Below are 144179 nucleotides of genomic sequence, written 5' to 3'. Positions count from 1 at the left end.
GCTTTATCCTTGTTTTATTCAAGCCGTAGTATTCGCCGATATCAACGTGCTCTTATTTTGATGAAATATTTCAACACAAAACAATGACCTATTCACACCATCGATACCTTTCAAAGACATCTAAAGTGCATTGAAACGAAAACAAATCAACAGGGAATACGATCAGTATTACGGTGCGGTCTAGTCAATAGGCTTAGTGAGTGCTGTGCACTGACTTTATGCGGAATGCTATTATGTCAAAACGCTGCGAGCAATTTGTTAGAATTTCGCAACTTTTATATCGATACTAATTTTATAGAGCTGAATTTTTGAACGTTCGGGTTAAAAATATTTATCAGTTGAATACTGGCTTTATATGTATTATTTTATTATCTTCATTAAAATTAGAATCCCTGAGAACCATATTTAGAAAAAACTAATTTTCACAAAAATCAAAATCAAATTCAAAAATCCACAACCATTTTAAAATGTAAAACAAAATATGATATTGTGTGTCCGCTACGAATTCGACAACGGGGTAAATGAGATGTACATATCTAATATATTAGTAATTTAAATCATTGAATTGAACACGGCTACATAAATACGATTAGAAACAAAATAAAATACGTTTAGTCTTCCCCTTAAAACGAACGCGATTCCGATACTGAGCCCAACGGTTTACGTAACAGCGTAGGGTTGCTCCTAACTAACGATGAGTAGACTTCCAATTTGCGTCGTATATTGTTGCAAATTAAAATGTGCTCGTTCGGATGTTTTGTTTTATACTTTCCCCGATTAAATTGGTTGTTTATCTTTATATATTCGGGATCTGCATACATAAATGTTTTCCAATCGTTTTATTGAGAGATAGAGTTAATCTAAGGTCTCGCCTACGCATGGGAAGAATAATATTATGAACTAAAGCCATACATGTACGTATAGTATAGATAGCTGGGATCGTGGTCGGCTCGAGTTTAATTAATCTGGATTTGATGAGGGATTAAGTTTGTACGACGCGTGACGGATCGAGAGCTCTACGCCGGTCCCGTCTACTGTGGTTTAAAACAGATTTACGAGAGGTATTTCGTCTTCGCTCAATTTGTACACACGTTCAAGAAGCGTAATTTGGCCGTCTCTGTAATAACCAGAACCTTTCCATGTAAGTTTTGCAGAATAACAACCTTGGGATAATTAGCGATACCGCCAAGCAATTATTTTGGATTTGGCTCTTTGATGGGATATATAAATTATGGAAGACGTGTGTTGCCAAAATCTTAGGTCAATACATATTAAATTTTATAACTGCCTACCTTATGATGATAAGATGGAGAGTTCTCGTCTCAGAGGCCAAGACCCACTTTGGGGTTTCAGCGCCAGAGGAGTAAGTAACCTTATGATGATTATAATGATATGTATAATAAATTATGGTCTAAAAAAAGTTCTAAGTCTTAGTATCGTATATAGAATTTTACACTCTATCAAACCCACAAAAACCAGGATTTACGCAAACATGACTTTGGTATGAAATGCACCACCTGCAGCCTTGCGCTAAAACATTTGAGCTATTTCCGTGTTTATTTCAACGTTGGCTACATACCATTGCGTTCATTACCGGCATTACCCAACAATAAAACGGGTACTTAGTGGCAATTATACAATACACCGCATCATTTCATTTCCATTCCAACTCTTGCAAACAACTCAGTTACATAAATAATAAAGTGTTTAAGAACAATTAAACTCGACGTTATTACGCAATTGCCACCTATAATTTTCCATTATTTAAATTAACCGTGAGTGATTAAAAAAAAAATAAAAATCGTTTATTTCGAAACAATACATAAATACAAAACAAATTAGACACGACGATCGCCTCAACTAGGAACATACCTGTGCTAGAGACGATCGACGCCTTCCTCTCCAGACTTAGCCAGTATTGTTTAGTTAACTTATATACTAGTAGACTTTACATATTTTATAAAGTAAGTACAGAATAATTAGAAACAAATTGATTTTTTAAATAAGGTTAATAATAACATTTCGGGCATGCAGTTTGTGTGGGTGTGTCTGTGTGTGCGTGTGTGTAAGTGTGTGTGTGTGTGTGTGTAAGTGTGGGTGTGTGTGAGTGTGCGTGTGTATGTTCGGTTGTTTGAGAGATTGTGTGAGTATGCGGTTCTTTATATATATTTTATGTGTGATTGGGATTAAACTTTCATAAAATCTTCAGTTTCGCTGTAAGACAAGGTAAGTAACAAATTGGTAATTTTAATTTTCAAATCAGATAAGGTCAATTTACGAACGTTTAATATTTTATTAATTTTGTTATACAGAAGTGGGCCCAAAAAATCATGAAAACGTTTTGCAGCTGCGGTGCGGACAAGCGGTAGGTTGAAAACTTTATCCTTGCGCCTTTTTTCAACTTTTATGTTATGCCAGTTTGTCTGCTTGTGAAAAGCAAGAACACAGTTAAGTATGAAGAGCTTTCTAATTGATAGTAATTTACATTCATTGTAAAGGGTTGTAGTGGGATAATATATGGGCTTAGCCATCATTACTTTTAATACCGCTCTTTGTGCTCTTTCTACTTTCAACATTTGTGTTCTAGCCGCTCCACCCCACGATTGAATACAATAACATAATATCGATTGGCATATTGCATAATAAACCTTTTTAACTACATCTTGGTCAGCTATTGAGCGAAGCTTTTTAAATATAACCATAAGTTTGCGAGTACGAGACGACAATAATTTAATGTGATGTTTCCAGTTAAGTTGATTGTCCAGGTGTACACCTAGATATTTAACGGTGGCAGCGCTTGCTATTTGTCTGCAATCACAAGTTTCATTATCGCGAGTTTGACATGTATGTGCTGTTATGGTGAAGTCCTTTGGCTGCGAAGTTTTATATAAGGAAAACGTAAGATACTTTGTTTTATCTAAGTTTAGAGTCAGAACGTTATCATTTAACCAAGTCATTACTTTAGATAGACCAGCTTCCGCTGATTTTTTTTTTAGTGCCTTTCCAGTCATTGCCACTGAAGACGAGAGCCGTATCATCAGCGAAAGTTATCACATGGCCGTTGGTTAGAGATATGTTACATAGCTCATTTATATACACCAGGAATAATGTAGGGCCTAGTACACTACCCTGTGGCAAACCATAGGTGACGGTACATTCAGAGCTAGTTGTGTATCCAATCTTGACAACCTGTTTTCTGTCTGTAAGGTAACTTGTTAGTAATTGTAGCGGCAACCCTCTGACACCAGCTCTTTCAAGTTTCTTCAGGAGTATGGGTATAGACACGGTGTCAAAGGCTTTGGCCAAGTCCAAAAAAATACCAATACAGTTTTTCTTGCCGTCAAGATTGTTCACAATATGGCTTGTTAAATCATTTACGGCGTCATTTGTCGACTTACCTCTGAGAAAACCGTACTGGTGTTTTGAAAAGAATTGATTTTTATTGAGAAAACTAGAAAGTCTAAAATAAATAATTTTTTTCCAATATTTTAGATATTGCGGGTAAGACAGATATAGGGCGATAATTGTGGATTAGATTTAAGTCTCCATTTTTATAAATTGGATGAATAAGAGCAATTTTGAATGAATTTGGAAAAACTCCGGATCGCAATGAGAGATTACAAATATGAGTAAGGACTGGCACAAGATAATCTTTACATAGTTTCAATATTTTAGAAGGGATATTGTCATAACCCGTAGCACTGTCAGCTTTTAAACTATTTAATATGTCAGTTTGAAAAAGCGCGGGAACCTTCGAACGAAGCGGGTGTAATTTTAATTATTGAGCTTAAAATTATTAATTTAATATATGATCAGTGGAGTTTGGTTTTGTATATATAGTTTATAATTGTAGAATTGTATATATTTAATAAATTTTGTATAGTAGTGTTCGTATAGGTAAGTTTTTTTTTATATTTTATGTATAGTATGTAAAAACCAAAAATTCATAGGGTAAGATTCGGTAGATGAACGATCCGCCGGATCCTAATCCCCCAGGGCTGGGTACCCCCGGTCCTGAGGTAGCCAGTTATGTTACAATTTCAAATACATGTCTAGATAAAAATTTAGTTCTGGAGAGTACTCCAAAAAAAAGGCGTCTTAGAAGGAAAGAAAATAATGAATTAAATGAGCTAATGTTAACAGATAATACTTATGTTGATAATAGGCAAAATGAATCTAATATTCAACCTAAAATACTTGATACTAGTTCCATGCAAGATAGTCGATGTGAATATGTAGGTACAGATTCTTATCCTTACATTGTTCATGTTCAGCGAACTGAATCATCACCCGGGGATGGCTCCACATTGCACCCCATAACTTTCGGAAGGTTTTTAAAAAACAATAATATTAAGAATATTGTGTCTGGAAGTATAAAAAAAATAGGCAGAAACCGTTGCATAGTTGCATTTACTACAGCACAGGATGCAAATGATTTTATCAAAAATAAAAATTTAAGCTCATACAACCTTAATGCAAAAATTCCATTGTTTAATATCACTAGAATTGGTATTGTTAAGGGAATACCAACTGAATGGTCACCTGAAGAAATAAAAGAAAATGTGTCCACCCCAGTAGGCTGCGGTAAAATTATTAAAGTCAGGAGAATAAATTACAAAGTAAATGTTAACAGTACTGTATCTTGGAAGCCAACACAATCAGTTGTTTTAACATTTGATGGCCAAGTTTTACCCGAACGTGTGTATGTGTGTTATAACTCCCTACCAGTTAACCTATATATTTTCCCTACCATCCAATGCTATCAATGCTGTCGGTATGGTCATACTAAAAATATATGCCGATCTAAACCCAGGTGTTACAAGTGTGGCCAAGACCATTCCGGTGACACTTGTACAGTAGAAGAAGATTGTGCATCATGTTTATTGTGTTCAGGGTTTCATTATGCAATCAACAAAATCTGTCCAGAGTTTAAACGCCAAAAAGACATTAAAATTAGCATGGCTCAAAAAAACATTTCATATGGTGAGGCAAGTAAACTTTACCCACAAATATCAAAGTCGTATGGGGATGTATTAATATCTTCACCGGCTTATTCATCCCCAAACAGATTAAATGTAAACACTACAAATTCTTCTTACAAAAAAACTTATTTTTTGAAACCAAAATCGCCTCCGAAGATGAACAAAGGTTTTGACAAAATAGCTCACAATACAATTATCAGGGAAGCTCAGATACCTACGCCTGAAAATGGATGTGGTTATCAAGTTGCCCCTAATGATACTGAAACTTCCCAGATAATGGACATAATTACTTCCCTTATCAACACATTATTAAAGAATAACACCTTAAAACCGTCCAACGTTGCCACTTTATATAAATTAATTGATAGTATAAATAGTAATCATGGATTCCAAAATAATACAGTGGAACTGCAGAAGCGTAATACCTAAAAAGTCAGACCTAATTCACATAATAAATAAGCATAATCCTTTTTTAATCGCTCTAAATGAGACTTGGCTAAAACCAAATCTCTTTTTTCGCATTCCAGGCTATGTTTGTATTCGAGATGACAGAGTTGATGGGTATGGTGGTGCTGCCATACTTATTAAAAAGTCAATTCAATTTAAACGTCTAATATTACCAGCGCACAATAATAAATATGTAAATAGTGTTGGCATTAGCTTAAAAAATAATATTTCAATCATTTCAATATATATATCGTATAATTCAGCATCAACGTTTAATTATTTACAAAATTTAATGAGATCAATTTCTACACCTTTATTGTTGCTTGGTGATTTCAATTCCCATCACCAATATTGGGGAAGTAGTATTACTACTAGTAGTGGTGAGCAACTTTTAGATATTATGGACATGCATAATTTATGTATACTTAACACAGGTGAACCAACGCGACGTACGCGAGCGAATGAAAATCTGAGTGCGGTAGATCTTTCTCTTTGTTCGCCAGGTTTAGCATCATCCATATCATGGCGTCCCTTGTCATCTTCATTCGGCAGTGATCACTTCCCGCTATTAATGTCAGTTCCCATAGGAAATACTAATAACACAACAAGAAAGCCACGGTTGAAGTACATATTGAACAATGCTAATTGGGATAAATTTAAAGAAAAGGTTGATCTACGTATTAAAGATCTACCTGAAAGTCAGGCAGGTAATGAAGAGATTTGTTCTGAATATTTAGCGAAAATATTGATTGAAGCTGCTGATGAAACTTTCCGGCATAAATCTGCTAAAAGTTTTAAAGTTCCTACCCCACCGTGGTGGGATAAAGAATGTAGTGATGCAGTTAAAGAAAGGAAGCGTATGGAAAGAATATATGAAAATGACATGTCTGATGTTAATTTTGAAAACCTCTCTCAAAATATTAACTTTACCCGATCACTTCTCAAAAAGAAAAAACAAGAAGGTTGGAAATCTTTTTGTTCGTCATTATCACCAGATACTTGTTCAAGTGAAGTGTGGAAAAACATCAGGCGTTTCCGATCTGCTTTCAGGGAACAAACATCCGTCATTTCTGAGGAATTAGCTCACAAATTTATGGATAATTTAGCTCCATCTACAGCGCCAGAGTACATTGGGAAAACATTACCTATTATCTCCCCTACAGACCACGATTATAGCTCTTTAATAGTATCTCCGTTTGTTTTAGAGGAACTTAAAGGAGTTCTTTCATGTGTTAAAGATTCCGCGCCGGGTATGGACGGGATTCCATATTCCTTTTTATCTCACCTGTCAGAAATTGGTCTAAAATATTATCTGGACCTCATAAATTTAATTATGAGTTCTGGGAACATTCCGCGATCCTGGAAATTACAAGAAATTATTCCTATTTTAAAGCCCAATAAATCTTCAAGTGACGTATCATCATATAGACCAGTGGCTTTATCATCTGTCCTTTGCAAAATTTCAGAGCATTTAATCAAAAATCGACTGGAGTGGTATTTAGAACACTATAATTTTTTATCAAATAGCCAATACGGATTTCGTAAGGCGAAAAGCGCCATTGATAACATCTCCATACTGACTTCTGATATTAATATTGCTTTTTCGGATAATCAACATGTTGTTGCTGCGTTTGTTGATATTCGCTCAGCATATGACAATGTGGTTATCACAATCCTACAGCAGAAACTTTTCAGACTTGGAATTCCTGACGTTTTGATTAATTTAATCATATGTTTATTAGAAGAGAGATATATTGTTTTGAATATTGATGAATCAGTCCATTTTCAGCGTACCATGAGTAAGGGTCTTCCTCAAGGGTCGGTCTTAAGTCCTCTATTATATAATATTTATACACATGATTTAGCTGATTCGTTTAATAATAGAATTAACACCCTTCAGTATGCTGATGATCTTGTATTATACACTATAGATTCTAGTTTAGATTCAGCTTGTAATTTTTTAAATAAAGGTCTCATCGAGCTTAAGGGCTGGCTAGATAAAAATGGATTGGATGTTTCTGTTGACAAAAGCGTCGCTCTGATTTTTACGAGATCGCGAATAGTTCCTAGGGTTGATATTAGTTTTGATGGGAAACGGATCCCACTCCAAAATCATACAAAATTTTTAGGCGTGGTCTTAGATAGCAAAATGTCTGGTACCTTTCACGTTGAGTACATATGCTCAAAATGTGAAAGTATACTTAATTTGTTGAGGTGTCTTTCCGGAGTTTGGTGGGGTGCCCACCCTTTTTGCATGAAATTGGTGTATAATGCTTTGATTCGCAGTATTCTAGATTATGGAACGTTTTTGTTAGAAAGCGGTAACGTAACGGCACTTAAGAAATTAGATCAAATCCAAGCTAAAGCGCTGCGCATTGTGTTAGGTGCAATGAAATCGAGCCCTATTAATGCCCTTCAGGTTGAATGTGGAGATCCCCCACTGAAGATCAGAAGGCAATATTTATCTGATAGATTTTTATTTCGTATAATACAATTCACCAACCATCCATTAATAAACAAGTTGAAAATTTTAAACGATCGGATACGTACATCTTCTTTCTGGAATAATAAATCATTACCTTGTTTAATTATAAGTTACCGAAAACTCATTTCAATGTCATCTAGTATTTTTCAGTCCCCAGTTTTACCTCTGTATGCATATAATTTCAAGTGCCTTTTGATCAAACCAATTATACGGTACAATATAGGAATCAATAAGAATGATATGAATTCAAATGCAAACTTTAGGTTTAATGTCGATAGGGAGTGGCGCAATTGGCATCATATTTTTACGGATGCATCTAAAACCTCGACTGATAGTTGTGTTGGAGTTGGTATATTACACGTTCAATTTAAGATTACACAAAAGATCAAGTTACCGCCGGAGTCTTCAGTCTTCACTGGGGAATGCTTTGGCCTACTAAAAGCAATAGAATATATAATATTAATGAAGCTACATAAATCTGTAATTTTTACTGATTCAATGAGTTCTCTGCAATGCTTAGATAAATATCCTTTCTATAATAAACCATTTTACCCTGTTATTTTTGAAATCAGAAATAAGTTAGCTGAATGCATTAACCTGGGATACTCGGTGACTTTTGCCTGGATCCCAAGTCATTGTGGAATCCAAGGAAACGATAGGGCTGACAGTTTGGCAAAGGATGCGGTGCAATGTGGAGATATGTATCCATACATTAATTACCCTCATGATCTTATGACATTACCGAAGCGATATCTCTTTGAAGCGTGGAATACGGTCTGGGCAGATACTGGGCAGTGTAAGGGAAGGAATTATTATAAAATTCAACCGACAATACCAATAAAGCCTTGGTTTGTTGGTGTTGAAGCAAATAAATTAGTTGTATCTACAATAAGTCGCATGAGAATTGGACATATGTGTATTCCTAGCCATCTAGCCAGAATTGGCGTATTAAATACTGAAGTTTGCGAGTGTGGAGAGAGTGAGGGAAATATAGACCATATATTTTTCTCTTGCTCTTTATACGATCATTCTTCCTTTTATAATTCATTAATTTCCTCAAATGTTCCTCTTCCTACTCGTATGTCATATCTTTTAATGTATCCTAAAAAATATTTTATTAATATATCTATTTTTATATTTAAGAATAACGTCAAATTGTAAGGTTTATTATTTTCCATTTAATCTATTTAGTTTATGTAAAAAATATGTATTATTATAATGTAATTTGTATTGATTTTTCCTAACTCTTCTGATCACCTTGCCTTTCCTATCGTGGTCCTATCCTATTTTCCCGTGTATGGATTCCCTACCTTTTACTTGACACTGGCAAATAGTCATATCTTCTTGCCATTATAAAATAAAAAAAAAAAAAAAAAATATGTCAGTTATTTCATATATGTCGGTATCCCTTAAGCCCATAGAATCGCAGGGTACTTGGTAGTTATGTATAGAATTTTGGTCATTAACTCTTATATGGTCATTTAAAATATTTTCTGCCATATTTTTTCCTACATTTACAAAATATTCATTAATATCATCGATAGTCTGATTATGCCTCAGGAGTTCCAAGTTGTCAGTTTTTGAAGATGTCATGTTAGTAAATTCCTTAATAAGCTTCCACGTTTGTTTGTCGTTCTTCTTGCATTTATTTAATTCCGCTTTCTCGTATGCTTGCTTTACTTTTTTTAGAACATTGCAACAGAAGTTTCTATAGCGACAGTAGATGATATGTAAGGATTGATTGCCAGGTTGTTTCTTCAGTTTCAGATGCATTCTATCCCTATTTCGTATGCAACGCAAGAGGCCTGGAGTAATCCACGGTTTCCTTGGTACAAAGTTCCTAGAGATTACTTTGTAAATCAGATTGCTTTGAATAACCGTTTGCAAATATGTAGTCAGCGCTTCAGAGGCAAGATTTACGTCAGTTAACTGAAGAATATCGCTAAAATTGTTAGTTCTAATTTGATCCACTACATTGTCATAATTTATCCTGGTCACAGTTGCGGACTTTGTTTTATTAATTTTTATTTTTTCTGTCCATAACAAAACTGCAGCATGATCTGTAACCGAGGAGTTAATAACAACAGTATTACATGGCAGACGAGATTTAAGCAAAACATGATCGAGCGCACTGTTACCACGAGTTGAGAACCTATGGGCAGGTAAGAGCCCATGGTTAGCCATGGTGTAGATTAGAATAACCACAGACATGTATCAAGAACATGTCTATGGGAATAACCGAACATAAATTAAATTAAAGGCTTTGTTTTTATCTGCGCAATGTTATGTAGAGCATTTTCATACCTACGTATTGACTATTGATATAATGCATTTCTAAACACGGACATTTCATACGTAATTAAGTTAAATTCAAAGTATTGATATATTTTATTTTACACGCTTTTTTTTAACTTCACCTGTATGTTTGTTTGTAACCGACTTCTTTGGGCGCAATTTTGACCCACTTTAAACGGCCAGATTTCGTTCAAACTTTGTAGATTTATTGAGGACCGATGACAATACACTAATTTGATAAAATAAATAATAGTTATAAAAAAATAAAAAACACGCTTTTTATAGAAAACCGAACTAAAAGCGTGTTTTTTAGTTTTTTTAAACTATTATTTGTATGGTAGGTAGGTTAGTGTCTATTTTACAATGGAACTGCCATGAACGAAATGTTAAAGAATTTAAATGTTTGGTAAAACTCTCTAAACTCAGGAACTATTGGTTCCAGTTGAAAAATTATATTTGTGTTGAATAGTCGGTTTATCAAGGAAGGTCATAATATATTGTTTGCATACTACAAGCAATAGGGTTGGAGCATCAATGTAAAATATCCCTTTTTTGAGTAGACGAAGTTGCATGGCTCAGCTAGTATATATAAGTATAGATATTTAATTTGCAATGCGGTAAACATAAGTTATTAAATAATCATTTTTGTAGGAAGTGCATCGATGCAAAGCGCCACAATTAAAAGATAAGGAATTAATATTTTCACCTGATCAGCAACACATATTTGAATTCAATTACAATAATTTTGCGTAATTATCTAATTGACTCAAATACTATTGCTGATAATACAAATCGCATGTTGTATCAATAGTCGATCCATTAAAAGCTTCATAATAATGGACAATTGTTTCACTCGCAATCTAAGTGAAATAGCACAAACACATCCAATGCAAATAGGCAACAGCAATTTCGAAATCTACATGAGATTAATCGAACACCCGCTGCAATTACTCCTTTCATCGTCGCACATTGTGATAAAAACTCTATACGATGTGAAACTGTGAGCCCAGCGATGAAATATACGGCAAATTCCATAACATGAAGCAAAATCCATTACATTAATGTTAAAGAAGCTCAACAATACGTCACTGTCGGGATGGAGTGGGGCTTGGAAGTGATTTCAGCAGAACGCCCGTAACGTGCCATGACTGCTGATGCCGTCACGACAACTACATTAAATATTGCCACGAATTAGTGGGATATTTGATATTTTTATACGAATATATTTTTTTTTTATAAAACGTTCCGTACTATCTATAGATCTCCTTGACGTAGGTACACGGTTCAAAATTAAAACAAAAAAAGATAACGTTAAATAATGTTTGTACAATAATTGCACGCCTCATAAGCGAAGCGTTGAGGTGGGTACTACTGTCACTTCGCGCAAAACATCTGATTTTTCAAACTTAAAATGTCTTTATGTATCATACATTGCACTTGTAAGATAATACATACACACACATATTAAGAAAAAACACTATTTTTAACGTTCATGATATTTTTGATGTCATTTTTGTTATTTAAACTACTTAAAAAACAGTTTAAAAAAGTTTTCTGTCTTGGACGTCCGTGTGTCTGTATGTGCGGATCCTTTTTCTTGTTAACACGATAGCGACCGAAATACTTTACTAATCGAGTCTTTTTTTTTCTCTTACGCTTGAGTTACATGCTCAGGAATAGAACCCTTTCATTTTTCAGGGTCTGATTCGATGTGGTTTAATTGTTATTAAATAAACAAAAATAATAATTAATAAATATTTATTAAAAAAAAATTATGAGGCGTGCACTTTTGGATTTTCCAAATTATTTTAATATTATTAACGCTTATTTTTACTGTGATTATAATCTATTCGTGTTTAACTTTAAGAAATTAAAATATTTTTCGTTTGTTGCTTTCACAGAAGAGGACATGTTTCGGTTTATTTTGAAATGTAAATAAGCGATACCTGCTGAATACAAGAAATATGTTTAAAACAGAATATAAATGCATATAAAACCGATTTAATACTACTTATTTCACACACACCAATTCATTCTACGAACGTTATTTCTCTCTTACATTAAATAAATATTTTCAGTGGTTGAACAGATTTATAAATCACGTATGAATCGTTCTTATGATTTTAAAAATTCTCACGTCTACGAGAGCTTAATTCGAACTATTCAGATAATATTATACAAATAGTTGAAATGGAACTATAAATCTAGCTACCGTCTTACAATTTACAGATAAAAGACATCGAACGCTTTGAAACCTAATGCATTTGGCAAAGAGCACGGCTATTGAACGAAGAGCACGTGTTTTTTAAATCTATAAATTATTACCTTTTCCTAAATCTCTCTTTCTTTCTCGCAAAGTGACGGCGACAAGAATAACAAACCCATTAAACAGTGCCAGGGTTTAAGGGACTTTAGCGTCGTGATATATTCTAGTCGTTACTGTTGTTGTTTTCTTTTTTTCAATTAATTTTTCTTAATAAACACTGTTGACGCTTGGAAAAAAGGATTAGTTGATTATGGTTACTTCTGTTTGATTTCGGCTAATCTCTGAAATTACTGGACCAATTTTCATGTGATTCACGGTGATAGCAAGAGTAGCTCAAGTCACAAATAAAGACGTGTATTTGAGATGCTCGAAAAATGTCATCAAACGCAGCTGAAATAATAATTAGTTTTTAGTTATCTCATCATATTTTTTTCTAGCAATGAGCTTGCTTTGTAGCCATTATTGTGTAAAATTTATATTTTTTTTATCAAAAATAAAATATAAAGATTAGATTTGATTCTAATCAGATACGATTATTGAAACCAAATAATACAATATTGTCCGTACTTATAGATTGAATGCGGATAAGCAGTTTTATAAATCGACATCTACATTACATATATAAAGTTACAGAGTATAAATCAAACTAAATTTGAATTTCAGCGCGTCAATCTAATTTATATGATGGCAACTTAAAAACAAACAATCATTGATGGTGAACCTAAGCTTGGCCCGATCTAGTCCGTGCCGCAGAATAACTCAGGTTAAAATACTTGGAAACTTTTCCCGCGTTCTTGTCGAAAAGGTTTGTGTACTTATTATGTAAGAGAATATTACCGGCTTTATCTTTAAAACGTCTTCATCACACTGTTTGTCTTTGAATAGAGTAGTTAAAATGTATATTAAACTGGTGGTATACTTTGTAGAGCTGTTATTAAGATATAACTTTGAAGTCTTAATTTATGTTATTCTTGAATCTTGAGAATATTTTAACTATTGTAATTCTAGATCTAGATTATAAAAATTTATTTTGAATGTGCAATTTACAATCAAATACATCAGCTGTGTTGTAGTGTGACCAAGATACACACGTAGATACACACTAATCATGAAAATATTCACTTCACACACATTAAATACTAGGTATATTATGTACGTAGGATCAGATATACATATACTCGTAGCTTCAGAAGCAGGCATAGAAATTATAGTAGGTAGGGGAGGCCGGGGTTCAAAGTGCCGGGGGTAGGTTGTTCCGATTGAAATAGCTCCGCCAAGAAAAGAGATAGGAATAAGTGTGAAGTGCATCGCGAAATGTCATATCATCGCGCATTTGCGTCAGTCATTTTAGTGACGGTCTGCCCGCGTGTTAGCGTGGTAGTCGATTGGTGACACTCAAACATTACGTAAGTAAATTTTTTCGTCATCATACTTTTTGGTCTATTTCAATCAATTTTCTAGCTATTTGTGTGTTACTTGCTATTATCTGTCGAGCAAACTATAGTGATTAACTTTTTAATATCGTTTTTGGCTTTTTAAAACGTATTCTATCATAATTGGATGTTACTTTAGAAAATGGAATTTGGGGTTCCAAGTTCCTCTACTGGGGGGCTAGTTGTTCCGCGGAACAACCTGCCCCGTAACGAACAAGTTAATAATAAAATTAAAACTTTGTTTTAGGATGAGAAACTATAAACGAAAAACCGAACGGGGCAAGGTTTCATTTGAGCTTTTGAGCCTGAAGCAATTAAACCTTTACCAAAAGCACCGCCAAGGTCGTGTGTAACAACTAAGCGACGAATAAGAAAATCAGCAATACTGACAGATACGCCTGAAAAGAATGCTTTGGCTGAAGAAAAGGCAAGAAAAGTAAAGAGCAATTGTAAAATAAAGACGAAGGAAGTTGAAAAAAGAGTCAGAAATAATAAAGTAACTGGTAAAAACAAGCGAAATTATAAAGTGGCAAGTAAATCCGCAAATGTTAAAGAAAATGTGAAAAGGAAACTACTGCAAGAAGATAATCATGGAAGTGATAGTGAAGAAGAGACAAGAGACCATGGAATGGTATTATCTAATATATTGCAATTTATATTCCAACTTACGACCAGGTGAACAATGGATTGAATGCGTCATGTGTAAGAATTGGGCTCATTCAAAATGCCTGAAATCTGAAGATATTCATTCTTATGTTTGTCAAAATTGTAATTCTCACGACGACTCTGAATATTTTTTTAAGTAACTGAAATGGATCTGTTTTTCCAGAGTAGGTTATAAGTTTAGATTATTGATCTCAGTAAAGTCATTGCTATAAGACTGAATTAAGAAACTATAACTCGAAATGTTAAAATTTGTTATTTTTTGTGTTTTCATTAAAATAAATAATTTTGTTTTTTTTTTGACAAGCAAACGTTTGTCAAAGTTGATTGAGTAATATTAAAAATGTTTATTGTTCTAAAATCTATTAATTAGGTTGAACTACACTTGTTATTATTGTATGTTTGCAGTTATGTTCATTACATTTTTTTATTTTGTTGAAAAGTTTGTAAAAAACATTAAGATTTTGTACTTTTCTAAATAAAACTCTAATAAATATTCAATTATACACCTAATTTATTTTATATAATACCTTTACAACTAATACTACATCATTAGGGACTGGAGTTGATAAGCGGAACAACTTACCTCAGCTGAGGAACAACCAGCCCCTTTGTGGGGCGAGTTGTTCCTTGTCGACTTTTTGCAGAAAAAATATCCTGAGCAATAATATATGCTTATTTCAAAGAACTTAAGTTTACAATTTGAAACAAGGATAAATTATGCACCATTTTATATAGGAATCGTTGATTTTAAACATTTCTATTACATTTATATTGCCTCCGACTCCAAAATCGGAACGTCGAACCCCGGCCTCCCCTATGCTTCAATTTTCACAATACTAAGTATTCACCGGAACCTTTTTATTTTGAGTATCAATTATTATTATTATTAACTGACATCATATCTATGTTTCTCAAATTTAACTAAATATAAACCTATTCTCTATACTCAATTTAATTATACTCATATAAATAGATTAACTACCCACCATCTCTATTACTCTGAAGTTACCTACGAACGTAGGTAGGTAATTTTCCTTCACCATTTACATAATTGATAATTAATCATTATAACAACGTTCTACAACTTACCTACAACGTTTATTGGCAGTGTTTATTGAGAATATAATTTACTTGAACGAACGGTACACAAACAATATTATTGTTAAGTACTACATGCACAATCCGGTATAAAATAACTCGTCGACTCTGGAATCAGTTGGGAAAGCTTTCTCTATCGTATTTGTGTAAACATGACATTTTCACACGTTGCTTGATACTAGATAAAGTCGTGCATTTGTCGTAAACATTCAGATTAAATCTTAAACAAAATAAACAACGTTGAATAATACGTACATCTGAAAACCTCATCAATCATGAAAACTTTATGAAGAATTAGCCGGTCTTAAACAACTTTTACACAAGCCTTGCTTTGATACAAATTAATAATTTATAATTATTTGATTAACCTAGTTTTTATAAGTGAAACCTGAGCATAACCGATATGAGAATATTGATATCATAACCACCCCGGCAAACAACGTCACTGCTTTTAGTCTCCCGTATTTATGTACAGTTAATTAAGTTGCTTGTCGCCAACGACACTGCTTTTTGGCTTTAATACTATAAGCCCGTTCAACGTTAACTTCCACATTTAACTATATCTCCACTTCCTGAGCTCTTTTGAAAGCTTGCATCAAAATTAATTTATATTTCCCAAAATACCTGTCCGTAAGGACTAAGGAATTATATCTTTCACTACGATAGGAATTATTATCTTAATTCATTAGTAGTGTTCCTTGTTTTGTTGCAAATGTTTCCAAAATTTAAACATTACGAGAACTTACGATGTTCAATACGCTCTCCATAACTTGCACTTTCAAATTGCGTAATTTCAGTTTCCAATAAGTGTGTATAAAATATTAAAAAGTACATGCAACGCCTTGAGAGAAAATATTGCAAGGCTGTTAGTGGCATAGCTAACATAAATATTCGGTATAAGTTATGCGCGCTATGGCCCGAAACCTCGCTCTCGGTGACACAAAAACACCTCTGAAACTGAGCTTTGATTTTAAATTCTAATTTTATGATTCGTCTTATTTGCATATCACAACCACTACGTGTTTTGGTAGCTCTCGAATGTCATGCCGTGTATCATTCGTTCTGTACGTATCTACACATTCGGGATAGGAAATGCAAGCTAACGATGAGATACATTTAAACTTATACTACATAGCTATGGTATTGTACGGTAATATGTACCTATGTTATGAAATTTATGAAAGCAAATTTAATTATATCGTATGATGAAACTATAGGTATGTATATATTATAAGATCTATGAAATACATTTTGGTGATAATAGTAGTTACATAAGTACTATTTTTATAAGAAGACTAAGTTTTCTCTAACTTTTATTGTTCATGGTTTAAGTTTCAGTAAGGATTAATGTTTAACAAGGAAGAAAGATTACACAGATTAAATGTAACACGAAGCACAACGGAACATTCGTGCTCATTATAGCATTTAATTGATGTAACATTCTTGTATTTGAAGTTTTTAAGTGAATTCCTGAAAAAACATAATTGAATTAAGGAACAAAAATTTGTGAAAGCGTAACAATAATTTAGGTAATTCGTGTCTTACAAAACGTAATTCCCTAGGATTACTTTCAGCAAGTTGCGTAACTAATGAAGTAACTTGTGACACGGGTCGGGCCCTGGGATCGACGTAATCAAATTAATGAGAAAACTTCACTTCAATTTAGGCTTTCCTGCCCCAATCTTTAGAATATTTGCCAGTGGTCAAGAAGTGCCCATTGCGTAAATTTCTTAAAAATGAAATAGGTATCTCACTGAGTTGTTATTTTAAGTTTAAATATTTCGCTTTTGAATAATAATAAGTATGTATATTCGGACTCATGGACGTGCATCTATCAATAATCACATTATATTACGTATATACTTTTTTTTTAATAAGTATAAAATGGTATTTAATTATTCGGCTGATTAACAACCAATTATAATTAATAGGCATGAAAAACGAACGAAAGAGAAACTTCAAATATATGGAATTGAAAGTACCTATTGGAAATAGGGTCTCCGGTCTCGTAAAGCGATTCTCGATAACCAGCTGTATGTAATTGAATTTCAAAGTTGGGTAATACACGACTACAATACTCCAAGTTTTAATCATAATTTTTAAACTTTTGTGCAATAATACAACATAATATTCCTACTCTTTATTTATAATTAGGTAGCTAGTAAGAATTCTAATTTTATTGTAAATATACCTATTACTAAACTTCAATATACCTACCTATTATAAAATATACGTGATTTGTGGTAGGATATTTGGTATAAAGATATGTATTACCTATACGAAACCTTTTAAACATTTAGTTGCGTCCCCATGTTTTATGGGCATTGAACCGTGAAATTCAAAAATCAACTAACATTTTCTAGCCCAGTGAATCACCCTCGCTAGTCTTGTACAAGACATATTTGCCTTACATCGTAGAGATTTCCCTTCAGATAAATTGTGTTGATTCGACATTGTTTACTCTACCATCCTTTTAGGTTTGTTCAAAATATTTGTAAAGTGTCTACGATATATGTATTTATAAAAAATAAATAAAACGAAATTACCTAGGTAACTACGCTACACATCTTCCACCTATTTCTATACAAACTATAAAAAAATGTCATTACATTCGGAATGTTAGATATAGTAATTTGTACTGAACCTAATTTGAAATTTCCTAGTGTCTCTTCAGCAAATGGATGGAATTAAGTACCTGTACCTACTACACAGGTAACTCCAATGCCTCCCATAAAATCTACGTTAAAAGTAAAGTATCAAGAAACCTTCAAGAAACTATCAAAACTTTGGCAATAAAAAACGCATTCGGTGTTTTCTTTCTCGATATAAATGTATATCAAACGAGAACATTTTTATAAAAATACATTTTGGACGTCACGTTTATGATTATGCAGAATCGTTTCGTTTGACGGTTATGGCCTGGCGATAGTTCGTGTATGACCATAATGTTCTCCGTCGAGCTGTTATTTCCATTAAAACGCTTATCTTTAAGATTCATGGCTGGCAGTAGTGAAAATAAAGATTGCTACTGAAACTGTGGATACTTAACATACCTATACTTACGTAAAAACCTCCGATCTTATCCTACTTTAATGTTTTAAGAGCTCTAGATTATTCATACAAAAGCTTCATAAAGTTGGTGTGTGCCCAATTATCCAGTATAAATCAAAATCGCACAATATATATTATTCAGAATAAATAAAGTGTCTTTTATTTCGTACAAAATAAAAAGTCGTGTAAGTATATGTAATACTAGCTGCTCCGCGCGGTTTCACCCCCGTAGCTGCACTCCTGGTCCTCCTTGGTCGTATCGTAACGTAATGATATACATATATATCATTCTATAGCCTATCAGCCTATAGCCCTCCTCGATAAATGAGCTATCTAACACCGAAAGAATTTTTCAAATCGGACCAGTAGTTCCCGAGATTAGCGCGTTCAAACAAACAAACAAACTCTTCAGCTTTATAATCCATACTTAATCCTTACTAATATTATAAATGCGAAAGTAACTCTGTCTGTCTGTCTGTTACTCAATCACGCCTAAACTACTGAACCAATTTGCATGAAATTTGGTATAGAGATATTTTGATACCCGAGAAAGGACATAGGCTATCTTTTATTGCGAAATATGTACCACGGGCGAAGCCGGGGCGGACCACTAGTAGTTATTATAAATGCGAAAGTAACTCTGTCTATCTGTCTGTTACTCAATCACGCCTTAACTTCTGAACCAATTTGCATGAAATTTGGTATAGAGATATTTTGATACCCGAGAAAGGACATAGGATAGGTTTTATCCCGGAAATCCTACGGGAACGGGTTTTTCTTTGAAAACGCGGGCGAAGCCGCGGGCGGAAAGCTAGTATTAGTATAGATATAAAATTCTAGTCTAATATACCTATATAGAATAATTCTATATGACATTGTGACATGTGAATTATTCACATGTCACAATGTTAGTTACCATAACTCCTCCGAAACGGCTGGGCCGATTCTCATGAAATTCTGTGTAGGTACTGCCTACCTATTGGTTATATCTGAGAATCGGCCAAAACGAAAAGAAGGCAGAACGTTTGCCGGGACAGCTAATAATATTCTAAAATCATTCATGTTATACCTACTATATTTTAAATTTTAATATACCGCTATACACTACCAAGCACCAATACTGAAAATTGGTAGGTTAGTCATAGGTTAGTATCTGTTTCGTTTCTCTTGTATCCAAGAGTTTATGTTATCGGTAAAGCGATTTTCCGTTTGAATTACCTTTATTCAAGGATCAAGGTAGGTAAGAGTAAGACCGTTTACCAGAATTTTTTGCGTTTTTCATAAGATATAATTTTATGGAAGATAAAACTCAACATATAGTAGGTATGATAATATACAGTTAAAAAAGTTTAGTAAAAATAAAGTTTATTCACCTAAGAGCGAGCGCGCACGAGCAACTTTGTCGCCGCAACTATTTTGTCTCCGCAACTATTTTGTCTCTCCCACCTATGGGCTAGTATGAAAGTGCGCGCACGTAGCGACGCAACTCCCCATACAAATTGATGGGAGAGACAAAATAGTTGCGGAGACAAAGTTGCTCGTGCGCGCTCGCTCTAATGAAAATTAAGTGATAAAAAATGAAAAGTCTTTCCTATAAAAGTGTTAACTTTTGAAACTAATCAAAGAACGCCTTTGGTTTCAATATTTTTAAATAAAACGCTGATATATTTAGTTATAATTTGTTATTATATTATTCATATATTATTGTACATCTTGAATGCTCGATTTGTTTTTAACAATTAAATTAATATCTAATGTGACAGGTTTCTGTAGCATATCAACTAGATCGCTTCTTAACGAAGACTTTATTTGGTGCAAGCGACCCCCTCCTGCGCCCGCAATAAGTTTGACTAATCTTTCTGTAGGACACGCAACAGATACTGAACAAATGATTCTATCCTCCATTTCATTAAAATCATAATATTCAAGCTTAATCTCTAGTTTATAAGGCATTTCTTGTGATAGAAAGTCTAAAAATTTAGCTCTAGTTGCATCTTCTATGAGAGTTTCGGGCGAGTGGTCCGTCCATTCCTCAGGAGAGTACTGCAGAGCGCGGACTTTGGAATTGGTCATAAGATAATCCTGGAAAAGCAATAATGGAATTAAAATTCGTGCGTATAAATAGGCAGTGTCATTTTATTAAAGAAGCATTGCAGATATGTCAACATAAAATAACATAAGCACCAAGTTCTCAGTTTTGAAAGTTTTTTAAGACCTACTCTGTAATCTGTATGTTTTTTTTGCATTAAGTTGAGCAGAAGAGTTTTGCATTGATTTTTTTATATATTTGAAGAAGTTTTATCTTCAGTAAACACGGTACTTTTAAGGACGTCAAAACAATATAGACTACAAGCCCACATATGAAAAAAATATGGGTCAAATGAACCACCACGGGACATATCTAGTACGAAAGAAGAGCAAAAAATAATAAGATTCATCACTATGCCGTCACTTGTAAGCTGTCCAACTGAGTGCAGATGAGAATTGAAAAGTACAGGTAGACTCGGTAAATTTTGGTCATATATTTTTGTACGGCATTCTTAACCATCGATAGATCCATTAAAAATAATAAGAAACCGCTCAGTGCCGTACAAAAATGTTGGTCCACCAAGTCGGAATTTTAATTTAATTTCCGAGAGTTACCGGGGGTAAATTTGGTCATTTGACCATGTACGGCATCTGTGTCATACTATTGCTATACTGCTTTTAATCAATTATTCCGCAACGCCGTACAAAAATCATGGAGACAAGGGGAAAAAATCGCGAGTTGTAATCCCCTCTCTTTCCCCACTCCAGGGGGTCATTTGACACAACACGAAATAAATTTATTTTTAAAGTATTTTATGCATAGATAATATTTTTTCATGTGCCGTACATTTTCGTTGGTTCAAAGGGGAAAAATCTGAAAAAGAAAAAATCCATATAACGAAATGTTTGCCTTATATTTTGAAAATAAAATATAAATATACATTAATATTAAGAAGCTCGAGGTGGTTAATTATCACCTTGGAAAGTCGGAGTCAAGTGGAATGGACTTCGTTAAATTGATGAACTAATAAAAAAGCTATGAACGAAAAGATGTGAATTATATGCAATCAGCCCATGAATACGGGTAAAGTCACAAGCAAATGCTAGTATTATATACACATTCAAAATGTACAAGTAAAGCGCTTTCAAATGATACCAAACACGGCATATTTATCTTAACTTTATTTTTTTACTCTGTATGTTTTGTCCGCTAGAGGGCGCCACATTAGATTTTGTGAAACCCCATATAGCCTTTAGCTAGCTGGTCGCTGGTTATCCAGTGAACAATTCAGATGCTTCTAATGATATGTTATTTGTCGAATTCTGATAAGTAGTTTAGAAGTTACGAGGGAATAGATGAACATACATACATGACCTGTCAAAACCATAACCCTCCTTTTGCTTTGCCGTAGTTGGGTAAAAATATGTTAATGCCGTACTGTATCAAATGGCCATAAAGCACCCTTAAAATTGTAGCTTTCGTCGCTTTCATCAGCCTAAAAGATGTGGTCTGCACAAAAATGTACGGCATCGTTTTTTCCTAATTTATCTATGTTAATACTATTTAAAACAACGAATAAAGTGTAGAAAACTATTATATTTCATTAATCTACGATGTTTAAACTTTAACAAAATTTCTGGTTTTGCATTTCTCTATAACTTTTTTTAGAACGGTTTCTTTTGAACGGCAATACTATACAACAATTGAATTTTACAATATCATGTTAAAAAAAAAGTTCCCGTACAAGGTCAAATGACCTTACAGCTCTTTATATCAAGAATTCGATGAAATTAAGATGATTATTGGTATACATTTAAAAGAACAATTATTTTTTGACGGCATTGCTTTTAATAGTACTTTTGAGTGCTAGATAATGTTTTGGAACCGAAGCCGTACTTAGTCAAATCACCCCCTGGAGTGGGGAAAGAGAGGGGATTGCAACTCTCGATTTTTTCCCCTTGTCCCCATGATTTTTGTACGGCGTTGCGGAATAATGGATTAAAAGCAGTATAGCAATAGTATGACACAGATGCCGTACATGGTCAAATGACCAAATTTACCCCCGGTAACTCTCGGAAATTAAATTAAAATTCCGACTTGGTGGACCAACATTTTTGTACGGCACTGAGCGGTTTCTTATTATTTTTAATGGATCTATCGATGGTTAAGAATGCCATACAAAAATATATGACCAAAATTTACCGAGTCTACCTGTACTTTTCAATTCTCATCTGCACTCAGTTGGACAGCTTACAAGTGACGGCATAGTGATGAATCTTATTATTTTTTGCTCTTCTTTCGTTCTAGATATGACCCCTGGTGGTTCATTTGACCCATATTTTTTTCATATGCGGGCTTGTAGTCTAATAAATATGGGTAACAAAATCAAAATGGAGTTACTTTCTATAGTCATTTTCCGATTTATAAAATAATTAGGGTCTCCGGTTTTAATTTCTGAAAAAACTTGATTTTAATAGAGATTATATAATTAAATAAAAAATAGAAATACCTTGATATCCTTAACGCCATCTCCATTCAAAGCTGATACTAAGAAGACATCAGAAAAATAACTGTATCCATTTTCCACTTCTTTTGATTTATGTTTATTAGCTTTGGGCATTGGATTACCAGCAATAATGCCATTTGTTAAGCTTCTTATAATATCTAACAATTGTTTCTTTGATTTCAGTTTGTCAACCTGTAAATTTTAGTATAAAAATATTCAGGTACAGGTATTTACACATAAATGAATAAATTATAAAATAATTAAAGCATAAAATATGTAAAACAGAAAAATTATAATAGTTGGCCCAGTTTTTCCTGAGATTAGCTTGTCAAACAAACAAACTCTTCCGCTTTATACTACTATTACTAAAGTAGTATAAATATTACCAATAAATTGTGACACCAAAATCATATTATATTTTTAATAATCTGAATGACTTATTAATTCTCACTCATCATTATATGAATTTGAAATTATTTATATAAAATTATTTCTAATTCATATAATGATGACACAATTAAATGATTTTTATCATATTACTATCGTAATTCATGTTACCTTGTTTATTATTAAGAAGCTTGGCACGTGTGTAACCATATTCAATAGCTCCAGTACTGTTGTATGCAATCTATCTTTAGTCCATCTGTTTGAGACATCATGTACAACCCCTATAACATCTGCGCAGTTCAAACTTTTCTTGCAAGCTTGTCTCATGGATTCTGGTAATTTATATCTAAAATAATATATTCCCTTTGTACAATATTGTGTTTTATATAAGTTAACATAAATAACATGCGCTAAGCTGTCTGATACATAGATTACTAGATTTCCGCCCGCGGCTTCGCCCGCGTTTTCAAAGGAAAACCCGCATAATTCCCGTTCCCGTGGGATTTCCGGGATAAAACCTATCCTATGTGTTAATCCAAGTTACCCTCTATATGTGTGCTAAATTTCATTGTAATCGGTTCAGTAGTTTTTACGTGAAAGAGTAACAAACATCCATACATCTATACATACATACATCCATACTTACAAACTTTCGCCTTTATATTAGTATTAAGATTAATGGATGTTATAAATATTAAATAAATACATTAACATTATCAAAGTCCAGTCAATAAGCAAAAAATTAAACCAAACACACTGTTACCTGTTTTGTTCCTTATCAGTTATTACACCAGGAGTATCCAAAAATATAATTTGGGTATCATTTTCATAACAAATAGCTCTAGCGAGTCTGGTTGTTGTGTGAACTTTATTTGAAGTAGGACAAATCTATAAAGTATAATATGTATTCATTAATGTTTTTGCATAATTCCATTTAAATTAAAGAGTTCATCGACATTACAAACCTTTCGTTCCAAGATTTTATTTATAAGTGTACTTTTTCCAGAATTAGGGGCTCCTATAATAGCTGCATTTACAACTTTTCCCAAAGATTTTTCGTTTGGATTTGATTGAGTTGAATACAAAAGTTTTTGAAGTAACGTCCTTCTAATTTTTAGCCTAAGAATAGGCAATATTGTGGAAGACATTGGGTTATTATAAAAATAATTACAATTCATAAAAAGCAACCTCAATGAACGTATTATATAATTAGTTATGCAGTATGCACTTTAATTTCAAAATGGTAAGAGTACTTTTTAATTAATCTTATTTTTTCTTCAGTAGAACTTGCAGACAAAATCGTTGTTATTAATTAATAACAAAATAAGAATGGTCACTTGATTTACAAGCAGTGTTAGCAACCTGAAGTGAGCTGATTATCGTACCAGGGGCGTAAAATTATCGTACATTAGGCGTTTTTGGTTCGAAATTATCGTACTTTTTAGAATAAAGTAAATTATAAATAAATAAATCATATAAATTGTAATATTGTTATGTATGCAAGTTCTCCATAGTTAATCTTTGTTTAACTACCGCTGTCAAATCAACGGGACACTGAAACCCAAACGTTTTTACGTGCCATATTCATTATACTCTTTGGTTTTACGCGTGGTATAGGTATATTAAGAAGAGCTGGAACGTCAACACATTTACACATTGCACATGTTAGGCCGGGAGATACTGACACAAAATTTCGGGTCATTTGTAACAGGATGGCGGTCTAGAGGGGTCTTAGTACGCAATGACAAAAAGAAAAATGATGGTCAGAACGCTGGTACCGGCGGACTAGTCGCGTGGGCGTTAGTTACACTCGTCGGATAAATAGCGAAAGTCCAACGATTTGTAACACAAAAATTTTAGAATTTACCGATAGCCCTTAAAAAAGATGTAGGCGGTAGTGTCATGCCATACTTTGACGATGTGACTTACAGTCCGCCATACCGACGTGAATGCGTTGATTTAAAAAAAACAATTCAACCATTTGTACCGGGCTAACTTTTGCACAGGTAACCATCGTCGTGCAGCCATTTACTAAAATCGCCATGCCATACTTTTCGGACGATTCCAAATGGTCGCCATACCGCGGAAAATCTGCAAATTTTTGAATTTTTTTTTTCTCGCCAAACGATTTGTACCATCCTACATTTTTTTTTTAACAACTCCTGAATGATTATAAATAGAAGTGTGATAATGCCATACCTGTGGGAGGTGACGAATGTGTATAAGATTGTATTGTAATTGATTTCTATTTTTTTTTATTCTTATTGTAAGATTTTATTCGTAGTTTGAACGATTTGTAGCAGTATGGCACTAATTTTTCCCTCTATTAAAAGTATGGCAAATATAATAATGGTCACGTTGCATCATATACTTTCCAAAAATGCCGTACTGGTACAAATCGCCAATTCTTTTCATTTTTTTTTACGTCTTGGCTTAAGTCTTACAATCATCCGCCCCATGTTTGCATTCTGCGATATTTTTTTCTAGGTAGAATTGTATACAAACAAACAGAATATAATGATCCCATACTGTAAAAAAATATTTTACGTATTGTACAGTCGTATTTTTGAAACGTGACGAATAAATTAATTTGTATGGCAGCACTTTTTCCCCCTACTAGAAGTATGGCAAATATAATAATGGTCACATTTTATCAAATACTCTCCAAAAATCCAAATGCAATACTGGTACAAATTGTTTGGCGAAAAAAAATTTTTTTTTGCAGATTTTCGGCGGTATGGTGGCCATTTGGAATCGTCCGAAAAGTATGGCATGGCGATTTTCGTAAATGTCTGCACGATGATGATTACCTGTGCAAAAGTTAGCCTGGTACAAATGGTTGAATTGTTTTTTTTTTTAAATCAACGCATCGCGTCAGTATGGGGGGCTTTAAGTTACACCGGAAAAGTATGGCATGACACTACCGCCTACATCTTTTTTATGGGCTATCGGTAAATTCTAAAATTTTTGTGTTACAAATCGTTTGACTTTCGCTATTTATCCGACGAGTTCGACTAACGCCCACGCGACTAGTCCGCCGGTACCAGCGTTCTGACCATCATTTTTCTTTTAGTCATTGCGTAATAAGACCTCTGTAGAACCGCCATTCTGTTACAAATGACCCGAAATTTTCTGTCAGTATCTCCCGGCCTATGTATGTGTCATATTTTGCAATTGTTTATAAATACAGGGTGATGTAATTGGTGTAGTACGAATATCTAAAAATCTATGAAGAATTTTGTGATACAGTAAATGGAAGAATTATAGACTATTTTACAGTATTTAATAAAATCATTTAATTTTTTGTTCATTTTCATTAGAAATGTCAATTTTTCTCACCAAGGTGGAAATTTGGATGATAAGGATCTTGTTAGAAAAATATAAATTTTGACTAAAATCGGCATTTTTACCAATAACAGTGTGATAATGAGCTTTTACTAAATCAGGCACACTTCTCGAACTCTATATTTTCTCTTATATCGGCTTTTCGGTAACATTTCAAAAGAAAAAATTTCATCTGATCAAAGTAACGATACCACAGCTAACATTTGACAGTATGTACATAAACAAAATGATGTCGATAAAAACATTTCAGGTCGTTTGAGAAATTTGCCATTGCCAAAAAAGCTCATTATCACACTGTTTGTATGCATTTTCTGAGTAAATTTACTATGGTAATGTATATTATATTTTAGACCATTAGAAAGTAGATATTTCAACGAACAAAAAGCCCCCAAACTTTTTGTAAAAAGCTGATATTTCGACGTCAGAATTTTCGATTGAAAATTAGGTTGTTTTTTTGGTATTAAGTTGAAAATAGGCGAAAAAATAAATATTTTCAATCAAATAAATTACAGTGTATTTGGGACACAATAAGGTAACTAACTTTTCACCAAATATAGTAGAAAAATTTTTTTTTTTGAAAAAGAAATAAAAAACCAATAACTTGGTTTTTTGAATATTTCACCTAAATTTTGAGGTTATGTGAAAAAAAGTACAACTTTTGTACTTTTTATTACCTACAACTTTGCCATTGAATTTTTTTCCATAGGACTTGTAGTTTTGTTGGAAATCAAGAGAAACCATTGTTTAGCCTTAAAAGCTCCCCCCCTCCCACTTCCCGAACTCGGATTGTCTGTAATTTATTTTTCCTTTAATTTTTATCACATTCTCCTCCTTTCTAATGGGTTTCATCCTACTACTATTTTTTTTAGGTTTTTATCATTTTGGAAGGGATTGGCCCTGGTATGTTGGGAGTGAGCGCACGTGTTATTTGTATTGTTTTTATGACCTGAAATTTAATTATTATTTGATAATTGAATAATTATTAATACTTTTATCCAATTGATTATTATTAGAATAAATAATTAACTTCATCAATTGATTTACTTTTAAATTATAATTTTACAGGTAAATTATGAGAGCTTTCATAATTATATTTGCATATATTTATCTACAACGCACCCATTTTACAATTCAAGTCTAAAATGAAACTAGAGTCGCATTTATTTTTGAACATACTGTAAGTGAAATTGCATAAGTGTGAGTACTGTGAACATGCCAGCTTTCCTTAATTGACCGATACAGACTACAGACCTGAACCGATTCCATTTCCACTTTATGTTCAATAAACGCGCCAAGTTTAAAATTCAATCTGACAAAATTTCACTGTTCCCATGAAAGTTCGATATGAAACACGTCAAAATTTCATATTTGTATGGGTGAAATAATATAAATTCTCGAATTTTGCCTGATAGAAATTATCGTAAAATCAGCGTACGATAATAACATGCTATCGTACATCGTACGTAGGCACCAAATTATCGTGTTTGTACGATAATTATCGTACGGTTGGGAACGCTGTTTACAAGTCATAAAAATTTTCAGACATGTTATGTCATATGTCATAACACAATGTTTTTGACATTGAAAGATTGAAGTATTCAGTACAGATAAGTAATATGGATTGCAGCCGGGCCATAGAAGGCGTATATTTACAACTTAATCGTAAATTAAGTAAATATATGAAATACCCCTTTCCCGTGGGATTTCCGGGATAAAATTTACCCAAATCGGTTCAGTGAAGCTTTTGTAAGGATTACAGTTAATGATCTAAAATTACAGAATAGATTTAAGTTGTCTATTATTCCTACTGAATAATATTATTAGTCTAATAATTATATTATTAATTATTATCACAGATTATTTATAGGTATTAGGTATCTAGGTAGGTACCGCAATAAATTGTTCCTTTGTGAAGAGAAAGTAGCCTGATTGAACAATATAATAATGCATGAATTTTTTTACATGGTCCTATAACCTATTCATAATTATATTTTGTATCTATACAGTCTAGGACATGATCTAGACTTTAAAGCATCTACAGACGCTCCGATTTGGTTGGTGCCAACCATATTGGAACCGACATGGCAACCATTCCAACATTGCTACAGATTGTCCGACGGTTGGCCTTCCAGCTGTCAGTTGACCATCACTACATAGTATAAAACAAAGTCGCTTTCTCTGTCCCTATGTCCCTTTGTACGCTTAAATCTTTGAAACTACGCAACGGATTTTGATACGGTTTTTTTTAATAGATAGAGTGATTCAAGAGGAAAGTTCATATGTATAATAAAATCCATTAAATAGTGGAGAAGTACTGTTATTTTTGAGGTTTCTAATGTGATGTCGTAAATAATTACATTTTTTCCGCTTACATTGCAAACGAAGGCTGAACCCTACGACTTTTATCAAAATAATGTACTAAGTATTGTAAACATTGAAAAGGTCTACAGAAAAGTTCGCGATGGTATATATCTATCTCTTATGGATAACCCACAATAATTTTTTTTTGTCATTTACGTTTTACGACAAATAAATGAATAACAAATAAATAATCTATTTGCGTAATCTTTGTTACTTAAGTCCCACAAACAGGGAAAGTCTTTATATAGTTCCAGTAATTTTATTATTATGTCACGTTCGGTAACCATAACTCCCTCGGCGTTCATGTTGACGTCCTACACCGGCGGCGTTGCGAATGCGAATGAGCCAATTACCTATATTACTCTATGGAATGAGCCGATTTGGTCGGAACAAAGCTTCCAAACGTTCCAATTTGGTCGGATCGGATAGGAAGTTGGTTTGGTCGGTATCGCCGGCGTATCCGACCACGTCAAACCAATATTAATAATAATTATGTCGGGCCGACCGCTCTCTACACTTTCCGATTTGGTCGTGGTCGGATGGTTGGCACCAACCGAATCGGAGCGTCTGTAGATGCTATTAGTATTTCCCATTTATGTTCTATCCAGCAAGTATCCAGCTATCGTACTAATAGGATCTACAGACGCTCCGATTTGGTTGGTGCCAACCATCCGACCACGACCAAATCGGAAAGTGTAGAGAGCGGTCGGTCCGACATAATTATTATTAATATTGGTTTGACGTGGTCGGATGCGCCGGCGATACCGACCAAACCAACTTCCTATCCGATGCAACCAAATTGGAACGTCTGGAAGCTTTGTTCCGACCAAATCGGCTCATTCCATAGAGTAATATAGGTAATTGGCTCATTCACATTCGCAACGCCGCCGGTGTAGGACGTCAACATGAACGCCGAGGGAGTTACGGTCACCGAACGTGACATATTAATAAAATTGCTGGAACTATATAAAGACTTTCCTTGTTTGTGGGACTTAAGTAACAAAGATTACGCAAATAGAGATGCCAGAAATCAAGCGTATTTTATTATGTTAGAAGTATTAAAACAAATTGACAGTGCGGCTACATTAAAAACCTTAAAAAATAAGTTGTAAGAGCCGCATATGACTGTAATTTTCTCTATTTCTATAGTAGAATTTAGCCCATTCTCTTCGTACTATGGTCAACTGACATATTACTCTATGGTCAACTGACAGCTGGAAGGCCAACCGTCGGACAATCTGTAGCAATGTTGGAATGGTTGCCTTGTCGGTTCCGATATGGTTGGCACCAACCAAATCGGAGCGTCTGTAGATGCAATTACACGTAGTATATTATTATGTCTGTGGTACTTACCTATTGACTATTGTATAGTTCTCTCATCTCTGTTCTCTGTTCTACCTACTTTCAAGTTTCAACTACCTGTGTCTCAGCTTGTGGTATTCAATATTCATAATAATTACATTTGCATTTCACAGTTTTAATTTGTGTATGTAAGTAGTGCAGTGGTATCAAAAAATATTATATGTAGTTCATGAAATTTTTCCCTGAATTTTAAACTGTGCTTGAAAATTGTGCAAAAATATTATTCTTATTAGGTATATTAAAATCTAAGGGGCTGCACTTTTCATCGAGTAATAAATGATTAATTATTTTTTATTTTTATTTTTAGGTGGAAATGAAACTTTGTGACTACTCCAATCTTACAATAAGCTTACAATACATTATACTCATTGGACTACTCGCACAAAACTGTGCGAGGTTGCATTGCAAACAATAATTTTTAAAAGTTTATGAATAAATTTAATCTTTGTAATAGATATATCACATTATTTTGGCATTTTCGGTGTATGTATACGGAAAGGATATTCAAATTCATCGGCATGATTTTAAATAGGTAGGTACTTAATATCTAATTAAAATTAAATTTCAATATTAAAATTTGGTAAATGTTTATTTCACAGAACAGTAATTATAATATGTTTCATATTATAAAACCTCTTTTTTCAGAAATGTCAGAGATAAAGTATAAAAATCAAATTTTAGCCGCAATTGATCATTTACGTGCTCGGAAATCGCGACCAGACATAAGCAGAATTTGCAAATTTATGCTCAAATGTTACAAAGTAGCACCTAAGGATACGAAAGCTGATTTAAAACGTTGCTTAAAAGAAAAAAGTATTTATAAAGTAGACTACAAAGATAATGTAAGCTATAGGAACGCAGCAAAGTGGAGAAAAAAAACATCAAAAAACCATAGTAAGTTTCACAAGTAAAAATAATACACATACAATTATTTACAGTGTTAAAAATTTATAATTTAACCTTCTTTCTTTATTATAGCAATGAGTAGTTCAGCCATAGCATCAAACGAAAGAAGAATAATAACATCAGCAATTGCTACATTAATTTACCAAGATCAGAGTTATTTGGAAAATGGTATTGCTTTTGATGAATTAGTTAAAGTAGCTGCATCCCAAGATCCTAGATATTCCAAGAAACACCTTGAATCTATCATAAATAAAGAGCTTTCTTCTGGGAGTCTTGTGAAATTACCAAATGGGGCCCTCGCATTGGGTCCAGCAGATCATGATGGAGACAGTTCTGATAGTTTTAAATTTGAGTATAACGACTGCAATACAAAAGTAAGTTATTTACCTTCAAATATTTATTGTCTTATCTATTTTATTTAACCTACCCTCCCAAAAATGTAATTAAAGCAATTTGTTGATATTTTCTAACTTAATATATTTCTTCAGTATGTATACCTTCCGGTTTTGAATGAAAACTTAAAAAGGATATAAGTAATAAAAGTTTAATAAATCTGAAATTCAATATAACTTATTTTACACATCTTTACATATATGCATATTTATTATTTTCAGATGACATCATCAGCAAACTCATCATGTAGATCGTCTCCACAAAGAAGCCGCGGTAGACCCAAGAAACGAGCAGGTGAATCAAATACAAAGAGTTCAAATTCCAGTCAAAATGCAGGCGTAAGAGTTGGCGAAAGGAGGAAAATGGCTAAAAAAGTATTTGATCCGTCTGATAACAATGTTCCAAGTAAACGAAAAAGAGGAAGGCCTGTAGGTTCGTTAAACAAAAGCACAATAAAGAGGAGGTTGATGATTGCTGGCAAAGTGGACAAAGAGGGTACGCCAATATCAGAAGGTCAACAATCCCTGGATGGTAGTGCAGATGAAATGGATCGTGATGATCATGAGACATCTGGTGTATGTTCAGTGTGCTTGGTACAAAAGCCACGAGGCTCTAATGACAGACTCGTTGAGTGCAGGGATTGTAATAACAAGGCCCATCTATCCTGCCTTCAATCTGGTTCTGGTATTCTTAAACCAAGACCAGATAATACATGGCAGTGTCCACATTGTAAAACTTGTGTGGTCTGCTGTGAAACAAATGATGCTGTAAGTATTATATCATTTTTTACAATTATAAAATATAATAAAATTGGAAGACATTCTGATACCTATCTTATGAGCAACAATTTTTAATTAAAATTATTTTAGGAAATATCTATCTCAAATTAAATGCACATTAGCAAATCCACAGGCAGGGCAGAAACCTATTTCTTATAATTACAACTTTTTTAATTAACTAATGTTAATTAAAAAAGTAGTGTTAAAATTGAAACAGGCTTCATTTTTAGATAATCTCTGAGTTGATTCAGAATAATTATTGCATATACATAATCATTTACTTGTTTTTATTTTCAGGGTATATTAACTGTTTGTAACATATGTTCAGATGCATATCATTCATTATGCCACTCGCCCCGAATACCAGAGAGGTTAAAAGCTTGGGATCAATGGGAATGTTGCAATTGTTTAGACACACGACCACAACTAGTTGACCCACCAGTTATAATACCAAATAATAATGAATACAGCACAAAGAATACACCAACGGTAGATCCATTTTTAAAACCACATGAATTGGATAGGGGTGCGGCAAAAATAATAGATGATGGTACCATAGATCCAAGTATACCAGACATAAGCAATTGGAATGTGGATGATGTTTATGATTATTTTATGGAACATTTGTCTGAGGCTGCACCTATTTTGAGAGATCAGGTATGTGTGGCAATGTTTTAACCAACTGTGTGTAATGGCTTTTTCTCAGTTGAGGTTTACAAAATATCTGCTAGTAATTATTGTCCATGTGAACAAGATATCAACCATTGTATGCCACAGTACTTATTTGCCATTGTCTTTTGTAAAATTAGTGAACATTTAATATTATAAAAAGTCTTTAATTTATTGTAAACTTATTTCACCTTATATACTTTGAAATAAGTACACAAAGGTACAAAAGAATTATAAATAAAATATTTGAATAAGACTTCATAACTAACTATTTAACTTAAAATCTAGAAAGTATGAATAAGGGAAAAATAATTTTCTTTACAGGAATTTGATGGTCAGGCACTGAGTATGGCGCGAAGAGCTGATATAGTCAGAGGTTTGGGACTTCCACTTGGCCCTGCACTTGCATTATATCGCATTGTAGTTAAATTACAGACAAGGAAAGATGACTGGCGAATGTGTTGGGGATAAACACCATGTTTACATTGATGTTACCTTTGATGTACTTATTGCATTTTAAATTAAATATTTAAGAATTGAGATATTTGTTATTATTGGTATCATTTATTATTATAAATATAAGCAATGTTAAGTAACATAATTATTATGTATGATGAAATGGTAATTCTAAAGGTGTTATATTTAAAATAAGTTTGACATAGTAGATCTTTCTTCACCCATTAAAGAAAAAATGTATTTTTAAAAACATTTTATTTTACAGAAATATGTAGGTATATGCTTAAGCTAATAAGAAAATAAATAATACTTTACTCAATTTGTACTGCTTTGAAGTTGGCTTTATTAGCAAGGCCATTTTGATCAAGTCAAGATAATTTCAAGGTTGAAGTAAAGCAATTAACATTTTACATAGTTATGTTTCCAGTCACACTAAAACACTTCTTAATTCTTTTGTTAACAATTCATTAGACTATTGAATTTGAATGTAGTTATGATGTAAAATATACTTTTACATTTCATTACAAAAGTAAAATCTTAATTGATGTGTAAAAAAAACAATAATTTTTATGAATAAAAAAACATTCAATAAATATTCCATAATTGATATAACGAAAAAAACCTATTTCATATTACAACTCGGTAAATAAATAATATTCTATATTTGAGCTATACCTGTTCCTCGTCACAAATAATAATACTAAAAAAGTTTAATACTAGAAAATTTTCGAATGTCAGATCTTTTTCGGTTGATCATAATGTTTCATAAATGATAGAAAAACATTATAAACCATAGTAGCAATATTTATATAAAATACCCTGTATTGTGTTGGCAAATAATAAAAGTTTATGAACTGAATGGGAGGCCAAAATAAGCAGTCACCCTGAAACAAAGAAATGCATTTTTAATAATATAATTTGAATGAATGCCAATCTTTATATATAAAAATGAATCGCAAAATGTGTTGGTAAGCGCATAACTCGAGAACGGCTGAACCGATTTCGATAATTCTTTTTTTATTATAGTCCTTGAAGTACGATGATGGTTCTTATGTAGAGAAAAGGTAAACATGTACCACGGGCGAAGCCGGGGCGGACCGCTAGTTCAATATAATAATGTTACTTAAAATTTTAAGACTAAGATTCTTCAGTAAACAATAATTTCCATATTTCTAATGAATATTGGAGTGAACACAACTTACAATATATACATATGCCATTTTTTCTTTGATTTCTTCTGTGCTTTCTGAAATTTTCTTCCCCTCTAAAAAACCCAGGCCATAAAAGAAACACAAAATTGTAGCTGGCGAAGCTAATAACTGGTCATTTAATATCTTTTTTCCCACTGTTTTTAAGTCAGTATGAGGTAGAAACTTATCCAAATAAATATAGTAGAAATGATGTAGAGGACCCATGCATGTCCCAATTATAAACATTCTTGCTGAAAAACAATCAGGATATATTATTGAACATATATATAAAAATTTCAGTACTGTTCAAAAATAATATTTACCAGTTCTTGCCCAGTCATATCTTGAGGGCAATAAATTTCCATGAAATTCAATTTCTTGTTGAATTAAATCTCCCAATACCATAAACCCCCCTGATGTGATACTGTTCGTAAAAAGAAGATTCTTTTTAAAAAAGAAATGGACCCCCCTGTTAAAAGTTGATTTCCCTCTACTTTGAACTTTGAATAAGTTCACCACTTGGCTGATTTTAAACCCTCTTGATGTAATCATTTTTTCTGTATTTATAAAGTTTTTTGTACGTATTATGCAATAAATGCTTAACGCTTAAATGCTATATATAGTTTCTGAAGAACAATATTTGACCTTAAGATATTTTGTTATGGGAATTTAGTTAAATTTATGTAAAAATATAACTATGTGCACTTCATATTTCACAACAATTTATGAAGAACTTTCCTTCCGATTTTATAACAGCATTAAACTGAATAATCTCATCGAGTTTTATTTCCAGTTTTTAATACGGAAACTACAAATACGCGCTTTCCTTTCAAATATTTTTTGAATTTCATTTCGGAAAAGTAAGGTTGTCATCTGCCAATTTTCATGTATGTCACTGTCAACACTGTCAATAGTCAGCTGTTTAAACTATAGTTGCTGCCACAGAGCAAGTATTTGGTTGCTGCTTTTTGAGTTTTTCTTTTTCTACAATATAGGAAAAAATCACTTATAAAAAACAACGCATACAACAAATATACAACAAACATAAAATAAAACGTTTTTAAGCGTTAACTTCGTACCTAGACTGAAACAAATCTCGCGGAGGACGCAGGACGCGATTTGCTTCTCAAACAATTGCAACTGCAATGGCCCGGCAAAATCTAACTGGAATTCTTTAAGATTTTTGGAAATAGTGTTGAATAATGATTACAATAATTTGATAATTTTTTCAAGTGCGTATATTATATTTTTTTATATTCCTGATAACTTGAGATTATTTTTGAGTTACGGCTAAAATCGCACAAATACCAACAAAATCTCAGTTTCGACATCAGAAGACATGTTTTTCTTCCGAAATTCGACGTGAGCCATTACGAGTTCACACATTCATTTAATTCATTTTCCCTTCGAATTTTTATAAATTAATTATGTGATTACAGTACTCCAAAATTAATAATGCGCATGCATATCTTCGCTAATTATCGAGTTTCAAGATACACCCGAATCACCCAAAATCATTGAATCGTAAGTGCCCAACACAATGCACTTGCATCATGCACCTTGTTCGAAAGAAATAGGAGTCAATTCAGAGTCATACACAATCGAAAACAATTCGGGCGATAGGTGACGGTAGCCTGTCAGTCAAAAAATTCAAAAATCCATCAGTCGTCTTCATATTATATTGGTGGTGACTGGTGACCGCACGTATTATCTCTGTATGGAATTATATAGAGCTGCTGTTACATACCATTCTTAGTTTTGTTTCAAATTTGAATTTTCCGGTAAAATGATTATTTACACAGGTAGCAGATAGCAGTGGGGAAAATGAAAATTAATAAGAGCTTAATGAAAGTTCTGATCATTATACGATATCAGAAATAGAGATAATCCCAGATTCTGTAAATTATTTGGACTGAGATTTTAATGATTAGATTTCACAATTTAAATATAAACCAGTGTTTGAAAATCATTTTTTTAAATATAAACTTTGTCTTATTTTAACCTTCCATACATCCATCATTACGCCAGCTTCAGTAAGAAACTTTAATATGTAGTTCGAAGTATAGAATTTTCCAAGTAAATCAATACAACAAATATATATTCGCAATCGTGTGGCTCCTATTAACTTACATTGAATTATCGAAACAAATTTCTTTACTTATCTCTTTTGCCATAAAATCACAATAAAACTCATAATTCTTATAAAAGAAAATACATTGAACCACTCTATCTACATATCGTCTTCGGAGGCTCAGTTGCCGAACAGTCACGAATTTTTCTATGCGCATTATTAGTTTGGGATATTCAACCAATTGAATTATCTGTGGCTATGACCACCCTGTCATATTTTCAGTTTTGATCTCATTTTGATCGCTTTGTGTTTGTCAACTGTCAATTGATAAGTATTGGTTCTGTATTGTGAAACAAACGTCAATAAAATCGCGAAACTCCAAAATTTAATTTGTAATTGATCGGAATTCGGAACCAAACATACCTTACATTTATTGTTATTGAAATTGAAAGAAAATTATCATCTGCATGTGTTCCATTTAAAAATTAATTATGGACCATAGTTACCGAGAATTGTATTACCAAATGTTTATTTTCACCAGTAGCGTAATATAATACCGAAACAAGTTTATATGCGCATTGATATTATACAAATTAGAATACGTGAAAAATGTCTCAACAAAATGATAACTTGGATTTTTCCGGCTTATTTAAATTGGACGTATTGGTGCATCTTGATATTGTAAATCATAGTTTTTATGAAGTGGGTTTGAAAAAGTTCCTTGCTTTTTCTAGTGACAAAGAGTTGATGTTTTTATATATTAACCCGCAATCTGAGAGATTTGATAATGTTTATGATTGGGATTTCGTCGACAATCCAGTTTATTGCATGTGCTTTGAACCAAGTGGTACTTGGGTATTTATTGTGAGTGATCAAAAGGTATTACTCGTACCATTTCTGCCACTCTTCATACCGCAAAATACGTTTGACTGCAAGTGGTCACTGTCTAGTGTGACTGTGCTACCTCTTGCTGAAATTCCTCAACCAACATCAGTTGTGTGGTGGCTTACTAAAGAGTCAGAAAATATAATAGTAATTGGATCCAAGGTAAGCCTGATTTTGTAAGTTTTCTGTCAAAGTTTGGAAAAATTAATCTTGTTAAGACTAAGATTAAGAATTGGTAGGTATGATGGCTTGAAAATATGTACTTCTTTATAAATTTATATTAATGTGTACTTCACCCAAACATAATATATTTATTTATTCAAAACAGCTTATTAAAAAAAAATATTTCACTGAGCAGGCAAATTGTTCTTTAACCCATTGAGCCCCAAACGGCCCGATCGGTCCACGACACAATAGAATTTCTATTGTGTCTGTGATTCCGAGGCCTGATGTATTAATATTAAAATTTATTTGCACATTATTTAAAGTATCACAGAAAATATTATATTAAACTAGCGGTCCGCCCCGGCTTCGCCCGTGGTACATATGAAAAATAGATGTTGGCCGATTCTCAGACTTACCCGATATGCACAGAAAATTTCATGAGAATCGGTCCACCCATTTCGGAGGAGTATGCAGACTAACATTGTGACACGAGAATTTAATATATAAGATTTTTTTTTTTCAGAATGGAACTATAATTTTTTACTCCTTAGAATCTCAGAGTATTGTTGGTGAAACAAAGGTAAATGGTGAAATCAATGAATTACAGATGTGTTTTGATGACTCCTTAGACTTATTAGCTTTGTTGGTGAGTAAAAATAATGTTTTATTTCTTTAAAATGGTTATTAAATTCTCTGTAAAATAGTTAAAGTATCATTGTCTGTTTTTACATAAATTGAAATATGATATAAACATTAAAATAATTATTGCACGTTTTGTTTTGTTTTCTTAGATATCCAAAGGCCCCTCCCAACAATGGAAATTAGTTCTTGAACATAGGTCATATGGATATAACTGGCTTACACAAATAAGAGCTCAAAATGATAGAGATAAGAAGGAAAGCTTTATGTCATATATTAGACAACTGTCTAAGGATAAAATAACTTTGTTGATACAGGGTGGTTCAAAAGGTAATCAATAATCATCAATTTGTAATTATTTTTAATTTGAATATTTGTATTAATTTTAATAAGAAGCACATCAAGCAAATTTTGTTCTGCCCAAAACTTTATAATTTTAAAACTAAACTGGAAAATTACTGTAAGTGCTCATGAGATATAAATGGTATGGTAGAGGCTCATCCAATTTTGCATATTTTTTTGCAATCTGCAATTTTTGCATCTGAAAATGTTTGTTTACAGATGAAAATAAAACACAAACAGTTGAATATGTACTCAAACCAACTGAATACTTGCCAATGTTCAGAAAAGGATCAAATAATTGGGCATTAACATCACAGTATGTGAATGGTCGTCACTTTTTAACTGCTTTTGAACTTAATGAAGGCACTCTTATTGTAAGTAATTTTTGTATTTATTATATTAGGAATTTTTTTTAGATTAAAACTATAGTACTTTATAAATTTATGTAGTAGTAATTTTATACAACAATTATAGTACTACTATAATTTTATGTAGTAGTAATTTTATACATCAACCTAGATTAAGTGTAGACAGACAATCTAGCCCTAAGCTAGATTTAAACTAGTATATAAGACAACAGCTAAGCAGTCTTTTTCCATTGTGCATCAAAATATTCAAGGCTTGGCTAGCAAATTGTTAGAAATAGAATTGTTTCTGAATGATAACAATATTAAAATATTTTGTGTAACAGAACATTGGCTTAAACAATGTCAGTCGTTAGTAAATATTGAAAATTACAAATTAAAAAGTATATACTTTAGGACACAGGCTATTCACGGAGGTTCTGTTATTTTTGTACATGATAGTGTAAAATGTAAAGAACGAACTGACATTGTTAGTCTTTCTGTAGAACGGACCATTGAACTGTCCTGTGTGGAGCTGGAGCGTTATATTATTGTTTGCGTTTATAGACCCCCTTCCAGTGACTATAATATGTTTGAGACAGTCATGGAAGAAATATTAAAGCGTCTAGGCAGGAGTAAAAAAAAAGTTATAGTATGTGGTGATTTTAATATTGATTTACTCTTACAAACACAAACGGCTACACGAATTGTTAATTTATTTCAGTCATTTAATCTATATAAACTTTTTAACGAACCCACACGAATAACAACTACTTCTGCAACCTGTATTGATAATATATACTGTGACTGCATCTGTTTAGAGAAAAATATTCTCAATACATTGACTTCGGATCACTGTGGCCAGAAAGTAGTTTTTGAATGGGATTGCATACCTACATTTAAAAGGATTAATGTTAGGCCTATAACTAAAAAAGGCATTAATAAGTTTAGGAATAATATTAATAAAAACCTGCCCGTACTAAATGATCAATCCTTTCCTAATAGTCCTTGTGAAATGTTTAATAATCTTTTTAATTTAGTACATAATGAATTTGAAAAAATATTTAAAGTTAAATCTTTAAATATTACCAAGGATTTACCATTTAGTAAATGGGCGACAGCTAGTATACATAGGTGCAGGAACATTCTTTATGAATTATATGGTATGAAGCAATATAATAAAGACCCATCTTTTCTTAGTTATGTTAGAAATTACTCAAAAATTTTTAAAAAAGTTTGTTTTACTGCAAAGCGATTATATATCAAAGAAAAAATACGCGACTCTGATAATAAAGTTAAAACAGTTTGGTCAATTATTAATGGTGAAATGGGTAACAGCAAATCAAGTAATACCATAAAACTTGTAAATAATGACAGGGTTATTGACAAAAGTGCTGATGTTGCTCTTGCTTTTGAAGAATTCTTCAGTAGTGTCCCTGCTACTATTACTAATAGTTTAAATTCGTCTTCAGCACTTGCAGAAACCTTTTTGAGGGACCATGTTGCGGGGTGTAGTACATTATTTGAATTACGACACGTAACTGCTAGTGATATTGTTACTGCCTTTAAGACGCTTAATCTAAAAAATACTTGTGATCTTTGGGGAATGTCCGTAAATCTAGTTAATAATATAATAGAAAATATTGCGAAAAATTTAGCTTTCATATTTAATAAGTGTTGTGACTATGGTACATTTCCTAATTTACTAAAGCTTAGTAAAGTTATACCTCTATTTAAGAAGGGCGATCAAGAAGACTGTAACAATTATAGACCTATCTCTATTTTACCAACATTAAGTAAGGTATTCGAGAAGTTAATTTTAAACCAATTGAGTAGTCATTTTGCATCTAATAATTTACTGCACACCAAACAGTTTGGTTTCACAAAGGGGCGCTCAACCACAGATGCTGGAGTTGCACTTCTAACACATATATATAAAGCATGGGAAAACTCAAAAAATGCTCTGGGGATTTTTTGTGACCTCTCCAAGGCATTTGACTGCGTTGAACATTGTACTTTGTTACGTAAACTTAATCACTATGGAATTAAAGGAAAAGCCCAGAACCTCATAGCGTCATACCTGCATGATAGGATACAGACTGTAGTTGTTAATGGAGAACGTTCTAGCGGTGCGTCAATTAACATTGGTGTTCCACAGGGGTCAATTTTAGGTCCCTTCTTGTTCTTGGTATATATCAATGATCTTCCCTTTTATTTGCAGGATAGGTGTGAAATAGTTCTGTTTGCAGATGATACCTCATTAATTTTTAATGTGGATAGGCATAACCCAAATGTTGACGAAGTGAACAGTGCTCTTTTACACATATCTAAATGGTTTACTGCCAATAATTTATTATTAAATGCCAAAAAAACCACTTGTGTTGAATTTTTACTTCCTAATGTAAAAAAGGTGAACAGAGATATTACCTTGAACGGGGAGGTATTGCATCCTACTGAGTCTACTGTATTTCTAGGGTTAACATTGGACGAGAAACTACAGTGGGGAGCCCATGTCAACACCGCTGCAGGTAAGCTCAGTTCAGCTGCATATGCAGTCCGAAAAATAAGGCATCTCACCGATGAAGATACAGCTAGATTGGTTTATTTCAGCTACTTTCATAGCATTATGTCCTATGGAATTCTACTGTGGGGCAAGGCTGCAGATATAGAATCTATATTTATATTACAGAAAAGAGCCATTCGCTCTATATATAATTTACGTGCTCGGGACTCACTAAGAGATCATTTTAAGAATACTGGTATCCTTACTGTACCATCACAGTATATATTTAATAATATTTTGCATGTACACAAAAGCTCCGACATACACACAAGAGTAGGAGATAGACACGATTATGGCACAAGGAACAGGAATAGAATTGAAATGCCATTTTTCCGATTAGCTAAAGTTAAAAATTCATTTATGGGTCAAGGTATACGCTTATATAATAAAATTCCTCACAATATTAAAGAGTTTAGTAGTTCTAAATTTAAAACTTATATAAAAAATGTACTAGTTCAGAGAGCGTACTACAGTATTCAGGAATATATGGACGATAAAGACCCATGGAGGGTTGTCGCGTAAAAACCACAGGACAGTTCTTTGGCATATTATGATATATTATTATGTAGTTAGATATAAGTTACATATTATGTAATATTGACATGATTTAAAAGAGCAACTATGGAGTTTCTTGCCGATTCTTCTCCATAGATACTGCTTTCCGAATCGGTGGTAAATGTTAAAAATACTTATGTAATGACGATTCGAAAGTGCTACTAAATAGTAGTCTAATTGAATAAATGAATGTTTGAGTTTTTTTGAGTATTGGTAATAATTTAGTTCTAATCAAATGTTTTTTCTTTAAAGCTTGAAAGTCCTGCTGAAGACGTTGCTTCTCGAACTCTGAGACCACTAATAAAAAAAGATGGTCAGTATATTCAGGGTTTATGGTCACAAAGGCTTCTTTATTTGATACGAAAAAATGAATTGGAGGTGCACAGCGCTAACTTTTCAGTTATTCAAGTAAGTTTTTTGCATGACCATTACTTTACATGACATGAGTAATAAATATTTTTTTTTTATCATCTGCAATCAGTCAATTGACTATGTGCAGATAAAGTAATAAATATGTATAAACATTTTTTCGTTTTTCAGAAAATAATGCAGTAGCTAAAATAGTAATGTAAATTTTTTTTTTTTTTTTTTTTTTTTTTTTTTTGCTATAGTGATCTGCAATCAGTCGCAAGACTTTTATCAGATGAGGTGACTTAAGATTATGTAGGCGAAGAGACCAGCGTCTCGTCTGCCTTCTAGAATACATCCTTCCTTTTCAGCCTTTTGGCCGTAACGGAAGGGTTTACGAGGTCATGGGCCAGGGGATTGGGGTGACACGATAGGCGCTCAGCATATCTCTTTTTAAGTTTCTCGATCTCAGCTTGTACGGTCGGAACATTCAAATATTCATGAATCTCCACATTTTTGGAAAACCAGGGGGCGCTTGTGATGGTACGCAGAATGTGATTCTGAATACGCTGAATGCACATTATGTTGCTGTTACTTGCGGTTCCCCACAGTGGAGCGCCATAGGTCCAGATAGGCTTCAAGACGGTGTTGTAGATCAGGAGCTTGTTATCCACGGATAGAACAGAGTTTCTTCCCATAAGCCAATACAGGTTACGGAACTTGTGGTTAATTTCATCTCTTTTCTTTTTGATGTGGAAGGCCCAGGTGAGTCTTCGGTCCAGGTTGAATCCTAAGTATTTGACATATTCACTATCCGTCAGCACATCATCACCAAATTTGACTGGAGGGCAGTTACCTCTCCTTAAGCTAAATGTAATGTGGTGTGACTTCTGAGCACTTGCACGGATGCGCCACTTACTCATCCATTCATAGGTTACATCAAGAATGCGCTGAAGCTTATTACTTGCCGCTATTGGAAGATCATCTCTAGCAAGGTAGGCTACATCATCTGCGTATGTTGCTACAGTTACGTCACTAGCTACAGGTAGATCAGCAGTGAATATGTTGTACAGAACTGGGCCGAGAACAGAGCCCTGCGGAACGCCGGCATTAATTTGGCGAAGTGAAGATCTGTCGTCTCTCTGTTTCACTCGAAAGAGTCTCCCTTCAAGGTAGGACTGGATGATAAGGAAAAGAGAATGGGGAAGTTTATCCTTCACTTTGCACATTAAACCCCTGTGCCATACTCTGTCGAACGCTTGTTGGACATCCAGAAATGCCGCCGAGCAGAATTGGTTCCTTTCAAAGCAGCGTCTGATCTCTTGGTGGACTCGGTGCATCTGCTCTATGGTGGAGTGTTGCTTTCGAAAACCAAATTGGTGTGTGGGGACAAGATCACAATTGTCCATATGCTCCTTCAAGCGTAACAGAAATATCTTCTCCCATAGCTTAGAGAGAACCGGTGTCAAGCTTATGGGACGGTAAGAAGCAGCCTCGTGGGGAGATTTTCCAGGTTTGTGGATCATGATAATTTCCGAAACTTTCCATACCTTCGGAAAATATGACAATCTGAAAGTCGCATTGAAGAGGGAAGCAAGAAATGTGATGCACTTGCGAGGTAAGTTTTTTAAAAGTTTTGGAGTGATTAAATCAAATCCAGGAGCCTTGTTTGAATTTAGTCTTCTAATTTCGCAAGCGATTTCTTTAGGTGAAGTGGGTTTAAGTGGTAAGCAGAGCTGAAGATCCTGATTGAGTATATCGTTCACATCAGATTCATCGCCACCATCATTCGGCTTGAAGACATTTTCCAGATGATTTGCGAAAACTTCTGCTTTTTCAGCGTCGGTTCGTGCCCATGAATTTGGAGACTTAATGGGATGCAGATGTTCTTGTGGCTTTTTGTTTGTTTTGATGGCCTTCCAAAGCGAAGCATCACCCTTTCCTTGTGGAGACATTCTTTCTATGGTATTCCGGAAGATAGAGTTTGCAGATTCAAGTAGTAGCTGCTTCAATTGTTTTGCAGCTTTGTTGAAGGCAGTCTTATCGGTAGGATGGTGTGATTGCTGCCAGATTCGTCGTAATCGTCGTTTCTCTGCTAGTTTTGCCTTGATGACTGAAGATTGGGGTGAAGTCAATGGGGGATTTGTAATGTAAGGTGAGTGTTTCCATGAAGAAACCTGGATCAGGTTTGTAAAGGACTCACAAGCGTTGTCAACATCTTCTGGGGTCTTCAAGGGAATGTTAAGCTTGATATTTTCCTCCAAGAAGTTACGGAACCCTTGCCAGTCAGTTTTGCGATTATGCAAGGCATCAGGTGGCTCGACGTGAGTGACTGAGGAACTTAAGGTAAGAATAACCGGCGTATGATCAGACGAACCATCGAGACTCGATTCTACGGAGGTGTAAAGATGGCTGACTCCCTTAGTAACGAAGAAGTCTAGCAGGTCTGGGGACTTGTTACGATCAGTTGGCCAGCTTGTTGGTTCGCCGGGTAGATATGGGAGTAAGATGGTTAGCATCCAGACAGCTTTTAAGTGAACGGCCTCTAGGTAAAGAAATGCGAGAACCCCAGTACGTGTGCTTAGCATTCCAATCCCCTCCAGATATAAATTTGTTGCCTAGTCGGGAAAAGTAGTTGTCAAACATTTGTGTAGTGATTTTATGTTTGGGTGGGCAGTATATCGCAGACAGCGTAATGTCACCCGCTCGATCATGTAGCTGGATATTGTAATGTAAATATATTTTTCCAGGGAGAAGCCTTACTAGGTATGAAGCGTGATTTCTCAGAGTTATGGGCGGCGGAATTAATTGGCGATGTTCAGAAGGCCTATCTCATGGCAGCTAAAGAGCCATCGTCTACAAACTCGGGTTGGCGGGAACCAACATTCTTATGTGACCTGCAGCTACCAAGGTTTATTTTGGAACCATGCTTGGTGATAACTTCATGCGGAGCATATATTTTAAATACTGTGTAAGTTTATTTATATTGTAGAAACAACAATGCATTGCCAAGTTTAACATTTTTAATCTGACTTTTTTTGTTCGGTTTTTTTTTACCCTTGTTTGATTTAACTTGAATTTTAAACATCAATGAAAAGTTAAGACAAAAGATTAGAGCTACACAATGTTTTAGTTGTACAATTGCTGCAAATAAGGTAATTAAGATAGAAACAATATTATGTCGCCGTAACTATAAATTATAAACCGTCATCCTAAAGTAATTTGGGATCAACAAGTGAAGTCCCATGTCCCCTAGTGGGGACATGGGCAGACATAAGGGGCAGATGCATTATACATCTGTTTCACTGATCGGTTTTCTTTAGGGACAAGTAGGTGATCAGCCTTCTGTGCCCTGCCAGACCGAGACATTTTTTTTTTCTTCGTCTCCACCGGGAATCGAACCCAGAACCCCTCGGTTCTACGCTCACGCGTCAACCACTGTACCAAGGAGGCGGTCAAGAGGGATCAACAAAGTATATAATAAATTGACACAGTATGTAATTACACATTTCAGTTGCGAACCATGCGAATGGCTAGTCGGTCTCATAATGCGGGGAGGTGTTGGTGCGGAGTTATCTGCCGCGGCACTAGCTGCCCCTGTGCCCACTTTGCTCAGAGCCGCTGCAGATATGCTCATGTCTAGGGGCAAGATTGCCCCCGCGCAGTATTTGTACTCTTTGTCTCAGGTGTGTTATCCATACTAATATTATAAATGCGAAAGTAACTCTGTCTGTCTGTCTGTTACTCAATCACGCCTTAACTACTGAACCAATTTGCATGAAATTTGGTATAGAGATATTTTGATACCCAAGAAAGGACATAGGCTACTTTTTACCCCGGGACATATGATTTTATCCCGGAAATCCCACGGGAACAGGAACTATGCGGGTTTTTCTTTTACTGCGCGGGCGAAGCTGCGGGTGGAAAGCTAGTTATTCATAAGTTATGTTTAACTTATTCCTTTTCGTTTGCTAGCATCTATTTGTGATTCTTACATTTTCGAAATATTCCCTAATTGTTGAAAAACTTTTCTTATTGTTAGTCATATTTTTTATTTCTTTTAGATGTTTAATGTATTAAAGATTATTATAGGAGTTTTCAAATATATTTTTTATTTTTCATTTTATAGAGTCAGCCAGATGGCTGGATCGCTCGTTTGGGCGTATTTGGACGAATACATGAATTATCCATGTATAAACAGACAGGAAATGTTGGCAGTTTGGGAAATGTAGCTGTGACTGCAAAACTTTTAGCGTTATTGCTGAAAATCAGAACAAATAATGAGGAAAAGTTTGACATGTATGTTTATTTTGTTTTAAAATGTAGTTTGAATAGAAGTATTTATTACCTTATTAATTTTATCTATGCTTTGTACAGGGACATCAAATTTACAAATTTGGGAACTGTTGAATTATTAGAGTTAGCGTCAGTAGCTGCTGCAACTGGTCTTTGGGAATTGGTCCCAGTTTTCAGTATTCATCGTGGTCACCCTAACTTGCTTCTATCGGCTATAAAGTCAAGAAGTGATATATGTAGAGGTGCTATCACTTGCCTGTTGAATCAACCGTGTCTTGTGCCCATTCTTTTGGAAGAAAATGGACAATGGCTTTTCGATTTTATTTCGGACAAGTGCAATAACTTTGATACACTGCTTTTGAAGGTAATCTTTGATAAAATATAATATTATATATTATATTGTACATTGAAAAAGGTATTTATGAGCTTTTCTGGTTTTAGCGATTGTGTCTATGGCTCAATCCACTTCAAGATCAGATGCGTCCAGTTATGCGGGATTTAAAGCAGGGTATTACATCAATATATGTACGTATTATTTTGTCATTTGTATACTTGACTTTCCATATTTCTAGTCTGTTCAAGTTTCTGCGATTGTGCATTATATTTAAAGAAAAAGACTAATAACATAAAATTACAAGTATACAATTAGTTTGACTAAAATACTTTCATTATAATTAGCGTCAAAGCCGCCTATTTGTTTTGATCTGTCTCAATATTGTAAAAGTATTTTTTGCGTGCACTTTTGTTATTTTAATATATGTATCTAATTAATGAATATATGAATCTAACAAAATATTTTATACTAGGCTACCAGAATGCTCCAACTAATAGCGACATTCATGCACGTAGCATGTGCAATAGAAGCTCGAATACCTAGCTCAGAAATATATACGGAATTTAGTCGAAACCCAGATACATGGAAATACCAGTTCTTGCCTCGAAGGTCTTTGGCTTGTGGTCTTGGACATTGGGCAGTGGCTGATGATGGGAATGCGAAGATAATGATCGCGAATACAACGGTTAATACAGAGTTAATTGGAAACGTTATAGATGTCGCTTGTGGGAGGCATCATACGCTTTTGTTGACGGAGAATGGGGTAAGTTGATTTTTTTGTTTTGATTTTCCTTCCTTATAGAGCTGCTATTGGCAATATATTTAAAACAGTAATTAAAATGGGTTCTTCCTACGCATAGTTGTAAAATTGAATTGACATTGTTCAAATACAAAATTAAACAAAGTGTGTGTGTGTGTAACAAATTTTTTATACTGCCTTTATCTTTATTACCTTTGGCGACACCTACTGTTGCCTCTGATATGTAGCCAAGTTTATTTGCACCGTCTATATTATGTATACTTCACTTAACCCATTGAGCCCCGAACGGCCCGATGGGTCCACAACACAATAGATTTTCTATTGTGTCTGTGATTCCGGGGCCTGAGTTATTACAATTTTCCATTATACTTATTATATATCCAATATCCATATAATTATTATTCAAATAAAACAATTCTCACAGATATACAGTTCAGGCGACAACTCATACGGCCAGCTAGGTGTAGGCTGTGCTTGGCCCGGGGGTATCGGCGATTCAGCCACAGCTCACGGTTCATTGATGCTGGTCCATTATCACTGGACCGCTCCTCTTATTGCTATAGCCGCGGGACATTATCATTCGGCTGCTATTGATCTTGGAGGCCGGTTGTATACTTGGGGGTAAGTCTTTTATTAAGGAAAATTCAACTGTTGAATGAATAAAAAATTTAAAGCTATTGCATAGCTTTTATCTCCGACTTTAAGCGCGGCGACCGAATGTAAAAATTCCGTAACGAAAAAACCGAACACCCCCCCTCCAACCGGCACAGCGATGCGATGCTAGGTAGTTTAACGCGGCAGTCCTCGAGTGCCACACATTTTTTTTCTGTATTCTTATTTGTTTTTTTCATGTAATTATTATAACATTATTTGTGTAAAAGTGTCTAATAATTATGTAATCATATTTTTAGGTGGGGTGTACATGGACAGTTATGTCTTGGCAGTATTGACGACCATTGTCTTCCTCAACTCGTCACCAAGTTTCAAGGAAGAAAGGTATATCCACGTTTATACTATGTTTAAGCATTTATAAGTGCATGTTGATGATGTTGTGTGTTTTAGTATTTGAAAACTAAAAAGTGTATTTTCAGCAAGAACATTTAATTTTATTTCAATTGATTTTTGAAGTGACACTTCTTTAGGCTCTTTGAGAGTAAAATTTCAATGTCGCGTCATGTTAATTCCGAAACGTTCTGTCATCGAGTAAGACGACGGTTTTGGTATCTTTGAATCTTGCCAAATAAGTTTCAATTCTGACACGTGTATTCACACACGCTTATTTTAGATAACTATGATACATTTATTAACTATGTTTTTAGTAATCCGTGCCAAAAAATCTGATATTCACTTCACTATCCTACTACTATTATAAAGGCGAAAGTTTGTAAGTATGGATGTATGGATGTTTGTTACTCTTTCACGCAAATACTACTGAACCGATTACAATGAAATTTAGCACACATATAGAGGGTAACTTGGATTAACACATAGGATAGGTTTTATCCCGGAAATCCCACGGGAACGGGATCTACGCGGGTTTTTCTTTGAAAACGCTGGCGAAGCCGCGGGCAAAAAGCTAGTAACTAATATTGTTCCAGGTGCTAAGCGTAGGTTGCGGGGCGTGTCATACCGTAGTGTTAATGATGAACGGTGAAGTGTGGGCAAGCGGGGCGGGCGTGTTCGGGCAGCTCGGGAGCGGAGCCCGGGACAAGGCCTCGCTGCCTGTACGCGTGGCGCTTGATAGCATTGAGAGCATCGCTGTGGGGTACTTTCATAACGTGAGTCAATAAATAAAATAAAGATTAATTTATAAGTTTTATAAAACTTTTTAATGAAAAAAGAATAGGTGAGGCACTCGGGGACTGCCGTGGTAAAGCCATTTGCATGCCTTCAAGCCACACTTCCGTGCCCGGAGTGGGGAGCGTGAGGTTTTTTCGTTACGGAATTTCTGGATTCGGTCCCGGCGCTCAAGGTCCGCGAAAGAAGCTATGCAATAGCTTAAAAATTAGAGAATAAAAAAAAACATAATGAAGCTTTTTGTACCACCTGCGATGTTCGCGATATTACCATATCAGGATCTTGTGACAACACCACTGTTGCTATGATATGATAGTTGTTGTTATGAATTTTGATGCAATTACAAGTTTAAACTATTCTTAGTATTAAAAAACTAATCCATACTAATATTATAAATGCGAAAGTAACTCTGTCTATCTGTATGTTACTCAATCACGCCTTAACTACTAAACCAATTTGCATGAAATTTGGTATAGAGATATTTTGATACCCGAGAAAGGACATAGGATAGGTTTTATCCCGGAAATCCTACGGGAACGGGTTTTTCTTTGAAAACGCGGGCGAAGCCGCGGGCGGAAAGCTAGTAGACTATAAAAAACTATTTTAATAATAGCTATTTACCCTAGCTTCTGACGAAGTTGAGCTATACATTCGAATTGAGATTTCCCCACTTGAAAAAAAAAACGTTCGAATTTAACTATCTTCATTCTATTAAATTAATTGTCCCCAGTTGGCGCTATCATCCAAAGGCCAAGTGTGGTGTTGGGGCGCGAGTCCCCAACAAGTGCGAGCTACGCATGCGCGACGTGCATCTACCCCATCTATCCCCACACCGGTACAAACAGCACCTGCTGTAAACGTGGTACAAGCAGCACCTGCTTCACCTACGGCACAACCTGATCCGCACTTGGTGCCGCAGCTAGTGGACTTACATAACGTCAAAGGAAGGATTGTACAGGTCAGTACTATATACAGTACTCGTCATGTAAAAAGAACGCTGGATGAAAGTGATGGGGTGTGTTTTGGCATGTATCGAGTTTAGCACGAAAGTTATATGCTGCTTATTTTATTTTTGAAGTAGACTCTCGAGTCGTGGCTTCGCAACTACATATTTGTTATTCTTATACCACCTCATAACGCCAAATAGACCAATAAATCGCCAATGCGCAGCTTAACCGTCAGCGTTCTTTTTACATGACGCGACCTATACACGGCGGTTAAGCCGCACTTTTAGTAAACGCCGCAAAAGCAGCACCAGCTTAACTTACGGCACCACCACCTGATCCTCATCTGGTTGATATACATAATGTGAAAGGGAGGATTGTACAGGTCAGTACTTATATTAACACAAGCTGCTCCTATCAACGCCGTACAAGCAGCACCAGCTTCACCTACGGCTCCACCGCCTGATCCACATCTGGTGCCGCAACTTGTTGATATATATAACGTGAAAGGAAGGATTGTACAGGTTAGTACTACACTTGTGGCACACAAGCCGCGATATTGCGAACGCTACACTTACTAAATTCAATATGGCGTCAGATAATATTCCATAGTTAGTATAAATTCGTTAAAATTTGACAATTCTCTCCTCGTCATATATGTATACTCTCGCCAAATTAATGCTCTTGTTTCTTTTTCAGATGTCAGCTGGTTGGCATCATTCTTGTATCATCAATAATGTTGGCACAATTTACACCTGGGGTTTGAATTTCGACGGACAATTGGGTAAGTCGTATAATTAAACTTAAAATAAACATAAAATATAAAAAAACTAGAAAGCAAAATTCTGCTTTCACGTTTATTAGGCAGAGTTTTACAATGAAGCAGTTTTCTGCTACGACAAGAGTAAATTTCGATGAATGATTTATATTACTAATAGTGCTTTTTTATTTTCCCGATTCATTAAATAAATATATTTATCTATGAACAGGTAGTGGAGATAGAAAACAAGTACAAATACCGACGGAAGTACAAATACGTACTGACTCACAACCGGACAATGTTAAAGCAAAACCCACAGAGGAAGTTGAGACTATGGATGTTAGAACCAAGGCTCTTGTGGCTTGTGGCGGTGACTTTACAGTTTATATTGATGACGATGGCAGGATTTATGCTACTGGCAATATGCATTTACAGGTGAGAGATGATTTTACGACTGTAACAGGAGTTAATTTTTATCTGACTTAACGAAAACGAGAGTAGATGTTTTACGAATCGAAAGTGTAGATGTGTATTTTTGGGCATGAACTTTAGCATAACAAATAGCTTAGTATTTTATTACTGTTATAATATTTGGTAAGGTATTTATTAAGTATTAACTTAAACTATAATCGTTCCCATATTTTCTTGGTTCCACAAATGTAGAAAGATTGTGACTTAATATTATTTACATGAACTTATCATTTTCCAGCCTAACAACGAAAAGGAGAACAGCAATAATCGCGTCATAATGATGAAGACAACGAAACGCGTTATAAAAATACCCGCGAGTCGAAGCAATAACAAATTTTTATTCCAACCCGTGGATAGAATCGATATCATGTTCCCATTCGATATTGATGGGCTAGAGAGAAAACCTATAGAGCCCGGTTTAAACCCCCTCGCAACTATGGCAGATTTCAAGAAGAAAACCTGGGCTGATGACATCATACTACTCCTAAAACCCTGGATCAATGAAGAAACACTCTTGGGAAACCCGAATATGGCAGCGAAACTCGCATTTCACAACAAAAATTACGCAGATTGCCTGAAATACCTATTGACCAATCTGAAATGCATTCCACAAGACAACCAACTTTATCTCACACATCACGATAACATGGACGAAGCGAATGACATGAAACGAGACGAACTTAAAATTATTATCACAAACGCAATATCCAAACGCATAAAAGATGTCTCAATGACAATATTGAATGAGGAACCTTATCCAGTTATCGATTCAAGTGTTTATCAAACATTACCGTGTTGTTGCGATGAGCTCAAATATTCAATGAAACGCATAATCCCTACATCTGTTCCAATTGTCAATGTTCCAGAAGTTAATTTATCGCTAAGAGCCGCTCAAATAATAGACAAATGTATAACTCTGTTTCCAATCGAAACAGAATTGTGGGAGACATGTTTTAGACTGTCGAGAGATTTCTTTTTAGATAATAATTTGTCTCCAGAAGAATTAGAAGTGGTTTTAGGGAAATTTATGGAGTCAAATGCGACGACGATGGCTTCGGCAATCATGTTTTCTAAGGATTGCGCTCAATATAGTGAGATATTGTCGCCTAAGTTCTATTTGAATATGTGTAGCGACATTTTAGATACGTGGGGTTGAAAATAAATTGGCAATGGCATTGTGGCAATAAAACTTATTATTCAAAATAATATGTAATCGAAATTACATGGATTTATATTGAAAGGAATTGCTCCTAAATGGAAGAATGGGATCTGGGACAGATTTTTGTACTATATGAGTACATATTATAATGTATACATTTAACCATTTACTATTTAATGTAAAGGTAGCAGACGATATTAAAGCTAATTAATCCCTTTTACATATCCTGTTAATCAACAATAATTACAATGAAGTTTAAATCATACTCCTTATACCTTGATATGAATATGTAGAAGATTTTGAAAAAATAATTAGATTAAATATGGCCTATTGTAAACATATTTTTATACTGCGTAGTTAATTTTATTATGGCCCTAATGCAATATATAATCTTGCCATTTAGTTAAATATTTTATAGAAATTTTTGTTGATAGCGTTTAGAAATATTAATTTGAATGTTTTTCTTCTTTTTATACTACTTCAATGATGTGTTCGTTTTATATAGTGAAATAAATGTGCAGCTATTATGTGTTCCTAATATTTACACTGTTATGTATCTATGACTTTTTCTATTCTTTGTTATCTATATTTTGTATAAAATATTATATACTGTTGTATTTTAACTTGTTAATTTTAACATGTTTAATATTATGACAGTGTTAATTTTTGCCTTCTAGTCAATAGAACTTTTCTGTGAACTTGTTTTTAACAAATGATTTAGGATAATTTTTAGACGATTAATTTGTATTGTATAATTGTAATACATAATACTACTGAGAATCTTAAATATTACTTGTCTATTCATTAATACTACGATTTTAATGTGTCCGAATTGTCATTGTATTAACTAATCTTCTGTGTAACTATTTTATCTATGTAAGAAATAAAATACATGCGATCGATTAAAATTATTTTATTTTAATGCTCAGAAAAAAATCACATACATATAGGGGTCGTAAAGCTATTTACAAAACAATATATACCAATAGACAACATTTACAGAATGTAAATGCAGATTTTGACGTGAATCGGAATGAAGATATTGGTAACAATCTATTAACAAAAAATGTACATGGCAGTTACACTGTGTTCATAATAAATAATAGCGAATTACACGTAACAATTATCTTTAATACCCATTATTCGACAGATTCATACAAGATTCCTTAAGGTGGACTACGGTACTACGTCTCGGGCTTTGCTTCACCAAATAAATATATATTATACTATGTATTAAATTAGAAGTTGATGGGCTTTCCGATATACGCAGCCATGTTCGCCTCCCGTAGAGCCTCGGAGCATGTCTGCAACAAAGTTATTAGTTTGTCAAAATATTTACAACAGTTGATAACTAGCCCATTGATATTATAAGCCTTACTAGCCTATTTATAAAATTGAAAGCGGGAAAACAGCGAATTGACATTAATTATATACGTGGATCGCTCCGCTTTAGTTGGATATTAACAAATGCATTACTATCAAGCAAGAAATATTTTATAATATAATAAAAATGAATCCCAAAATGTGTTGGTAAGCGCATAACTTGAGAACGGCTGAACCGATTTCGTTAATTCTTTTATTATTATATTCCTTGAAGTACGAGAATGGTTCTTATGTAGAGAAAACGTAAATATGTACCACGGGCGAAGCCGGGGCGGACTGCTAGTAATATATAAAATATACTCACGGGATGCGCGTGACACACTCTCGCGACGTCCTCAGCGGCCGCGCCGTACTCTTGGGCCAACACCGCTTCGTTGATCAGCTCACCGCCACCCTACAATATTACACATTAGTAATAATAATTATGGAATATCATTTATTGTGTTATAAGGAAGTCTATGAACTGTTGTATTACATACGTCAATAATTATTATGAAAAAGGAATATCATTTATTGTATAAGTAAACAACTGGTTTCATAAATCATGTAATTTAAATTATAATAATATGTTACCCAATCAAAATCATATTGAGTTCGAACATTTACAACTATAAAGCTTTTTTTACCAAACAAAGAAATATACTAACGGGTCCAATGATATGTGTGCCGAGTATGACGTCAGTGGCCTTGTCAGCGAGTACTTTGACGAACCCGTCGGGCTCGCCGTTCGTCTTCGCGCGCGAGTTCGCAAGGAACGGGAACTTGCCCACTTTGTACGCTTTACCCTGGAATTATTATTAACTTATAACAAATAAACATGTTTAACGGTGTTGAACAAGAACATTTGACCTATTAAATTACAAAAAAGTCTAACTTTTTTTAAGGTGTTGAAAATGTAGGAAAATATAACCGTTTAGTATTAGATTCTGAATGTTGCGATAAATTATTGAGTATTATCTGAAGAATTTACCATTTCCTAAAATTTGCAATATAATCTAAGCTAAAATAATTGTGCAAAGGACAATTAACGATACGAACCTCCTTCTTAAGATCTTCCTCCGACTTGCCGACCCAGCCGACTTCAGGAGATGTGTAGATGACAGACGGAATGGCGTCGTAGTTGAAGTGTACTGGCATTCCCTAAAATATATAAAAAAAAAATTATTAGGTTTGACATTTGAAAATTCAGTTTAGTTTTTCTGATAAATAACTTATTAGATTAGACAAGTAATTTCTATTAATATTGCATTTATATTTCATGAAAAAAATTTAATTATTTATTAATGTTAAATGTGAACATCATGTGCTGCTAAAGAAAATCAAAATATATTATACACTGTTTGTTGTCATCATACCTTGATACCCTCCACACACACAATACCCTCGTCTTCAGCCTTGTGCGCCAACATGGGGCCGTGGATCACATCTCCGATGGCGTAGATTCTGAAAATTAAATAAATTAAATACATTTAGGGCTATTTTTCGATCGTTGGTTAAAACTTATTCATCGAATAACGTATTAAACTACCATTTCAAAAATGTATTCTAATTGTCCGTATTTGACAGTTTACAGGTGACATTTTAAAATGTTCGTGGAATATTTTATTGGATGGATAAATTTTAACCAAGGATTGAAAAATCGGCCCTTAATATTTTGTTTATTCCGAGAATCTGATGAATTTTAATTTGTAGTAAAGATCGCAGATCTGAATTAAATAGCACCAGGAAAGAGAAGTATGAACTAATGTTCATACTTCTCTTTACACACTACTTACTACACCATATTATAGAACTGATCATAATTATAACAATAAATACCTTCTGTATAGCATTATCTATACATATAATAAAATCGTAGGAAAGTCAAAACTGTACATTGAATATTTTTTTAAAAGAATACATAATCCATGATCTATAATCGATATAGAAGCCAAAAACATAGTTTTTAGAATTTTTGTCTGTTTGTCTGTTTGTCTGTTTGTCTGTTTGTCTGTATGTTTGTCCAGGCTAATCTCGAAAAGTACTGCATAGATTGACTTCAAATTTTGCATGAATATTACTAACAGGTCGGGTGAGGCTTTTTTAAACATATTATCATGCTATCACCTCCGGGGGAGGAGCTGTGAACCTTTTTTTTTCTTACGTATTCCGTGTATTACGACAGCGTACAATCTAAAGACTCATGTTTAAATGTTGGTTTCGGGTAAGCCATGCTATTATCTAGCTTTACACAATAAAAACTATGTCATTTACGTAATTTGGGCAGAGAATCAGTTTAATGAATTTATTAGTATACAAATTTGAAACAGCGCCATCTATAAGATTTCGTAAAAATCAAATCAATTTACATGTTAACACTACTGAACACAATGTTAAAAATTAATAATTTAAATATGTATATAATTATGTTATTTATTTATTTAACTCTTTAACCCATATCTTCCCTTCCCTATAAGGTGCGCTTATAATTCGTGTGAATATACTACATTTTTAAAAGTGAGGGTAGATGTTTATTATTTTAAGTCAAACTAGACACCATTACAGTTAATCTAATATTGATTGTGTTCATTGGTTACATTTTTAAAAATCTTCGTGTTTTAAAAATTCGATAACGAGGCGGGACTCGAACCAGCATTCTTTAGTGGTCGAATTTTTTCTATTCTTTATAAATTTATTGTTTATGAATTTATATTTATAAACAATAATACAAAAAGGTTAGTTCGTTGATAATTATTATTCCTTCATCATTTACATGTTGTAAGTAAAAATTTACTTTGACTGTTAATACTTTTGTTCAGTATTTACCTGTATGATTATTGCTTGGTAATTAATATATTTTCATGTCGTATACCTAATTAAAAACATAATTTTGATGTGAAACTAGCTGGATTTATTTTTACACACTCACAGTCTTATATTTTGTGTTAATGTTAAAATAGTATTTATAGTGTAAATCATAATATTTTTTCACAATTAAAAATATTTCCTTTTTTTGATGGTGTTGGCATCGAATTAAACCGCGCTGTCGTTTCGTTCACAAAAAGTGAAGTTATGAGGACCGAATATGTAGCCGCCTCAACTTACGGAAACGAGAGTAACCTGCGTTGTCTGTTAGTTATTGTATAGTCGAATTTAACGTTACATGGAAATTGGCATCTAATTATATGAATAATACTTATATTAAATCTGTAGAGGTCAATTCTGTACATGAAATATATTTCCTAAATAACTATCACGAGGTGATTAGGGATCGACACTGACGCCAAAAATTTTTGTCCGTCTGTCTGTCTGTATAACCGTTATAGAAACAAAAACTACTCGACGGATTTAAACGAAACTTGGTACAATTATTAGTATGAAAGAAATGTTCTCCATATTATATAAAAAATATCTCCCGACATCATAATCAATGTCTTTCTTTTATGGTTGAGCTTAGGAGTTCAAAGCTTTCTGATTATATTTGTCTACTAGCTGTGCCAGCGACTTCGTCCGCGTGGAATAGTGACTATGGGACCTATGACCATGGGCTCAGGGTGGGGCAACAATAATTGTTTTTATTTTCATGCTTCCACTCCCACGCCCACTCCCAGGCCCACGCCAACGCCCACGCCCACTCCCCTTCACAATTGGTACCTACCAGATCAAAGCCAGGGTAAGCGCCCCACCCAGCCCCACCGTGGCTACGCCCATGCTGAATTACTACTTAACATACAATTATTGAGTAAATACACGGTACTACCATAAATAATTAAAAGAATTGTTATTAAAATTTCTTACTAAACTGAGCTAAAAAACTTACGTACCAACTTAAGAAAATCAAGAAATGAAATGCCTAACCTATACCAAATAGTTACTACATAATATTGTAATTAAAAATTATGATTAGTATATAATATCGAAAATCAAAAAAGAAATGCCTAACTAATTCTACGTAAAATTTCTTTTAAATTATGTCATATTATTTTTTAGGAACCAGGGGGGGGAGAGGAGCAAATTCTATTTCCTTCCTTTCTTAAATGGATGTTTTTAATAATGTATGGTGTAGCCACTGATCAGCTTAATCGATACTCAATTTTTATCAAATCCAGCAACAAATCCAAATTAGATGTTTCCTGTCTCACGCACGTAACTAAAGGCTGAAGAGAGAGAGAGGGAGCACGTAACTTAACCGTTTAGACGAAGAAAAGTGTATAGAAAAAGGAATAAATAATTTCATAAAATTCCCAACGATCTTTAAAAATAAATTATTATATCATTTTTTTCATTCCCACTTTTACCCCTATGTAGGTATAATAAGTGGATGAACCGATTTCGATACAATTTATCTAAGAACCAGCGTCGGAAAATATGCTGCCTAACAAAAAAAAGCCGCATCTAATTCGGTTTACCTGTTAGCCAGCTACGGTGCCATAGACAGACACACACACACACACAGAAATACATAGCAGTCAAACACATAACACCCGTCTTTTTGCGTCGGGGGTTAAAAATATAATACGACATAATTTAAAGGACATTTTGTGTGGAAAATTTACCTATTAGAAGTAACCATAATGTTAATTTGACCCCGCCCCCCCTACTACCTCAGCTTACCCCCAAACCCTTGGGGAATTTTGATATGATTATCTGGACATGTAAAGGAATAACTGTAGCGTATAACAGATAAATTACGTTTTATCGTACACTGTACAGTGTACAATAGAATGCCTTAGCAAATGTTCGCCGTGATTACTTATAAATTGTCATAACTTTTTTATTTATGAACCGATTGACATGAAATAAACACTAACTGTTAAATGAAGATTACCACAATACATTAGTGAAAACCGCATCTAAATCGGATAAGCCGTTTCTGAGATTAGCGTGCACAAACATACAGACAAACAGACAAAAAAATTTTTAACTACAGTTTTGGGTTCAAGATCGATTTAATAATAACACCTGCTAATTTTTTTCTAAATATTTTCATTGTACAGACATCGCTTTTCCACAATTTTATTATATGTATTGATGATGATGATGATTGATGATTATAACACTCTCAGTCCGTTTTAACTTAATTTTTATTTACTCGCATCAATGCCACCTAAAAAATCTTTATATCGAAATTCGAGCAAAGCTAAGAAAATGAGAAATAAGAGTTCTCAAGGATCGTTAGAGGTAAGAGGCTTACTATTGACCGAAAACAACATATTGTGTTATGTCGAGAACCTGAAACCGCTTCACAACGAGAATTGCGGCTCACAGCTGACCGCGAACGGCATGTACTATCCTGTGAGACCGAAACCTTCACTGAGAGGGTATAACGTCTCACAGCTGATCGCAAATGGCATATTTTATCTCGATAATCTGAAACTTTTATTCAATATGAAGACCGATTGACAAATGATAGGGTGCACCATAATATTATTCGATCTCTTGAAGATGAACATGAGCATAAGCAATGACTAGAGTAGGGACGCGAATATTACCATTATTTGAGACAAGATTATTTGAGACAAGTACGATTAATAAGTTTGTTTAATGAAAGATTAAGAATTGAAACTATTTGGTCTCTTGAAACGGACGAATAGCGAGAGGCCCGTCATACTGTAGACAGATTTCGACAGTCTTAATGACTTAAGAGGTAAACATAGAAGATCAATCTACGAATTCGGTGGTGTGGTCCGACAAATATAAAAGTGGGTTTGCTTATAACCTCACAATTGATTACAGATCATCTTCTGTATAGGCGATATTAACGTAGTATGTTCTTTTTGTAATGCTTTAAAGAGGAGTAAGGAGTCGGCTTTCGTTTGAAGATACACCAGAACCTTTGAAATCACTACTTTTAGAGGAACATGTGCAATCTAAACAGTTCTTAGACAATATTCGCTCTTATAGTAGTGCGTTTTAAATGATCCTTTGGTGCTCAACAATTATCAGAGGATCCTTTCATGCTTACTTTTAAGATACAAGGTCAAGTTTATCATTTGATAGGATCCCTTTTGCCTGAAGGCCAACCTAAGTTTCTTCAAATATATTTTGTATTCGACTACAACGAATAGTCGAATACAAGAAATCAATATTTCTCGAATTTAAAATATTACAATTTTTCCTACAGTAGGGCGACGAATGTATTTTCGCATAGTAACGGAGGGGAACTCGCGGGAGGTCAAGTGATGCGGGCCACGTACCACAAACATGCTTAGTTTGTTGTACCGAGCGCGAAAGAAAGTCATCGTGTTTTTAGTAAAATTACTATGTAAACTAACGTAATTTAATACTTAGGTACATATTATACAGGGCCTGTGCCTGTGCTGTGTTATAAATATATTTCCGTAAGTATTACAGATAACAAAAAAACTTTAAACTGATATCGAAAGTACTTAACCTAATGAGTAAAAGGCCGTAATAAATTTTTAAAAATAAATCGAGAAATATCAAAAAGATTATCTTTAAACCCTCACATACATTAAGTATGAAATATGAATATCCCATAATTATACATTTAATATGAAAGATTTTAGCTTTATTTTTCTTTTTTGGTTTTCTGCTTTAATTACTTCGCAAATTTGAAGTGGCATTTTCCACACTTTTTCCGGACATTTTCACGCATTTTCCGGATATTTTCCGGGGATTTTCCGAGCATTTTCCGGGCATTTTCCAGGCATTTTCCACGCTTTTTCCGGACATTTCCACGCGTTTTCCGGATATTTTCCAGACATTTCCCTGGCATTTTCCGGTTATTTTCCGGGATTTTCCAGACATTTTCCGGGAATTTCCCAGGGATTTTCCGAGCATTTTCCGGGGATTTTCCGAGCATTTCCCGGGGATTTTCCGAGCATTTCCCGGATATTTTCCAGGCATTTTCCACGGTTTTTCCGGAAATTTCCACGCATTTTCCGAGCATTTCCTGGTTATTTTCCGGGAATTTCCAAGGCTTTTCCGGGGATTTTCCGAGCATTTTCCGGGGATTTTCCGAGCAATTCCCGGGGATTTTCCGAGCATTTCCTGGATATTTTCCGGATATTTTCCAGGCATTTTCAGGGATTTTCCCACGGTTTTTCCGGAAATTTCCACGCATTTTCCGGTTATTTTCCGGGAATTTCCCAGGCTTTTCCGGGGACTTTCCGAGCATTTCCCGGGGATTTTCCAGACATTTACAAAAAAAGAAAAAGAAAGCTAAAATCTTTCATATTAAATGTAGGTATATGGGATATTCATATTTCATACTTAATGTATGGGAGGGTTTAAAGATAATTTTTTTGATATTTCTCGATTTATTTTTAAAAATTTGTTTTAAAAATAAATCGAGAAATACCGCCATTTTACTCATTAGGTTAAGTACTTTCGATATCAGTTTAAAGTTTTTTGTTATCTGTAATACTTACGGAAAAATCGCCTGTGCACACTTAACGATTACACCCTGTATAATGATGCGCTCAAACTGTTAATCTACATTTAATTTAGATTATTATTTTTGAATTACTAAGTAATGTAGAATTTAAATCAAATTCATGTTTTCCTCAGATTTTCGATGTCCTCCGATTTTAAGATTTTCTCATCAGAGTATTCAATTTTAATGTAGTTTATTTTTATAAGAGACAATTAAGAACATTCAAAAATAAAGTGTCGCGTATTTTTTTTAAACGACGAATGACGAAAAACGACGTAATCGCGGACGAAGTCGCGGGCAACAGCTAGTACAGACATAAAATAAACTAGCGGTGCGCCCCGGCTTCGCCCGTGGTACATATTTCGCAATAAAAGGTAGCCTATGTTCTTTCTCAGGGTATAAAGATTATCTGTGCCAAATTTCATCAAAATTGGTCCAGTAGTTTATGCGTGAAAACCGTACATACATACATACAAACCTTTCCTCTTTATAATATTAGTATAGATAAACGGGAATAATATCTACAAGTATATCAGTAAATATCTACATGTCCACTTTAATATATACTCCAAGGAAAATGCGCTTTACACTACATTTAAATCACGTCCTTACACACATTTCTTTACAAATTTTTAAATTATCTACCTATCAACTCCTCTTACATTTTTATCACAGAACATATAAAAGAGGTTAGAAAGGCATTGTAGGCGGGGCAGACGCGCAAAGGATATGAGCACTGCTCACATCATCATCATGCGTATGATTCGTTCCATTTTAAATCGCGTGATCGCGCGGCGCTATGATTGGCTAGATTTGAAATTGCAAATATGTGCGTAAGCGGACTTGCGCGGACTTGGCCACACCCACAGGCGACACCGGTTCTTATAGGAACGGCGAATTATTGCCATTCTAACCTCTTTTATATATTCTGTGATTTTTATACTTGTTTAGATTTAAAATAAATAATCCTTTCACCAACTTACCCAGGAACAGTGGTCTGGAACTTGTTGTTAACGGGCACTCGTCCGCGGTCGTCGAGGGCGATGCCAACTTTCTCCAAACCGAGGTTCTTGGTGTATGGCCGGCGACCGATCGAGATTAGAACTACGTCGCAGTCCAACTGTTAAATTATTTAATTATTTTAATTTTTATGTAGAGCCTTCTGTACACATTTCTTTGTCGTCTTTTTGTGAACAATAAAGAATTTATATAATCTTAATATATATAAATCTCGTTATCTGTTTGTCCTCAATGGACTCCTAAACCACTTAACCGATTATAATAAAATTCGCACACCATGTGCAGTTCGATCCAACTTGAGAGATAAGATAGTTTAAACATGTAGGTACCACGGGTGAAGCCGGGGCGGACCGCTAGTATTATTATACATAATATGTAAAATCCATGTATCAGTGTTATTTGCCAAGTAAGGCATGAAGTATAGTATATAGTATGATCAGTATAAAGAAAAATTGCTTGTCCGATAATAAGTGCATAACTAATTTTAAGTTTTAATTCTCATATCTGGTAAGAGTAAGGCAGAAAAAAGTTTACCTAGTCAGCTAAAAATATAATTGTACTTTAATGGTGGTTTTTTTTAGGAAATTTAAATTACACCTTTAAAAATAATTTGGTAATAATATATTAAATGCACTCGAAATTGTTTAATTTTACATCATGCAATATTGGTATTCATCATGATGATAAGAGATAACATAAAAATCACAAACATGTTGATATTGCACTGATGTCTGATATAAATATTTTATTTTTAAAAGGCTTCATACATTTATTACGATTTGCAAACTTCAGAAGAATTTTAATGCATTTCTTCCAATGATATAATTACAAACAAATTCTTGAATGATTTTTAATTAATAAACTAAATATATGAAACTTGAAAACTTTAAAACTTTATCAGAAAACTTAATCTTTCATAATAATTATACATTTTTTTTCCATTTAAATATTCATCTTATATAGGAAAGAAAATTCATCAGAAAATTCATAAGTTAAAAACTTACAGTTTCCTTATTGCCTCCCTTGGCAGCCTCAACATCAATTTTGACACCACCACCCTCTTTCCTTACACCGGTAACTTTAGTACCAAGTTTGAACTTCATTCCCTGTTTGGATAGAATCTTCTGTAGTGTCTTGGAAACCTCTCCATCAATGCCGACTCCTAAAGTTAATAGAATATTAATTAATTATATTCAAGGAAATCAGTTTTTTGACGTGACAACGTCTTATAATTCGATTGAGCCGGCTGCACGCACGAAAATACATGACTCATGCGGCGTTACCTCGCTCTGAGGCGTTCCATGTAGGCTTGAAGTGCAAGCGAGAGCGCGGAGCGAGCGACAAAGAAGCACAATCGGACGTTGTCACGTTCAACTATCGTCTTGGTATGTTTGTTGATTTTTAGTGAAATGATTTATACTAATTTCCAATGTAATAAATGAATGGCATAACATATTTATTATATGAACGTACATATACATTGAAAGCTAGTGAAATATAAATAATAACTATTCTTAATGTTAAACTAACAAAAACCATCTGTGCAAATAATTACAGCATATAAGAATTTTAACTGAAAGTTATATCTAAGTATAGAGATATTTCCTAGTGTCTAATTTACTTTCGTTATATTTTTAGTCATATCAATCAAACGAAATTATATTTCAAATCCAAGTTTTTGTGTTATTCATTTAATTTATTAGTAAAGCAAACTCGATCCTCTCATATTATGTAATAAACTAAACTGCTAAACAATTTCAAAATAAAATACGATACATTTAAACATCATACATAATACAATACATTTATATTGTATTTTTTTTGTTAATAATATTCATTTTACAAACCTCCAATAGAGTCCAAGAACTCAATAGCAGTGACGTCAGAACCAAGCCTCTGGTATACAGAGCCAAGCTCGAGACCGATCACACCGGCGCCAATGACGAGCATCTTCTTGGGCACTTGTTTGAGCGATAGTGCTCCCGTGGATGTGATGATTTGTGTTTCATCAAACTGTTTGAAATTGGAATTAGTTTTATATATATGTTTTTTTATTTATAAAACTCAAAGGTGTCTGATATAGTGTTCTATCAACGCACAGCCCAAACCACTGGACGTATCGGGCTAAAATTTGGCATGTAGGTATATGTTAGGAAGTAGGCATCCGCTAAGAAAGGATTTCCAGAAATTCTTGCGGGAACGGGGAAAAACAGGGACGCACGTACAAAGTCGTGGGCGGAAGCTAGTTTTATTTATATAATGTTTCGAAATCTTTTTATAAGATACAGAGAATAAATTTATTTTGTTCAAGTGGTATAGTATTAGTAATTTCATATGTTTTATTATGATCCATAGCCAATAAATATTGTTAGTAAGTGCTACTTTAACCATAAAATTTCTACTAAGTTTTCTTTGTATTCCATACCCATATCTGAAGTTGCTACAGTCAATGATTAAGGAATGCATACTAAAGTTTTAATTTATTTTTAAATAGCATAAGTTATATTTCATTCAACAACATTTTAGATTCAATAAATTTACAGGAGGATTGCACAATTGTTTATTATAAACTAGCGGTCCGCCCCGGCTTCGCCCGTGGTACATATTTTGCAATAAAAGGTAGCCTATGTTCTTTCTCAGGGTCTAAAGATTGTCTGTGCCAAATTTCATCAAAATCGGTTGAGAGGTTTATGCGTGAAAACCATACATACATAATTACAAACCTTTCCTCTTTATAATATTAGTTATAAAATTAGTATAGAAGTATAGATAGATAAATGATTGTCGAGTACTTATCAGCATCTAATTTGTGAGTTGGAATATGACACTCATAATCATGTTCTTATCTCTATTTGTGTTATAACAAACATTTGATTTATTACAATATAAAGATACCTATAACACACATGGTTTCTTAAAACTATATTATGTAAAAAAACTGAAAATTATGGTATAATAAACATTTTTACTTACAGTAACACCTGGGAATGGTGTGACTTCAGAGCCAGTGGCAATCAGAATGTTCTTAGTGTTAATGGTCTCTACGCCTTTCTCTCCCTTAACCTGCACTTTGTTTGGTGCTACAATTGATCCCTCACCTCGCACGAGTTGGACCTATATTATTCAATATTAAGAAGAATTTATTGTATGTTATATAAAGAAGTATTAATGTTATGCATAAATAAGAACTATTTAATAATCAAATTCTTGTAATTTTATCAAATAAAAGAAGAAAAAAACTCTACACACTTCTTGATATTATTTTACTAATTCAAAATAAACATATGTTTGTAAAACGCATAAAGGCAATTGAATTACATTGTTTCTTTAAAAGGTTAAGAGTTCAATCATAGTAATAGATTAACATTTCAATTAATATTTCACTCACCTTGTTCTTATTGAAGAGCATAGCGATACCTCCCGTTAGGGCCTTAACGGCATTTGCCTTGTAAGCCATCATAGCTTCAAAGTTGAAGCTCACTTGTCCAACCTCAATGCCTCTGTGCTTGAAATCATGTGACGCCATGTGGTATAGATGGGAATTGTGCAACAGTGCTTTGGATGGAATACATCCTACGTTTAAACATGTTCCACCGAGAGTTGGGTCTTTCTCAACTGATATGGTCTAAAAGAATATTTAAAACTATTAGGCTTATGGATCATGTTATGGTTACACTAATGAAAGTTGTTCTTATTAATGATTAATTTATTTTTTACTGAACAGCGTATAACAAGATATATTTATATAATATAGTAAGTAAATGTTGAACCATACCTTTAATCCTAACTGCGCAGCTTTGATGGCAGCTACGTAACCGCCAGGGCCCGAGCCAATAACCACAATATCAGCTTCATGAGTTGATGAATATTGCCTGACTGCAATCTTCAAACTGCCATTCTAAACATACAAAAACATGGCACTGAAAACTGATTGTATGAGTATTCGGAAAAATTCATTTAAATTTATTGTAAAACAGAAATTTTATTATTACTTATGTGTTTACTGATGAGGATATTACTCAAGCTCTTGGCGTAAGTGCATTCAGCATTTAACCTGACAGACGGTCACATGTTTGAAGGTCACATATGATGATCAGATGATAGCCAAGTGTCAATGATGTTTAATATTTGAAAACAAGACTATTTCATTATAATATAAATTGAACATTTTTGGTTTTATGAATTAATTATAATGCAAATAGATTGCATAACTATAAATGTTGACTGTCTATGTCATGTCATGCAAATGATATAAGCGTTTAAACTTACCCGAAAAGGAGTTGAGGCAAGTTTTAGGAATTTATATCCCATGTTTATATGCAATTAATGGTTTCTATTTTTCTTTCTATTGTATTTCTATTTTATTTTTAGGTCGAGTTTCGGAACCCTGGCGATCGGCAAAAATCTTTACGTCAACTGTCACATGAGATTTGTCAAAGGTGACATTAATTTATAATTTTTATATCCATACAAAAAATCTATATTATGAATTATAATATTAATCATAATTATAGAGAAAATTTAAATAATTCCCACAAATAAAAGTGAGAAACAAATATAACGAAATAAAAAATTAACTTTGTTAAATATGCATATGAGAACAATTTTTTCAATGGGCAACTCGGTTACCAAAATTGCGCGCGCTTCCATTCAGGGAAGTTTGTTTATCAATCAAACCGGGGTTTTAGAGCGTCGTGTATAGTGTTGTCGAGCGAAATTTTATTCAAGACGCGTAAATTGCTTTTCGGTGATAACTGATATTGTTTTCTTGAGAAAGGAGTATCACGTGGTATTGCTACATCACATAGTCTTCTCTGTATTTTAAGGTAAGTGATTTACAGTATTGGCTTCTAAAAACAGTTAAACTTGTTTTGGTGTGAATGGTTTTATAGGGTCGATTACGTTCGTAGAATATTATTACATACAATTTTTTTAAATCCAAATTCACTTTTAATTCTATTCTTCATGTTGGCATTTATCTAAACAACGGATAGATATTATTAATAGTACCTATATTCGAACATAATGTTAAACTACGTGAAGAGGAAGGATCTTATCAATTTGAACAATAATAATTAATTATTATTACTTTAGAAACATTCATAAATGAGTATTGTATTGCTATTTGCTATGTTAGTTGCTTATACTCGTTATTGTCTTCTCTTTGCTAAATATATTTAGGTAAAATTATGTACTACGATTAGAATTTATAAATTTTACTTCCTGTCAACGTAAATTATTACAAAAAAAATTAAAGTAGGTAGGTAGGTATATATTTATATGTTATGTTTCGCGGATTTCCTTTGTTTGCACTTTGGTAGCAGCACGCAATAGTCACAATATACCTACCAACCTAGGTAATTATTAGATTCTTTATAACAATTGTAGCGAACAATATACGGCAATCTATAAACATACTCAATTAATTTTAATATAACATATTTTCAACAGTTGCAGTAGGATCAATGTTAGCTAGGACGTGTAATTATAGAGAAAATGACGTTGAATTGTCGAAGAAACACGTGTTGATTGTCATATCATTATTCATTACAATAATTGTTAAAACGCAGTTTCGTGATCATTATTTATTCAGTTCATATTTCACAAATACATGAACTAGGTACTACACCGTACGTATACTCATCCATTCATACCTACTTTTTTAAATACATATTATGAATATGATATATAATAAACTACAATAGGTAGGTATGTAGATAATAGATATTTATTTTCTGACGATTTTGGGTAGGTCAGTACTCAGTACCATACTCGGGTATCGAGCATTTAGGTATGATATTATAATTTATAATACCTAGGTATATTTCAAGCAACTAAAGAAGCAAATTATGATTTTAATAAAATAAAATAAGTAAATTATATAACATGTGTACAGAATACAGATGTAATTTTATTACAATAGTACAATAATAGCTTTCCGCCAGCTGCTTCGCCCGCGTATTCAAAGAAAAATCCACATAGTTCCCGTTCCCGTGGGATTTCTGGGATAAACCTATTCTATGTCCTTTCTCAGGTCTCAAGCTATATCCGTATCAATTTTGAAGTAAATCCATGCGGTTCTTTTTGAGTTTAGCCTGGACATACAAACAGACAAAAATTCTAAAAACTATATTTTTGGCTTCGATATCGATTGTAGATCGCGCCACAAGTAGGTATTCTTTAAAAAAAATATTCAATGTAAAGTTTTGACTTTCCTATGATTTTATTATTTCATATTTGTATAGATAATACTCGAAGAAAGTATAAGAATGTATTAATACGTGTGGTCATGATTTATTTTTCATTCTCCAAGTCAGCTGTATAATAAAATATGTACTTAGACATTCAGTAGATATAGTATATATTATGTTAAGTGGCTTAACATTTCATCGCGACCTGCAATTACCGTTGACCCGTACTGTCACATAAGAGAAAGAATATTAAAATCTTAGAAGTACATAATATTCTCGACGTAACAAACTATGTAGTTTCGTTGAATTTTCATTTTCCATTACATATTGCACGTACTAGGTACCTAAAACATATTTAACCATTTGTAAAATGTTTTTGCATAGCACAAAAAAACGGAGGTTCTTAATTCCCTTTCACCCAAAACGGTGCCATAGAGGTTTCCATGTAATATCTATATCGTCATTCATTAAAAAAAAATATATACATATTTGTTTATTAACTTTGTTCTACTACCTACTTAGTAAAGCGTGGAATGTAAATAATTACCAGTAACAATTTTAGATATTGTTTGATAGTAATTGCGTCACATAAGACTGTACAAATATTTCCTATCCTATAGTAATTAGTAATGCTTATTATTACTTTTAAAAATAATGATTCATCTTCCTTGTATTGGTGACCATGCTTTATCGGTTACAAAATTTCATACGTCGGAAGTCCGCTCTCATTTTTTAGGATAAGAATAATAAATAGCGTAACAATAAGCAATTTATGAAAATATAGAAAACCAAATCCGATTACCTTATATTTTCTTTCTAATAACACCTAGTTTTGTAAAGTGAGTGTAAGCGTATTTAAAGGTCGAAATGGTTCTCGTGTCAGCTCATAATCCAAACAATATTATAAGCCGGTTAAGGTCTTGTGGCCTATATCTATCTCATATTACCTGCGCAGTGGGACAGGTAATCCTGTTAGGCGACCGTGACACGCTGCTTGGTTCGCCAGTCTGTGAGCCATCGGTCAGTTTTGTTCGTGCTGCATCCGTATAGCAATGTGCGAAGCGAGAACTCGTAAAGCGGCACCTGCCATACAAGAAATGCTCGCCGTCTACGAAAACGGTATATCTAAGAATATAAATAATCACCATCCCCTAGAACGCCGTCTCACCGGTCACCGCACGTTACCTGATATGGACAGTTTACGATCGAAAGTGTCCTAGCCTGTTCATACATAATTGTGGCGCTGTGCATTCATTTGGAAGTGCGTTTCACTACATATAGGTAGTTGTCATTTAACACACGTGTTGGTAGCGAGTTAAACAAAAGAACTTATGGTCAGGTGCTTTCACGGTCCATGATTATGATATTCGAGCGTTGTGACATACTGCGCCATCCTCTACCGCTACATGATACCCGTAGTTGTGTTTGTCCTTGCACCTTTCAGTCCATTATTTATAGGGCATGCAGAACCGAGTCCGGTTCTAAGTTTCTGAAACCCGGTTCCAAATCGAGCTCAGAACCGGGTAGAACCGGGTTACCCGGTTCTTCGGAAAAAAATACGAAATTAAACAAAAGTAACTGTAAAAGTACCTGATGGGCCTTTTATTTTACGCGGCTTGTGTCTTATTTTATTAAATTAGTAAAGAAACAAAATTTCAATACTTCTCTTTATTTATCAGTCTTATAAAAGTACCTTGTTATCATAATATCACATATAAACTTAAACCTTATTTATTAATTGCAAACTGTTAAGCAAAAAACTGGCCAAGTGCGAGTCGGACTCGCGCTCCGAGGGCTCCGAACAAACCTATTTTTTATAATGTTGTAACTTAAAAATTTATGTTTCTAGCAATTTTTCGTTTACCTGTGTTATAAGACGTTACTTTTACCAAATTTAAAGGCTCTGTGTTCATGAAAAGTACCCAGCTGTAGGTTTTGAGTCCCATGCGAACGTCGAAATTTGCGAAAATTTTCAGCATTTACGGCTGTACTTTTGATGCGTTGGCTTGTGAGTTTGATTTTTTCACATAAAATTGACCGAAGACTTGAGTATGTATTCGATATAAATTTCAGCTTGATACCAAAAACAAAAACATGACTGGATCATTAAATGAAACAGTAAAATCAACAGCTTTTCAATTTCACGACAAATCTAATAAAAATATTTCTCTAGCCTAATTTTTGTCATTTTCGAAGCTTAATTTTTTTTTTGGTAATACAACCGTAGGAAACTTATAGCATCTAAGGTTAGACAACCAATCAGAGCCACGCTTGAGGCATGGCACGAAAATTCGCGATGCACGTGAGTCTGACGTTGCCAGATACAATAAATTTGTTAAAATAATGCAGCAAAATATAAATAATACTTTATATTTTAATATTTTGTTCGGAACCGGGAGAACCGGGTTTCATACTATTCAGACCCGGTTCTCAAGATCATCAAAAAACCCGGGTTTACCCGGGTTTTTCGGAACCGGGTAAACCCGGGTGCATGCCCTAATTATTTAGATCTTTCTTTTGACGTGGCCTATTTTTACTTACAACACATATATGTTTAAATGTTATCAAGTTACCTAATTAATTATTTTTTGTGATATCCACGTCGCGTCGTCGTGACTCGAGAGTCATAATTCTTATAAAGCGACCGTTGTTTGTAACTCTACACAAAACTACAAAGTAAGCTTATCAAATGAATATTTAGGAAGTCTGCAGCATAATATAGGGAGTGCGTTTGTCGGCAACATCCCTCATTAGCTTTGTTGTTGGTTGCATAATGGCTAGTTGTTCACACACCATCTCAACAGTCATTAACGTCCATTAGCTAAACATTAGATATATGTGAATGTAAAGTAATTTTAAATTATGTTAAATGCTTTGCAAGTAAGCACAATAAACACGTTATTATTATTATTGATTAAATTATAATAATGTATAAAAAAGTGCTTATCCACCATCCACCGGTCGATTTAAATTATAACTGTTCAATAAATAAATAAAAATCGCAGTATTCTATAAAAAAATAATTTGGAAAATCCAAAAGTGCACGCCTCATAATTTTTTTTTAATAAATATTTATTAATTATTATTTTTGTTTATTTAATAACAATTAAACCACATCGAATCAGACCCTGAAAAATGAAAGGGTTCTATTCCTGAGCATACTCAAGCGTAAGAGAAAAAAAAAGACTCGATTAGTAAAGTATTTCGGTCGCTATCGTGTTAACAAGAAAAAGGATCCGCACATACAGACACACGGACGTCCAAGACAGAACTTTTTTAAACTGTTTTTTAACTAGTTTAAATAACAAAAATGACATCAAAAATATCATGAACGTTAAAAATAGTGTTTTTTCTTAATATGTGTGTGTATGTATTATCTTACAAGTGCAATGTATGATACATAAAGACATTTTAAGTTTGAAAAATCAGATGTTTTGCGCGAAGTGACAGTAGTACCCACCTCAACGCTTCGCTTATGAGGCGTGCAAAAGTTTTAAAGAGCTCTAGAATTTTCATAATAATCCCCTAGAATTTTGCTTGTGAAGCGAATAGGATTGTGTGTATTCAAATTCATGCTGCTCGTGTGTATTCAGAGTACATTTCTCAATGAAAAATTAAATCCCGTATGCAATTTTAAAGAAGTTTTATGTTTCTTTGTATACAGTGCGGTAAATAATGTTCATGGAATAGTATTTAACGTGTCGCAATGCGGTACAACAGTTATATTTTTGTGTTTGCATGTAAGGCACGAGGTGCATTACGTATGCGCGCCATAGCATTTGGCACTGCACTCGGTAGAGATAGGGATCGTAGGATAAGCGCGCGCTGGGTGGCTCCTCACTGCCCATACGCACCTTACTGCACTTTGCATAATGCTTTCAACTCATACATATTCATTTTACAGTATCGTATCAATATAGAATGTCCGCATTCAGTATTCAATAATCGGACGGTCATATTGTCCGATAGAAAGGCACAATTTGAAGCAACATGCGGCTAGGATAGTAATTAAATATTATTAACCGTTAAATAATCGAATAACTTATACTAAATTTCAATCAGAGAGGTTAATTTATCGAAACATTTTAACAGTATTAATTATTGTGATTAATTCATACGGGGGTTAATTAGCTTTCTATCGAGACGTGATAGAGATCGTATCGTACCTATAATATTTGTATTCGAGTCGCTTGTTAAGTTTTGATCTACAGCTTACCGCACACGTTGCATTTACGTTTATTTTAGAAAAGTACAGATGGATAATGTATTGTGAAGAAAGTGGTGGAATTGTCGTCTTACGACATGACTGTTACGCGTTTTGTCGTAATTCTTCATGAGAGCGAAGCGAAACAGCTATTTGAGATAATCGCGCCGTTTATACAAACCTGTTGTTTTATATTTTGGTAAATTACGACTGTCGCTCGACCACAGCTCTCGACAATTATCACTTGGTTTTGTTAAGTGTATATGAGCACGTATGAGAAAAGAGAAAAATTTAAGTTAAGGGGGCGCATAAAGCAAAATAACCAATCTTCTATTAGATGATACGTGTAATATGCAAGACCAAATCTAAAAAATAAAATATATATATCAAACTAGATGATATGTTCAACGATACTGTTTAATCAAAAACATAAAATATTAAAATTTACTCGATAAAAAAAAATCACCAAGTTAGCTCTAATTTTCACACTTTTACGTTTTCTACTTGACATGGTAATACCTACTTATTATGATTTTTTTTTTCATAAACAATTATATTAAAACATTTGCAAGATATTTGTCAGAGCATTTTGTGTAATTACTTTTAGTTTTGGTTTTATCTGCGATAAACCACTTTTGGCGCTCTTTTTTTCTCGAGATAAACGTTTGATTTTGTCACGATAAAAGTGTGTTGTGTGCATGGGGTGATTAAATATTTTTTTTTATGTAGATAATTATAAAATGTGTGTATGATATGTGGTTATTTTCACACAGTTAAACTTACAGGTGAAAGTTCAGGTTTAGTTTAGTTAAAGATTTAGATTTGTCGTGCAAATAATACGTGTAACATATTATGTAACTTTTAATCAAATGAAAATTTTTTTAAAATATGTGTCATGAAATTTGATTCGCTTACATAATAATTTCATAGATAGCTCCTATTGTTGACTAATGAATTAACCGTTTCGTCATTTAGGAAGCTGTTCCAATTTTTGGTGGAAATATTTTATTGCAATACCTAATTATTTGATGAATTGAGATTTCACAATAAAACTTCATCTTTTCAAATTTCAGATTTACCTAACTACTCGAATGTGAATACATTAATTTAATTTTTAGTATATTAAGGGTGCGTAATTTTTTTTTATTCAACATTTAAATTATGAGTAGGTAGGTATAATGTAAAATAATAAACCACCATTTCAACGTACGTATTCTACCCTAATTACTCTGTCTTCGCTAATTAACGTAAGTGCAGAAAAAAGTCCTGCAAAAGTGAATTTACAACAAACGTTAAAAAATGTATACCTAACACCGAAATATTGACCTAAAAATAAATTCGCGTTGCATTTTTACACGTGGGACTTTTAGCCTTAATAAGGTGCTTTACGCAAGTATCACTTTCCGAGTGGGGCTTCCGCTGTAAGAAAGTCCTTGAGCACGAATTTTTGGCAGGATAGAAGTACTTCGAGGGGCTTTGTCGAGGCGATTAATCTAAATCTTCATGCCTTACGTAACCTATTGTTTTATAATTTTTAAATTTTTGAGTAAATTTTATTAATAATACTTTTTGTGGAATATCTTTAGGTAAGTACTTATATATTTTTTCAAGTCACATTATATCGAAATCCTTCCAAATCATTCAAAAGTATTTAATAACATTTTTGTATGAGTATATTTGTCACATGGTATGTACTTACTCAAACCTAGATTTTCTGTAATAATATTATTATTTTCGTACTTATCAATAAACATGTTTTATAATGTTGTTTATTTTTTATGTTTAAGTAGGAAACTTAATTGTTCAAAGATACTCATACATTTTAAACGGCTCGCAATTTGAGTGTAGGTACTCTCATTTGATACGCATATTACGTAAATGTCACATGTGAAAAATGAAGTAAATTCATAAACATTGGGCGGGCAAGTAGGCCGGGAGGAAAGCTTCGTCTGCCTTAGGTCATCGCCCCCTGCCATGCCCGTGAACGCGTAAGGGATGATCTTGTGTTATCGATACTCTTTATAATTTACACATCGATTACGGGAACGCATCCTTATAATTTGTCAATTATTAATTAACGTTGATTATTATATTAAATATGTTGTATTATTTTATAAGCATATATTTTATGTTTTGGTCACTTATTGTCATCACACAGTTTTCGTGTACTGGACTATCCGTTGTTGTTAGTGACAATTTACAAATTAATTGATTTGGTGCAAAAAACTTACTAAGCAGTATTCATAATTTCATAGCATACTAAGAAAAAATACAGACAGTATAAAATTCAATGTGAAAGAAGATTACAAGTAGACCGTATGTATCCTTGTGTTATGCAAGATGGATACGATAACCCTTTCATATTCACAACCCCCGTTCATTAGCTTTCATTTGTAGTTGCAATTTGTGTTTGGAACTTGATACGATATTCGTTACTACCTCACACTGATTTCGATCTTTTAAAACCTTCATTTTAATGACATAGAGTCCATAGGGAACATTTTAATTGGAAAACATGAAGCGTCATAAGAACTGACCAAATAGTCATTAAAACGAATAACAATTGAGACCATTAAAATTTAGAATATCTTCTCTCACTTCCCTCACTATTTCTTAAGAAACTTGCTTAGCGTTCTAGACAACCGTCTAGAGTAGTGTCCACATTTTCTAGAACTATGAATGAATGCGTATAACAGGACAATTTCTCACAGCTAGGGCATGCACCCGGGTTTACCCGGTTCCGAAAAACCCGGGTAAACCCGGGTTTTTTGATGATCTTGAGAACCGGGTCTGAATAGTATGAAACCCGGTTCTCCCGGTTCCGACCAAAATATTCAAATATAAAGTTTTATTTATATTTTGCTGCATTATTTTAACAAATTTATTCTATCTGGCAACGTCAGACTCACCTGCATCGCGAATTTTCGTGCCACGCCTCAAGCGTGGCTTTGATTGGTTGTCTAACCTTAGATGCTATAAGTTTCCTACGGTTGTATTACCAAAAAAAAAAATTAGGCTTCGAAAATGACAAAAATTAGGCTACTGAAATATTTTTATTAGATTTGTCGTGAATTTGAAAAGCTGTTGATTTTACTGTTTCATATAATGATCCAGTAATGTTTTTATTTTTGGTATCAAGCTGAAATTTAAATCTAATACTCAAGTCTTTGGTCCCTTGATGCTGTGAAAAAGTCAAACTCACAAGCCAACGCATCAAAAGATACAGCCGTAAATGCTGAAAATTTTCGCAAATTTCGACATTCGCATGGGACTCAAAACCTACAGGGTACCTCTCATGAACACAGAGCCTTTAAATTTGGTAACAGTAACGTCTTATAACACAGACAAAGGAAAAATTGCTAGAAACATAAATTTTAAAGTTACAACATTATAAAAAATAGGTTTGTTCGGAGCCCTCGGAGCGCGAGTCCGACTCGCACTTGGCCTTTTGCTTTACAGTTTGCAGTTTATGAATAAGGTTTAAGTTAATAATATGTGATATTATGATAACAAGGTACTTTGATAATAAAGAGAAGTATTGAAATTTTGTTTCTTTATTAATTTAATAAAATAAGACACAAGCCGCGTAAAATAAAAGGCCCATCAGGTACTTTAACAGTTACTTTTGTTTAATTTCGTATTTTTTTCCGAGTATTATAAAAGAACCGGGTAACCCGGTTCTACCCGGTTCTGAGGTCGATTTGGAACCGGGTTTCAGAAACTTGGAACCGGACTCGGTTCTGCATGCCCTACTCACAGCGTGACAAGAGCTTTGTGAAAATACAGCTATATGAAAAGCTCTAAAATGAACATGCATACGTGAAATTAAAAGTTCTGTGACCCTGTCGACATACCTCGTTACTAATTTGATTTTATGTGCGAAAAACGTTTACACGCAACATTTCGTAAATAACAGTAATTTGTTAATGAAGAGTGATTTTGTTGTTTTAATAATATTACAGCTAGTACCAAATTGGACGTACGTGTTTAATTACATACAGTTGTCTTTAAAATTAATGATACATGTTTTGAATAGAAAACGAAGAATACTATAAATATTAATAAGTATAACAGTGTTTTCTAATATTATGATGTACCAATATACAGTTCAAATCTATGATTTCGGTTATTCAATTTAACTTTATCATTTAATTGTGCTATTTTTATAAAACTCTACGTTTTTAGCACATGTACACCACGTATTAATAAAAACTGATAAGGTTTATCAGCAGATGACCTTTGTCTTATTAGCATTATCTTTATAGAAAAAAAAACGATTATCAATTATTAGTTTATTATCATAGAAAAAACAGGACTGTAGCATTATTTCTAAATGAATATGTATGTTGTACATACACTTATCTCCCGTCTGTTATCATCTCATGTATGCAACAAGATAATAAGCACCACTTCACCTCTATTACGTAATCAAGTGTAATCCTTCAAGAGAAAATAGTTTGCGCATTAAATTATCTAAACGTCATTAATACATGTCAATATAATTAAAATTGTAGGTAAATGATTTGTAGTTAGCTTACGTAATGCCTTTTACTATTTATTCTATAAACGCATTAAATATTGCGTAGCGGCTTGCTGCTTTTGCATTAAACATAAGTTATTTAAGAATACTTACGTTTATCTTTATTACGTATGTGTAACATCTGCAACGAGAAAACTAGTTGAAATTGTTTCATTTTTTAATGAATTCTATTGAAGAACCAAATTAATAAATCTCTTATTGTTTATGCAATAGTTGTTCTATATTTTTAAAATATATAACTTAATTAATCAAAAACCATAAAGTATGATAATTCAGGAATTATTAAAAAAAAAACAGGACTGGGAAAATGCATTGAAAAGTCCCGTTCTTATCTTCATTATAATAATTGTTTTACAATTTGTAGCGTAACTTCTGTAAGCTGTTTGTGTTATTTGCTAGTCAGTGAAACATAACTATTTATTGGATATTGCACGTTATTCAAAACACTCATGGCTCATTATTGTGCACCCAAGTGTTAGTAAACGCTGGAACTGTACAAAAACGAAGCTATTGTGGGACTATTCAATACGCCTCCATTTACGTATAACACGTACTGTTTACAAATACAGGAGTTATACTGAAACGAATTGGTCGTGTTTGTTACTATGATTAATGAGGTTGGATTTTGTTGTTCTCCGGACGGTTGTTTAGAAATAATATTTCCAAACAATTCATTGTAAATGTACATTCCTAAATAGATACTCCTATTATGAATCATCGCATTGTGAAGGTATAGTTGAGTTAATTTGTCCAGATTAAATAGAATATTCCATTAGGTGCTGCTGTTTACAGGTTTACGTTACTGTATGACAAAACAGATAATAATACAAATTGGTGGTGGTCTGTCATCGTAAAATAAACGCAACCCTTCGCTACTCCCACCCTGTTATTAAACTGGACGTATTCAAATGTGACACTCCAGTGAACGCGTAAACATTCAAAAGCAAATTATTGATCAAATACTCTTTGACAATTTTATAATTTCTCACAGTGAGCCTAATTTGAATTCAATTTAACAATGCATGTTTCTCTATGAGTTTTATTGGTCTTATTAAGCTTCGTTTGCCTCTAATTACAGCTCAGGACTTCGGTTAGTGTATTTGACCTCGCCCATTGAGAGCCACGGGAAAAGTATTCAAACCATAACTGTCATCAAGTTAATAAGCGATTCGTGCTCACCCGCATGAGGAAGTGGCTTATTGATTGAACGATGTATCATCTGGGAGATTTTTATTTAAAACGTTGATGGTACTCCATCATCACCTGTTATACAATGGGTTGCTTTAAATAGTCTGAGAGGATTAACTTATTCATCAGGATCCGGAATGAAGGGAAGATATTTCAATACACCTTAAATATCAACGACTATATAGTTGTTTATCATACAAAAATTCGCTCTCATTAATATTCAACTTATGCAAATGGATAATCAGTCAAGGCTGCATTTAAATAGGGTGGGAACCCCTTTTTTAAAGTACAGTCTACAGTACACCTAACCTATCAAGGCAATCGCTTCGAGGGTGCGGTGAATTGTACATTCCTCTTAAGTGCTTCTACAAACGTTCCCCACACATTTAAATTTTATTGCCTGTAAACTCACGATCCCATTGCGTGTGTCTTAAATTTTTGAAAGCAATATTTCTTCACTTCAATTTTTATCGGCATATAAACTCGATGCGTATAGTGTGATGGTGTCTGATTCATAATGGCCGCAGAACGCGCTAACAACTGTTTTTAGGAATCCCTTGAGAATGACGCAATACAATCTGGGGCGATTGAAGCTTAAACGATAGTTTGCCCTACTTGTAATCTGTTCCCGTTAAAAATGGTACACTGAACGAAATTCTTTTATGTTCATATTATAGGTGCCTTTTATCGTTAGTTCTCCCGTATACTTTATAGTCACTTTATTGATGTCGGCTAATGAAACACCGTTATTTAGAACGTTAGCAAATCTTGCGTAACGTAGGCGACATTTAATTGATACCGGTCTAGTACGGAGCAGGGAATGTAGGGCGCATACATTATGTTAAGGAGTTCTTATGAGGTAACACCGTGACGTACAAGTTGAAAATTGCATACTGAAAACTGTAAAACAGTTCACAAGCGATACATTTTTAAGACTTTATAATTATAAATTAAAAACTGAATTAAAATTATAATTGTGTAAGTATACTTATTCCTTTTTAATGTTTAAACCTTTCTTTAAAATTTAAACTATATAATATAGGAACAAAAAATCCTTTATTTATTTTAAGATAAGTCAGAAATTCAGAATAATTTAAAAAAGTATGGTTGTCAATTAATAAATAATTAACGTGCAAATACTATGCATAAAATGCATCTATTGTAGCAAAATAAAATATAAATAAATATTCCGTTTATAAAATTATCTATAGAGAACAGAGTGTCCGTAAGTCAGGAGAGCATTTGCATATTGCAAACGATAGTAATTATAAAGCACGGGGGAGCATTAAATATTGGCTAAAGAACTTTATCTCACTATTCAGTAGGAAGATAGACTTATATTCACATGCGCTATGCTTGTTTTAATCCTACTTATTAGGAACTGTATTCATATATTTTATGTTTGTGTTACGTCTGAGTAAAGAACATGATATCATTGTTATTGTAATAATTTCTATTATGCTTAGCAGAAAACAATGCAATTTTTTTTATTAAATACACACGTTTTTGCCAACTATTGTGTGGTGTATTGTTCTACTTAAGCAACAAGCCAAATCTTTTGGGGAAAAATATGGGGTGAGCAGTTGGCAAATTAAAATGCTTGTATTGCCAACTCGACCTTTGGGGAATTGTTAGAATTATGCGGAAAACTTAAATTTTTATAAAGCCAGTGGCCTAGTATCGATATGACCAACGGAAATGAAATAGAAAATAAAAACTGCGGTGCAAATAGCAAACTCGTAAAATTGTATATTTTAAAACCACCGAGTGTTTAATTTGTCACGTAATTAAAAACTCATTTACATTACACGTAATGTGAGATATAAACTACTTTAAAGGTACACACGGAACTAAGTCTTGGCTAACCATTTTCAGAAAGTAAACGAGAAAGAGCAAGATCTTATTAATCCGACATCGACTTAAATACGATTTTAAATAAATAATCACCTGGGTTTCCAGAAAATTCTAATAAAAGAATCGCTAGGAATTATAAGAGACAATAAATTGTAATATCTCACTAAAAAGTTCAAATGAAAGACAATGAAAGCGCAGAACAAACACAGTTGAAGGTTATTCCTTTAGTATACTTATGTTACTATCTTTTCTATTCAGTGATGCTGCACTTTAGAAGATTAACGGCTTAACCTTCGAACAAACGATGACGTCAATTGTTTTCAGCAAATGAACTCGGCCTTGTCTAGCCATAAGGTTGGATGGGGATCTAAAAATACCTATAGGTTAGGGGTCAGACGTGTTACGTCAATCCTATGGATGAAACACTAACCGCAACGGTATTTGCGAAATGTTTATCTTTAGTCCTGTTAATGGATTTAAATACACTTTCGTACGTATATCAGTATCAGTTGTGGTTAATGTTTCTATCAATGAACCACAATTTGTTTTTGCTAAATAGATGAAGGATTTACCATCATGTTGCCGAAATTAGCTAAGACTGTCTACCTTTGGATTTGTTTTAAGTTTTATCTATTTTAATTTGTTTTCTCATTTATGACTTTTGTGAATTTTTATGATATTATAAATAATAATACACTAACGTTCAATGTTATTTTAAAACTTTTAATGCTTTATACTTTTCACAAAACGAATTTCACAAAAATATTGCATTGTTTGATATTGGTTTTCAGCTACACAGATCGTTTAAAATGACATTTGAAAAGGCTTTTCTTCCACTTGCGGCCAATGTCAGTGTGACCTTTATAAAAGTCTGGTTCAATAAACGCTCCCCGCCTGTGAACAAAATTATGATCTTGATATTCAAGGACATATCTCTGAACGATCTCGCTAGATATTAGATAATTATGAGATAGCATTTTCTATATTGCTTTTAAAACAACTGCATCTGCTTCCTATTGGCTATTACATAAACATAAGTTCAATACCTAAAATGGTTAAAATTGTTTATTTATGAGTGTAGCTTCAATCGTTAAAATTAACTATTAAATCTTTATGAGTCTTCAAACAAAATTTACACGGAAAACAGAAGTGTGTCGGCTAGCGATTGCGGCACGTAAAATTTTATTGTCTGTATCAAAATTCAAGGTAATATTTGAGAAATATTTTAGTTTCTGAAGTTACGAATGAACAATGGACTTGGAATTAAACAATATGTAACGTTGCTTGAGGTAGAAGACAATACAATCACGACTGACACATAACTCATATTATGTGACAAGCTCGTTTAAAATAATACTCGTTGTTGGTAGTTTAAAGCGCAGTATATCACGATTTTAATGATTTAATTTGTCAATTAAGCTTCCTCAAGTTCCGTATCGTAATGCACCGGTAGAGTGGAGTTCCATTTCCCCAGCAACACGCAATTTGCTCGATACGTGTTATTTCTTTAACAATTGTCATTTCACACCTCAGTGCGTTTACAAATGTCGGAAGAATATTGGTTACACATGACACGATCTTCAAATTTTCTGTCTAATTAAACTTTGCGATAATAACACAACAAGAGCCGTGGGTAAATGTCTGGATTTAAAGTTTAGAATTGTGGGTTAGTAAAATCAAATAATATTATAAAACACTAGCAGTCCGCCCCGGCTTCGCCCGTGGTACATATTTACGTTTTCTCTACGTAAAAACCATCCTCGTACTTCAAGGAATATAATAAAAAAAGAATTAACGAAATCGGTTCAGCCGTTCTCAAGTTATGCGCTTACCAACACATTTTGGGATTCATTTTTATATTATAGACTAGCGGTCCGCCCCGGCTTCGCCCGTGGTACATAATATTTACGTTTTCTCTACATAAGAACCATCCTCGTACTTCAAGGAATATAATAAAAAAAGAATTATCGAAATCGGTTCAGCCGTTCTCGAGTTATGCGCTTACCAACACATTTTGCGATTCATTTTTATATATAAGATTAGTGAAAACTGATATATATTTGGCTATCTTATGAGAAAAATAATATTATAAATATGATCAGAATGTAACAATTAAATTGAACTAAGAAAGGATTGAAGGAACACTTAGGGTGCACTCACACACATCAGTCACCGTCAAGTCACCGATGACTGATCGGTGACGGTTTGTGTACGTATCCACAAACACCAGTCACCGTCATGTTGTCCGTCAGTCACGTCGCCGGTTTGACTGAATCATTGAACACATACATCAGGTTAGTGAGTGATTAGACGTGTGTCACGCTAGAGAACATGTAGCAATTGACGGTAGCACGACGCTGACTGAACTGAGACGTGACGGCACCGGGTGAGTGGGGATAAAAGTATGATACATGTATGGAAAGATTATTTGACGTGCCTGACCGGGGACGTCACTGATAGATTTCGTGCCGGCGACTGTCGTGTGGGAACAGAGTCATACTAGAACTATTGATACATATTTTTTTTTAATCCTGTCCGGTGACGTGCCGTGACGGTGACTGATGTGTGTGAGTGCACCCTTATACTTGAAAATACACGAGAAGCATACAGTGTGCAGTGTTTATGGAAAATGATATGTTAATGGAAAATTTATAAGTGCAAATTAACAAATACAATACAAGTAGCATTATTAAAATAATATACTTACATAATTTATCACAAGTACTATTCAGTTCAATTATTCACTTAACATTTATTGTATTATCGAATACTCAAACGTGATAACTACTTCCTTAACAAATTTTAGATGAATCTAAAATTAATATTATTTTTCAACCTTATGTAACTGAAAGCATTAAAAATTATTTAAAATTTCATAACGTATCTAAAATTTAAGTCAATGGTCTCAATTGTTATTAGATATTTTTAATTCTCAATTTATTTTACGATAAATTATATAACTTTAAAATTTGTTTTTCTTATATAATCCAAGTAGTATTAATTATTATAAAATTGATCGTACAAATAATTTTATCGTGGGAATATTAAATAGCTATAATTTAAATTTTAATATTGTTCTTGATTATGTTATAAAACTAGTAAGGTAAAGTTTAATATTTTCAAACCTTTACAAACATTCAATCTCATAATTATTTTTAGTGCTCTGAAGTCAACAACTAAGAGATATAATAATAATAATAACACATTGTGATATTTTTTCACAATATGAATACGGAAAATTTAGTGTGCTTCGTGTTCATATTATCTTTACCTAAATCTTATCTTGTCCTCATAACCATAAAGTTTTATTATTGTCTCTATTTTGCACACTTTTATTTTCGATAGAATTTTTAAGAATACCTAATAATTTGTCATAATCGTTATTACATATTTAGTTTTTACTTATCCAAAATATAAAAATTTCTTGCATTTAAATTCAAATTCATTTATTAATTGCTTCAACAACATTACCTTTATCAATACAATCGAGAAGGGAAAACGAAACGAAGATAGAGCCTAGAAGTAAACCAAAAGCATTGGGCCCAATTTAAATTTGGTTTTCAATTTGTACCGTTAATTTTACGAAGCAGGACGAAAGGATTAAAAAATCTCATAACTTGCCGGTCTAAGTGCTAGAAACGGGGTCATGTCGAGCTATAACGAGCGGGAACGAATCGAAAATATTGCAGTGGGTAGCACACAGGTGAGCGGCACTCGTCAGGACGTTTCCCTAACTAATCCCCTGCTATTGCTTTTCAAAATTAATGAAACGAAATGAACACTCCCATTAACCTGAATATATCTCTAAAAGGTTACTTTTAACGTTGATGGATGGCTGTATGCGTGATACTTCATCTAATATCGTGAACACATGATTATGTGGATGGGTATTTTTTGTTTCTTCTTAACACGCTAAATCCTGGATGGATTATATGGCATACTTTTCATATGCCTATAGATTAGTCGGGATTAATTTATATAGGTAATGTTTTTAGTTTGTGTAGTCATGTCGTTAATTTTTGTAGTACCTAGGTTTTTAATTTTATTTATTCAGCATAATTTTTACGACTCGAGATAACCAGATATATACAGTTTACATTCGTATGTACTCGTGGAAAACCCGATGACTAGACACATTAAAAATTAAAATGCCACATATATTGCACGTTTGATGTATAGTTTTTATTTTAACGATTTTAAAGAACGAGGTAGGTAATGTAAGCGCTAATAAACGCCACGGTTAAAACTGATGATATCATCCCTGATTCATAAGATTGTTTTCATTAGGCAAGTGTTTGTTAAGTATTAAAGGTGACTGGCATTCAATACAACACATATACATATAACATACCTCAGTCTTAATTTCACAATAGTAGTTGCAATATTAAGATTGTTTTATATAAAAAGAACTAGATTACTCATTATTCATATACATATTACATACGTTGCAATTTACATATTGGTTTTTGCGCGTAATTTTATTATAATTTAATATTTAAAATCGTGTATGAATCAATATTTTTTTGTACAACCGGACTTACGTAAATCTCCGTATTCGTTTGGAAGATTTAACGTTTTTAATTTTTATATTCCTTATAATATTGTTGTCTGTATGTGTTTTGCACTATGAAACAACATTCTTGTATTATTATCTTGTCACTGCGTATACAGAAAGATCATAAAACCTAAATGCTCATAGATAATGTTTTGTCCGCAGTCGAGGCGGGCACCGTGGAGGTGGCCAGCGAGAACCTCGGTCCGGACTTGGTTTTCGAGCTGGGTGCGGACACGGACATGGTGCAGGAAGGGGCGGGCGCCGTCGGAGACGGTCTGATCACTCCCCGACGGTTGAACAACCCCTGCTTAGAGAGTCCCGTGAGAATGGACCTGCATAGAGAGCTGCTCTTCAATCAGAGGATGTGAGTATTTGAGTGCCTTTAAATAGGGGTTTTCGAGCGTTAGTTTATTGGTACAATGGGAGGAGTGTTTTACTTGTTGTTAAGTCAACGTCATTCTTTGGACGAAGAAAGAAAAAATATATACTTAATAAATAGGTATTCTCAAAATTTATTAGTCCCTTGATTTATGACTGATCATGTACCTACATGATATTGTAGAGGCATATGTAAATTTAATAATATTATGATCGTCCCTGAGAGAATATAGCATATACTCTGTTACGGGTGTGATTAAATTTTCTATTCAAATAGAATTTCATTAATGTACCTATCTTTAGAATCGCGATGCCGCGCAATTCTGCCAGGGCTTAGTTTGGAATTTATATGAATAGATATGTTATTCAGCTAGATTTCAATACTATCTTATTAAAAAGATTTGTTAGTTCTATTTATAAAAGGAGATTACGCATAGAACTTCTTGGTTGTTAGATCTGAATGTGATAAGGCACATAAACCTGACCAACGACAATGGGCAAAATCTATAAATGCACGGAACGCTAAACATTCTCATTAAAATTTTGATTGGATCCATAGTGGTTTAAGTTACGGTTAAGGATGTTCTTCCATAAATTATGAATTTGTGATAAAACAAAAAAGCTAAACAATTTTAAGCTACATTCTTATAATTTTACAACAAAAAATCTTTCATCTCTAATGGTATTCTAAGATACTATGGTTGCACGCATATTAACGGGACGACTTTGTTCGTCTCAAAAGATTATCTTACCTTAGCGGCTTTCCCTTTGAATCCCTTATCTTTATGAAGTCGCCGCGACGGTCATCACTTTAATAATAGGAATGGTCATGGCCATGTTCAAAAATCCAACGTAGACATGCTTCGAGAATTAAGTAGTGTAGATACGGAAGAAAAATGTAGATGGCTAGTCTAGCCCTATTACTCACAATGAAAAATGGAATAGACGATAATATTATGATGATAAATGTACTGTAGCGAACCGCCCCATCTTCACATGGTGTATTTATCGTTTTATTTGGAGGAAATTACAAATGTTATATCTAGTTTAATTCAGGTTTGTCATATATGGAACATTTGTATATTAAAAAAAATCTTCACCCTTATCAAGACGTAAGCTTCCTATACTCGATGCGCTCTATTATTTTCTTGTTGTTAAATTATGTCTTTAAAAGCATAACTTGCTGACAAATTATATCTTTCAAAACTGTTCAAAACGTACGTTTATGAAATAAGAGCTACTTGCCTATTTATTCGTGAAATAAATCATTTCCTTGAATATGTTAGACACGCTGATATTAGCTGATTGAGTTATGTATGCAGTATATTATCATGATATCGATACAAGGCGGCCGAGCCCAACCACACCTCAGACACGAAATCAAATAGTAGTGCGTGTCTTATTTTCTGCTTTCTTTTTAAGATATATTTTGGTACAATGAATAATAACACCTTATCTATGACTTAGAGCGAGATATAGAGACATAAATCATTGTAAGCGTGTATTTCGTAAATCATTGTATGTACTATAATAATTATAGATATTTGTTATTTTTTATTTAATCTTTGACATAATAATATTATAACTAGTGTGCGATGGTAGGAGAATATTAAAATCCGGTGAACGTACCTCATGCTTATCACAGTACTATCACATTACGTAATGTGAGAGATAATATTTACTTACGTCCCCACAAAATAACTTAGTACTTACTGCATGGTCAAAGATTATAATCAATAGACACAGCTATGTAAGTAGTTTATTTCTACGTTTTTCTTATCTATATATCCATACTTGAATATAATCTCGATGGTATTTACTTTATTATTGTAACACTTTTTGCAATATTTACAGTTTGTTTGTACGCTGAATATCTCAGGAAATGGAGAGGTCTTAAACATTTAATTAAAGTCGTTACGGTACAGTACGTCTTACCAAATATTAATGCTCTATTAATTATAATGTAAATATTAAACAATTACGAGGCCTTTTATAATAAAACAAACTCGTTTCACTATTTTATAGATAGTATGTTAACTCATAGCTCTTCTAAATGGCTACAATCAAATCAATATGCCGTCGGAGGCTACGAATATTTCTGCTGAATTTGTGATCACAAATTTACTTAGGAAGCTTCCGACGGCATGTTACTCGTACAATTCGATTTTACGAATGTTGTGTTATGTAACGTTTTCAATATGCTGGACTGATGCGAGCACAGGATGCGAGCTTTGATAAATGTAGGATGAAAATATTCAAACTGTTGTATTAAATTGTGTAATGATATGGAAATACATAATTAGTTTGTAATCTTCTACAGGCCTATAGAACAGAAATACATAATATTTTTTCCTCTACTGAAATTTTCCTTGTTGTTTCGGCATTAAGTGCTACCTAAAATTAATTACCTACTTTAAATTTGTTACTGAATAATTTGTTTCGGTAGACATCAAAATATGACAAAATACGAAAGGGAATTGTTCATAGAATCTTCTTCTTATATATAAAAATGAATCGCAAAATGTGTTGGTAAGCGCATAACTCGAGAACGGCTAAACCGATTTCGATAATTCGTTTTTTATTATATTCCTTGAAGTACGAGGATGGTTTTTATGTAGAGAAAACGTAAATATGTACCACGGGCGAAGCCGGGGCGGACCGCTAGTATGGAATAAAAATATTTACGGAAACAAACTAATTACCTCATAGTAATTAATCAATTACGCTACATTTTTGTCACGATAATAATTTTATCACTCTTAAATTCTAATATGTATGATTATTCTAATCTTTATAATCTCGCTTATAAATATTTCATTCCTGAAATTCCAGTAAAGATAGCGCCATCTTTCCTGTTGCCACAAATTTAATTAAGGCGTCCTACATCCTGGAAACATCGTATCAAATGGGTGAAACAAGTTATAATTATAATTTATAAGATTACGTCCTAACAATTTGTAATGGGAGTAATATGGTCGTCTTTCTGTGACACCCACTAGCAGATGCTTATTCAGAATCTTCGTCCCTTTTTGAAAATAAGCGAAAGGGACGTTACGACGACGAAGCTACGGAGAATTTGCTTTGACGTCTATCTCTTGTAACATACTGTACTTGTAGAATATATGTTGTGCTCACGAACAAGTACGTGTAGTATATTTATAGCAATAATTAATGAACAGCAATGGATTTTAACACCATCTCTGGCAGATTAAGTTTTAGATAAATCAGCCCATTCACTCAATACAAATATCCTTTCATCGTCATTATATTCCGATCCTGGTCAGAAACTATTGACGTAGAGAGGGTATTGTGAGATGTGCGCAATTCTTGGAACAAGTTGATGTTTTTGTAGCGAGTGCCTTACCCGGATTCCTGGGCACAGGTGCACATCCTGTCGAGTGCTAAACCCGGTGTAATTATTGAACATCTGTTGTTCACAGATGATGTCTATGGACCATTCCGACATACGCTGTATCGAGTTTTGTACGTTTTATTGTTGTAGTATATTTAGTACATCTGTATGTAGTGGATGTTTTAAACAATTATATACAATTCAATTAAATGATGATACAAAAACAACTTATCAAGTCATGATTGCGTATTTAAAGATAATTGTTGTGATTTTTTTTAGTTTTTATAGAGTCGATTAAATCTACAGCATTTTAAATTGTATTTCGTGTTTGTCTATGTCTACTTATCTTAAATATTTGAACACCGTCGCCGTCGCTAACCTGTTGATTTGATTCACTTCCACATCGTTAACGTTTGTCGAGCTGTCGCCTTTCTGATTTCCGTACGCTTGTGCGAGGGAAGGAAATAATTCCAATTTGCTCAACGGGAACACAATTTCTATCTACATTTAGGCCTGGATATGCGACGTTATAATCAGATCATTATATGCCAAGTTCATTCTTCTCATTTGGTTTCATCGCATCTTCATATATTATCAATTGTGTAATGCGACATTCATCAATCGATAAAGTCCGTATTGCGCCATTTTGCAACTAGCATTGCGAAATTCTTCATCTCCTCGATTGCAAATCCATTGGGTCGCAATCTTTGGATATCTGATTGTGTGGTTGTGACATTTTAGGCCGATTGTTATTTTCATTTGTTTCTTGAGGCAGATAAGGCAGGACAAGTTATTTCGGTATTTTAATACAACTTCGTTTTAGATTCTGACGAGGAAGCAACGTCGGTATTGCGCTGTAGCTGGTGTAATTAACCAAGTTTAATTTAGCCTATGAAGTTGGTAATGGCGCGGCGATTTCATTTCAGAACTCATCTGCCTGCGATCTATTTGCAAAGTAAATTAAACTGCATATAGGTATAATAATTTATATTATCTTTTGAATATTACGTTTGCGGTTGAACTGGTTTGGACCTGGTATCATTACTTAAATAGTTTAAGTATCTAAAGTAATTATCGATACCTAATTTGCTTCATCCTAAAAATAGGTACAGACCTTTTTTTAAATTGTGGTTTTGAAGTATTGAAAAATTTATGGCCAGTTTACCTTGAACGATTTAGTGCAATTAAAATAACTACATCACTGGAGAGTAAGGATACATAGATGCGAAAAGTACTTCATGAGCAGATCGGTTATGAAACTAAAATAGCAACGCTAGGACGCTAGTATCCGTCCTTGAAAATATTCGTCGACTCCCAGAATGTATTGATTGGAATGAGAAACAAAAAGTTTTATTGAAATGTATTCGTACAAACATTGTAATGAAACTTACTCTTTCAATGGCAACTGTGTATCGTGAGAACTGCTTTTTTAGGGAACGGGTTAATAACGAATTAAATTTGGTTTAGTTAGTGTATGTGTTATTACTTATTACAATACAATAAGTGATATGACGTCATCGCACCAAAATAGTTCACATGTGCAGGTGCCGACCATGGGAATGCATTTATAGATGTGTGACAGTGTGAGAGAATGTGAAATGTTTATTAAGTTATGACTTATGAGTAGAAATAAATATATAGGAAATATAGATGTTCTGAAATCAGAGTAATAGATAAATAGTGATTTGTTTGAGGACTGGCTGTCAAATGTGAAGTTTCCAAAAAATAAAGGGTCAATTTGTGTTACCTATTGGGTCTGTCAATTTTTTGGGAAGTTATCTAATTTTTTCAAACATTACGTAGGTAAGGTTACGTTTCAATAAGCAACATCATAATACCTACGCTTAGTGTAAAGAACATTTTTCGGATGTAAAAGAAGGTCAAGAGATATCCCTTAATCCGTGGGTCGAAGTAGACACCTGTTTTTATACATTCTTCTTATATTCACAAACTAATTTCATATAATCCATAATTCATTTAAATACAAAATTATTTACAATTTTCGATATGGTAAAAAATATTTCTTATCAATAGATAGATGACAAATTGTAGTCTAAGAATTTCAATTATATTTCGATGTTTTATACCTTATCAGTAGAGTAAACATTACCTTATATGGTAGCGAAAATTTGTATGATAAGATTGTGGTATCGACGTTGATTTTTATCGTCATTACAACATCGCGACATGAGGGTTGCCTAATCATTTTGAATATAATTTTTCGTTGATGATAACTAGTACTTAGTTTATATGTAGTTCTTTTTTTTATTTCTACCAGGGTAGCAGTTTTTTTGCAGGTTGCATTGTGTTGCGATGCCAGATGTACTTTTTGACTTTTGAGTAAAACAGGAGTCCTTATTCCTACATACATTTGAGTAAAATTTGAGACTTTTGAGTAAAACAGGAGTCCTTATACCTACATACATTTCGAATGTACTCTCACGTTGCATAATTTATTTTCTGCAGGAATAGCAAGTTTTTTTATATATTTTTATAGCAACTGTTGTGCAGTTGTAAATTAAAACTCCTTGGTTTACAATACCTATTGTTAACGCATTGAATTGTGCTATACCGCCATCTTAGCTCACAGCAACTAAACGGGGAATATTTTTTTTTATAAAAATACTTCGACCTAGTTACTATGATATCGGTTTATAATCTTTTAGCATAATCATTAAGGTACTTAAAGCTGAAATTAATTAAAACGCTTATCTTTTCAGAGGCAAAAATGTTCTGAATCAGAAGAGCGAACTGGAAAAGGCCCTTTCAAAACACAAAGAGAAGCAACTCATGAACCAAGTAAAGGAGCACAGGGAAACTCCAGGTAACATTTTAAAATCGTCCTTTCATTATACATTTTTAACACATTTTCAAAGCTGTTTTTTTGCCTAGGCGTTACTTTGAAAGGCTTATTGTTGGTAGGTTTTATGCAGCATTACATTTGCCGTTAGTCCGTTATTTAATAAGATAGTAATTAAAATAAATAGTGTTTTTAAATTAAAGACAGCGTTCTTTTCACGTTTATGTGCATATTTTTTAAATACTCTACCTGCTTATTACATTTATAGAATTATGGAATGATAACCTAATTCCATATTACTATTTCGTATTTTATTATAGAGAACCTATTATACATATTATAAAATAAACTGCAAGTCCTAGCATAACCTGGGTCACACACTTGATTGCGAACATTCGGACAAAAAATATTTGCCAATACATATTCGTGGTCATGTGAGTGACCGGCATAATTAGTATAAAATAAAGCGTAACATATACGTGTTAAATTATAAAAAAAATATATAAATAGATAATATAATCCCATATGTAATAATTAGTGACTCTGCTGACGTTTATATCATAATTTTTTCCTCAACAAATAAAATGTAGTAATAGTTGTTATTATGATTAAATAACAAGTGACCAAGCGAAAATGTACTTGAATAACGTATACATAGAAAGTAGGCATGTGGGGCACCAATATTTTACGTATATTTTTAGCATTCAATACGTATTCATGATGGGCGATTGATACTCAGACTATGGGTATTCGCGATGCTTCATGGCTGAAACGCCGCGATTGCTTTAAATAGAGCAGCATACAAATTTTCATAAAAAACTTCCAAAATATGAATGCTTTGATATTAAAAGTGGAACTGATTATTATTAAATGTCTTTCATTAGGTACATTGAATATTTTATATTAGATACCTACTACCTGACCCGGTAAAACTTTGTTTTACTAGTGTAGGTACTCGTACCTACTCAAACAAAAAAATCGGTCAAGCCGTTTCGGAGAGTTTAGTATCAAATAGTGTGACTTGAGAATTTTATTTATAATATATGAATGAATGAATGAAATGAACAAATACATTAAAGTACATAGATTAAAATTTAATTTGTGTAATGATGAATCGTAATGTTTAATAATCATTTTGTTCATTGTCAAGGAAATATTAGTCTATACCTACGCAAATAATAAGGATTTAATAAAATATCCAGTGTTATCATGTTCTTTGAATACTTTAATTCTACTGTTCCTATACTCTACGAATTTAGTAATTTGAGACACGTCTCGTATGAAATATTAGTTTGGGGTATACATTTACGAGCATGCTGTTAGGAGCTGCTTTTACTTTTATTGTTCCAAACCAGTTTCCCAGACAGATTACTCGTGTAGTAAAAGGAAGGTTTCGGTTGTTTTTCCCTGCATTCGGCGAGTTATATTCGTCCTTGATAAGCAGGTGCAACGGTCGTTCACCTGCCACCATCATTCATTATTGGAGTTCGTATAATGCCATCAAATGCGATCGCATTGTAATCTTGTTATCAGATAATGAACGAAGAATGCTCGCTCAATACGAGTTCAATTAGTTCGCTAAGAGTTCCGAGTTATACACTTCTTGTAGCCTGTCTACTTACTTATTCCTTTTTATTTTTATTGTAATTTTTAAAACAATTTAAGTCTAGTTAGAGTAACTAGTTGGTACAAGGTATCATCGTTATATTTCCTGCTGTTATTGTGTCGCAGCAAATTGCATAGAATGCAATAAAATAATGAGAATGCATCGACCGTAAAGCGCTGCTCCATAAAGGAAATCGAAATCCGACATATTTTACAATATGCAATTAAGGTTGAGATAGTTATTATAAGTTTTTAATGAACTGGCGTAATGCGTATTAAATAATAATTGTTAGTTTGTCCTTCTTCCGCAATATTGCTTAACCATTTTGCAAAAAAATATTATTTTTTTTTATTTTAAGAATATAAAACCCATATTATAATCATCCATTTACGTAAGCGTATAAAAATCTCGGAATTTTATAAACATAAATGCATATAAGTATGAGTCATAACACATAAATAAACTGACTTATCAGTTAATGTTGAATATTTTAAGTGGTTAAATTTTATCAGTAAATATACGCACACATTACCAGCCTCCTTAAATTCCTAAGTTTCACAAAGCGTCCTTGTAAAACCTCATTATGCAGTTTCTACCATCCTACGCTCGTATTAGCATGCTCGTTGTTATTTGTTTGTAGGTGTTCAAATATTAGGGAATATTTTATAGTAGGTAGCGTGCATTAGTAATCTAGTAGTATAATTTACAAATGTAAAAAATAAAATAAAATACGAAACGTTAAAAACAAACGCAATCTATTGATGCATAATCATAAATTATGGTTAGGGAGCCAGGTGCAAATTTGGTTAACTATTTCCTCTCAAGAGATAATTCGTCAGTCGCATGAGAGTATAGTATTATAAAGCCTCGTGAACGTCAGCTGGCGCTCGGTTGGGGGGGTGAGCGGTTGTAGCCTCCCACGCACATAGGAAAAAAAATACATTCATTCATTCATTTCCTCTCAGCTAAAAATTTGTCAAATTGTAGCTAACCCAATATCTCAACGAAAAAAAATAGTCAGCTGGTTACAACATGGTGTATTATACGTCAGCTGGTGTCTCGAACATGAAAGTTAAATTTAAAGAAAAATTTATTTTCCGTTTTTTCCTCTCAAACAAAAATTTACCTGATGATAGCTTATATGTAACTGTGGATAAATATATATGTCAGCTGGCTGTATCTTGGTGGAAAAACCGTCAGCTGATACGGGAGGCTACAACCGCTCTTCCCCCCAACCGAGCTCCAGCTGACGTTCACGAGGCTTCATAATACTATACTTTGATGCATTTTACTAATTACCGCTTGAGAGGAACTTGGTCATAAAATCTGCTGCTGGCTCCCGGACCATTATTATAATTGATTAGTAGTACAAATAATCGTTGTTTTCAATAATAATAATTAATATTAGTTAGTTGTACTGCGTGTTGTTGCCTTTTTGCTTCGTTTAAATATTTTTTTGATACTTTAAAGCAAATATTGATATCGCAAGATTTAATATTGTATATTTGTTATTGAAACGAGTATTTCAGGGTGAATAAATAGTAACGTGGCCACGTCCTATGCAGTGACAATAGAATCAGTCACTAGGACAGAAAGCAATCACTCATCTTTGTGCACATGAGTTAGCTCATTAGTGATGCAACCGTAGAAACTGATTGAAAAATAAATACAAATGTTTATCAATAAACATAGAATAATAATTATCGAATAATTAAAAGATATCTTATCACTTCACTTGTTAACAAATTGTGATACCTGTTAATTGCAATCAGTTAATTTAATCAATCACTTGCTTAAAATTACATTAAGTAGGTACATGCAGACCGTACTTATTGCAATGCTCATTTGCATTGATTTAAATTATTTATTTGGGGTAATATATATTTCTTGTAATTTGCGGTTGATTTGTTTATTTATGAGCTGTATATTTAGGGTTAGCACTGGTCAGATGTAATTATATTAATCATATACCATAGCTAAAACCTATGTTAGATAAAATACAAAGCACAAAGAACGGAGAAATTTACAAAAATAAAGTATACCTACCTAAGCATAAAAACTTCTATTATATTTTTATACTTGATTCTTTAATTGCAATGAGTTCTATATTAGACTGCTCTACCCTCCCATATACTCTATAGGTATAACTTTACCTTTACCAATAATAACATTTTATCCAATTTCAGAACTAGAAAGGGCAATAGCAGAACGCGCTCGCCGCTTGGAGCAAGCGGAACAGAGCCACGAGGAAATAGACCCGGCGACGAACCCGACACTGCAAGAAGTGCGCGCGAGGCTGCGGCACGCCGCTCCACCATCCCCAGCCGCGTCTGCGCACTAATTGAGTGAATTTGAATTTGGAATATGGAACGTTTTCGCTGAATAACTGTATTTTGAATTTGGAATTGAGAGGTTTGAATTTGGAATACAGCCTAACATTCATGATATTTAAATGGATAATGAATGAATTTTGAATTTGGAACGTTTACGCTGAATAACTTTATCTTGAATTTGGAATTGAGAGGTTTGAATTTGGAATAAAGCCGGCTATTCATGTTAGGCTCGGCTCGCGGTGCGTGTAGTGTCTGTCGCAGTCTAAAACATTTATTTATTCAATTAGACTTCTAGAAGCACTTTTGAATAGTTGTAACATAATTTTAACATTTACCGGTAGGTTTTAATGGTAGGCGCTAGTCGTCAACCAGGTGACGGCGATAAATCTATCGCGATTCAGAAGTATATTATGTACTGCGAGCCGAGTCGTACTCACCTATGGTCGAATATATTAACGTCTGCTCAGTACATTTTACACAGTGTGAATATTCACACGTAGATTAGTCCAGCGACAAGTCGGGCGTAGGCTGAATGGTAGTCATAAAGTCTATCCATATTCTGAATTTGAATTTCGAGATTTTTATTTGAAAAGTAACTCACGCTTGCAAAACGATTTTTAAATTTAACGACATTACTGAGCGACAATCTTATGTTTTTTTACGTTAATTCGTTATAAGGAATGGTACATTAGATGTGAAGGCAAAAGAAGTAATAGCAAAAAATATTCCAACAAGTTTCATTCGGTTAAAATGTTTGTGAGAATGGTTGCGCGGATAATATCTCAAGGGATACAAGTTTCTCTATCAAACTAAAAGTAAAGGGCTGAAATGGCTAAGTTAAAAGGCATTTACCCTGTTTTGTCCCTAGGGAATGAAGAAAGAATGTTAAATTATAATCACGGAAGCGACATATTGTCCGTAAATGGTGATGAATTTTCACACACTAAACTGGTAATAAAATAAGTTCATAGCTACAATATGGAACCTTCTAGAACATTCTATCTTAGAGTATGTGACTTGTTGTATGAGATATAGTTATTCAGCGAAAACGGTTGTAAGAGCATTGATATTATCCTGAGAAAAGATATTTCAAAGAATTCTGCTAAGCGTAGAGTCTTTTAAATCTCCTCAAATTCCTTGATACTGGTAATAACCAGTCCCTAATGAATTGTATTACCAAAGTTAGGAAGATATTGATTGTACTTAGTTTGTCAAAATAATTGTTGTATGAAAATTAAAGAACAATAGTTGTATAAAAATAATAATAATTATTCAAATTTTTTGCATTCAAGACATTATCTTTACTTTCATAGATTTGTTAAACATTAAATTGTAATATTAAACAGTTATTTTGACAAAATGGTCACAAAGAATCCAGAGTTAGGGACTTATAGAACGCTCTGTCCTGAAATAATGGAAGTTGATACATTTTGAATTTTAAACGTTTTCGATAACATTCTTATAAAAACCAAAGAAAATTATGAATGCCTAAAAACAACGGATTTTCAGGCCGAATATGAATACATAATATTATGTATAGTATTTCATAGAGAAATGACTATGATAATCCTATATATAAAACATGTTTGGTAGGATGTAATCAAAAACGTTTGTAAATTCGCAGTTACATGGTCTGCGGGACAGACTTGACATTGACGTACCTTAGTGGCAAAAATTGTGGTATATTTGTACGAAAGAATAGGATTTTGCGTTTCATTCTTATAATAAATATTATTTCCATAACCCCGTTTATCAAATCAATCGTAGAAATTATAGAGTATAACTCGTTTGTCTTCAAGAATTAATAATTATAAAATAAATATTTCTCCGTTTTTGTCAAAGTAAAATTAATATTTCTTATTATATTGTATACAGCGCCATCTATTACATACTTAATACTTTATAATGGCCTCGAGTTTTGAAAGTAAGTATAGTCCGAACGACTGGTCTTGGAACTAAGCGCGCTGTAGTATTGCCAATTATTGAATAAAATAAAATCATTTTTTGATTATGAAGGTTACAATAGATCCTTTTAGATAAGTGTATTTTTCTATTTTGTGTATTTTTTATAACTTAATATAATTCTCAAATAGTTTTTTAAAGCTTAGTATAATTGTTATTATACGATGGCAAATCGTACATAGTTTTTTTTAGCATTTCAAAGATTAGTTGGTCGGATTATAACTATATGGATATTTAATTCAAATATGTATAGAATTGTATAGTTCTAAAAAAAGAAATATGGCCTCAAAAATAAAAAAAGAACACTTCATTAAACTAAACGACGTGTTTGATTTCGTGAATGACATACAAATAATGTATTCTATTGGAAAAAATGTAATTAATTCGTTTATTTAGAGTGAGTATGCGATGCAAGAAAGGCTTTGAATGCGAGGCTTATTTGTTTATTTTTATTGTATTTTGTAGATAGTTAAAGGAGTCCGGGGTTTATTGTTTGTCAACGAACTAAGTCACTAAAAGTGTCACAAATGTATCATTTTTGTATTATGTATAAGTACTCGTTTAACCGCGTCTTATGACTTCCTTATTTTATCGTTTAGTAAGTTAAATGTATGTTTAATTAAGAATAATTTAATGTGAAATTTACTTATGTTGTTACCAAATAATATATCCTCTATGCGGATGTAATTGTAACGTTATTATTATTGACTGAGGAATCGACTGCTTGAGCTGTAACAATAAGGGTAAACGTCGACTTCTAGAGAAACAAATATTTTTCTAAACCTTTATAATCACATACCATTTCTTAGAATTTTTTTTCATGTGCATGTTCGTACTTGTTGAGCACTTGGTAATCGTAAGGACTTTGCATTTATTACGTGGAAATAAATTGATTAATTTACCTATCTATAATACCTTATTTGTAATTATTAGAGAACATAATAGTATAAGGTTGTTTTGGATTGTTGGTTTATCTCAAGGCGCCATCTATTGATTTTACCTACATTTTAATATTTCTGCGTAATAAATGCGAAGTGCGTACATTTAGGGTCTATCACTATGAATAGGTATCTATCTATTGAAGTATTTTACGTAGAACATTTGATAAAATAATTATAGAAAGTAGAATTGTTGAACTGCGGACGTACGGTTAGAGTTTTATTTACATAACGGTATAACGTATTTTGAAATAATGTAGAAGTCTTATGATAAAATACTTTTTAATCTTTAAAACATAACATATATTTTCCCATACCATATAAAATATTTTATATAACATTCATATTCAAATGTTATTCCGAGTAAGTACCCCAAATGTAGTGTGACCAATATGTTTGATATCGAAGTGTTCATGAAAGTGATAGAATGAAAAGATATTTTTGTATTTTTATGTAAAACCTAGAAATCCTATATTTCCTTAAATTCCTATTAATGGTAGCGATTTCGAGTAATAAAATTCATAGGTTTTAGATGTTCATTTTTAATTAAAATAATCATGTAATTCGGGTAGTGATTTTGTCTCCACATTCAAACTACGTTCTTAAATAATAGTTCAATATTTCTAAGAATAATAAACCGTATGCCTAAATGTAAGAGAATTATTTCAAAAGTAAATTATTATTTAGAGAATCTCCGAATGTATATTTAATATGGATTTGAGTTATAATACTGTTAACTTTAATTTAGATGTCTAGTCTCACTAGAAAGAGTTCATATTTAAATAACCAGGCTATTCTGAATAATTAAACAAAAACGTTTCTTTCTCCATTGTGCCTATTAGTGATTATTGTTAATTATTTTCAGAGTATGAATTTTATTGATGGTTGTAAATTAGTATATTATAATGAAAAGGACGACGATTCTCACGATTACTGAATTGATCATCATTCCACTCGTTAATCCTTCCACTTCTGTTTCCTTCCAACTGCTTTCAATTTGTATTTTATTGTGTTTTATTGTGTTATGAACAAAAAATGATAATTTAGTACAAAGTGGCATCTTCATGTGAGGTTTGAGTTAGCTTCAGCTTGCGGAGCTGTTTGTATCGTGGCCATTTTTATTTGTTATTACGTGACTAATGTAGACTATAAGACCTTTTTGTAATAAAGTTAAATCGGTGGTAATTGATAAATACCAATAAAAGTGTTTTAGCATTCATTCGTTTCATTTACATGCCCGACTATTTACCTTTACGATTATGTTCATACTAATAATTATTATAATTGCCTGAAATGAGGCGGTAAAAAGTTAATTGCGCCTCCGCATACGATATTCAGCCGGAAAATGCGATTATGTCACCGAGCGAACAAATTTAAACACTGAAGGGTACACGAGGAAGTCACGAATGCACGAAGATATTAAACGGTATGCATTGACATGAGTAATGACATAAGAGGCGTCGGGTAAACTATTATCGAATGATGATAATGATCCAAGAAAATTTAACGGTTTTGCGAAGCGTGAACGCTTTCGTTTTCGTAGGACAATCGGCGAGTCACGTTACCGATAGTCACGGGCGCTACCCGCTACCGCCAGCTCTCCCGGCATCAGTCGCTGCTCGGACATTAACCACTGTATACGCTCTCGAACATGTGGATTGCGCGTCTACCGTAAATTATCAATATGTACATCAAACTCATTCTCGTATCTATAGCGATTGCCATCCTAAACGATGTCGATTGTAAGAGAACTAAAAGTAAAAAGTTAAGTGAAACAGAGGAATCCACCCCGCAACCCAGTGTGCTTACATACTCCAATTTCGGTTTCAACGACGTAGGATCGTACGATGGTTTCGTCCCGAGTTCCCCAGATTATACGAGCTTCGTCCATGGCAGTAAACAAGAATCTTCGACGAGGCTGTACGCTCCGGCGTTCCCATCAACCCTCGATTCTACCGGCTTCGATGCTAATTATGGTTCTGCAGCAGACGGACAGTCTCCACAAAACCCTGGAGAGGAGTTACAAGCAAGTATGTCTAAATATGAACCGGTCTCTTTAAATTTCTTCACGTCTCCAAGTTTTGATGGCAATAATCCATACAATTACAAAGCAAACCCAGAGACAACATATGACCAGAATGAAGGTGAGAAAAATTCACCAATTTATGGAGCAAAACTGAGCACAAAATTTAGAAGTAAACCTTTCAGTGAATTTAAATCTTCTGAAAATAATAAATCTACAGATGGGAATCCTCTTAATATTAATACAGATGCATATAGAATGCAAGATTCGTATATTTCACCAGATAATAAACAATTTTATGGTGATCTAAATAACAATAACTATCCATCTTTTTATAAATTCACGACGACCACCATATTACCTCCTGAGTATGATCATATGTTACAGTCGCCAGTGACTGCTAGTGGAATTAAGTTTCCAAAAGTCATTGACTTTACGAACTTAAATCCTTACAACCAAAATGGTTTTAATGCCAATGGATATCCAGGTACAGATTTTTATTCTGGTTTAAGCAATACTTATGAAAATATAAATAATAACGGAAATATGAATCAAATTCCAAATGATGTAAACAAAAATACCAAAACAGCACCTGCATCTTCGAAATACAAAACGTATTTTAAAGATGATCAAATGCAGTCTGAAAAAGAAGTAATGAAGTTTAACTATGCTGCGAATCAAGAATTTTCCCAAAATTATTTTAACAATAAAAATAAACTCAAAGGAAAGTTTACCTTAAATAATAATAAAATAAATAAAAAGCCTTGGGATTATAATAGCAAAGCTGAGGAAGTAAAGAAATCTAAAAGCCCTCTGCGCTACGAATATTCAACGAATCATAGCCACACTAATTTTCAATATGATTATCCATCCAAACGGCCTTTCAACAGCAGTATTGACGAACTTGCACCCGCTAGTAGCAATTTAGATTTCTACAATTACCAACATCCTGACATTGATTTTGGAAACTCACCACTTTTTCCAACCTTTAAAAATCCTCTCGGTGACTTTGATACAAACGATTTTTCCACGAACTACGTCGAAAAGGTTAAATCGTTCGATGACTATCAAAACAGTTTTAAAAATGTTTATACAACCGTTCCAACAGTTTCGTCACATTGGGGTAATTTCTTAAAACCGACAGAATTTAGTACATACAAGGATCACATACGTAAACCCCAGCATCATGAGGAGAATGATGAAGTCGTACATATACCAAAGAAGCCGCCGACTGATAATATATATGGGACACAGTATGAAAGTAATTCATTTAATTCTGATTGGGCGCAAAATTATAAACCGCAACCGAATAATTACAAACTACAGTTCGATTGGCATAAGGATAACAACAGGTATAAGTCGGAAGAAGATTTATTAGGCTTACGAAATCATGATCTGCGACATTCCTCACACCCACCTCTTAGACCTAGCTACGACGAATCAGCTGAAGTCGGTCAATACAAAAAGCTTGTTGATAAGTGGAGACAAAGTTATTTGAAATCGAAACAGAAAGATACTTTCCGAGAACATGAAACATATGCATCAGAGACGAAACCGATTCACGTGCCAGTTCCGAAGCCGTATCCCGTGAGTATTAATTATTATTTTAGTCACACAATTAAAACTTCATTCATGTAATTACTGAAGAAAACACTGCGTATGGAATGCGGATAAGTGCAAACGCGTCTCGCACTATTTTCTTCGCACTCTGGTCTTATAAATGAGCACGCATGCAGCATGTCTCTAGGAGAAAATATATATACAATAGTATTCATTTCTTAATTTTCATTCATAGATGTAAAAAATAAATTTCGTTGTTTACGTAAAGTAAATAAATGGCAATATTTATAAAAGTTAGCATTCGTAAATAACTGGCTCACCAGATTATGGTTACGGTACATTAGTTTCTTGGAGTTCAATGTCTGGAGAAAGCGATATCTAGGACTTGACCACAACAGAAATTAATATCAAAAGTAAAATTTCAAATGCTAATATAATTTCTTCTGTATGTTGATACTTTTTGCCGATGTAGGGCATTATTTGATAAGACTTATTTTTCAGTAAATATAATTCATGAAGTGGTGGATTCTTCGTCCAAAATTGGTTAAAATTTTTTAATATCAGCAAATTTAAGCCTTTATTAATAAAATAACAAGAACTAGCTAACTACTCCACTTATTTATAAAACTATGTTATACCATGGGTTATACTTACAATATAAAATGCTGAATGTACATATAATAAAAGAAAAATGTGTTAAATTATTTTCTTCAAATACACATACTCGCATGTGCAATTAATCTTTTAATTCCTCATAGAATCACATAAAGTACACTGTTACGTATGTGCATAATAAGTTCGCATGTTGTGCACTCATTATTTTAATTTCCTTCATTACTTTCTTTCCTACTCATGTATCATCGGGATCGGTTCTTCCTTCGCACATTTAGAACAATGACTGGTTTGCAGATAGAGATTCCTCATCCAGTGATAGTGCCGGTCCCACAGCCTTATCCGATACACGTGCCGGTCCCGAAACCGGTCGCAGTGCCAGTTATCCGGGAATTAACCGTGCCGATTGAGAAACCAGTGCCTTATCCGGTCTACAAAAAGGTTCCATATCCAATAGAGAAGCCCGTGCCGGTACCTGTTGAAAAACAGGTAGGGTAGTGTTATGTCACGTTCATTCATTATTTACATTTTAATAATTATTAAAATAATTAGGTTGAATTGAATGTACATTGTTTATAAAGTGGGTAATTTGTACATAGATAATATGTCTGTGCATGTCAATTGTTGTATATATGTTTTATATGTGTAAATGAATTCCAATTTCCAATAATTGGAGCAACGGCAATGAACTGGTGGACGGTCATACTACATAGCATTTGTATTCTAAACGCTTATGTTATGCTATGGTCTGGTCAAGTAAATATACTACTAGCACAGACTAATAATAATATACTACGTATACAACTACTAGGGTAGGTCGTATGTTATCTTGTTATCTTTTCTTTTTATACTGATCTCTTCCATTCTTTAAAATATATTCAATCAGAAACTTTTCTAGTCATATCCATTCAAAATCCAAAATTTTTAATTGATACGCTCTTACCGCTTCAAAAAATTAGAGATGTGATTTAATTGGACAGAAGATTGAATAAAAATAAAACATTTAGAAACATTGTTTGATATAAAATATGTTGGGGATGAAGCTTTTCAGCTTTTACCGAAACTTTAATAATGCACATAAATATTATTATGATTTCGACCTCACATTGTTACGATTTGAAAATTGGGGAGGTTCGTCTAATATGATGTCTACTTTTAGTCTTTGTTCAAGACCACTTTAGTCAATTGTTAACATTATTTAAACTTTGATAACAAGTACCTAGTGCAATACGCGTTGCTATGTATCTAATACCTATCAGACGTAGTAAAAATAGGATATGCAGATGAATTAAAGGTAGCTTATCCAAACCATACATCTCTGGGTCAATTTCAAGCAGAACCGCTTCGCTTTCGGCTTATCAACGAATATTCCACTCATCCATCGACATCGATTCTTAGAAACTTTAATTATTCTGCGGTTAAGGTAACAAATATAAGTCTGCTTTTACTACCTTTAGTTTTTTTATCTTAATCGATAAGTTCTATGAAAACACCTATAGGTATGTTTTTAAATATAACTACAACAACATTTCGTGTTCTAGGTTCATGTACCCATTATGAAACCTTACCCAGTCACAGTGCCACAAGTTAGGCCTCTATTTCATCACAGCCGACCCCACGATGAACGAGAATCTGACTTTGATGACGAAGACGAATACCAACCAAGACCGGAGAGTAGTAAAAGAGTTCCCAACGTTAAAAGGCCTAAAAAGTAAGTGAAAATAACGGTATACACTAACAGTAACATACACTTAATAGTAATCGTGGTTCTAATTACAGTATTAAATCATATTGTATTTTACAGTCGAAGATAAACTGTGATAACATGACGATCATTTTGCGTGCAGGCATTGTAAATTATTGTATAATTGATATAATATGTAATATGAAATCATTGATTGCATTTTCTTCTCTGAATAGCTCTTGTTGAGACTTAGAGTAATGTTCTTTAGGTAAAATAAGGTGCATATACATAGGAATTTCTAGGTACCTACTAATACCGGCTACTGTGTGAGGAAACAATTTGATGGCTCACCTTGGCCAAAATTGAACCTAAAAACAATGTCACATTCACAAGATATTTATTTTAATTACACAGCACAAGGCATCAACCCAGAAGACCAAATCGTATGACACATCAAGAGCGCGAGAAAAAACGCAGCCCCGCAAGACGACCACCTCCGAGAGAACAGAAACGCAACCGACATCCATACCCTGAGCATCGACGACCACCTTACAGACACCACGAGGATTACGATGAATACGAACCGAGCGAATACGTACATTGTAAACGTACAGGCAGATGTTAAAAATGTATTGTGAATGGTGCTTTAGGTTCGCACTGGCGTAACATTAGTTTAAAACGTGTATAAGTACTCTCGTTGTTGATGATGAGGATCATTTGAAAGATGTATGAGAAACAGGCTAGCAAAGCAAATTTCGGGGGGTTAAAGAAACATTTATGATCAGAAAATTGATATTTTGAAATTTATTTTAGAAATTTAATGTTTTCAGTGCGAATCTAAAGTATGCTGAAACAATTGCATTTCTTTAGGCTTATAAATCTTAGTATGTAGCTCGAATTGCAGGTACACTTCGTAGACTCTTTTTAAGCTGTTTGTAAAGAACTAAAGACTGTTGTAATTTTATGCTTCAACTTGTTCATAATGGGTAGGTATGTGCCAAAGGTTAAATATGTCATTTAAAAGTTTGAGACTTTTTATGTTTTCAGACATTTACGCATAAGTCGTACCTATTTATAATTTGAATTAATCTAGATTAGATTGTTGTTGTTGTAAGTTAAATATAAATTTAAAATTCATACGTCTTTTATTTCCGATAACTAAAATATAGTAATTTTGACACCATCACATTAAAAGTAGATCTTAACCGCCCCTGAACTAAATAATCCAATAAATTTTGTTCATTACTTGCAACTTAAATCTATACAATTTTGCTAGCAACATGCATTGTTTTTCTTGAAGAATATTATTATGAGAGAACATTGACTTCAGTGCATGTTATTCACACGTGTGATTAAATACGCCAGATGAAGTCCCGTCTCGCTTCGATGCCTGCTTTTACCAACGCTCTGCTAAACATCATGCATGTCTTTCATTCCGTACTAATTCACGCGAAATTGAAGTTCCTACAATTAACAGGTATTATATATGTACTTTTTATCTTAGATATATTTTAAATGTAATTTAGAGTAATAAATCTCATATATTCATAAGGAAAACCAAAACAATAAAGATATAACATTAGGAAAACCCGCTTTCGAGCATCTTCCATCTGCAGATTCGGTTATTATACCTAATTGTTAATCTAAATTGATTTTATATGTAAGGTAACTTTGTTTTATATTTTCAAGCAAAAAGTCATGCTTTAAAATATAGTAATTTTGACACCAAGTATCTAACCGAGATCTAACCGCACCTGAACTAAATAATACAATAAATTTTGTTCATTACTTGCAACATAAATCTATACAATTTTGCTGGCAACATGCATTGTTTTTCTTGAATATTATTATTAAATGTTTAGGTTTAGAATAAAAATATTATATTTCATAAAATTTATTAATTTAATGGATAAAAGTAGGAGCTCAACTAGATAACAATTAATAATATATACCTACTTAGGTTCATATCTACCGAGAATTCCCCAAGATTAATGATTTGTTTCTGTATTCTACACAATCCACCTACATTTATCTTTTTTAACAAAATAAATTTTCGATACTCTTTTGGAATGCAGTGGTTTTAGTGTAGGTATATCTGGTTACTTGAGGGTAGAATTTCACAAAAAATATATTAATAAAGATAAATAATATCGCAATCTTCTTTGCCTACATTGTTTTTCTTTTCGTATGTACCTAAGTAATATTTAAAAAATAATAAGGTTTACTTTTGTGTTGGTACTTTCTTTTTAACGGTCGTGTCACGTGTGCTGTGGCTTGGACTATTTATTTTGATGTTCACAATAAGTGAACAGTAAAAGATAATTCGAATTATACCTACTTCTTTAAAGTTTAATCGATGCTGAAGAGATAAAAGACTATACATAAATGCTAAATTAGCTCAGTGTCTATCTTACCTATTTACGACTTTGTACCTATACGTTATGACGGCCGAAGTCCGGACTAAATGGTTGTGAAGGAATAGATAGGTGTAATCTTAGGAAAGAACATGCTATTAGTATTAGGTACATCTATTCGCTAATAGGAGTGGAAGGTATCTTGTATCCTGATTCCTGTTTCACGTGAGGTGATGCGAAGCCGCAGGCACAGAGTAGCTAACGCTACCGCAGGTGAAAACCTAGAATAAAACTGACTTACCTAAGTACCTACTTTACTTAACTGTGTTAAAATAAATTTTGTATTATTAAGATTTGATTAGTCGAATCCAGAAAATAAGAGATTCTGAGACATAAAGATTTATAGAAGCAGGTTTTCCTTTCTTAAAAATATAGCTCTTCATCCTTCAGTTTTGCTTGCTCGTTGATTTCAACAGGCGTCGTAAATAATAAATATATACGTTACAAACGCATGCTTAAAATATTTCGAAAGTGATAATACATACTAAAATAAGTGAACAGTATGTTATCGGTGATTATTTTGTTCACAGTCTTTATTCTTATAAAAATATACGGTTAATACTGCTTTTCCAAAATACTTTTCTTATTCAATTGTCCCAGATGTTTGTTTCCCTAGTTTTATTAAATAAAAATTCCACCAAAAGCAGCACAAGCAAATATTTACTAAGTGTTAATTAAGTATAAATCAAAGTCGTAACTTACCTCATTGCTTCATAAGTTTTTCTCCATTGTCTAAGTATGTACAATGGAGTGATTATACTATCTGTATTAATTTTAATTAATGGAAACTTGTTTATGGATGCAATGGGCAGTTGTTTAGAGGCATCGAGTAGGTGAGTACTGTGTATTTTATATTTATCTTTCATTTATGTTTTATATAAATATACTTAACTAATCAGAATGTTTCATATTAAGCATACCCAATAACCCATGTCAGTAGCTTGAATAGAATATTTTCCCATTAATATGAGATTTAGATATGTTATCTTGTTTAATTTTAATTGTCTCTAGGTATATTTAAATAAATTAATAAAAAAAAATCTGTCAAGTCCTAGCCGAACTCGAGACACCAAGATTTCCGCATCAATAATATAAAAAACAGCAAAAACATTGCTAATCTATCCAATTTATGACTGCGTTATCCGTTGCTTAGCCTCGATTTTTTATTATTTGTTAATTGTTATTATAGCGGCTACAGTAATACATCATCTCGGATAATTTCAACGACAAATGGGTAGACAGCAAGACAGACAGACCTTATACCTTAACCTTTTAGGTAAGGTCTAAGGAACCCCTAACACCCATTAATTTTGAATAGCTATACAGGTCTCTTTCCCCGAGCGCTCTGGGTATGTCCACTATAAAAAAAGGTCTAATCGGTAAGATATGTGAACCTAATATCTATAATATTATCTTTATACAGCATTTTCATTGCGCGTGTTTGTTACTGAACTCCTTCTAAGCGGCTGGACCGATTTTAATAAAATTTGTTGTTTATCTTAAAATGGATTAGAGATAATGGTTTGTAAATTGTAATACAATTCAAACGCAATTGCGCCTTACGAGAATAGTATTGTGGAAATGTCCATCGCTTCCAATATTGCGCATTTAAAACTATCACAAAAAGAGAGGGTAGATAATTAAGGTAAAAACACTTAGCCTGGGTAGATAATGGTTATGGTAGACTGCGATATTTCATAAATCATAATATAAGTATTATGATTTATGGATACCGTTCTTCTTACTCTTAGGTACCGCTATATTTACCTATGTTAAGCATACTTGTAGGCTTAAACCCAGTACATAGCTGGTCCGATTCAGTTAAATCTGGTTAGCATATTTTGAATGCTTCAATTTAGCCTCTAGTTTTCATATATATTATATATTATATATTATAAAATAGATAATAGAGGCACCTAATTAATCAACACATTCATAACAATTGCATTGAACAACCTTATAGCATGTGCGTTAATTGACGAAAGATTAATTTTCATTCATGATTGCGTGCAACATTGGTATAATATGTTAATTTGTTCATTATTGTAGTAAAGAAAAGTCGTAAATAATTATAGTAAGTGGAAGTTAAATGTCACGTCCAGTAAAATATCTAAAGTTGTTATTCTTGGTTGCTCTGTCCAAGTTCCGCTATATTTCAACCTTGCTGTGGTTTTTGTGCCATTTTATTCATTAAAAATAATAATCGATTAAAAAAATATTGTGAAATGCAATTAAATCGAATCACCATTGTAGTTTACGTATTTATTTGGCTGTGTCATTTCAATGAACAGCGGATGCGTCGATCACGTGTTGAACCTTGAATTATCTGCATCGAATTTACATTGGGATGTCGCAATTGATTTTAAACTTAGCACAGCTCCTTTGTACTCGTAAAATTACATGTCGATAATCACCTTATTATTAATGAAGGATAGAAATAATAATATTTACTTAACTACTTATATTTTTATAAATGTTGGTTAGATTATTCCTATTTCCTAAATTTTAATCTGAATAAGATTATTTCATTTTTTTAAATAGTAGTTAGGTACTTACCTACACAAAGTAATTTATATATAGTTTACTTACTTAACTTCATTTAAAACACAAAAGCTCTCAATTCAGTAGGTATATTTTTATGGATCGATATAAGAACATATTTACCGGTTCACTCACGATGTTTAAATTTACAGGTTGAATGATCAATTAGCGATAATAGACATGAACTATAATATGCGGATAACCTTTGAAGTGTTAGGTATTTTGTGTATGCAAAAATATTATAATAATTTAGGACCCATCCTATAATAATCTTATGTGTAATATATTAACTAAACGATTTGAAGATGATTTGCGATTGAATACAATTGATAAATTATTTAAAGACCAAGTAGTTCCACCGCGGCCCGCGGCCGCGGGGTTTATCTCACAGGCGAAACTCCAGGCAAAACCAAGCATTTACAACGTGTTATTCTATTGAGGCCTTTTAATAGATATAGGATCGGCTGCATCACTGCCCAGTAACCATGAGAATAGGTTCAGTGGTTCTCGCGTGGTAGAGAAACATACATTATTACAAACTTTTACGTTTATAATATTAGTAGGACTAGTAGGATAAATTCGTAATAATAGAAAACATGTTTAGTATTCAGTACATACAGTTTCTCTTGCAACGTCACGTTTAGTTAGGATTTTAGATTTCTCCAAACTCTATATTATGTATATCCATTATACCTAGTGCACACTAAAAGTTTTGCGTTTCTGGCCACCCATAAATGTTTATATTACGAATGTTATATTTTTTTAAAATATGAAGTCTCATAAGTTGAGGAGAAAAAAAAATTGGCGGAAAACGCTTGTCAATTTTTTTTTATCTCAAGTTGAAGTTCGTTGTCCGTAGCAAAAACGGAACTAACACGAAACAATTTTAGTTTGCACTGCTCCGAAAGTTTGCACTGCTCGCCTTTAAAATACTTTTGGGAGGGAAGCACCTCATTTGAGCACTTTAAGGCATTGATATGCTGAATTTCATCGCGGCCGTGTTTCTCTCCATGATGAAATTCGTGAAGGTCGACCCTCAACTGCGATCACGGAGGAAAATATGGCTACCGTCAGACGACTAATTTAAGAAAATAGCCATATCACTTATTAGAAGATTCGAGGACATTTGGGGATTGGTATGAGCCAAATTCAGAATATTTTACATGAACATTTCAAAGTTAGGAAGCTTGGTTGCCGGTGGATTGCTCCCAAACTCACTCCAGGACAAAAACGACATCGAGTAGATTAGTGTTAAGAAATGCTATTAAAGTACAATTACGGACATTCTAATGCCGTGTATAATATCGTAACAGGATATGTAATATGAATACATGGTTATATTCCAGAAAGAAAACACCAATATTCTTTGTGGGTGTTTGAAAGTGACAGCAAACCAACCAAATTGAGGCAGGCGATAAGGGTCGGCAAACAAATGATTGCATTATTTTTCTCTAAGACGAATCCTGTCTACACTATCCCACTTGAGCGACCAAAGACTGTTAATGCTGAGTGGTACACCACTATTTGTTTGCCCAATGTCTTAGAAAAAATAAGAGAAAAGCGACCTAGAAGTCGCATCTTGTTGCACTATGACAGTGCTTCGGCGCACACCGCGAACAAAACAAAGTCATTTTTGGCTTCTGAAAACATAGTGCACGTGACTCATGCCGCACGCAGTCCTAACCTAGCACCTTGCGATTTCTTCCTTTTCCCAAAAATCTATGATTCAATGAGTGGTTCGACATTTACGTGGCCCGAAGAGGCAGTGGTTGCTTTCAAACAGCACGCAGAAAACATACCCTCGGACCAATCGTCCTCATGTTTCCAGAAATGATTTGAACGGATGAAAAAGTGTTTTAAATGTAACGGAGAATACTTTAAAAAGTAGTAAATATAATATTAGACAAATAAATTGTTTTATTTATTAGTTACGCAAAACTTTCAGTGTGGCCCACGTACTATATCGTATCATATCTACCTATATATCTTACTTGCAAATTTGCAATGAAAAGATCTAATTAGTATCCGCACAGTATCTATAGAACTTTTTGTCTTTTGATGTAAATGTCTATCCCAAAACGGTTTTTATTCAAAATGCTCTCTAATAAAGTCCTCTAATTTATAAAATGGCTATTATCTTTTTTATCAATTTTTCCGACTGCTTTTATTAAGGTATCTAAGTAGATAATATCTAATTATTATATATATTCTTATTTTAATGGAAAATAAAATAAGTATATTTTTAATATTATCATTTATCTTTTTAAAATGCAAAGTAGATACACACACATACATTTTACACTTTGTACAGGTAATACATAAATATTACCAAAAACTCACACAAATAGGTATACCTACCTACCACTTACCGGTGGGTTAGTAGTTCCAACCGTAGTTGACATCTCTGGTCTAGAATTTACGGCTTCCTTTCAAACATGGGAACACTGCCCAAATATAGGTATTTGTATTGTTTACGTTATTGTGTATAGCTGTGAATATAAAGGCGTGTGAGACCTCGAACTGTTTAGTTTGTGCTGACGGATCCGCAGACACAGTCGCGGACACTCACTTTTACGTCACCACGCATTTAGCATGTAAGTTTGCATTTTATTAACGGCATACGTAAATAAACAAAAACATTGATTTTAATAACATAATTTATTATTTCAAAATATTTAAAAAATTTTAGAGGTTTATGTGACAAATTCATATTATTTATACTAGAGATGAAATATTTGATTATAATTGTACGAAACATCAAACATGAGCTTTTTCAAGTGTGTTTTTGCAGCTATATATACTTACCTATTTAGAACTGAGCAATTGGTACCCGGTACATAGCATACAGAGTAGTGCTAAATAACAGTGAAATCCGTTATTTCTCCAAAGCTTCTATGCAAATATGTATAACAAATGATGAAATATTTTACTGTAAAAATAACGTTATCTATATATAAGTATTCAATATTTTGCCTTACTTTCAATAATTAGATTTTATTTTAATAATTATATAGGTAATATGAATTAAAGACGTAGATAATACATTACTTATCTTCTGCCTTGAAACCAAAAAGTATTTACTTTGGTGGGAGAATCCGACTCTGCATTGTCGTATATTAATCTAATGGACAATACCTACATTCGATTTAAATTTACCGTTGGTTCCATAGCATTTTCAATTTGTTCAAAGCCTTAAATGTAGGTACATATTTTAGACCCAAGTTCTATGTATAAGCTCTAGCTGTGCTCCGCAGTTTTAACTTTTACCCATTGCTCCGCTCCTGTTGGTCTTAGTGATGATAATATAGGGCTATCTAACACTGAAAGAGTTTTTAAATCGGACCAGTATAGTTCCTGAAATTAGCGCGTTCAAATGACAAACTCTTCAGCATCATAATATTGGTATAGATATATCAAAATAATCTTCTTTGAAACGTTTCATCAAAAAGCTCAAGTTCACAGTGCGTTAGGGTTGGCCTTTAACTTTACTGCACCTTGAGTTTATAATTGATTGCGTTCAAATGAATTTCCATAAGCACGTACTGGTTCATGACTTGGTCACTATTTGAATTCATTAGATATAGCATCGATTCAAAGCACTTGCCGGCCTTGGGTGTGCGACAAAAACTTCTTTACTTGACATGACTTGCAAACATTCTCTTTTACACTTTAACCTCAATAGAGTCGATATGAGAGATCAGATAATAATTACAGTAAAGTACTTTTTTTGCATATCTATACAAATATTATAAAGAGGAAAGGTTTGATTTTTTGTTTGTTTGTTTGTATGAATTGAATAGGCTCCGAAACTACTTGGCGGATTTGAAAAATTCTTTCACTGTTGGAAAGCTACATCATTTCTGAGTGACATAGGCTAGGTTTTATCCCGGAAATCCCACGGGAACGGGAACTATGCGGGTTTTTTTTTTGAAAACGCGGGCGAAGCCGCAGGCGGAATGCTAGTAAATAAATAAATTTTAAATCCTTATTTGCTCAACACCGTGTTGAGACTTGAGATCTTCGAGAATATTCTTAAGCCTAAATTTTGTGCCGAGTCCAGTCCATCTTAACCAATACCACAGACTAATAATAATATACTACGTAGCCAATACTATCATTTTATTATACAATGAATAAAAAAATATTTAACAACTTGAATGTCAGGTAATATTATATGTATATAGTTACTTACATTAAAAATTTGTCCCGCATAGCCATCAAATGAATATGTAGAACTGAAGATAACGACCTATGTAGATCTGCAGACTTAATTAGGTACCTGACTTCGTTTCCTAATATTGACTACAAAAACGTGAGTTGGTAATGATACAGGGTACCTAAGAGAACATTCAATTATTGTTCTCATTATTTCCTTGCAAAACCAAAACTAGGTTTGGTAATTCAAAGTTTTTATGTATTTGACATAAGAAATGAGATCTTATTATTTTATAATCAAGAATGGGTGAGAAATAAAGGTGTTGCGTGTCAACAATAAACTTATTGTACGCAACAAATTTTATTATGTGACAAAATAAACAGAAATGCGTCTTAATAATTTTTCACACTCATTATTGTTTCAGGTCAAAAATGAGAACGACATTATTCATTGCTTTTGCTGTGATAATAGGATGTAAGGCTACCACACCTGACCTGCGTTTTGCATGGAAAGAAGTTGACTTCGTTTGGGATAGTCCGGAACAACGGGAAAATGCTATAAAGGATGGTTTATTCGTTAAAGCCCACAATCTTCCTCTGGGGGTAGCTCGATGGAAGAATAAATTATTTGTGACAGTACCAAGATGGAGAAAGGGTGTAGCATCATCTCTGAACTACGTGGATATTGATGGACCGCAGGATCAACCACTTAAACCATATCCTTCACTGAAAGACAATCTGGTAGCTGATACGGCGAAAGAACTGCCATCCAATAGTTCTATTATTTGTGTCTATAGAGTGTATGTCGATGCTTGTGATAGACTCTGGGTTATGGATGCAGGATTAGCTGATATATTGGGTGAGTGAAGTTTATTTACATAAGATTCTGTAAGCGAGATATCAAATCATAAGGTACATCTCGTTTGGTAACAATTTACCATTTTAAGCAAAACATCGTGCAGGTAGATAAGGATTTATGTATTGTGACTGTTGTTATATAACTTAATAAGTACCTCAGTGAAATGAAAATATGTACTTTTATAAAAAATATGCATTGTTTTGTGCTTGCAGTAACGTTCTTGTAGTTGAATGCAAAAGCTCAATAACATTTTTTTTTCTGATTGGACAGAATTTTAATTGGGTCCAAACGGAAAGGACAATTTTGCAAATATAAAATAAAAAATCAATCGCTTCACCCAGACGATAGTTCTGAAATAACATATAAAAGTCTAGTTGAGAACCTTCTCTATAAGTATCGGTTTTCCCAATAATTAACGCCATAACGCAGACAATTCAGTTTTTTTAATCGCAAGTCATAGATGTAGATCATTCATTTGAATGTGATCAAGGTTTTAGGTACTACCTAGTACCTACTGCATCATTGCATGCAATTTCTTGTAATTATTTATTTATTACAAAATAATATTTCCTGCTTTGTATTTTATTACTCAGAATAAGTCAGTGCATAATATAGGTATAATGATTAAATCTTGTAGGTACGTGTACTAGGAAGATACAATTATTATTGGTTAAAAAAAAATATTTTTTAATTTAACGAACAATTTACTCACAACAATTAAACAAACAGGAAGTATGAACATAATAATAAATGTTTTTAGGCTCACCAAATCAAGTAGCGGGACCTTCTGTGGTTATTTTCGATTTGAATACCAATCAACTTCTACATAGATATTTCTTCAAAGTTGAGGATATGAAGGAAGATTCGTTCTTTGCAAATATTGTAAGTATATAGCAGTAACGTTTTCAATATTTTCAAGATATTTTTAGAAGAGAAATCGAGAATTACACACTCCATCATGAATTGTTGATCGTTACTCGCGAATTCTTTACATTCGAGTGAATGTTGTAATTATTTCCTGTAGAAACTCATATAAATAGCACTAAATCTTTATAGAACTGAATTTTAATTTATAAATATAAATTTCAGGTGGTTGATGTAGACAAGGACAAATGTGACGAGGCCTTTGCGTATGTCCCTGATTTAGGAGGCTACGGTGTTGTTGTGTACAGTTTAAAGGACAATGATTCTTGGCGTGTTGCCCATCACTATTTCCACTTTGATCCTCTGGCTGGCTCCTACAACGTCAGTGGAATTGAATTCCATTGGACCGATGGAGTGTTCGGACTAGCTCTCTCTGAACCTAGAGAAAATGGGTAAGCTACATGATCAATATTAATGATATTTACTAGGAAATATTATATTAATTTGATATACATATATTTAATAATGATTAAGACTCGGTTATTCATACGATTGAGTCGAGCAAAAATGCAACAATCAAATCGGCCCACGGTCACATTTAATTGTAAATATTGAGTTCCTTTTTTGCTAGTCATAACGTATTATGTGAATTTATGTTCTTTCTGCTTACTTATGTACGTATATGTTCTCATATATTTATGAGTAGCTACATCTTTATTATTTGATTATTACCTTGAGTATATAATATGTAAAAGCCGGTTTCCAAATGGTGGCAATGACCGATTTAATAAATATTGATCATATGGTATTTACAAAGCAAAATTTATTCAAATTAATCACTGATATTTTTGCATCTCAACGATAACAAATTCAAAACATGCTGATTTCAAAGAATTGATGTACCTAACCACAATTATTTTGCATACCTATAGGTATCCGCGTTCGCTATATTATTTACCGACATAAACCGCCACACAAATTAACTATCGTAGCATTTAGATTTTTTGTCAAATTATTCTTAAATTTTAATATTACCTTACACGCATTTCCAGGTATCGTACGATGTTCTTCCACGCTTTTTCCAGTACTAAAGAGTTTTGTGTATCCACGGAGTTACTTCGCAACTACCCACACATAGATAAGTCTGAGGCTTTCCATGATTTCAAGGTATGAAAGTAAATCACGAGTAGGTACCGTATGGTTTAGCCAACAACTCAATTTCTAAGAATATTTCATTGATTGTTGTACCAACTTAAGCCGCTTGTCACGTTACATACATAATTCCTCAAGGCTAATTGGTATACGTCTAAGTAGTTAACTTGAAGAAACAAATTTATTTAAATTACTACATAACGGACTATCACTTAAACCGTTGTTAGTACCACATAGCTCTGCATATTATTATTAGACCAAACAAATGTTGATTTTAATTCTTAAAGATTTTTTTGAAAAAAAAAGATGAGACTTAATAAAACTTATTAAATTTCAGTTATTGGGCGACCGTGGAGCAAACACACAGGCTTCTGCTAGTTATTATGATGAAAAGAATCATGTTCTATTTTATACTCAGGTGTGTATTTTGAGCAGGTACCAACATAATATTATTATTAAGTATTCAGTTTTACTTGAAAAGTTAGACGTCAGTAACTTCCCCATGAGTCACAGATTGTAAATTTTTAACGGACTGCTTACTTTACTGCTAAGTAGATACTAAACGACTTTGTTCCACTTGTCCCATAAGTAAGTATTCATTATAATTTATAAGCAATTTGAACTAACCGTTCGTAAACAAGTTTCCTTTGCTGTGCTGTGACAATTTAAACATGTTCCTCAAAAGCTGTTATAAAAAATTATTAATCGACACTTTTGTAGGTTCTTTAATAATAATATATTAAAATGACAATAAATATGGGATTGCCAGATAGATAGTGAATGTGATAGTGAACAATCTGGAAAATAAAAGGCAATAATCGTTATGCTTCAGATTGTTAATATTGATTAAGGAAACTTTAGCAAAATACCCATTCTTGGATTTGTTAACAATAACATTACATTGGTTTTATTTTCAAGAGTTCTTCTTCATTTATTTATATAATTTATGTTTCCAAATTATTTTGGAAACATTATTTATTTTCAGGTGAATCGCGATGGGGTCGGTTGCTGGAACTCTAACAAGCCGTACAACCCCGAAAACAATCCCCTTATCATCAATGATCCTATATTGTTTGAGTTCCCCAATGACTTAAAGGTAAAAAAATATATTATTAATTTTCTCTAGATACCTGTTACATCATCATCATCATCGTTATTAGCCCTTAATGTCCCACTGCTCGACATAGGAACAAAGGACTAAAGCATCTCCGATGGAATTGATAAATATTTTATATTTTGTTTTACAATTTTTTTTTCGAACAACATTTTTTACTTCACTAATAATATCAATAGTCTCCTCAAACTAAATGTGTTTTTTCTCGCTTATTCCATCCCATCCAGCATAGTTCTCCTAAACACTGGTTTCATTTAAATTTGTTTAAGTTTTAAGTATTTGTTAACGATGTTTTTTCTTTCTTTTTTAGGTCGACGATGAAGGCACATTATGGATCTTGTCCGACAGAATGCCCCGATACATGCTTAGGACGCTGGACTCAAATGAAACAAATTACAGGATATTTAGTATTAAAACATCCGATGCTATTGCGGGCACTGCTTGCCAATAAGTTAAGATTTGTGTACTGTGTACATTGCCTAATGTAATTATGTATGTAATAAATAAAGCTATTTAAATCCGTGTTCGTGTTATTTAATACCTACCTTCATTGGTACCTGTACTTTTTTGGTAATTTTTAATAATACCTATTGAAATTACTGAAACCTTACTGAAACATTTTTAATTACTAATATTATTCTTTATTTTTACTTGTATTATCTGTCATAGAACATAATAGATACTATCTAAATCTGACTAAATTCGTTTTTTACGTGTAAAAGCACCCGCCATCACAGGGTATTCGCACCACCTCTTGATTATTAGTCGACACATTTTTTGCTTTTTTAATTGTTATTTTTATATGCATATTGTTTTTGAGTGTTTCATTAGCATGCCTTCAGAAAATCAAAACCAGAGCTTATGACGAGTAGTGTACCATAAATAGATGTTATCTGATTAATTCTCGAGTATCTCAACACATTTCTAGCGTTTGTTTTTGTTAACTCCACTATAATTTTATGATCTGATGTACGTACAATTATTATTCCAACCCATATTGGGTCTTTACAAGTATATTCTCACCGTCCGCGTCACTGTGATTTTATATAAACACAATATTGATAAGAAAGTTTACTCTTAATTTGATTGCATGATCTTTGTAACATAACATTTTTGCACATAAATGTTAGTAAAGCATTACTAATATTTTTTTTTTAATAATGTTAACATGGCTCCCGACTTTTTCACATTTCCTGCCCATAGTTTGCTGTAGGTCTTATGAGATTAGTTCATTAAACGACACGTATATCTTCTTATATATAAAAATGAATCGCAAAATGTGTTGGTAAGCGCATAACTCGAGAACGGCTGAACCGATTTCGATAATTCTTTTTTTATTATATTCCTTGAAGTACGAGGATGGTTTTTTGTAGAGAAAACGTAAATATGTACCACGGGCGAAGCCGGGGCGGACCGCTAGTTTTATATACATATCTAAATTCGATAATATTTAGAACACTAACTAATGCGTTTCATTTTAAATATTTAATGAATACTTTTCAATAATACGTGTATAGACTATCTACTTCATGGATATGATACACAACTGATAAATTTACTCAAAAGGGTTAATGTGTACATAGAGAGACACAAAATATATAAACATGGTGTTTTTCCAGTTGTGTGCGTCGAACATCAACTCTTTGCCTTGTATAAACTCAATTAACTACACTTGATCCAAAAAAAAAGTACTAAAGAATAAAACTTTAGAAATAGATTGAAGTGTCGATTTTCACACTTACTGCAGATACATAAAATACCTATATATGAACATAATACAGTATAGGTACACGTGTAAAAAGATAGTCAAGGAACGCTCAGTGGATAATCTATAGGATATATTTTGCTCCAATGTATGATAGGATTAATTAGTGCATGTATTGCTTGATTATAAACATTGCATGTGATAAGATAGAGCTTTATTTATTATTTGAAAATCTGGCTTATTCACGTGTAACTTTGTATTCTGCCTATTTCTTTTAACTTCATCTCAATAATTTGTTTGTAGCAAAGGTTATCTTGTTTAAAATAATAACCATAAAAATAATCATCACATATTATGTCATGACCCCTAATAAATTCCTTATCAATCCATGGTTATAGTGAAAACGTACGTGTTGTTCCCCTCACAATATTATAGCGGGGCTATTCAACTTTTCAATAGAAATTCTAAACAGGGTTTAGAAAGAAATTGCACTATTTCGAATATCTTTTCTATTCGTTTCTCACAACTTTCTGAGGCTCTTTATCAATTTTACCGTCTATTTTCCTCATAGGTTATTTGATTGTTTATGATCATTCAAACATTTCTAATGTATAGTTACATCCCATGAAAAAGTTACATTTAATTAACTCTTATTGAACTTCTAGTTTATGGGATGCATGCCTGTCTTGATATTATTTTTAAACCGTTAAAATTTTGTGGTATTTTCATAGTTGTTATTCACAACATAGGCCTTATCGTTGACTTCACATGAACATTTTTTATGTGCGAATAATTTTGATCCTAAAAATATACTGTAGGTACGGTAACGGGACAAAAATTTAAATAGGTACTTTATGTTTGTTTAATTTGATATGAATTCATTGTTATAAGCGAGGTATATAATAATTTATATAGGTACATATATAGATAGTAGATTCGTAGATACATACCTAGTTGCAACGGTAAAGACTAAGCAACCTGTAATTTAAAAATTTTGCCTCAGGTATCATTACCGTAATTGAACTTAAATATTTATATTCATGTAAATACTTTCTTCTATATGTATATAATACTGATAATATTGTATCTTATTTAACCCTCACCGGCCGCGGCGTAAGCATGATCTTATCTACTATATAAAAATAAGTCGGGTTTTCCTTCCTGACGCTATAACTCCAGAACGCACGAACCGATTTCCACAGTTTTGCATTCGTTGGAAAGGTCTCGGGCTCCGTGAGGTTTATAGCAAAGAAAAGGTGTCTCTGGTGGCGAAACGGAGTTCGCCGGGTTCGCTAGTAAAGGTAAAAGTAGGTTTTTTTAGTTTAGGTTCTCTGTCAATCTGTTCGCGATAATCAACTGCACAGATTTCGTTTCTGTTTTCAATAAGTGATAGCTTGGTTCCTACTTCCTGAGGGAAGTTAAAGTAAGCAAGCAAGCATCCATTACAATTTATTAAGATTTGGATAACGTGGGCGAAACTGCAAATATCTTGCATTTTCCTTTTTTATTACATTTTGGACGGCAAACTTATTGCGTGGAAATATCATATTGTTACTTATACGGTATAAGTACTACAAGACTATAGGATATATTACTTATATGGCAAATAATGTAAATCTTTTCTATATCCAGAATGTAAATTACATATTGGACAGCATTGTAACGGTTGACATAAACTGTATGTAACATCAGTGGAGCTGATAACTGGTAAGCGGCAGTTTTATTTTAGAACGACCTACGTCGAAAGACGCCATTCGCTCAAGAATATTTGTGGTCGCATACCGTGTACCGTGGAACATTAATATGGCGCCAAATTTCAAGTCTGAGAAAGTTGGGATCGTTGGGAGGTCAGTAAATATATCTTCATAATATTTTAAATAGATAAAATATTCTGAAGTAACCGACAGGATATTTTAAATTTCCAAATAAATTCTTCTTTCGTTCTCATCTCATCTCTTAGGTATTTAACTATTATCATATTTATTAAAAAATCTCTTCAAATTAAAAATATACTGATACACTTTAGACAATGTAAAATTTACGAGGATGCAAATAATTTTAGGTACCTAAGCTATGTTATGATTTTTATTAAAAGGAATTACAAAAAACATAAACACTATTTACGATAATTCAAGGTTAAAAACATATTGATGCTATACGATTACATAAGAATGCCGGCATTTCAAACTAACTAATTGCAATCTTTATGTTTTCTTTAGTATAGTTTTTACAGAAATCGTTAATTACTCTGTTATTCGTATTTATGTAAAATTACTTTGGTACATTCAACATTGCAATGCAAGTGAGAATATCAAGCTCCAATAAAAATAAAGCTATAATAAATATCTCCTTTTTCTCTGACATATTATTTAAGTTGCTGTTCAAACATAATAGGTACATATTAGTATTATTGATTCTTTGAGATTAGCCACTAACTCCAATTAATGTCAAATGTCAATGCAAACAATAAACATTAGAATGACCTTAATCGCATGTGCATTATAACTATGTACTTATATTCATTGTTAACAAAAACCTGATATATGATCGTGGTTTATTTCTACAACCTTTGGCCCTTAATTCTTCAATGAACACTACTTGGTATGAAAACAAATAAAAAAAAAATCAAACTTCGGCATAAAGGGCGGCTTTCTTATTTTTATTTTCTTTCTCTGCATTTATATGTGAACAAAAATTATTTATTGAAAGCAGTGCGATCATTGAATATCTCTTGTAATTTTATTTTAATTACATCGGATATTTTCATTTACTGCAGAGAATTTTCAATATATTTTCTTGAGCACATAGCAAAATAACTCGTTATCAAATGAACAAGTACATAAGTAATTAGTGATAAGCATTAATTCCAGTCAACAGAACGGCTACCTTGATGGAGAATGAGAAATACATTTGTTTAGGTATATATAACTACTTCCCATATTACGAAAAAAAACACAACTTTGTACGACAAATTTCCATGGGAAAGTGTTTTTTTTTTATTTCCAACATGAGAGCTGTGAATTCAGGCCGAAGCCTAGCTCGACTAACGACATTCGTAGGTACGTTGCGTTGCGGCAACTCAGTGATCGATATTTGAGATTACATAAAACATTAACATACTTAATAAGTGAAAGTTTGCAAAACCGAATTTGTTATGCGTATGATAATAATTGACATTTTATATTGAGATATTTTTAAAACAACACGTAGCTATTGTTTACTTTTGCAAATGAAAACAGTCCCATATCACGGTAATATTATATTGTGATTGTGATTATGAAATAGTCATAAATATAGCATAATATAAGTTACTGAGATAAGTATCCACGCCAACGATGTTTTCTCTTTAGTTTGAATTACGTATAGTATGTGATTTACAATTCTTAATATTGAGTCAATTATGTTCATTAAAAAAATTCAATTTAATCAAGGACGAGAACCTTTTTTTCTTCGATTAAAAAGTCATATATAAGGTAGTTAATTTTTTCATTCAACCTGATTGAAATTTGTCTACGTATCTCGTACAGCTACACATTTCTTAATGTTTATTAAGTGAATTAATTATATAGATTGCTAATGTAGATACATGTTATATAGACAATAATATGATTCCTACATACGTAAAGGAATTTTATTTGCTACAATCATAAACACTAATACAAATATTATTGATGTAATGATTTCAGTGGTTTAATTGGAAGATCATGGGCGATGCTATTTGCGTCAGTTGGGTACCAAGTCACAATATTTGATATTATTCCCAAACAAGTTTCCGATGCCTTAGCCGATATCAAAGTCCAGTTGAAAACATTGGAGAAAGACGGTCTACTTCGCGGTACATTTAATGCGGACCAACAGTATCAGTGTATCAAAGGTAAAGTATATTAATGCAATTAAAACTATAATTGATGAGTATGTAATTAAATGTACACCAACCAAATATTTTTTTAACTAAACGCTCGAGTAGGAATGTGGCAAAAGCAATCATGAAAGTTGCGAAAAGTTAAAAATATTCTTAATTGAAATTATAAACCAAAATCATAATCAACAGGTTCATCGGATTTAGCGTCTGTGGTTAAAGGCGCCGTGTTCGTACAAGAATGTGTACCTGAAAATTTGGACCTCAAAAAGAAGCTTTACGTTGATTTGGATAAAGTAGTTGATGACAAAACCATCCTATCCAGTTCTACAAGCTGCATACTGCCTTCACACTTCTCAGAGAACTTGAAGCACAAATCGCAGGTACGTTATTAATAAAAAATACAAGCCTTTACTTTATAGTTTTAATGGCATTAATCATAGGATGATGATGATGAGTATACATAGACATTTTTTAGGTTTTCTACTCAGAATATAGGTAATCTAAACCATAATATTTTTTTTAATTACCAACAGATCATCGTATCTCACCCCGTGAATCCCCCTTACTACGTTCCCTTGGTGGAGATTGTACCCGCTCCGTGGACGAAACCAGAAGTTGCAAAGAAGACAAAGGAAATTATGTTAGAAATTGGTCAAGAGCCCGTTTTGCTGTCAAGAGAAATCGATGGTTTTGTTCTTAACCGCATTCAGTTAGTAATTTATTTTTTAAGTTTAACTTTCATGATATACAGAAAAGAATGCCTTGTGCTACGACGTTACTGTCTTAAACCTCCACATAAATAATACAATTTTCCTACATAATTCGAGTAGAATTTCATAAACCAACTCCTTTGATAAGGGTCTAATGAGGACATGGTGCTTCTGCATCTTTATTTCAGAATTTGGGCTTTTATCAGTGAAATAATAAGTCTATCATTTCTGCTTCTAGGTACGCAATTCTAAACGAAGCATGGCGTTTGGTTTCCGATGGTATCGTAAATGTAGAAGATATCGATAAAGTTATATCGGAAGGTTTGGGTATGCGCTATGCGTTCCTCGGATCTTTAGAAACTGCACATTTGAATGCTGAAGGAATGAAGAGCTATATTGAAAGGTATTGTTAAGAATATTATAACGGTCTTACAAAAATATATATACAGTTTATTTATAAATAAGTATAAAATTAGAAAAAAAATTAAGTTCGGTAGATAAAATGTACCTATTTAAATGTTACACATCAGAAAATTATATTCTTGTTTTCTTAGCTTTTAGGACAGTAAAGAGATTTCTGTTTATTGATATTAAATTCCTTATTTTAGATACGGTGAGACCATTTACAACGTAAGCAAAACTTCAGGGGAAATCCCGCGTATGACACAAAGCACCAGCGCTAATGATATCTGTGAACAATTGAACAAACTAGTGCCCATCGACAAATTGCCCGAGCGTAGAGCGTGGCGTGATGCTTGCCTTACTCGATTGTCAATCCTCAAGAAAGAAATGAACAAAACGTACAAAAAGTAAATAAAATGAGTAGTATGAGATCTAAAGTTACTGTTGTTTTTATTCGATGTTTACAATAAAATATTTTGCTGAATACAATTTGTTTATTTTATTGAACTTAATACTCATAAATCTTAGGTACGTAAAGCTGGCGATGAAAAATTAGCGAAATTAAAAAAAAACAACACCAGAATTTGTTGCTTATTTGTTGCTAATTAGTTGCTATAATGACGATTTTGTTGCTCAACCCGTTCGCTGAAAATCAGCAACAGTTCTAGCTTAACGTTAAGGTAGCGTGCAGAAATCGGAAAAAGGGATGGATCGTTGCAAAAATGCAGATGAATTTGTTGCTAATTTGTTGCTGCATAAAAACAGTGAAAATTTTGAATTTTTTTCATTGGCGCCAAAAATAACACTGGCCACGTCAACTTAATTGTCGATTTTCGGTAGTGAAACATAAAAAAAAATTGTTGCTCCTCACATCGTTCACTGGCACAGTGTACAGAGCCAGCAACAAAATAGAAACCGGAAGTAGAGTTAATTTTGAAACCGGTTTGCTAGAAAATCGTCCACGCCAGCTTAACTGTCGATTTGCGGTAGTGAAACATAAAAAAAAAATTTGTTGCTCCTCACATCGTTCACCGGCACAGTGTACAGAGCCAGCAACAAAATAGAAACCGGAAGTAGAGTTAATTTTGAAACCGGTTTGCTAGAAAATCGTCCACGCCAGCTTAACTGTCGATTTTAGGGAGTGAAACATAAAAAAAAATTTGTTGCTCCTCACAGCCTTCACTGACACAGTGTACAGAGCCAGCAACAAAATAGAAACCGGAGGTAGAGTTAATTTTGAAACCGGTTTGCAAGAAAATCGTCCACGCCAGCTTAACTGTCGATTTTCGGTAGTGAAACATAAAAAAAAATTTGTTGCTCCTCACATCGTTCACTGGCAAAGTGTACAGAGCCAGCAACAAAATAGAAACCGGAGGTAGAGTTAATTTTGAAACCGGTTTGCTAGAAAATCGTCCACGCCAGCTTAACTGTCGATTTTCGGTAGTAAAACATAAAAAAATAATTTGTTGCTCCTCAAATCGTTCACTGGCACAGTGTACAGAGCCAGCAACAAAATAGAAACCGGAAGTAGAGTTAATTTTGAAACCGGTTTGCTAGAAAATCGGTTTCAAAATTTACTCTACCTCCGGTTTCTATTTTGTTGCTGGCTCTGTACACTGTGCTGGTGAACGATGTGAGGAGCAACAAATTATTTTTTTATGTTTTACTACCGAAAATCGACAGTTAAGCTGGCGTGGACGATTTTCTAGCAAACCGGTTTCAAAATTAACTCTACTTCCGGTTTCTATTTTGTTGCTGGCTCTGTACACTGTGCCAGTGAACGATTTGAGGAGCAACAAATTATTTTTTTATGTTTTACTACCGAAAATCGACAGTTAAGCTGGCGTGGACGATTTTCTAGCAAACCGGTTTCAAAATTAACTCTACCTCCGGTTTCTATTTTGTTGCTGGCTCTGTACACTTTGCCAGTGAACGATGTGAGGAGCAACAAATTTTTTTTTATGTTTCACTACCGAAAATCGACAGTTAAGCTGGCGTGGACGATTTTCTTGCAAACCGGTTTCAAAATTAACTCTACCTCCGGTTTCTATTTTGTTGCTGGCTCTGTACACTGTGCCGGTGAACGATGTGAGGAGCAACAAATTTATTTTTATGTTTCACTACCGAAAATCGACAGTTAAGCTGGCGTGGACGATTTTCTAGCAAACCGGTTTCAAAATTAACTCTACTTCTGGTTTCTATTTTGTTGCTGGCTCTGTACACTGTGCCGGTGAACAATGTGTGGAGCAACAAATTTTTTTTTTATGTTTCACTACCGAAAATCGACAGTTAAGCTGGCGTGGACGATTTTCTAGCAAACCGGTTTCAAAATTAACTCTACTTCCGGTTTCTATTTTGTTGCTGGCTCTGTACACTATGCCAGTGAACGATGTGAGGAGCAACAAATTTTTTTTTTATGTTTCACTACCGAAAATCGACAGTTAAGCTGGCGTGGACGATTTTCTAGCAAACCGGTTTCAAAATTAACTCTACTTCCGGTTTCTATTTTGTTGCTGGCTCTGTACACTGTGCCAGTGAACGATTTGAGGAGCAACAAATTATTTTTTTATGTTTTACTACCGAAAATCGACAGTTAAGCTGCCGTGGACGATATTCTAGCAAACCGGTTTCAAAATTAACTCTACTTCCGGTTTCTATTTTGTTGCTGGCTCTGTACTATGTGCCGGTGAACGATGTGAGGAGCAACAAATTTTTTTTTATGTTTCACTACCGAAAATTGACAGTTAAGCTGGCGTGGACGATTTTCTAGCAAACCGGTTTCAAAATTAACTCTACCTCCGGTTTCTATTTTGTTGCTGGCTCTGTACACTGTGCCAGTGAACGATATGAGGAGCAACAAATTTTTTTTTATGTTTCACTACCGAAAATCGACAGTTAAGCTGGCGTGGACGATTTTCTAGCAAACCGGTTTCAAAATTAACTCTACCTCCGGTTTCTATTTTGTTGCTGGCTCTGTACACTGTGTCAGTGAAGGCTGTGAGGAGCAACAAATTTTTTTTTATGTTTCACTCCCTAAAATCGACAGTTAAGCTGGCGTGGACGATTTTCTAGAAAACCGGTTTCAAAATTAACTCTACTTCCGGTTTCTATTTTGTTGCTGGCTCTGTACACTGTGCCGGTGAACGATGTGAGGAGCAACAAATTTTTTTTTATGTTTCACTACTGAAAATCGACAGTTAAGCTGGCGTGGACGATTTTCTAGCAAACCGGTTTCAAAATTAACTCTACTTCCGGTTTCTATTTTGTTGCTGGCTCTGTACACTGTGCCGATGAACGATGTGAGGAGCAACAAATTTTTTTTTATGTTTCACTACCGAAAATCGACAGTTAAGCTGGCGTGGACGATTTTCTAGCAAACCGGTTTCAAAATTAACTCTACTTCCGGTTTCTATTTTGTTGCTGGCTCTGTACACTGTGCCAGTGAACGATGTGAGGAGCAACAAATTATTTTTTTATGTTTCACTACCGAAAATCGACAGTTAAACTGGCGTGGACGATTTTCTAGCAAACCGGTTTCAAAATTAACTCTACTTCCGGTTTCTATTTTGTTGCTGGCTCTGTACACTTTGCCAGTGAACGATGTGAGGAGCAACAAATTTTTTTTTATGTTTCACTACCGAAAATCGACAGTTAAGCTGGCGTGGACGATTTTCTTGCAAACCGGTTTCAAAATTAACTCTACTTCCGGTTTCTATTTTGTTGCTGGCTCTGTACACTGTGTCAGTGAAGGCTGTGAGGAGCAACAAATTTTTTTTTATGTTTCACTCCCTAAAATCGACAGTTAAGCTGGCGTGGACGATTTTCTAGCAAACCGGTTTCAAAATTAACTCTACTTCCGGTTTCTATTTTGTTGCTGGCTCTGTACACTGTGCCGGTGAACGATGTGAGGAGCAACAAATTTTTTTTTTATGTTTCACTACCGCAAATCGACAGTTAAGCTGACGTGGACGATTTTCTAGCAAACCGGTTTCAAAATTAACTCTACTTCCGGTTTCTATTTTGTTGCTGGCTCTGTACACTGTGCCGGTGAACGATGTGAGGAGCAACAAATTTTTTTTTTATGTTTCACTACCGAAAATCGACAGTTAAGCTGGCGTGGACGATTTTCTAGCAAACCGGTTTCAAAATTAACTCTACTTCCGGTTTCTATTTTGTTGCTGGCTCTGTACACTGTGCCAGTGAACGATGTGAGGAGCAACAAATTTTTTTTTATGTTTCACTACCGAAAATCGACAATTAAGTTGACGTGGCCAGTGTTATTTTTGGCGCCAATGAAAAAAATTCAAAATATTCACTGTTTTTATGCAGCAACAAATTAGCAACAAATTCATCTGCATTTTTGCAACGATCCATCCCTTTTTCCGATTTCTGCACGCTACCTTAACGTTAAGCTAGAACTGTTGCTGATTTTCAGCGAACGGGTTGAGCAACAAAATCGTCATTATAGCAACTAATTAGCAACAAATAAGCAACAAATTCTGGTGTTGTTTTTTTTTAATTTCGCTAATTTTTCATCGCCAGCTTTACGTACCTATAAATCTTATAAGCCTATTCTGCTATATCAATTTAGTCACAGATTAAAACGTCAACCAAAACAAATGAGCTTGGACAGAACAATAATATCCTTGCATGTAGTAAATAATAGGCCATAACACTTATTTTGTGAACTTACGACAATGGCGGTAGATTCTTCAGTAAACTAGAATAGTCGTTGCCGCAGGCGTCGATTAAAAACGCTTGCATTTCATTGTTCGACAATATGATCATTTGTCTTAAGATTATTTCACTGTACTCTAAATGTTAGAAACTTATTAAAATCCGAATATTTCCATACTGATGCTGTAAATAATGAGGATATTTCTTACCTTAATGCGGAAGCCATGGTAAGGGGCGAACAAAACTACAGCATTCAATTATTTAAACTTTAATAATTATGGATTGTATTTCTTATTACAAAGTATGCAACACATTTCTACGACTTCGTACCTATGTACAATTTTTAATAATTATTATTTAGTAAGATTAATTTCTATTAATTTCTATTTCTTGGATTAGAATTTTGAATAACGAATTATAACGAGAAGTGAGAACTCGTACTTTCCAACGATATTTTTTATAGTTTTAACCACAGGTTTTAACGTTGTCTATACTTATGACAGTTCGGCTGGACATACACGATCGGAGTTCATTGAAGTTGGCAAGCAAAAATTTTATATTAATTTTGTATGTACATAAAAATCGTTTGTTCGACGTTTGTTCTTTTTCGCTATACTTTTTTATATTCAATTATTGTTTTTTTTGTTTATTATATAAATTAAAAAAAGGTGTGCGTGTATATACTGGTGTCTTAGATGAGATGATCTAAGACTGGTGTACACACGTAAGAAGTGAAACTTCTTTATGGCCTTATTTAAAAAAAAAATATTTACTATATGTAACTTTATAGAAATACGTCGAATCACACGTGGTAGGGGAAAAAGATGGCGCGTAACGGAAAAATGTCACGCGAAAAAAACGTTACACTAAATTTTTTTCCAACCCCGATAAAGAAGTTTCCCTTCAATAATTTCCTACGTTACTTCCGAATTTCACCACCCGCCACATTTTCAGCTCACCAAACTTGGCCCCCACAAAATTTTTTAAGCTTTTTCATAGCTTTTCTATACATATATGTTTAAAACTAATATAAATTCAAAAAAATGTGAGCCGTCATGGGACGCCTGGCAGATGTGAAACATCGTTCGGTTTACAAGTGAGCCTATAGATGTGTATAGCGTGGCGACCCGTCGCCATGGCAAGCGTCGCCACGTCAACAATTCGGTTTACAAGTGAGCCTATAGATGTTTCACATCAAAATAAAAGAAAAAAATACGTGTGGTACTCGAGGACTGCCGCGGTAAAGCTATTGCATAGCATCTAGTAACTCGTTGGTTGGAGTGGGGGTTATTAGGTTTTTTCGTTACGGAATTTTTACATTCGGTCGACGCGCTCAAAGTCTGAGATAAAAGTTATGCAATAGCTTGAAAAAAAATTGCGGGGGCCAAGTTTGGTGAGCTCACATATTCTAGGTACCTAGCACGTAGTAACCACAAACAGTTTCTTTCGGTTTTAATTCCATGGTTTTGACGTTTCTACTACTACTCTGTGGTTTGACTTTTGTTTATAGTCTATAGTCTTTCGAGCATAAATTATCTGTTATCTGTTATTTCAATGCTGCTTCAATTTTTATTTTTAATGGATTCGTAATTTATTTACCTTTATTTCAACGCAGTTTTTAAAGTTAGTTTGTAAAGTTATAACGCGTCCATTGAGGACGATAACATATATATTTTGTGAGATGTGTAAATTTACATAATATAAAATATCTGACGCAGCATAAAGCGTTCAGTTCACAACTATATAAATTTACGAACAGTTTTCCAAATGAGTTGTTGTGATAGATAATGGATCCAAGAATGTGCAGGAAAATCAGTAGCAGTGAAAGTCTTCCAGATGCTGAAAATGTGGAATATGAAGTGTCAAATATCATTGCACCTCAGGAAAGTGAGGATAATTTACTTTTGGAGGGCAGCCCAGAACCACTATCCGTGACCTGGCTGGACGACGATCAAATTGATGATTTAGATCTTAATTTAGACCAAACTAACCTATTTTTTCATAGGGTTGATAGTGCAGATATAATTTATAGAAGCAAAAAGAAAAAATGCAAAATGGTAGGGAAATATGTAATGGGTGATGTATTAGGAGAAGGTTCTTATGGAAAAGTTAAAGAGATGCTAGACTCGGAGACTTTGTGTAGGCGAGCCGTTAAAATATTAAAAAAACGAAAGTTGAGGAGAATTCCAAATGGAGAACAAAATGTACAGAGAGAGATTCAATTATTACGAATACTTAGGCATAAAAATGTGATAGAACTAGTCGATGTTATGTATAATGATGAGAAGCAAAAAATGTACCTAGTTATGGAATTTTGTGTAGGTGTACTTCAAGTAAGTATTTTTCAGAATCAAAATTTATATGTTTATTTTCTTAGTTGTTTGATATTTATGACAAAATCATGTTTTCTTTAAGGATATGTTAGAATCAAGTCCTGGTAAGAAGTTTCCTCAGCATCAGGCACATGACTACTTCACCCAGCTACTAGATGGTTTAGAATATTTACATGGGCAAGGTGTGGTGCACAAGGATATTAAACCAGGCAATCTTCTTTTGACTCTAGATCAAACCTTAAAAATTACAGATTTCGGAGTTGCAGAGGTGAGTTGTAACAATTATCTAAACTCATTACAAATCTTGGTTTATTAAATGTTCACACAATATCAATCTACGGATTCATATGATCTTGTAGGTATATTGCATGAACATTTAAAGATAAAGGCTGATTTTCCTACAACAAGAACATTTTTAAGGCAATAGGGCTAATTAAATTTTAAGAGAAATTGCTATCCAGCAATAAAATGAGTGCCCAATGTTATTTTCAATAGTAAAAATTTCCAACTGTTTCACTAAACTGATATGAAGTTAAATAATTAGGTTAGATTTCTATGTAAATAGCTTAATATGTGTAAAGAAAATAGGTGCATTGTATCTTAATATGATCATATAAACTTGTGGTAATGTATGATGCTGTAATGTGATTCAGTCTTCTGCTGAGTCATGTGGGGCATTAACCTGAATGCAATACTTGTTACTGACTCTCTTAAAAATCCTTTGTCTTCAGTTGTTTATATTGTTTAAAATATTTCATACTAGATTTTGGTTGTGATATTTGCAATGTCTCGGTGCCAAAAATTGTTTCTTTTACAAGTAAACAAATGCCTTACACAATATGTGCATATTCACTTTGAATATCACATGATGATGTCAAAATTCACATGTTACAAGAATATCAAATAAAATCATCATGTCTAAAAACTGCAACGTGAGCTTGTTAGCATTTTGTCAGCAATTTTTATTCAATCTAGAATCGTAATTATAATCCACTAGCTGTGCCGCGCGGTTTCACCCGCGTGGCCCTACTCCTGTTGGTCTTAGCGTGATGATATAATATAGCCTATAGCCTTCCTCAATAAATGGGCTACCTAACACCAAAAGAATTTTTCAAATCGGACCAGTAGTTCCCGAGATTAGCGCGTTCAAACAAACAAACTTTTCAGCTTTATAATATTAGTATAGATTGAGCATATGAGGTTACTAGTTAATTTTTTCAGGCATTGGATATGTTTTCACCGATAGACACATGCTATACTGGCCAGGGCTCACCTGCCTTCCAACCTCCAGAAATTGCTAATGGAGCGGAAACATTCTCAGGAATTAAAGTAGATATCTGGAGCAGCGGTGTTACATTGTAAGTCATATTACTTATGTGCATACATTTTCATAAAGATAACCAATCTGTTATGTAGTGTTCTATTTAAATCTTGTTCAATAACAATGCACTGAATGTGAATAATGCACATTATTGTCTGTAATGACAGCGCCTGATAAAAATTCAAGTTTAAATTGTGTATTGGGAACTGTAACGCATATTGTAATTTAAATGTAGGTTGGAAATATCTTATGTTTGCTTAAAAGTGATGTTGCTAATCCTATCAATTGACTATCTTATCTATACTTTAGTAGGGGGTTCAACAATAATAATTATAATATATTTTTGTCTAAATACCACAATTGTACATTTTTAAGAAGAGGCATTAAACATTATTTCATTAAGTTTATTATATATATACTTAAATAATATATTTATTATGTGGATAATGTGTCATCATAAAATTAATTAATTTATATAAATTATTGTGGTTTTTCCTTGAACTAATTTAAATTTTGATATTATTCTGAAGCAACAGTAAATTTTCCCTGTTTATGTGATATATTTAAAATATTATATGTAATTCATTTAAATATAAAGAACTCTATATTTTGTAAAATTATGTTTTTACTTATATTTTTTTTATCATGGAATTTGATTTTTAAAGTACAACGTACAATTAAGAATTTATAATTTGCTGTATGTCATATGGCATAATATGTAGATTGGTGTAATTAACAATCTATAATTGTCCTTCAAGAATTAAATCTGATGACTATGATCAGGGCAAAACTTATAACAATAGCTGTTATATTTATAAAAAAAAGCATTCAAAACTTTCACTCAAGGAGCATCTTTGTTTTGTTGTTTTATTCTTCGAAATTTTTATTTTTATTGTCTTATTCATATAGAGGTAGCTTAAATAGTTACTGATTAAAGACGCACTCAAAATTAAACATTTACAGACATTAACGACAATGAATTATGCATTCTGTGATGATATATAGATTGGCTATATAACATTGCAGATGGAGGAGCTCGGGTGGTTTCAGTTTTAGCTGGTTTCCCCCACCTCCCTCTCTCACGCAAAATAGGCGCTTGACGTCGAGTTGCGGAGAAATGCCCATCTATTATTATTATTAACATTGCAGAACGCATATTTCTTGCCTATTTATGCCAATATTTAGCCCGATCACATCGCGTTATATCACGTAACCGCAGTATGTTTAACGTCTCTGACTAAAATTCAGATACAACATGACAACAGGGCGGTACCCGTTCGAGGGCGACAACGTGTACCGGCTGCTGACGGCGATCGGGCGCGCGGAGCCCGCGCCGCCGCCGCCCGACGTCGGCGCGCCGCTCGCCCGCCTGCTCGCTCACATGCTGCAGCGGGACCCAGTACTGAGGCCCACGGTGGACGAGATACGGAGACATGAGTGAGTATAAGCTAAATTATAGGCTAAAGTTGCTGTATATATAATGCTGTTTGAGCATATGCTGCTCAGGCCCACGGTGGATGAGATACGAATACACTAGTGAGTTACACACTTTTCCTTTAAGGTGTCGAATCTGTTAGGAGTAGTAAGAAGCAACGGGCTCAGCACAGTAGATGGAAATCGGAAAAGGTACTGCTGCAAGCGGACGCGCCATATGAAGCGTTCGGTGCCATGAGGCAGGAATCAGTTTTATAAGTCTAATCAAAGAGAGAATAAATGAAGTAGATGAAGGAACAGATAGGCAATGTTTTTACCATCTTTAACAATCTTACCTAAGAAAATAACAAACATTATGTCTACAACTGAATGTGCCAAAAATGGTCAAATCTCTTTCAGCTGGGTGCGTGCAATCCCGCCATTACAGCCTGGAGAGAAGATAGTAAGCCCACGATCTCGGCGTTCAGACGAACTCCACAACTCTACAGTGATACCATACTTAGTTGAGAGACACTATGCGTCAGCACAAGAATACTTCACTGAAAGGGACTTGAGGCATGGTATGTAAATATATATTTTACTAGCGACCCGCCCCGGCTTCGCACGGGTGCAATGCTGATACTAAATATACTCCAGAAAAACTGTGAACGTTGTTTATAAAAACACTAGCGGTCCGCCCCGGCTTCGCCCGTGGTACATATTTCGCAATAAAAGTTAGCCTATGTTCTTTCTCAGGGTCTAAAGATTATCTGTGCCAAATTTCATCAAAATCGGTCCAATAGTTTATGCGTGAAAACCATACATACATACATACAAACCTTTCCTCTTTATAATATTAGTATAGACTACCCTACTTTCCTAAAATAATATTAAAAAACGTATGTATCGTGACGTAATAAACACGTACGTAGACTCACAATCACACTCAAAAATTGTCCGAAACAAAACTCTGCCTACGATTTGTAGGCAGAGTTTACAATGGTCTCCTTGTTTATGTCAATGTTAAAAACGTTAAAATTGGTGATGATAAATATTTACGCGAAAACAGTTGATCAGCTCTGTGTCAGTTCGAAGTAGTCTGAATCATATTTTAAAAGTAACAGGTGTGCTTCTTATGGTTGAATACTATAATTTCGGGAACTACTGTTTCGAATTATGTAATAAATTATAAAATATTATGGTGTTGTAGATGGCCTATTATTATCAAAAAGAGTTACATAATAACATTTGGAATGAAATTGCGAGCACAGCTAGTTTAGGATATTGATTAACATAGTGATTAAATAGACATTAACCTTTACGTTAAATTGAAATGTGTATGCTTGCTATGAGAGCTGTGATGGAAGTATAATTGACTCCATTAAATTCAAAATTATGTCGGTTTTCTCTTGTATATAAACTTGACAATAACTAATATTCTTATTGACATATTTGTTAATTCATTCATTCATATTCTAAGTCTTATTCATGTATAAAATTGATATAATTATAACCATTAAATTTTGGTAGTAAATGGGATTTTTTGCATTAGAAATAATGTGTAAAAATGTATGTATTGTGAATGTATTTGCAGATTCCGACGAGTTACCGATAATCGGTCGGGTGCGCGCTAGAATTTGCTCGTTAAGTTAGGTTCGTAGAATGAGTGGAAGTTTGCCTTAACGCAATATCCTTAGCTCTTCCACGATAAAGCTAATTATAATGTGACGCAAGCTGTAGCCATTATAATAGGGTTGCCAATTGATTATTTATATAATAAATAGTCTATGTAAAAGAGACTAGTGGAAATAAAATAATGAATATTGATAAATTTATAAAGATTGTTGTAAAAATGAAATTTTGAGATATGATATCAATTAATAAAAATTAATATTCTTGATATTTATCTGAAATATCGATAGTGAGCTTATTACGAGAATTGAGTCTGTTATCGTTACTATCCTACCCATCTCGTTAATTTAACAATCCATTAATTCATATTATAATAATTAAAAATATCATCAGCGTTTTATTTTTATGCATTGGAAACTAATAAATCATTTATACTGATCAAAAAGAAAACATATTCCATATTATTTCATATCTCATAAAGTTGGCAACCCTAAATATAATATCCATTTACTAACAATTTCCTATAATAGTTTTGTTGATATTTAACACGTGTGATTGCGTGCTGTAGATTACCTGCCAGTATTCCAATTTATCGCTAACTTTGGTATCGTTTTGAGATTAATATAGACAAATTAATTTTATACTAGTATCTCACGATATTATTACTTATAGACTTGTTTATGTTTAGTAAAACTTGACACTGAAGTTTTAATTGAAATTGGCCTTAACTTAAAATGTTAACACAGGAAAGATATAAATGAACAGTCTAATTTTTAACCTATTTTTTATTGTTATTAAATTTCTATTATTCGGAACAGATATTGTCTATATATACTAATCTAAATAAAATTCCGGTCGGCATTATTCTATAACACCAACCTCTTAATTTGTTAAGAAAAGCTTGTATAATATAAGCGATGATTGCTTATTGCCTGTAATTATTAATTTTTGTCAATTAAAATTGACCATAAAATATATGTATAATATAAGATTATTGTACTTGTAGCATCTAATTTCTCATCTAGTATGTAACATCATAGTATCTATCAAACAATTTATTATGGAACTTTGGAACATTCCAGAATTAGGCGACTGTGGTTCAAGAACGATGTCAACCGCGGAACTATCGGATGCAGAATCGAACCAATGCAAGAGACGGTGGCACTCGTCGTGTGGAAGATTGCCCTGTAGACTCACGTGATGGCGTTCTGTGGAAAAATACCGTTGATTCTAGAACATTCTGGGCTTATATGTGATTCTGGATGCTTCGAGAATCTATTTGGAAATTGAAGATTTCAAGGGAATGTGGGAGCTATTTATTGAAGAAAATAAAATTGGGCGGGTACTTTGAAAATTGATGTTAGAAAATTTGTCGTTCTTTATAACGTGAATAAATAAATGTATAAGAAAATATTGAGCCTGTTTGGGTCACGGTTTGGTAGAAGTCTTTAATTTCCAAACGTACTTGAAAAAAAAAATCAAAATAAAATATTATAATAATGACGATCAATTGTGTTTGGAATTTGCAGTATTCACTTCGATTGTAGATGTGTCTGAAATCTGAATGTTTAGAATAAAACCACAGAATTATATTTAGAACATGTGTTAACTTCCTCATATGAAATTGTAATATTTTCATGATTCAATGTAACCTTTCCTCGTAGAACAATTATACGGTATTTTTCTCGTTGTGTCGCAAATGATGATATTTACCAACACAAAGAGATGCATTTATATAAATAGCAGAGTACTAAAAGGTGTCTCTTTCGTTCGGTATCGAAATTAAGTAGATGTTTGCTTATATACTTAATGTCTGTGTTAATAGATGTGACCTACAATAATAATCACAATATAAAATAGTTGTTGTTGTTCAGAAATTATCCTCACTAACAAGCAAATGTCTATAATAATTATGGCATTGTGATAAGTATGAATCCTCTAAAATGACGCAGTAAGCGAATGTGCTTGAATGAATGTTTGAGTGTGGCACGGTTTTGATATGTCACAAACATTGTCATACAGCTGAAGTTGCATTTCGCTACATTTTAATAAACATAACCAAAAATTGTCCCACCAATAATATTAATAAAATATTATCGAATCTCACAATGCACGGTTTGATCGCATGCCATCTAAACTTATAGCTCCCGTTTCACTTGCATATCTTTCGACTTTCAATAACATTCTTATTATGATATTAAATATTATCTACATACAAATTACTTTTAATTAACAATTGTTGTTAATTAACAAAATATACCGACAATAATATTTAAAAAAATTGAGTCATATATTTTCTTAAACTTCTATTGTATCATTACGGTATACGGTAGTGAAATGCTTCTTCCATGTTTTAGTGAGTAAAAGATAGGACGAACACTACGCACTTCCATGTTATTCGCACCGTAGTTCCACAGTATTTTGATGTCTTAGTTTTTAGTTCCTAAAATTTTCGTTTTCATTTTCTCATTTAGGTCTTTAAATTCGTTCGCAAAATCGCTCTATGTTAGGAAAAGATACTTAATTAACCCATTGACCACCGAGCGGCCCGATCGGGCCGAGACACGATAGATTTTCTATTGTGTCTGTGATCCGAGGACTGACGGATTAAAGAAGTAGTTTTTTGTTTATAGCATGCTTTCTCTCGAAGCTAACGTAAAAATATAATTTATGCCTCTAATTAGATTTGTTTTTATTTTTGAATTGATTTCATTGCACCTTTAATTTGTATACGAATTTATTTTTTAAATCTATTTCAATTTAGCAAACGGATGCTCCTGGTGTGATTAAAAAGTACAAGTTTTATGCGTTTGTAAACATTTTAAAGTTTTAATCTAGTGTCCAAATCTTTGTTTTTGAAACGCTCGCGTTTTCATATCAACTTCTTCAAAAATTTTATCTTCTAAAGTACCTTATTGCAATACGTGTGTAAAGCGCGGACCTCACTTTTTATGTATATTTTTATATTGCCTTTTAGTAAAATCTTGCTTAGTGTTTAGTATTAGTATTAAATCATGAAACATATTTGATGAGACGAAAATTTTATGTGAAATAACCTCCGCCTATATTCCGCCACAAATATTTGAAATTCGGCAGTTTAACAGATGTTTTTCACATTTCATGTTTTTAATCTTACATGCTTACATGTACTGAAAATAAATTAATTTTAACTTTATGGCATATACGTTTTAGAGCTAGTTTTTCGACGACTGGATTTTATAATTGATTCTAACATGCATTCTTTTTTTTTCTTTCTGAGATTTTGCATACTAATAGTTGCGAATTAAGAGAGGTGTAACATTTATTAAACTGAAATGTTTTAATGATTGGAAACAAAACTACGATATTGTATTTGTTAATAAACAATTATCGAAAACCGAGTCAAAAAAAATGAATACGGGCCGAATTGAAAACCTCCTCATTTTTTTGAAGTCGGTTGATAAAATTCTTGAACATTATATGAATGTATAGTAGTTATTTATGAACATGGTTTATTTTTATTATTTTCGGTTTTGTTAGTGCTGATTGTATTTCTTCTATGTAAATTTATTAATATCTTTGAATCATATTTTGTTTTCCAATTTGTCTCGTCATTGTAGGTATTTCTGTAGAAAAAGCACTAATTTTCCGGGTATTATGTAATTTTAACATGTTATGTTAAATGATTTGCGCTATATTATGTTTGTGCAATAAATTTTTAAATTATGCAATTGTAGTTTTAGGTTTAGATTATAATTCTTTGATGCGAAGTGATACCTCTTCAACGTTAGTTTTCTCAACATAAATCATAAAGATTTTTTTCATTTTGTTTTGAAATAATAATCTTCTATGCTATTTTATCATGGTCTTGATGATAACTTAATTTTTACATGAGCACTGGCTACACCAGCCTTATTAAAAAAGACGTGTGGCACTCGGGGACTGCCGCGGTAAAGCTATTGCATGCTATGCCTTCAAGCCACACCTCCGCGCCCGTCGGAGTGGGGAGCGTGAGGTTTTTTCGTTACGGAATTTCTGGATTCGGTCCCCGCGCTCAAGGACCGCGATAGAAGCTATGCAAAGCTTAAAAAATAAAGCCCTATATTGAAAAATAAACACAAATACACAAGTCTCATATTCAGGAATACACATGATTTATAAATGACTTAACCTAAAAGGCGTATCAATTCGCAACACTTTATATATATTGAGATTAATGCGCATAAGATCTCCTCTCGCCAAAGGCGTATGTAGCAAAACTCATAGTAGTATGTAGTTGTAAATCGGTTAAAAAGTGAGGTCCCTTGTGTTACATTCTTCAGTGTAATGTAAAACTGATGTATATGCAGTGCCTGAACTGATGTTGAGCAATGTTTAACAAAATAAATAAAGAGAATATTAATATATTGTAAATAAAATGTCTAAATAACAAGGATATTGGTTTTATTTTACAGCCTGTTCCTAAAGCTAAGAAAAAAATGATACGTAAAAACAGATAAAAGATTCATAATACTATGAGAGGTATAAGAGCGTTTTAACACTAAACGTGTGCTTAAATTATCAAGATTTATTACCCTTTAAGTAACTAGTAACCACAGTTTTTAACTGTCCGTATTTAAGCAAAAAGGAACCACCCAGCAAAAACGCACTTCTGAGATATCAAAGGATTTACAAAAACATTTGCAGCTCTGTTAGATGAAGTAAAATTAAAATTTATTTTATTTAAATTCATTGATAAATTACTTATTTAAGTATGTGTATATAAATTTGCTCTGAATATTCTTAAACTTTCTAGATAATTAAGAAAATGTGCATGTGGTTCCTTTTAACATTTATCAATTGATAGGTTTTCTCTTATACAAAAAGGAACCACATCCCAGGGATTTCATGATATAAATGAAACTATGTATTTATAATATCGTAATTAAAGCTTTAATTAATAAAATATATAAAATAATACTTATATAGGACGTTTATTCGACGTTATCATCAAATTGGATTTCGAAATCCGCCGTGTCTAGTCCATCTATGTGGTCTTCTATTGCATCATCACTAATGAGACCGTTATAAAAACTGTGCATCTTGTGGAATGAGATGTAATATGGACTGAATATCGCTAGAAGGTGAAGAAAGCTTCTCCAGAGGCAGCGACGTATAAGGTTCTTCGTTATCTTCTGTAATAAAAAGAAAAAAGCTTTAAATCAAAATAATAAAGCCGCGTGGCTTTTATACGTAGGTAGGTATATGGCGACAGCAAAATATTATTAGTTCTTATAAAGCCGTGTCCCTACTAGACGACTAAGTATGTTGTATGTACATGCGCCATGTACAAAAAACTGGCTAAGTGCGAGTCGGACTCGCGCAACGAAGAGTTCCGTACCATTATCTATAAAAACGCCAAAAAAATCACGGCTTATTGTATGGGAGCTTCTTAAATATTTATTAAGCTATTGCATAGCTTCTTTCGCGGGCCTTGAGCGCGGGGACCGAATCGAGAAATTCCGTTACGAAAAAACCTCACGCTCTCCACTCCGACGGGCTCGGAGGTGTGGCTTGAAGGCATGCTATGCAATAGCTTTACCGCGGCAGTCCCCGAGTGCCACACGTCTTTTTTTATTCTGTTTTTTAATATTTGTTGTTGCAGCGGCATCAGAAATACATCATATGAAAATTCGACTATCTAACTGTCACGGTTCATGAGACAGAGGGATAGACAGACGGACAGCGGAGTCTTAGTAATATGGTCTCGTTTTACCCTTTGGGTACGGAACCCTAAAAATCATACGCAACAGTGGCAACCCTAGCAAAAAATTAAATAAACTTGTTGAAATTTTGAATTTCGCAGGCTAGGGCCTTGTTCCGGTCAAAACAGTAGCCGCGCGAGTTTTAAAATCAAAAAAATAATTATATGCGCTGAATGATGTGGCTGAATGTACTGTACTGAATCTGAATCTAAACGTATTTTACCAAAATAGTAGGTAACTAGGTACCTAGATCATCGACAGTTATTTTTAAAACAGGGTTTAGACTTTAATAGTTTCATCTCACAATGACAGATGAATCGTAACAAAATGATCTCTTAATTCGACTCGCCGCGCCTTCGTGAACAACGACATTGTCGTTAAAATACGTAAATCCACAGATTCCTCTGAACTATCTTCTTAAAATCACACCACAATCGGGAATGAATCAAAAGTGGATAAAGCGTACCTGTATCTCAGATTCAATAAGTACTTAAATGCATTAAATAAAACTACTTACCCGTTGTATCTTCATTATTATCTTCGGTGTTCGTCTCCAATGCTTTTCTTACCAATTGCTTGCTTATTTATTTATTACTTAACATTTTCACATTTAATTTTAAAGGTAATTAACAAAAACAATAGAACTTACTTCGCGGAGGAAAAAAACACCGTCACGTATTCGAACTACTTCGCTGAATGTCACCTATATTGACAGATGTTCGACGTTTTACTTAAAAAATCGGAGTTTTGCACTTAAGGGCTTGGTCTAGTAGTGCAAACAAATGCATCCTGTCATCCTATATGTAAATAATACAAATGTACTAAGGGAAAGTTGCTCCACTTAATTTTTAAAAATTAAATCATTCGTATGCATAATTTAATATTCGTAATAAGTACCAAAAATGACAATTTGAAACAATTTTCGTGAAAATTACACCGGGTGATTTTTTTTTATCAGTACACAAAATTTGCGAATACTTTCTATTGATATCTTCAACTTCATGTTTATATAACTGATCAACTTTTACAAAGAAATTTGGACGAAATATAAAAAAAAATAAGCTTTCCATACAAAATGCATAACTCTATACATTTTTTTCGACCTAAGTTTCTTAGTGAAAGTTGTTCAGTTTAACTAATAAAACGGATAAACAAATTTTGTATATAATAAAAAAAATGTAATGTTTGTGTTAAAAAATTATAAAATAGAAAAATACGCAAATGAAAACAAAAGATATTTATTTCTGACTAGCTTCCGCCCGCGACTCCGTCCGCGCGGATGTCGGTCTTCGCGTCTTCTACAGATTTATTATATTATGTATAATATATAGATTTATATTGATAAACCTAATAAATCTTTTGCTAGCATTCTGATGCTTTATCGGTTGCACTGGATTTATCTCTTTTTTTTTTCAATCGCTTGAATGATATAGGATGGGTCCTTGATGGGCATCGAATGCTGAAGTCTCGAATCAATCAATTCTGACAGTAGGCAATTTATATGTAAAATCTTGATAATGGTCCATCATTTTATTTTGCCTAAACGTTACATAATTTTTTATATATTCTATTTTTAACGAATGATTCACTCCAGTCCAAACAGCAAACAAGCAGACTTCTGCTTCTTCTTCTGCAACGTTTAGTTGCAGAAGCAGAAGTCTGCTTATTTGTATTTCAAAAGTGTTATTTTTTGCATTGTATTTCAAATATTAATTTTTTTATTTTTAACCGCATCTTCCGCATTCATGTCTTTTGCCGGAATTAGACATTTAACTTCTACTAGTCCCATTTTCCCTTTTTGATATGGGAGTGTATAAAGTAAATTTTTTAGATATTTCTCGTTATACTTTTAAAAAGTTATTATTGTCATTTTGCTCATTAGGTAAAGTAATTTCGATATCAGTTTTAAGTTTTTTGATACCTGCAATAATAACGTCATAATCGCCTGCACATACTTAACGATTACACCCTGTATACAATCCACCATCCACATTCATAATGTTTTCCTGTCCTCCTCTCCTTTACAGTGTTCACCGATACATTTTAAATGAGTAAATCTGCTACCACTGAAGGATGTTTCATTGTGATCAGCAAATTTTCATCACTGTTGTCGATTATTTGTTTTTCATTTTTAATCAGCAATTGGGAATCATCAGTTTTGTTTTTTGCAGATTGGTGATGTACCCTAACAATACGTCGAAA

At 33.4% G+C, this 144179-nt stretch overlaps 11 protein-coding genes and 1 long non-coding RNA gene across 15 annotated transcripts; 9 read left to right on the top strand and 3 right to left on the bottom strand.

Moving 5' to 3' along the window:
- The first annotated feature begins 3744 nt into the window (after positions 1-3744).
- Positions 3745-5596, top strand: LOC149484547 (uncharacterized). The gene has a single exon (XM_089700716.1). The coding sequence runs from the start codon at positions 3966-3968 to the stop codon at positions 5409-5411; it is 1446 nt and encodes a 481-aa protein (XP_089556842.1). The 5' UTR covers positions 3745-3965; the 3' UTR covers positions 5412-5596.
- An 8084-nt stretch (positions 5597-13680) lies between these two features.
- On the top strand, positions 13681-15072 carry LOC149484546 (uncharacterized). The gene is made up of 2 exons (XR_016316239.1): positions 13681-13881; positions 14156-15072. It is a non-coding gene; the product is annotated as an uncharacterized LOC149484546 (long non-coding RNA).
- A 5322-nt stretch (positions 15073-20394) lies between these two features.
- LOC149484545 (GTPase Era, mitochondrial-like) lies at positions 20395-24989 on the bottom strand. Its single transcript, XM_089700736.1, has 5 exons — positions 24611-24989; positions 24409-24533; positions 23817-23991; positions 23262-23450; positions 20395-20805 (listed from the first exon to the last, which is right to left on the bottom strand). The coding sequence occupies exons 1-5, from the start codon at positions 24821-24823 to the stop codon at positions 20425-20427; spliced, it is 1083 nt and encodes a 360-aa protein (XP_089556862.1). The 5' UTR covers positions 24824-24989; the 3' UTR covers positions 20395-20424.
- Positions 24990-31102: 6113 nt separating this feature from the next.
- On the top strand, positions 31103-34000 carry Lint-O (L(3)mbt interactor in ovarian somatic cells). The gene is made up of 6 exons (XM_089700714.1): positions 31103-31245; positions 31359-31607; positions 31692-31993; positions 32234-32779; positions 33089-33448; positions 33785-34000. The coding sequence occupies exons 2-6, from the start codon at positions 31361-31363 to the stop codon at positions 33929-33931; spliced, it is 1602 nt and encodes a 533-aa protein (XP_089556840.1). The 5' UTR covers positions 31103-31245; positions 31359-31360; the 3' UTR covers positions 33932-34000.
- A 135-nt stretch (positions 34001-34135) lies between these two features.
- LOC149484543 (mpv17-like protein 2) lies at positions 34136-36003 on the bottom strand. The gene is made up of 3 exons (XM_089700715.1): positions 35430-36003; positions 35119-35357; positions 34136-34800 (listed from the first exon to the last, which is right to left on the bottom strand). The coding sequence occupies exons 1-3, from the start codon at positions 35656-35658 to the stop codon at positions 34651-34653; spliced, it is 618 nt and encodes a 205-aa protein (XP_089556841.1). The 5' UTR covers positions 35659-36003; the 3' UTR covers positions 34136-34650.
- A 1511-nt stretch (positions 36004-37514) lies between these two features.
- Positions 37515-54454, top strand: LOC149484542 (uncharacterized). 2 transcript variants are annotated; one of them, XM_089700724.1, is made up of 19 exons: positions 37515-38224; positions 38751-38873; positions 39019-39196; positions 39428-39582; positions 42923-43078; positions 45769-45989; positions 46533-46704; positions 47148-47317; positions 47396-47678; positions 47756-47839; positions 48121-48411; positions 48833-49029; positions 49320-49404; positions 50007-50186; positions 50936-51059; positions 51567-51673; positions 51849-51933; positions 52139-52344; positions 52619-54454. In XM_089700724.1, the coding sequence occupies exons 1-19, from the start codon at positions 37787-37789 to the stop codon at positions 53534-53536; spliced, it is 4173 nt and encodes a 1390-aa protein (XP_089556850.1). In that variant the 5' UTR covers positions 37515-37786; the 3' UTR covers positions 53537-54454. The 2 variants fall into 2 exon arrangements, with proteins under 2 accessions (XP_089556850.1, XP_089556849.1); XM_089700723.1 differs by lacking the exon at positions 51567-51673 and having other exon boundaries at positions 50936-51163; positions 52619-54452.
- On the bottom strand, positions 54437-67750 carry LOC149484541 (dihydrolipoyl dehydrogenase). Its single transcript, XM_089700734.1, has 12 exons — positions 67590-67750; positions 67096-67218; positions 66709-66945; positions 66294-66434; positions 65168-65333; positions 64325-64482; positions 63284-63420; positions 56278-56365; positions 55961-56062; positions 55570-55707; positions 55227-55316; positions 54437-54843 (listed from the first exon to the last, which is right to left on the bottom strand). The coding sequence occupies exons 1-12, from the start codon at positions 67629-67631 to the stop codon at positions 54778-54780; spliced, it is 1488 nt and encodes a 495-aa protein (XP_089556860.1). The 5' UTR covers positions 67632-67750; the 3' UTR covers positions 54437-54777.
- A 223-nt stretch (positions 67751-67973) lies between these two features.
- LOC149484540 (protein FAM107B) lies at positions 67974-100436 on the top strand. Of its 2 annotated transcripts, none has more exons than XM_089700747.1 (4): positions 67974-68146; positions 86015-86216; positions 92303-92406; positions 96175-100436. In XM_089700747.1, exons 2-4 carry the CDS (start codon positions 86092-86094, stop codon positions 96327-96329), a joined length of 384 nt encoding a protein of 127 aa, XP_089556873.1. In that variant the 5' UTR covers positions 67974-68146; positions 86015-86091; the 3' UTR covers positions 96330-100436. The 2 variants fall into 2 exon arrangements, with proteins under 2 accessions (XP_089556873.1, XP_089556874.1); XM_089700748.1 differs by lacking the exon at positions 67974-68146 and adding an exon at positions 70725-70792.
- A 327-nt stretch (positions 100437-100763) lies between these two features.
- LOC149484539 (uncharacterized) lies at positions 100764-106237 on the top strand. 2 transcript variants are annotated; one of them, XM_089700726.1, is made up of 4 exons: positions 100764-102831; positions 103714-103905; positions 104958-105127; positions 105515-106237. In XM_089700726.1, the coding sequence occupies exons 1-4, from the start codon at positions 100906-100908 to the stop codon at positions 105723-105725; spliced, it is 2499 nt and encodes an 832-aa protein (XP_089556852.1). In that variant the 5' UTR covers positions 100764-100905; the 3' UTR covers positions 105726-106237. The 2 variants fall into 2 exon arrangements, with proteins under 2 accessions (XP_089556852.1, XP_089556853.1); XM_089700727.1 differs by lacking the exon at positions 103714-103905 and having other exon boundaries at positions 100775-102831.
- Positions 106238-112527: 6290 nt separating this feature from the next.
- yellow-c (L-dopachrome tautomerase yellow-c) lies at positions 112528-118721 on the top strand. Its single transcript, XM_089700713.1, has 8 exons — positions 112528-112649; positions 114636-115069; positions 115830-115951; positions 116159-116385; positions 116986-117100; positions 117423-117503; positions 118071-118181; positions 118510-118721. Coding segments are annotated over exons 1-8 (1233 nt in total). The 5' UTR covers positions 112528-112647; the 3' UTR covers positions 118651-118721.
- Positions 118722-121595: 2874 nt separating this feature from the next.
- Positions 121596-125367, top strand: Had1 (beta Hydroxy acid dehydrogenase 1). The gene is made up of 6 exons (XM_089700712.1): positions 121596-121751; positions 123591-123778; positions 123956-124146; positions 124300-124475; positions 124715-124879; positions 125085-125367. Exons 1-6 carry the CDS (start codon positions 121708-121710, stop codon positions 125287-125289), a joined length of 969 nt encoding a protein of 322 aa, XP_089556838.1. The 5' UTR covers positions 121596-121707; the 3' UTR covers positions 125290-125367.
- Positions 125368-131080: 5713 nt separating this feature from the next.
- Lkb1 (Lkb1/serine/threonine kinase 11) lies at positions 131081-137508 on the top strand. Its single transcript, XM_089700709.1, has 6 exons — positions 131081-131888; positions 131971-132156; positions 133110-133246; positions 134458-134646; positions 135043-135203; positions 137337-137508. Exons 1-6 carry the CDS (start codon positions 131343-131345, stop codon positions 137453-137455), a joined length of 1338 nt encoding a protein of 445 aa, XP_089556835.1. The 5' UTR covers positions 131081-131342; the 3' UTR covers positions 137456-137508.
- Positions 137509-144179: the final 6671 nt, after the last annotated feature.

This window comes from Colias philodice, chromosome 11, assembly GCF_061535455.1.
Source record: "Colias philodice isolate Cphi_HAF_F1 chromosome 11, ilColPhil1 Martin Lab GWU primary, whole genome shotgun sequence".
In the NCBI taxonomy this organism is placed as follows: Eukaryota; Metazoa; Arthropoda; class Insecta; order Lepidoptera; family Pieridae; genus Colias; species Colias philodice.
This window is presented reverse-complemented; position numbering and strand designations above follow the sequence as displayed.

Excerpts from the sequence above, each read along its gene's own strand:
- LOC149484547 (XM_089700716.1), top strand. The coding sequence starts at position 3,966 with ATGAACGATCCGCCGGATCCTAATCCCCCAGGGCTGGGTACCCCCGGT.
- LOC149484545 (XM_089700736.1), bottom strand. The coding sequence starts at position 24,823 with ATGAATTGTAATTATTTTTATAATAACCCAATGTCTTCCACAATATTG. Across the intron at positions 24,534-24,610 it reads ATAAAATCTTGGAACGAAAG|ATTTGTCCTACTTCAAATAA; the intron begins GTTTGTAATGTC and ends TATACTTTATAG. Across the intron at positions 20,806-23,261 it reads ATGGCGTTAAGGATATCAAG|GATTATCTTATGACCAATTC; the intron begins GTATTTCTATTT and ends TTGCTTTTCCAG.
- Lint-O (XM_089700714.1), top strand. The coding sequence starts at position 31,361 with ATGTCAGAGATAAAGTATAAAAATCAAATTTTAGCCGCAATTGATCAT. Across the intron at positions 31,994-32,233 it reads ATAACGACTGCAATACAAAA|ATGACATCATCAGCAAACTC; the intron begins GTAAGTTATTTA and ends TATTATTTTCAG. Across the intron at positions 33,449-33,784 it reads CACCTATTTTGAGAGATCAG|GAATTTGATGGTCAGGCACT; the intron begins GTATGTGTGGCA and ends TTTTCTTTACAG.
- LOC149484543 (XM_089700715.1), bottom strand. The coding sequence starts at position 35,658 with ATGATTACATCAAGAGGGTTTAAAATCAGCCAAGTGGTGAACTTATTC. Across the intron at positions 35,358-35,429 it reads ATATGACTGGGCAAGAACTG|CAAGAATGTTTATAATTGGG; the intron begins GTAAATATTATT and ends ATTGTTTTTCAG. Across the intron at positions 34,801-35,118 it reads AAATGGCATATGTATATATT|GGTGACTGCTTATTTTGGCC; the intron begins GTAAGTTGTGTT and ends TCTTTGTTTCAG.
- LOC149484542 (XM_089700724.1), top strand. The coding sequence starts at position 37,787 with ATGTCTCAACAAAATGATAACTTGGATTTTTCCGGCTTATTTAAATTG. Across the intron at positions 43,079-45,768 it reads CTAACTTTTCAGTTATTCAA|GGAGAAGCCTTACTAGGTAT; the intron begins GTAAGTTTTTTG and ends ATATTTTTCCAG. Across the intron at positions 49,030-49,319 it reads GGCCGGTTGTATACTTGGGG|GTGGGGTGTACATGGACAGT; the intron begins GTAAGTCTTTTA and ends TCATATTTTTAG.
- LOC149484541 (XM_089700734.1), bottom strand. The coding sequence starts at position 67,631 with ATGGGATATAAATTCCTAAAACTTGCCTCAACTCCTTTTCGG. Across the intron at positions 56,366-63,283 it reads TTCCAGACCACTGTTCCTGG|AATCTACGCCATCGGAGATG; the intron begins GTAAGTTGGTGA and ends TTTAATTTTCAG. Across the intron at positions 55,317-55,569 it reads GCACACATATCATTGGACCC|GGTGGCGGTGAGCTGATCAA; the intron begins GTTAGTATATTT and ends GTAATATTGTAG.
- LOC149484540 (XM_089700747.1), top strand. The coding sequence starts at position 86,092 with ATGGTGCAGGAAGGGGCGGGCGCCGTCGGAGACGGTCTGATCACTCCC. Across the intron at positions 86,217-92,302 it reads CTGCTCTTCAATCAGAGGAT|AGGCAAAAATGTTCTGAATC; the intron begins GTGAGTATTTGA and ends TTATCTTTTCAG. Across the intron at positions 92,407-96,174 it reads GGAGCACAGGGAAACTCCAG|AACTAGAAAGGGCAATAGCA; the intron begins GTAACATTTTAA and ends ATCCAATTTCAG.
- LOC149484539 (XM_089700726.1), top strand. The coding sequence starts at position 100,906 with ATGTACATCAAACTCATTCTCGTATCTATAGCGATTGCCATCCTAAAC. Across the intron at positions 102,832-103,713 it reads CAGTTCCGAAGCCGTATCCC|ATAGAGATTCCTCATCCAGT; the intron begins GTGAGTATTAAT and ends ACTGGTTTGCAG. Across the intron at positions 103,906-104,957 it reads CGGTACCTGTTGAAAAACAG|GTTCATGTACCCATTATGAA; the intron begins GTAGGGTAGTGT and ends TTCGTGTTCTAG.
- yellow-c (XM_089700713.1), top strand. Across the intron at positions 115,952-116,158 it reads ATTCGTTCTTTGCAAATATT|GTGGTTGATGTAGACAAGGA; the intron begins GTAAGTATATAG and ends TATAAATTTCAG. Across the intron at positions 116,386-116,985 it reads TCTGAACCTAGAGAAAATGG|GTATCGTACGATGTTCTTCC; the intron begins GTAAGCTACATG and ends ACGCATTTCCAG.
- Had1 (XM_089700712.1), top strand. The coding sequence starts at position 121,708 with ATGGCGCCAAATTTCAAGTCTGAGAAAGTTGGGATCGTTGGGAG. Across the intron at positions 123,779-123,955 it reads ACAGTATCAGTGTATCAAAG|GTTCATCGGATTTAGCGTCT; the intron begins GTAAAGTATATT and ends CATAATCAACAG. Across the intron at positions 124,880-125,084 it reads ATGAAGAGCTATATTGAAAG|ATACGGTGAGACCATTTACA; the intron begins GTATTGTTAAGA and ends TCCTTATTTTAG.
- Lkb1 (XM_089700709.1), top strand. The coding sequence starts at position 131,343 with ATGGATCCAAGAATGTGCAGGAAAATCAGTAGCAGTGAAAGTCTTCCA. Across the intron at positions 132,157-133,109 it reads CAGATTTCGGAGTTGCAGAG|GCATTGGATATGTTTTCACC; the intron begins GTGAGTTGTAAC and ends TAATTTTTTCAG. Across the intron at positions 133,247-134,457 it reads TGGAGCAGCGGTGTTACATT|ATACAACATGACAACAGGGC; the intron begins GTAAGTCATATT and ends ACTAAAATTCAG.